This window comes from Phoenix dactylifera, unplaced genomic scaffold (assembly GCF_009389715.1).
Source record: "Phoenix dactylifera cultivar Barhee BC4 unplaced genomic scaffold, palm_55x_up_171113_PBpolish2nd_filt_p 000164F, whole genome shotgun sequence".
NCBI classification, from domain to species: domain Eukaryota; kingdom Viridiplantae; phylum Streptophyta; class Magnoliopsida; order Arecales; family Arecaceae; genus Phoenix; species Phoenix dactylifera.
In genome coordinates, this window is record NW_024067706.1 from 559,666 (window position 1) to 703,844 (window position 144,179).

The 144,179-nt window shown below is 40.0% G+C and overlaps 2 protein-coding genes and 1 long non-coding RNA gene across 11 annotated transcripts; all 3 read right to left on the reverse strand.

Annotated features, from left to right (window-relative positions):
• Positions 1-13,076: 13,076 nt before the first annotated feature.
• On the reverse strand, positions 13,077-26,689 carry LOC103723389 (serine--glyoxylate aminotransferase). 3 transcript variants are annotated; one of them, XM_008814288.4, is made up of 6 exons: positions 26,584-26,689; positions 25,438-25,713; positions 18,116-18,400; positions 15,370-15,736; positions 14,917-15,127; positions 13,077-13,366 (listed from the first exon to the last, which is right to left on the reverse strand). In XM_008814288.4, the coding sequence occupies exons 2-6, from the start codon at positions 25,640-25,642 to the stop codon at positions 13,229-13,231; spliced, it is 1,206 nt and encodes a 401-aa protein (XP_008812510.1). In that variant the 5' UTR covers positions 25,643-25,713; positions 26,584-26,689; the 3' UTR covers positions 13,077-13,228. The 3 variants fall into 3 exon arrangements, with proteins under 3 accessions (XP_008812510.1, XP_026655867.1, XP_008812513.1); XM_026800066.2 differs by having other exon boundaries at positions 14,889-15,127; XM_008814291.4 differs by having other exon boundaries at positions 25,438-25,708; positions 26,584-26,671.
• A 9,311-nt stretch (positions 26,690-36,000) lies between these two features.
• On the reverse strand, positions 36,001-47,616 carry LOC103723391. The gene is made up of 3 exons (XR_606616.4): positions 47,427-47,616; positions 47,215-47,302; positions 36,001-36,333 (listed from the first exon to the last, which is right to left on the reverse strand). It is a non-coding gene; the product is annotated as an uncharacterized LOC103723391 (long non-coding RNA).
• A 2,702-nt stretch (positions 47,617-50,318) lies between these two features.
• Positions 50,319-97,981, reverse strand: LOC103723392 (protein CHROMATIN REMODELING 5). 7 transcript variants are annotated; one of them, XR_005507404.1, is made up of 33 exons: positions 97,707-97,979; positions 96,554-96,924; positions 96,248-96,460; positions 96,039-96,106; positions 90,220-90,654; positions 89,002-89,235; positions 88,762-88,845; positions 86,997-87,056; positions 86,787-86,890; positions 81,682-81,733; positions 77,213-77,276; positions 75,488-75,581; positions 75,288-75,375; positions 75,064-75,198; positions 70,581-70,772; positions 70,390-70,457; positions 68,523-68,616; positions 68,292-68,416; positions 68,139-68,202; positions 66,686-66,898; positions 64,693-64,935; positions 64,386-64,496; positions 64,208-64,297; positions 63,905-64,087; positions 63,709-63,789; positions 62,807-63,049; positions 59,249-59,404; positions 58,953-59,130; positions 58,667-58,848; positions 54,200-54,550; positions 54,018-54,108; positions 51,436-52,239; positions 50,319-50,776 (listed from the first exon to the last, which is right to left on the reverse strand). XR_005507404.1 is itself a non-coding variant. In XM_039117039.1 (31 exons), the coding sequence occupies exons 2-31, from the start codon at positions 96,885-96,887 to the stop codon at positions 50,631-50,633; spliced, it is 4,869 nt and encodes a 1,622-aa protein (XP_038972967.1). In that variant the 5' UTR covers positions 96,888-96,924; positions 97,707-97,981; the 3' UTR covers positions 50,319-50,630. The 7 variants fall into 7 exon arrangements, 2 of the variants coding, with proteins under 2 accessions (XP_038972967.1, XP_038972966.1); XR_005507405.1 differs by having other exon boundaries at positions 89,002-89,226; positions 96,039-96,103; positions 96,248-96,924; positions 97,707-97,980; XR_005507402.1 differs by having other exon boundaries at positions 96,039-96,103; positions 96,248-96,924; positions 97,707-97,980.
• Positions 97,982-144,179: the final 46,198 nt, after the last annotated feature.

The following is a 144,179-nucleotide window of genomic DNA, read 5'->3' on the forward strand; positions in this document are numbered from 1 at the left end:
GTCGCGTCTGTCCCGAAGAAGTCTATAAATAGACCTCTTCGGATTAGACAGGTGATATATAATTTGAAAGCAGAAAACTACTATTCTCCCTGTTTGCTATTTTTCTTTCAATCAACGGGCTTGCTGTATACTGATTCTGGGTTCGAAAGCTTCTTTGATCCGTGCAAATCATTGAGGCAGAAGGAACAGTGCGAGAGGCTGTTGTATCTCAGGAGTAGAACGCCATCCAAGCCTAGTGCACTGTAAGGCGGCGAAATCTACTTCAAGGAAAGTGACCAACATACCACGCCTCAGCATCTCGGGTTCCATTTTTCCACTTTCTCTATTTATTTTCCGTAAGCCTATTTCTGCCTATTATTTGTTGAAGTAGAGTATTATAGATTTAAAATTTTCTGGGACAGTTTATTCCCAACAGATAAGTCCCAAGATCTCCTCCCGCATCCGAGTATCCCGCAATCCATTCTCATTGTGTGGCCATCCGGATCAGCATCCCGATTCTTCCGGCATCTCCACATAGCCATGAGTCCCATTCCCATGAATCAGCCATCAGCCGTGTCCACCAAGCTTCAACCGCATCCTCCCCTGCTTCGGAACAGAGCCACCTCCAATCATCCGCAACCAATCCTCAGCTTCCAACCGCAAAGGATTCATCCCAGCATCTCGGCCATGATCTGCATCCTTATCCCACAACCAGCCAGGATTCAACGTCATCCTTTCGGGCTTCACGGATCAGCAGACTCGGCATGATTGTCTCAACGGGATAAGCACCTCATGCGTTCGTTCCCAGCCGTCCGCATTCCCCTCGGCGTTGAAGAAAGGATCAGCACAAATCTCAGTCGATCTCAGCATCCGTTGATGATCTTCCGAGGCCATATCCCATGATCTTCTTCCACGTTGAAGTGTATGCAACATCTTTCGAATCAAGCTAGCCTCTCCACATCCTTATCCTTCCATTCGGAATATCCAGAGAGGAAGAGAGAGAGAGGATGCCGAGCCTATAAAAGGAGAGTTTTTCTTGGGAAGGATTCCTCCTCTTCCCCACCGGGGTGGATATTTTCGCTGGAGAAGCTTGGGTTCCCAGACCAAGTTCCCACAAAAATAAAAGGCAGAGATAGTAGTTTGGGTATTTTGGGAATGATTTCCCAAAGAAAAAAATAATGAAATTCAAAAGGGAGAGGAAGCCAACGGAAGAAAAGAGGGAGAACCCAGTCGTGATGAAGGCCTTCTACATCGCTACTGCTGTCGCCCACGACTCCATGGAAGGCTGATCTCTTCATTAGGGCTAGATGCAGCCCTAACAAAGGGCTAAGGGTTTTATATTTTAATTTTATATTCTTGGAGTTGTATGAACTTATTGTATTTAATGAATATCTTCTTTTATTTCATGTTTAATTTCTGTAATTTTAAATATGAAGTTTATACAACTGTTCTTCATGATCGTTGAAGTAAAAATAAGATAGTTCATGCTTAAGAAAGATGCAATATGCTGCCATCTTAGATTAGGGTAGACATTTCATGCTAACTAAAGATGGATTATGCCTAAATTACTTTTGTGAAATTTTATTCGAATGCTTATTAGGCTTGTAGCCAATTTGCATAATGATCTAAGAATGACATACATAACAAATAACCCTTGTTCCGATGTTAGTGGTGAATTTCTTGCCCTAGGTTTTCCTCAAACTGATAACATTTTAATTGCATTTTTAATTAAATTTCTTAGTTTAATTTTCTTCACAAACTCTTCCTTTTAAATATTTTTTTATTTTTAAGAAAACAACTGTACCCCAATCCCTATGGATCGATACCCGTAATCACTATCCTACCAGATACGTGCTATTGCATGGTCTTTAATTTATTCTGACTGGTAGTGGGACATATTGAGATCTCCATCTCAATATCACTGAAACTTCTTTCAGTGGAATGAAACAATTTCAGTTCTACTCTTAGGGTTCATTAATCACCAAGAGAATGCCTTCGAGTCTCACAATCCACTAGTAACACCTAGCAGTCAGTATGTGGTGGCAACCCAGCAGAATAGAATATCTGAACCTCTTGGTGCAGTTAGCGTATGATACAATCTCTCTATCATGGATCCCGACGTGACGGAGGTTATGGATATCTCGTTAAACCCCATCATCCATCATATGTTAAATTTATTCGACTTCCAATTCGAGATATGGAAAACTTTTTTTTCAAAATACCTAGCCAGAAATTTATCGAACTCAGTCTAATAAATCGCATAGGATCACTCCTAATCTATCAAGGTCGATAGATCCCATCTAGATGCAACCCTATTTCAAAATGAACTTACTGCAGCCAATCCGCACTACAAGGACCCAAATGGCTAGAGCCCAAGTTCACATGCTCGTCAAACTACAGCAACCTCACTGTGAATAGCTGAGACATCGTAGGTTAAAGGATCAGTTATACAATTGCAATATAAGTAGTCACTGACGAGTGGATAGACATCCATGTGACTACTTTCTTTGGTTACGCTCAATACCTTATTCTGTAACGAGTAATTGCATAATCACTCCAGTGTCTCTTCATTGTGAACTCGAAACTCATCTATCTGACTAAGTGATCTGTGCACTAATCTCATCGGATCGATCACTGTCCCTCGTGATGGATCCATCGATCAAGAGCATTTAGAAATTAATACCTAATGACACATGCCTCAAATTATCAACTCCTTGAGAATATGTGTCATCATCTCTTAATTTTTTGGACGATTCATGGACACATACAAACATGAATAAAAAACAAATTGCCCAATCTTATTTATTAATAAGTGTCAAATTATAAATTTATGCATCAGATTACAAATATACGTCAGCCACATTGGCTTTTAGGGCATACTTCTAACAATCTCCTACTTGCATTAAAGCCAATCAGACATATATCTAAGCCCCATCTTCTCGAGATGGACTTTCAATTTCTTCTGACTTAGCTACTTAGTGAATGGGTCCGCCACGTTGTCAGTGGAGTCTACTCTCTGCACCTCTACATATTTCTTTTCGAGGTAGTTGCAAATTAGATGAAATCGTCGCTCTATGTGCTTGGACTTCTAGTGAGACCTTGGCTCCTTAGTCAGTGCTATAGCGCCGTTGTTGTCGCAGAAAAAGGTTATGGCATCTGATGACATGACTCCTCGTTCTTCAACAAACTTTTTGTACCAGAATGCTTCTTTCGCAGCATCTGATGCGGCAATGTACTCTGCTTTCATGGTAGAATCTGCAATAATCGATTGCTTGGAACTCTTCCAATTTATTGATCCTTCATTGCATAAGAATACATATTTTGATGTAGACTTTTTATCATCAGGATTAGTCATGAAGTCTGAATCAATATATCCTTCTACCTTTAACTCTGTGCCTCCCCCAAAGACCAAAAACATATCCGTAGTCCTTCTCAAGTACTTAAGGATATTTTTCACAGCTATCCAGTGCTCCTCGTCTAGATTCGACTGATATCTTCTTATGACACTTACAGCATTTGCTATATCAGGTTGAGTACAAAGCATGGAATACATGAGGCTCCCTATTGCTGAAGCATAAGGGATCCTGCTCATGCGCTGAATCTCTTTAGATGTGTTGGGGCACATCTTCTTGGATAAGCTGCAATAGCAAGCAATGTTTGAATGGACTGCAACATGGCTACTGGTAAAAAGGTATCCCGATAGTCAATGTCTTCACACTGACTATAATCTTTTGCCACTAACTTTGCTTTATAGGTCTCTACCTTGCCATCCAAACCTATTTTTCTTTTGTAGATCCATTTACACCTAATAGGTACTATACCTTCAGGTGGATCTACTAAGGTCCAAACTTGGTTGGAATGTATGGAGTCTATCTCTGACTTCATAGCATCCATCCATTTCTCGGAGTCGATGTATAACATCGCTTCGTGGTAGGTCTTGGGATCACACTATGTTCCCTTTCTCCCATGAGGAACTCTTCCTCTACTTCCTCTATAAGCATACCTAAGTATCTTTCAGGAGGATGGAAGATTCTACTGGATCTACGAAGTGGACGAGGTTCTTTATGTATTGGCTCAATGTGAATAGATTCACTAGGCTCAATTGCTCGTTGCTCTTTAGAGATTTTCTCTTTAAGCTCAATTTTTCTCCCACTGCCTCCATCAAGGATAAACTATTTTTTCAGGAAGATGGCATGCCGGCTCACGAACACTTTGTGATCCTCTAGGATGTAAAAATTATATCCTAACGACTCTTTAGAATATTCAATGAAACAAGCACTAATTGTCCTAGCCTATAACTTGTCAGCCTGTTGTCGCTTGACTTGGGCCGGACATCCTCAAATCTTGAGATAACCAAAACTCGGTTTCTTACCATACCATATCTCATCTAGTGTGGTAGAAACGGACTTAGAGGGAACTCTATTCAATATGTAGATAACTGTAAGTAGGGCATCTCCCCACAAGAATAAGAGTCAGTCAGTAAAGCTCATCATTGACCTGACCTTATCCAATAGAGTCCGATTCCTCTTTTCTGACACTCCGTTGAGTTGAGGTGTTCCAAGAGGTGTCCATTATGAAACTATACCATTTTGTTTGAGATAATCACGAAACTCTCCACTAAGGTATTCTCCTCCTTGATCTGATCGAAGAACCTTAATAAGTTTTCCTGTCTGTTTTTCTACTTCAAATCTAAATTCTTTGAACCTTTCAAATGCTTCAGATTTATATCTCATAAGATAGACATAACGATACCATGAGAAGTCATCGGTAAAAGTAATAAAGTAAAAAAATTGACTCGTAGCCTGCACATCGAATAGGCCACACACATTAGTGTGTACTAGGGCAAGTATTTCAGTGGACCTCTCCCCGTGTCCTACAAAAGGTAATTTGGCCATTTTTTCTTGAAGGCAGGATTCACAAATCAGATATGACTCAAAAGTCAATGAACTAAAAAGCCCATGTTTCACCAATTTGTTAATTCTGTCTTCTCCTATATAATCAAGTCTGAGGTGCTACAAATACTTTTAATTTATCTTATCTCTAGATCTTTTAGATCCTATAGTACTCACTGTATGCTCAGATACGTTCACAGATACATCCATATGCAAGTGATAGAGACCGTCAATCATAAAACCAAGTCCAAACAGTTTATTTCGCAAATAAATGGAAATGTAGTCCTTATTGAAATTGAATTCATAATATTCTTATGCTAGACAAACACAGAAATCAGATTTCTACTGGCACTAGGATTAAAATAACAATCTCTAAGTATCAAACTAAATCCTGACGGTAAATGCAAAGGAAATGTGCCCACAGCAACAGCAGCAACTCATGCTCCATTGCCAACCCGTAGGGTTACCGCACCTTCCGTAAGTCTTCACTTTCCTTTAGACCCTGCATGAACACTAGAACCAGAGTCTATAACCCAACTTGGAAATAGAAGAAACCGTTAGATTAGTTTCAATAATGAGCATATTAGACATACCTTCAGAAGGTGTGTCTCCTTTTTTATTCTTTATAGTCGCCAAGTAGTGAGGACAGTTCCTCCTCCAATGGCTGTCCTCATTGCAATGAAAACACTTTCCTTTGGGTTCAGCTTTTTTCTTGGGAACTTTCTTTTTCGGCTTTTTTTCGGTCTTCTGCTTCTTCGTAGGCTTCTTCTTATTCCCAGTAGACTTTCTCTTGAAAGTAGAAGCCAGCTCAGCAGCGAGAACAGTGCCCCTTGAATCTTTCAAGGCTCCCTCAGTTGTCACCAACATATTCAATAATTCAAGCTTGGTGCATTCAATTTTATTTATATGGTAGTTTACAATAAACTGCCCATATAAAGATGGCAACGATTGTAGGATCAAATCCATTTACAAATCCTTATGCATTGTCATGCCAAACTTCACAAGCTCCTCAAGATCCTTGATCATGGTCAAACCATGTTCATGGACGGATTGCCCATCGCGCATCTTGGCTTTGAAGAGCACTTGGACACTTCAAACCTCGCTGCGCGACTTTGTTCACCATATAACTCTTGTAGGTGATCAAGTATGTCCTTAGCAGTCTTCATTTTCTCATGCTGGCATTGCAATTCGTTGGACATGGATTTCAAAATGTAGCACCTAATCTTATTGCTGTCATCCAACCATTTTGCATGCGTCTCACGCTGCTCATTGGTTACACGAGCTGGTAACTGAGAGTTCATGATCAAGAATATAAGCTATCTTTTCGCAACTCAAGACGATCTTGAAATTGTGGAGCCAATCTTTGTAGTTTGGTCCGGTCAACCTATTATTATCTAGGATTCAAGCTATTGGGTTGAAAGCCATTGACATCTACAGAGAGTAAAGATTCTAATTAGCAATTTGTATTTTACATTAATTTATTTTAGGGACTTTTAAAACAAAATTAGATCAAATCCTCCCACTATTTCTCGGATCTCTCACACTCCCCGAGTAAAGATACGGAAACCAGCGACTTAGGGTTTCGAGTGGGGTGCTACGGTCCCACCAATCTACATGTCATCTCACCTAACAGTTATTGGAGATATATAGATGATGAGTGTATAACTCTTGTATCAACCCTGCATTTTTCACATTATTGCAATGTAGCCCGCCCTCCTTCTAAATTCTAATTTGGGTTAGAGCACAGCGGTAGTGTGTATTCATCAGCTAACATGGATGTAGTTTGCAAGGAAGTTCTTCCATAAATAAAATCCACCACCAAACCTTAACCCTTACCATAACCTTAACCCCCTGCTATGTAGTACATCTAGTGCCTCTATCCAGCTGGTTCACGGTGAACGGGTGCCAATAGTGCCATTCTATGAATCTGGGTCGCCAATTCAAGTCCCATTCCATGAATCCGAATCCCCAATTCAAGTTCCTCCGATGCAACACAACATTTAAGGATAATAGCAAATTTAGTGCGATCTGGATCAATCCCACTTCGTCTCATCTGCAAGAAGACTTGACGGATTCATAATATTTCCGTTCTACAAATAACCTGAGATCAACGAATTCCATGGGACAACATCTCGCTCAGGCATCACATCAAAGAGGGATTTCTGTGATGCCCGTCGCACCGCTTTGGTTGTACATTGCATACCAAGAGGGTGTCCTTCTTGGACATGCAGTCGAATACTTTATGAGCATATAGTCTGGACTCGAGTACTTGATGTACATGTGCATCAAACAGTTGGTGACGAAGGTGGTTGGGACGAAGCCAGTTGTGCTTATCAGAGCATGGGCTTTTTTTTCTTAAAGCAGAATTGAGATATCCCAAAGCATTTCCAAAGCGCGAGGCGCTGCTCTAAATGTTTCAAATAGCAAAAAGGATTCTTTTGTAACTTGAGAATCAACAGATTTTTTATTCCTAGAAGATACATTGCTAGTATAATTCCAACAAGGAATAAACATGCTGAATTGTAGAGTTCTGCAGTTGCACGGAGTTCTCTCCAAGAACTCCTCCAGTGTAAGCACTAGTCTTTTTGAAGCCATCTCTATACAAACAGTTGAACTAGCAGCAAGAAAATGTCTTGAGGGCAATTGGCTCCTCTGTGCCATGATCAGATTTCCACCCAAGCTTACACTACAGGAAAACCAGCCTATATATGCCGGCACTTTTTGCGACCTTTTGCGACGCTTATAAGTATTGGCTAAAGTTCCACCGACGCAACCCGAAGCGTCACCAAAGCGTCGGCGATACCGGAGTAGCAAAACTTTTTGCCGACGCTGGACGAAAGCGTCGGCAAAAATAATGATGTGCCGACGCTTATAAAGCGTCGGTGATTATCCGACGGACAAATTCCTCACGACATTTCTCTTGGTTTTTCCCGACGCTTAAAAGCATCGACAATTGCCGACGCTTACAAGCATCGGGGAATCCCGCCTTTGCCGATGCTAATGTAAGCGTTTGAAGCGTCGGCATAGGCGTGTCGCAGCTGTGCCACAACGTCCTTTACCGATGCTTAAAAGCGTCGGAAATTGTATTTTTTGTAAAAAAAATAAATACCAATTCATATTATAAAACATATTATAAAACATACATTATAACAATATAAACCTGCATTACATTGACACATTGATATAAATACTCAGATCATTCGAAATATGAATATTGTCATATCTGATTAAAAATTTGCTTAATAAGTTTGGAATTACAATGTACTCTGAAAAATAAGAAACATATACATATCAAACTCTATAAAAAATAGTCTAGAAGGCATCAGGGACGGGATTCAGCTCCATCATCATCATTTCTACGAGCGTTTGAAGTATCAGAAATCTAAAAAAAAAAAGAGAAATCTTAATAGTTAGGACTAATGTGATATATTAACTCATATATCATAATTGATAATATGTAAAGTATTCAAATATATATAGTTATTTACCTGAGAAAGAAAAAATCGTTGTAACATGGATAAAATATTCGCAAGCTGAGACTACAAATTTGCTTGGTTCTGCTTCAGCTCTTCAATAGTTGTTTGAAGATGATGAACTTCTGCAGTGTTACTACCTTCTCTGGCATTTCTTGTATACGCGCCCACTGAAGACAACTGAGTGGGGGTAACTCCAACGCCGTAACCCCTCACTCGACCATAACGCTTTGGGCCCATCAATTCAGCGAGCACTTGAGTTTCAATATGATTGATCGCGTCGGATGATGATGACTCCCCGACGCGCTCTGAAATAAGATTTGTTTCCCTATCCTATATCTCTCAAAATAAAAAGTCAAATTAATGTATGCCAATAATAGAACAAAAAAAAATACAGCACAAGTCAAAGATAAATACTTACAACTATATCTCTTGATTCCTTCCGAACAAAGCTGCCATCTCAGTGGGTGTGAGTCATCTTATAAAACTCCACCCTACCAGGCTTCCTCCCATTATCATCTATCTACAACAAAAGGTATATTTCCAAAGTATACATGCTATATGATAGAACAATTTAAGATAAATTTAAAGAGTTTCAAAAAAACTTACAAATTCAGCTCTACACCTTGCATAACTCATGGAGCCTGAATTGTGAGGAACAGTCTGCGATGCTCGAGCAGCTCTACCAATGTTGGAATATGTCTTCCACAAAAAACAATAAACAATGTAATTCATATAATGTATAAATTTTTAATCTATAATAATAGTAAATACAATTTAAGGTATTGAAAAAATATACTCAACCTGAGCTCTCTCGAAAAACCAGTAGTGAACAAGCTCCCTCCATTGATGAGAGATTACATCTGGAGGACAAACACGGGCCACCTCCTCTTCAGTCATGCCCTCATGCTTCCAATCCGCCTTTAGCTTCGCCTTATATTCATTTCATTTGCGGTTGACGGACTTCAACACCCAATCATGGCTATTTGCAGGAAGGACAAACTTTTTCTACATCAAAGTCAAAAATATTATATCAATGTTAAATCAAAAAAATAATTGAAAATAGTAAGCAACTTCAATTCTTTACTTCAATAACTCTAAGAAGCTCAACCTTATACGAAAGATATTCGAGTTTAGAAAAATCACCTCTCAATAGGATACATCCAACGATAGTGAACTGGTCCACCAAGTTTAGCTTCCCCAACCAAGTGAATACGTAGATGAATCATAATAGTAAAAAATTCAGGAGGAAAAATTTTCTCCATATGGCATAGTGTAAGTGTTACATTAGACTCCACTTGATCAAGCTCCTTGGGATCAGGAACTTTGGAACATAATGCCTCAAAGAAGGATGATAACTGAGACACAATTGCAAGAACTTGTTTCTGCGTTGACGATCTTAAAGCCAATGAAAAGATATCTTGCATCAAAATGTGGCCATCGTGACTTTTAAGATTCGAAAGTTTTCGCTCTTTAAGATTAACGCATCTTTAAATATTCGATGCATATCCATCTGGAACCTTCATATTTTTCAAAACCGTTAGAAAAAGATCTTTCTCTTGAGTAGACATTATGTAACATGCAGAAGGTATAAAATATTTATCATTGGGTTGTTCTTTCGGATAAAGCTCTTGTCTTATGCCCATGTCTTTCAAATCAAGATGCGCTTTCAAGTTTCCTTTGGTCTTTCCTTCAAGATTTAACATTGTTCCAATCAAGTTATCACAAACATTCTTTTTTATATGCATAACATCAAGATTATGTCGAGGAAGATTATACTCCCAATAAGGTAATTCAAAAAAATGCTCCTTTTTTTCCACAGCTGCTTCTGCGTAGATACTGAGTTTGTGCCATCGTCATTTTCTTGTCCATAAGTGCTGTCAATAATTATTGTATTTCCAACAAATCTGAAGCCACCTTATTCTTATGATCAACAATTTTAGCATAAACCAATCCTTGTGATGAAAACAACATGCCTTCACAATCTTCTTTCAGCACTTCATAGCCCTAGAAATTGTTATGGCTGCTCTAATTTCAATGCCTTTGTTCCTCCCGATTACCGAGAGCCCTAGGATCCCACTCAAATCAATACACTTGTCATACAATTCTAATTCTTTGTAAACACGAGAACCAGTGTTGCCAATAACCAACTTTGCATGACATGCACTATAAGGTACAACATCTCACCTGAGGTTGGCTTAGAGAGGAGCAACGAGGTGCTGAGGTAACATTGCAATTATTCAAATGCAGATTGACAACTCTTCCATCCGGCAGAAGTCTTTTGGCTGTTCAAGACTTTGATGATGGGTAGGCTCCTCTCGGCCAACTTCGCCACGAACCTTCTTAGTGCTGCGATGCAACCTGCAAGTCGTTGAACCTCTTTCTTGGTCTTCGGAGGAGCCATTTCCAACACAACTTGATTTTTTTTTGGGATTCGCCTCGATCCCATGCTAAGTCACCATGAATCCAAGAAACTTTTTCTAAGAAAACCCCAAAGGCACACTTACCCTGATGGAGCTTCATGCAGTATTTTCTCAGGGTCTGAAAATTCTTGCCCAAGTTGGCAATATGGTGTTTGGCTTGTTGGCTCTTTACCAGCATGTCGTCAATATACACCTCCATATTATGGCTGATTTGTTCCTTGAACATCTTGCTGACCGAGTGCTGGTAAGTAGCTCATACATTCTTTAGTTCAAGCATTGGTAAGTGGCTCCTACATTCTTTAGTCCAAAGGACATGACCTTATAGAAGTAAAACCCTTTGTTTGTGATGAACGAGGTCTTCTCCTCATCTTCGGGCACCATCTTTTTCTAATTATAGCCTAAGAAAGCATCCATGAAGCTAAGCATCTAGTGTCCTGAAGTGGCAGATATGGTGAACCAATGGTATAGGTCACGCAGCACTTCTAGCATGGCTGCATTAAAGCGGCTGATGTAGTTCTATAAGGACTCATCCTCTCTTTCATTGATGGCAATGAGGGTGCCAAAACCCTTTCTTTGCTACCTGATGCTCATAAAATGGGCAGTGAACATTTTGCTTAGCTGCTTGAATGAGTGAACGAAGCCCGACTATAGCCTAGTGTACCATAACCGACCTATCTTCCATAGTGTAGCAGGGATGGTTCTGCAGAATACTGCATCGGTGCCTCCCTAAAGCATCATGAGAACTTTAAAACTCTCTCTGTGGTCAGTGTATCTATAGTACCATCACAAGTCTCCAGCTACAACATCTTGAATTGAGGAGGAATGGGTTCCTCCATTATTCTTGTCGAGAATGGGGGTTTGGTGGTGAACTCCATGTCCCTCCCTTGCTTGACCTGGTATTGTCTTAGGAACTTGAGAAATCATTCCATCTCCTTGAGCATGTGATCGAGGCTTGCCTCCCTCGTGGAGGCTTTCTCAGATCAGCGACGAGAGGAGTGAGTAGACGCTGACTCATCCTAAGGAGAGGGAATAAGAAGACCAGTGTCAAGTATCCTATGCAGGGCTCTACGGCTGAGAATGGTGGCTATGCAAGGCCTTGTTAGGACTTTGAGGATGGGTATACTGACTCTATGGAGCCCGTCCCCCACTCCGAGAAGGAGAATGATGATCCAGCTGTATCAGGACTTCATGATGGCCTAACTCATGAGCCTATTGCTGCTCTGATTGGCACTTGACTGCTGCAGGTTCTACACAACAACAGGTAAAGCTTGAATCCACTACATGAGCAGTTGGAACTGCTTAGGAGTTATCGCTGGTACTGCCTGCGGTTTTAGTGGGGGTGGAACTCTCCACAAGCTCTGCAAAGAGCCATCTTACTCCTCTAGTGTAATTGGCTGACCATTTAGAAGGTATTGTTGTGCGCTTCGAGACTTCATAGAGACGAGATATTCACTTTCTAAAGAAGAGACCACCTATAATGGGATCATGAACCCTTTCTCTAGCGCCAAACTATGTCGTTGATAACCATCTTGTCCCAAGCGTTGAGTTGGGTAGATGCTGGAGGGCTCGGTGGTGAGCTGCTCGAATCATACAAAGCCATAGTTTGGAATGGATGGTTGTATCCGGGGTCCTAGTCCGTGATCAAACTTCGACCTAAAACAATAAAGATAAAGAAATCCTCTTGTCAGAGTGTTTGGCAGGAAACCCTCTGATACTTAAATCAAGGTGATTCTCAAGGAAGAAATGAGGTTCTTAGTGGGTGATAGTATCATATGTCAAGGCACCAGAGTACTTACTTGGAAGGTCTCCTAAAGAGTAGATTGTATAAGAGAAGGCAAGCGACCATCACCAAGAAATTGGGACATATGGGTCACTATAATTGATAGGCCTATGCACGCTCCGAGAATTAGGCATGGGCATTTTGCACTTATATCATGCCCCACCTGCCTCACTGGAGCAATTTTAAAAACCGTGCAAGGCCGACTATAGGGGTTCTAAAATTTGAAGAGCCACTTGCACGTCTCTAAGCTTGCCACACAGAGGGCTCTGGTTGCCGATTCCAAGGCTTCATGGAAAACTTTGGTTGGTGGCCCTTCGTATGAGCTGCGGTCGGTTCCGAGGCACATCAGACAATTGGCTTCCTCCATTGAACCAAAAGAAATGGTTCACAAAATAGCACATATGATGCTATAATAACGGCATGTTGTTACAATACAAGATTGACAACAATGTCTTTTTTCTACCACTCACCCATTTGCATGGTACCACCTGTCATACTTGCAAATTATGCATAATATGCAGCTTACAAGTAGAAACAAGAAAAGATAACTGACTAGATATAAATATGGAAGTTCTAAATAGAATAATCAAGTATAGAACAGTACATATGGAGAACAAGCCTCACAAGCGTGCAGAATACATGATCATATCTACAGAAAGCCTGAGGAATGTTGATTAAATGTTATATCCTAGAAGGGATCATTGGGATGGTGTTCTGAAGATAAGCAGCTGCAGCTGCCACTCCACTTCCCAGCTTGACTGGGCAGCCGAGATCCTTGAGTATCATCTCCACTCCACTAAGACAGCCCAGCAGTTGCAGCTGCAGAATTTTAACAAAGGTCAGATATATTAGATAAAATCTAGTCATCAAGCCTTATTGATGAAAACCTTTCTGTCCAAGCATTAATGATGCTTGTAATGAATCATTATAATAAGCAAAACTGATGAATGAGTTCTTGTTACTATGAATCAAAGTGAAAAAAGAAACGAACTTCCTTGTTACAATAATGAATCACAAAATGATGCTTATAATTTATCACCAACAAATCATACATTTTAACAAATAAAATACAAAGTTAAAATAATATCTTTCATTTTAAAGTCCTCCAGTATTATTTAAGAAACTGAAGCTTCAGTTCTAGTCAGTTCATGAGCGGTTTCCAATTCAACCAAACTTTGTGATCAATTATATCAAAGGCCTCAGGAGTTGCAAGACAAGTTGAATATCTCCATATAGCTTCGGAAAGGAGGGAAGATGGCTTTCTCTAAAATGGTATACATATCTTTCTAAATGTTGAACAATTGAGAAGATTCAAACTACTAAATTAAGCTCTAGATGACAATGATCACGGGACAAAAATCAAAAGAAAGCTTAGCATCAGACACAGAATTGTTTTAAAAAAGTAAATGCAAGGTCTAGGTTTAGTGGTCTAAATCATATGAAGTATCTAATATTATACTACTCTTAATCAAGGTTTAGTGGCGATGAATTGATATCTTGCCTACTTATTGACCTAAAGATCACTACACTACCTAAGGTTTTCTATCCCAATATGTTGTTTTAGATCTCATGATCAGTCGTAAAAGAGAGAATGCTTAGCGTGGAAATATAGCTGTGCTAATATGAGCAAATGATATGGCAGATTACTATTTGTCAGATCCACAATGGAAAATGGTTACTTAAAAATATGAGAATGGAGAAATTCCAAGTGTTACTTTTAGGCATTCAAGCTATGATCTCTCTTGCAGCAGTAGCAGTGCTAGAAAAAATTATCCATGTGGAATATGATGATGATGAAGAATAGTTTCAAATTTTCCACAAGGGTTAGTCCATTCCTACAACCCACCACTTGGATTTGCAGCCAGCCGACAGCACCATGACAAGTTAGAACATGATATAAAAGAATTCTCAAACCTTTTGGTTACGACAGCTATATACATGAACCATCAATAATGTGAAGTTCGACGTGGAGGGTTTAACTTCAGTGTTTATTTTAAGAAGACAAGTCACAGGCATATATGGAAAAAGAACACTTGTAAACTCAATAGTAACAATTTCTGTGCTTGTAAACTCATATTGGTAAGGGAAAGACATAAGCGTGCTTCTTGTTTAGCAGAAATTACTCTAGGACAGTATGCATTTATTAGCATACGGCAATCCACAAGAAATAAATATATACCTTCTATCTGAATAAAAGAACAAAACTAACAACATCTCAATCCCTAAATTGGACGGAGATGCTAACTTACAAAAGGAAATTGATATCTCAGTCCATTTCAAAGTCTACCTTCATAAAAGCAATTGTATCTATTTAATAGGTCCTCCAAATATGCAAACTTACTTGAAAGACCAAAGGAAGAAGAGAATACCTCATTGAGGTTTCCTAGATGTCCTATTCTGAACACCTTTCCTGCCACTTTGTTCAAGCCCAAACCTAAGCTTAAATTGTACCTCTTCCATGCCCTCCTAACGACCTCAGCACTGTCAATATAAGGTGGAACCACCACTGCAGTTACTGTGTCACTAAACCATTCTTCCTTCTGTGTGCAGTTCTTCAAGCCCCAAGCCTCAACAGCTAGTCTGCATACTCGAATTGTGAACAAAAGTATTATTCAATTTAAGATAAGCTGCAGAAGCCAGAGAGCTTCATCAAATATAAGAAAATAGGATGATGATTCAGGAGTCAAAAAGATTTCATATGCATATATACTTATATTTTCCCTAGCAACAAGGATAGATATAGTAATATTGCTAGAGTAGACCCAAGTCAAGCATAAATTTGATGACAGAGATGTATACATTAAGATCAGATATGTGTTGACCTTGTTGCTTTACCCAAACGGCCGTGCCTTGCAATTACATTATCAAGTCCTTCCTCAAATATAAGATCCAAAGCTGCTCTAAGCCCATACAACAGTTGGATCGAAGGAGTGTAAGGCCAATAAGTTCCCAGTTTATAGAATTTCAGGTAGTCATTCCAGTCAAAGAACACCCTTACTGATTTGGCCATCTTAGAGGCTTCCAATGCCTTGGGGCTAGCACAGATAATGCCCATTCCAGTAGGCAAAGAAAGAGCTTTCTGTGAGCCAGTTAAAGCTACATCAACTCCCCATTCATCCATTCGAAAATCAAGAGCACATATTGATGACACACCGTCAACAAGAAGCAGCGCAGGATGCCTGTACTCATCTGCAGTGCCATATTGACAGCATGAGAAGGTTAATTAGAAAAGGGAATTTCATCAGAGCAAGCCTCACCACTCGAAGAAGACAATTAACACTTAAATGGGTTGTAGAAACAGGGTTGAAACTATGCATATTTTCCTGATACTAATATAACATTATAAGCCCAAGGTAAAATGAGAAAATGACCTCAGCATTATATAAACTGTACTACATCGTTCCTTTGTTTGCTCACATTTAACACATGATAATTGAAGTGCTTAAAGAACTAAAAACAAAAAGTATGAATCTTAAATCATGTTCATACAATATAAAGAGAAAAAAAAGATCCATACCTTCATGACAAAATTCCATGACTAACCCTTGAAATTCAAAAATTTTGATGAATATACAAGATTTGCAAGAAACTATGATAGATTTCTAACATAAGAGGGTCCAAATCATGCAAATCCATCTTATAAGAGGTCCAATCTAATCCACAAATTTCTCCTATTTTCATTGCCCCCGGCCCGCTACCATAAAGGATAAAAAAAACTAAAACTTGATGATAATCACTTTTGCCTGAATTATTTGGAAATAGAAAAGAGAAAAATTTGGGCATCTAAGATAGGCAAAAGTAAGTTACACGGAAGGAAATCAAGAAACACGTGAATGAAAGTTTTCTGCTTCTGAATTAGGAAAACCACCAATTTTGCACAGATTTAAATTCATATATGGGCTGCAGATCAATATTAATTATAGTTCTTGTAAAATTTATGGAAAACAGGTGGGGAGTGGGGACTACTGTTTAAGACAGTTTGACAATATAAAGCATCACAAAGCCAAAGACTTCATACTTAAGACTCTAGCACTAGCTTGAAGCCCTACCCTCTTTTCCTCTCTCATTTTGCTACACAAGCACTATCCTCTAATCAATCAAAGCACCTTTATTGATAATTGTTGCGGGGACGGCGCTTTGGCCGGAGCCTCGCGCAACAGCATAGCCCACATTAAGCTAGCAGAGAAAGAGGACTGTGTTCCCCACGAGGTATTGTCCGCTTTGGGTATGGGCCATTCCTGGTCCCCCACCTCCGTAGGGTACGGGCCATTCCTGGTCCCCCATCCCTCATGGTTTTGCCCTTCAAAAGGCGCCTCGAGAGGAAAGGGTTTTGCCCCCTAATTAAGACATAGAACCTTTCCGCTACTAGCCGATGTGAGACTAAATTCGACAGCCCCCCACAACATAGCCCCCCTAGCGGAAAGGTTCAGTGCGCCTTCCAATCCTAGAGGTAACCTGCGGCAGGGAGCGCCCCCTACCTGGCGCGCCATTTGTTGCGGGGACGACGCTTTGGCCGAAGCCTCGCGCAACAGCATAGCCCACATTAAGCTAGCAGAGAAAGAGGACTGTGTTCCCCACGAGGTATTGTCCGTTTTGGGTACGGGTCATTCCTGTTCCCCCGTTCCTCACGGTTTTGTCCTTCAAAAGGCGCCTCGAGAGGAAAGAGCTTTGCCCCCCAATAAGGCACAGAACCTTTCCGCTACTAGCCGATATGGGACTAAATTCGGCAGCCCCCCCAACAATAATGAATTCTATATTGGCCAAGTTTAGATCAATTGGGTTCATAAATTTCTTTAGTCATTTTCTAGACATCAAATTATATAACTCTTCTTATAAAATTACAATATGTAGGTTTGACATATTTCAGAATATTTCCTTCAGAAGTCTTCTAGGTGTTTCTAGTTTACAGGCGCTTTGGAACAACATCATCTTGTTTAGCCTCACTTATAGCAACCCTACAATATGCTTCCTTTTCAGGTAATTTGGTAAAGGATTTTAAATTTTTAATGATATGCTAGTGATAATCTATATGTTGCTGCATATTTGTTTATAAACATCTATTGAAGCCTCGAAACCAACATTGTATGAAACGATGATCTAGTGTTCATAATCTTTCCACAAGCCATCAAAGACTTGCACATAACCAATCATTTTAGATATTCTTCTAACCACTATCATGTATTTACCAACATATACTAAATCACAAAATGGTTAAGGCTTTGTTGTTTTCCAAGTCAGGAGGAACTAACAAATTAGAGTCGCCCTTAAGCTTCCCCTTTTCTGGTAGAAACCTTCCCTTAAATTTGGTTAAAAAACACATAAAACTTGCTTCCATATACGTCACATTTTAAGATAAACAATATTCTTGTGACCAATCTACGTAATATTTTTGCAACTTTGGAGTTAATAGAAAAAGTAAATTCACTTCAATAATCAAACTAGTTTATTATGCTGCAAGCAGGATTCCTTAAGAATATAGAACATATCACTTAAAGTAGGCAACCATATAAACAACCCATGAAGCATCAATACAATTTCAGATTAAATGTCAATAAATTCTATGCTTACCTAGAAGGTTCCTTACAGCTGACAAATTATTGGTGACTCCAGTTGCTGTCTCGTTGTGGACAATACAGATGGCCTTAATTGTGTGAGCCCTGTCTGCTGCTAGCTTCATTGCCAGTATATCAAGATTGGCGCCTTGTCCCCACTCACTTTCTATGACATCAACATCAAATTTGAGGCGTTGTTGTTGATCAATCCAGAGAAGACTGAATTGCCCAATGAGAAAGGACACAATTCTGTCACCAGGTGATAATGTGTTTGTTAATGCACTTTCCCAAGCTCCAGTACCTGGATGAAGGCACCACATCAATACAGATGGATTATGCAAACAAAAGATATAATATGAATACAACCTTGTAAGAAAGCATAAATATCACAGGATTATCTAAATAAATATATCCTAAATACACAATTTTTTTTTTTTTCTCTCGGGGAGTGGGGTTAGAAACCATTAAAAGGATCTGTGTGGAACATAAAACTATTAGCTTTGACAGGTACTGGAAGATAAATATACTATATTATGGGTGAGCAATATTATAATGTAAACTGCAGTGATATGTCCGAATATATGATTTTATCCCTTAATATTATAGCATTAACAAATAAAATTTGTAAGGATCTGAGCCATTTGGCTTAGTTTGGAACCATCTTAAGGATTCTAAATCAGAAGTTAAGCAAGAAAATTTAAAGCTTATGGTCTGCATTATTGGTACTTCATATGGACATGCACATTTGCTCCCTGACGCAATAACAAAAGATTGAAGAAAACCGACAGCTTAACAAGACTTTTTGCGAAAAAAATGTAAATATAAGCTTTAAAAGCAAATATCAGGTTTTTCAATGATTGATATCAACGAGATCTTCTTAACAAAGCATAATAGAATAGCCACCCGGTAGTTCTCAATGTCATGCTAAATTATTTAAAGCACATTGTGAAGGAAAAGGTAGATATATAAATTAAATATAAGAACTTCTAAAATGGTTAAGCACATTTTTGTTATAAATATGACAAATTCAATGGTGCCAATGTTATTTAGTACCATGGGATTTAAAGTTCTCAAAATAATTACCGTGTTTATGCAAACACCTTTAAAAAGTCCATCACCGCGCTTTACCACCTCGAAAACTTGAAAACAGTCTATGTTATTTAAGCATGTGTAGATTTTCTGTTTGGGCGATGTGGGACTAAACCCACCTCGTGAGGTCCTTCACCCCCTTTAGAATAGAAGAGGGGAGAGGAGGCAGCCATGGCCGCCGCCGCCTCCCCGGCAGCCGCTGCGCCCCGCCCCTCCGGGCGAGCCGACAGCGGCTGCGACCCGGCAGCCATGGCCGCCGCCGCCTACGGCTGCCATGGCCGATGGCGGAAGGGGAAAAGGGGAGAGAAGGCCACGGCCGCCGCCGAGGCGCCGAGGCCTCCTCTCCCGGTGGCCGAAATGCCCACTGGCCGGGCGCGGCCAGGGATCTCCGATGGGACGCGCCACCATAAAAAAAAAAAAAGAAAAAAAAAAAGGGGGATGAAGGGGGTCTTCTTCCCACCGTGTCTTCTTCCCGTCGGAAGGAGCGGCGCGGCGCCGTGCGCTCACGCCGGCGTCCGCTCCGGCCACATGGGAGGAGGAGGGAGGAGGCGGCCGCCGCCGGCGGTTTGGCTCCCTCTTCTTCTCGCTCTTTGGATCAGTTGGGGAAGAAGATGAAGGAGAAGAGGTTTCGGGTTTGGGCGTGAAACCCAAAACCCGAATCTGTTTGGCTAAAATGGACTCGTTACAGTTAACCCCATGCGGGGTGCAAATGGGTCGGATCGGACCGGATCCTAGGTGACCCCGATCCGACCCGATTTTTTTTCGGATCCTAATTTTGGATCCAAATTCGACCCGGTTGAAGATCGGATCGGGTCGGGTCGGATCCGAGTTGGGTCCGGATCGGATCTGGGTCCGAGTCGGGTCAAGTTCGGATTCGAATCGGGTCCAATTTTTTTGTATTTTTGGAAAAGAATTTGAGCAAATCTAATTTGGTCATATTATGACTTGAAAGACTTGCAATTGACCTCCAGTCAGAACAGATGGCCCCGACTTACTAAGTAAGTCGGCCTACAAGCCAAATTTCATATCACGCTATTTTTTGTCCATATGACTGATTGGACGGAACTTGGCGTCTCCCAGCGCCCCTCTCACGAGGGCAAAAAAAAATCCGAGACCTTCTTCCAAAATCCAATTCCATTGCAGAAAACTGGCACATGACCCATATTCAGTTCGGTGTTCCCTCACTTCCTCCTTGTAAAAGTTAAAAAAAAAACAGAAACCAAAAAACCAAAAGGAAAAAAAAAAAAAAAAAAGCCAGCTACCGAGACACCAGAGGTATCAACAATGTAATGGACCGAGAGAGGATCCTGACGGACCAATAGTGCCACAACCCACAAAAAAAAAAAAAAAAACTTTCTTTTGCTTTTTCCCCCTCTCTCTTTCTCTCTTTGGGTCCATTCGGTAACCCAGACCCGACCCAGAAAATGATTCGGGTTCAATTTTAGGATCCGACCCGGATCCGCGGGTCCTAAAATTCGGGGTCGGGTCGGGTCTACGCGGGTCGGGCCGGGTCGGATCTCGGGTCAACCCGACCCATTTGCAGCCTTACTGCCGTATGTAATTCAAATAGCTTCCGAAATTTATAATTAATCCCAGAGGAAATCTGAATTACATAAAGGCCTCTGAATATGTTTGATATATCCCTGGCACACCTTATTTCACAAAAAGGGTCTTCAGAGACTTACATATGGTTCCCAGACGTAAGTTTTATTACATACAAGTCCTCAAATATATTTATTTGGTCCCAATACTCAAGTTTCATTACAGAATAGTACACTGATAATTACATATTGATCCCTATAATAAATTTATTGCATAAATAATCAATTTAGATGCTTTCTTATGATGAATCATGATTCTTTAAATTATTTATATTTTTATAATCCATGATGATACATGCAAAAAAATATAAAGATGATTAAATTTTTGCATATTTGTGATAACGAGCCAAAACATCCCATAAATTTTTGAATGCTTTAATTTAGTCAATAAAAAGTCTTTTATCACCGTCTCATGAAATTGAATATTTGCATCATACATAATGACCCGGCCCCGAAGGAAAGTCATTATATAAGGTTAATGATGTAATTAAATAATATTATTAGTATGATATTTATGATGAAATCTTGTTGGATATCTAGTAAAATTATCTATTGAATAACGGTGTCTAAGAAAAGCTTGTCAAAAAGGCAAACGTGCCTAAAAAAGGCTGGTATCTAAGTGAGCCTAGTGCTCCACCACCGATCTAGAGCTGATCTGTCTGTTATTCTTTGGATTTTTCTACTAAACATCTAAAGTTCATTAACTATCATACTGAATTTAGTTTTATTATAAAGGGGTAAATCATGTAAAGTTATTATTTAGGATAATTAAGATGAATTATAATAATTCATATAAGGTATGTATCCCATTAAATCTTTATTTTGATACCATTTTAAAGAGAATGTCATGATAATTTGGGAGTAGCCACAGCATCTTAAATTATTATGACATATAATTTTGGATCACATTTGGAGTCGTGAGATAAAATTACGGGACTAAATGGTATCTAATATTACAATTAAGTCTTATTGTTTGGGATAATTAAAATGAATTATAATAATTCATATAAAATATTTATCCCATTAAAGCTTTATTTTGATACCGTTTTTAAAGAAAAATGTCATGATAATTTGGAAGTAGCCACAGCATCTTGAATTATTATGATCTGTAATTTTGGATCACATTTAAAGTCGTGAGACAAAATTAAGAAATTAAATGGTATCTAATATTACAATTAAGTCTTATTATTTGGGATAATTAAAATGAATTATAATAATTTATATAAAATATTTATTCCATTAAAGCTTTATTTTGATACTGTTATTAAAGAAAAACGTCATGATAATTTGGGAGTAGCCACATCATCTTAAATTATTATGAAGTGTAATTTTGGATCACATTCAGAGTTGTGAGACAAAATTAAGAGATTAAATGATATCTAATATTGCAATTAAGTTAGTAAAATAATTATTATGCCCACAGAAAAATAATTATTTTATTATCTTAATTGGAATAAGATAGTGAATTCATCACTAAAATGAGAATTTTCTATGTCTACAGAGAATGAAATTTTTTTATTTTTAGTGTGTGATATTTACTAGTCTTATTAATAAAGTTTAAGTGAATTCAATGCATGTTGCAATCTTTGCCCGCAGGGAGGTTTGAATTTACTTTAATTTTGGAAATATTTCATAGCATAATATGTTCTTGGTTTTTACAATTATTTCTACTGCTTTTTTGAGTACTGAATCATCTTGGGTTCCATTATTGAGTGGTGATAATTATTCTAACTGGAAAGATAAAATTTCGTTGACTTTGGGGTGCATGGACCTTGATTTGGGGCTTCATGTGGATGAACCACCTATCCCTACGGAATCAAGTTCGCCAACTGATAAGACTTCTTATGAGCGGTGGGAGCGATCTAATCGCTTATGTTTGATGCTCATTAAGTCTTATATTAGTAATGGCATCAGAGGTTCAATCCCTGATTGTTATAAGTTAAAGGATTATGCAAAGGCCATAGAAGAGCAGTTTATCAGCTCTGATAAGGCATTGGTTAGCACCCTGATGAAAAGACTTTCAGACATGAGGCATAACGGTTCTAAAAGTGTGCATGAATATATTATGGAGATGCGTGATATTGCTGCTCGACTTAGAGGTTTAAAGATAGAGATTTCAGAGTCATTTTTGGTACATTTTATTTTGAACTCTCTTCCTAAGGAATATGGTTCTTTTAAAATTTCCTATAACACACATAAGGAAAAATGGTCAATTAATGAACTTTTGACCATGTGTGTTCAAAAGGAAGAGACATTAAAGCATAAGACTCTTGAAATACACACACGCACGCACGCGCGCGTACAGTACACATCTAACGGTTTGCTCAACTCATGAAGATATTAAGTGGTGAGCATCAATAATTAAGATAGTTGGAAGATATCTGTCAATGACATATTTAAGAGTGAAGATTAGGAAGGAGCTGATGTATTGGGGTTAATGGTCCTTTATAATCTGGTCAAATTGGCTGCTTAGCTTTTTGGTGGAAAGGTAGACCACTTGGACCAAATCACGAATCAACATGTTAGATTTTTGTTTAATTACAGTTTATGTGGGATTAATATCACAATCTAAGGGACAGTAGGAGATTGAAGCATCAAAATTCAGTTATGTAGTCCAAGTCTAAGCTCAGATGTATATGTTTTGGAGTCCTAGTTATAATTCAGAATTTAGTTGAAATTTACTTCTTTTAAATTGTTTTTCTTGGATGATATTTCTTAGAAGTTCTACATTGTAAAACTAAACATGTGATGGCCCGGTCCACTTAATCGACAAGACCCAGCCACAGCCCAACATAGCTTGTAGTAGCCCAGCTCCTTGGGCTTGTGGGCCGGCCCGAAGAGGCTAGGCCCAAGGCCAATCGGGGCCGTGGCAGAGAAGACTCCTAACCAAAGTCTTCTTCCTCCCCTGATCCTAGAATCTGAGAGACCTATGGTGATCCAAACACTGGATAAGCTCTAGGATTTCATCTATTTAAGATCCTCCCTATCCTCCATTGAATTCCATCACCAATCTCTCGAGGATTAGTCGTGATCGCAAGCTTCTTTTCCAGATTTCTTTCTTGGATCTCAGTCATAAAAGTCATCGAACCACCTCGCCAGACCGAGGGAATCGCCCTATGCCTTCTTTTTCTAGTTTTCTAGCCGATGATGTACCATGATTCAAGCCAGCAAATCGCCAGAATCCCCTCGAAGTAGGGGTGCACTATTTCGGTCACCTTCTTCATTGTTCACCATTGTCGGCCGCTGGAATAGGCTGAGCTTCGCCACCTCCCAAGATCTCTAAGATAGTGTGGCCGTCAGCCAGGAGATCGGCCATGATCTAGGCCAAGTTGTTGTGGATATCCCATGTTTCATCTTGATCTTCCTCTCCTCTTTTCTACATCGGTCGGCCACCATCGCCGGTGGTGCCACAACTGAAAGATGCCCTTGGCTGCCACCAACGGAGCTCGACCACCCTAGCCATTGCCCCCTTTGATTTGAAGAAGAAGAGGGAGAGATGAGCTCTTTCCCTATTTTGGGGAAGAAGAAGAGAGCCTCTCTCTTCTTTCTCTCTTCTCTCTTCTCTCTCCTCTCTCTTTCTCTTTCCTCTCTCTTTTTGTTTTCTCTTCCTCTCTTTCTCTCTCTTTGCATGGTTTAATGTACCCAGCAGGAAAGTCCCAGATATTTTCTTTATGGACCCAAGTTGACCCCAGTAAAAGATCCTCGACCAGTATTGCTACGACCACCCGTCATGCTAGCCTTCACTCTGCCATTCGTCGACCCTCTTTGGGCCCCCACCATCAACAACCTAGCATGTTGCCCTTGCTATATTTGATACCTATTCCTTAATCTAATAATTTGGGAAGCACTTGTTTGACTAATTTCGGCAATCGGGAACCACTGGACTCTATCATCATTAGTCTCTATTGTGTTATCCATACTCTGATTCTTGTTTCATAAGTTGACTTATTTGATTGGCTAGAGTAGACCGACCCAAATTATTGAACACTGCTACCTAGTCGACCTTATCCTTCCTTTACTCCGATTTTTATTAGCTACCATTGTACCCATAATTGATAACCCCTAATCTATTATCCTTTTTTGATTGGATATGTGTTTTCTAACAAGATGGATTGAGTTGTGTCGTGCTGACCGATAGCATTGTCATCTAACTAGCCTCGTACTTCATTCTATATGAATCTATTTTCATAGTCGGCCCTAGTTTTGCATGGGGATGTTGCAGTTATCCGAATAGGAAGAAGCCCAATGAGATCTTATACTCTAGTTTCTAAATCGAGGTAAGGCACTAACTCTTTATTTGTTTTAATTTTCAATTAAAGGAGGATAAAAAATATGGGTAACTCAAATATTAGAACTCTAAAATTAGGTAATTACTGAAAAAATCATTCATTAATATTGCAAGTGATTGTATGGTTTTATATTGATATTAAATTGACTGAATATGTTAGGTGTAGTTTGGTAGCGTTGTAGCTGCGTTGGATTGCAATAGAGATAAAGATTCCTTTACTTTATCACCAATACACATATATATTTTTAGTGATTTGTACTAGTGGATTTGCATTGAGAGATTTGCATATCCAATTAGGAAGATGCAGAATATGAGAAAAATCTAAACATTAACTGATATTATCTTTGACATATGTAATACCTGTCGTGGGAATTAGGAAAGGAGTTCCACTTGTTGTCTTGAAGATTTTCTTAACATCCTCGAGAAGAGTCTTTGTCAATGCAGGCACGGCAGGGGACCTGTAATCCTCATTATTCCTGTTCATGGCCCGTATCACAGGCTCTGGGATATTCACAGGCCCTGGAACAAAGAGATGGTTTCTGCCAGGTCCATATACATAATCCATCCTTTGTTGCAAATTCAAGTTGACCAAAGATCGCCTGCTCGTTAACGTTCGCTTAGCTCAACAAAGCTATCCTACAAGAAATTACAAAAACAAGCTCAGCTTAGCAGTGCGTCTTTTTGCTCAGAATGATGATTACCAGGATGCTCAAGGGAAAAGAAAGGTTACAAAAGTGAGTCAGGGTTCAATTCAAGATATAATGATTTAAATCTTTTCAGGGACTATTATGAATAAAAAAAAGACCATAAATACAGTTTATTGATAAGAAAATCAAAGTATATTAGTGTTGTCCATGCCAACAAAGAAGCTAGTGTTATGAATCACAGTATTAAAGAGCATCTAAACTAGTGGACCATCGTCGGACTGGAGGAAGGGGATGAGTGACAAAACGAGGCTTGAGTCCAAAGTCCCCTAGCAGATAATTAAGAGACTACCATTTTGCAACAATAGCACCCATAATTGCACACCGTCAAACACTTCGGTGTTTCACAAAAGCATGAAGCCGAGGACCAAATGGATCGAAATAAAATAATAATAATAATAATAATAATTGTTAAAACCGGCAGCACTAAGACAAAAATATCAACAACACACATATGAACTAGGGAGAAAAAAAGTATTGATTCATAATATTAAGCAAGCATTCTACGTTTGAATTTTTAACTTCCATCCTGCCACAAGTAACATAGGAAGCGCACGCATGATAGGTTTGAAGGATTGCAATAGATATATCTAGACATCCCTGCAGCTAATAATGAAAATAACCAACTTCGGGGAGAAAAAAAGCTTACTATTTCCTAAAGAAAGCATAGACATCTCAAAATTATTTGCAAAAGACATCTTTATTCTCTCAGAGCTGAACAAAATCACGGAGTATCTAATATAAATGTACAGGGAACAGGGGGAGATTTTTTTTTTTCCCTAAAAAATAAATAAAAGAATACCTTGCTCTTTTAGCTTGGCAATCTTCTCCAAGGAAAACGCCGGAAAGCTTCCTGAGAGCTTCCGGTTTTGGTGGGCCAAATGGAGAGAAGAGTGGTGGAGGTATATAGGGAAGGAAATGGGATAGGGGGGCGGGAATCAGGGGAGCAAGGAAGGCGAATGGTCAGCATCCGGATCCCAGGTGGCAGATAAGAGAGCTGGGCGGGCACGGAATCGTGCGGCGGCGAGAGAAGAGCGCCAAATAACTGATAACTCCTTATATGCGTGATTAACTTAAAGGAAATTTTAGCTTATTTGTTTGAATTCTGGGGGGGAGGGCCATGTAGATTAGGATGAGAAAGCTGGGGTGGAAAAACTCTTTGGTGCGGAAAAGCTGTGGCAGCCACAACATTTTTCTTGCCATATGAGAATTTAAATGGAAGTGGACCGGACCAAAAAGTTCCCACCAAAAATTTCAACCATATTATAACTAGCTGATCAAGATCTAGATTCATCTTCATATCAATTATTTTAGTTGGTAAAGTTACTGAGAATTGTTATGTGTAATCTGAGTTCGACCGACACCGTTTAAAATTTATTCTCTCAATGAATTCGATGTGGTTTTGAACTTTTAATTACCAAAAAAGAAAAGCATGGGATCTAAAACCACCTTTCATTTTCTAAAATAACATTTGGATTTATCACTTAATAAGTACCGTGAGTACATGGAGTGTACATGAGAATGAACATAGATAGCTATGATTAGGGCTAGCTGCAAATCATTTGGAGCAATCTTCATGTAATCTAGAACCGACTTGAAGAGAATATGATCTATTTTACACCAAAGTCAATTGAAATAGGCTTGGACTGAAACATCCAACATGTTTCAAATATGAATTATAAAAAATAACATGCTTCATCCAGAACCTGACTGTGAGAATCGAGCCTCTCCGTGGACCTCCTAGCTCTATTTTGGCTGAATGATCAGAGCTAGCAGCAGCCAAAAAAAAAAAGCTTGCATCATGTCACGCCCCAGATTCGGAGCATGATATAGCCGTCTTACCAAGGAGTACAATCCACGATAACATGAAGCCAAACTTTTTATTTAGCTTTTAACTCCATCTCAAATACCATAGAAGAAATAGAAATCCAATTTCATCATCCATTTAAATAAAACTAATATTGGTTCAGAGCGTCTAAATTCAAACATAAATACCAAATCCATAATCTTTACTATTCTAAAAATCACTAACTATAATTTCATAATCAACTGGAGAACTAAAATGCTATGCTATATAGATTGCCGAGCTTGTTAGCGCGAACTCCAAGCTTAGACCATCCTTCGTTCCTATCAATCCTATTCGTCTAGAAAGAAAAAAAATACAAGTGTATGAGCAACACAGTTCAGTAAGTAAATCTTACTCTATCTTACCAACTCAAGTTTTTTATGTCAATGAATCATTTAAAAAAAATATCAGATATTCCAAAATAAATATTTCATAGTACAGTATATTAAAAGAAGTCATAAAGTAAATCGTGCATGAACAAAACATCCATCTTTTGTAAATATAGTATCAAGTTCTTTATTGCAAATAAATTCATAAATTGTTCTTTATATCATTTAATCCTGTCTTGGATCAAAATATTGCTACAGATATTCATGTCATGGTCACTATAACCCTCGTGACAGGGTCATCTTCACAATAGATAAGATATCATAGTCGTATTCGCCGTTTTCGTTCGATGCTAGCTCTAGGATGTCGATTAACGTCCATTTCTAGGGGCGGTCATAGCAATCTAAAGGCCTTTAGAAAACTTATATCTTTTTTGTAAACATACATATAAAAAGATAAAATTAAATACAAAATGACATGATCGAATTCATATTTTATAGCAAAGCTATATTCATCAAAATATTTATAAAACTATTTCTCGTAATAAAACATGATTTTCATAATACATATGCTTATCCATAATTTTACGAAAAGCATGATATTTCCACAAGCAAATTCTATGCACGAAAAATATGATCATTGGAAAATAATAAGGAGTGGAAGATCTTCTTACCTCTTAACTAATTTGCTAAGTGACCTTGATAGATACTTTACTAATTTTTAAATTATTAGTCAATTTTAGGAATGAAAATATAAATTAAATCGATATTATTGGCTCTACATTTTCTTAAAAATTTAGGACCAAGTATATGATCATGAAATAATTCATGTTTTTATAGCATTTTCTCATGGATACTTATGTTTGAATAATTTTTAAATTATGAAAAATGCATTTTCCTACGATTGTGATATTTATAGGGTCTAAATATGAATTATGAACTTTTATGAAATAGTTGATTTACCATAAATAATTTCATGATAGTTTTATTATTAAAAACTATTTATGGATTACAAATTTTATAAAGCCATTTAGTATCTTATTCATGTACAATTTAAGAAAATATATTTTAAAAAAATATGATTTAAGAAAATATGATTTGAGAAATAAGATTACAGGTTCTCAAATAGCTATATGCGGCCCTTGCTAGTCGGTATAATAGTTGGCATACAATTCTCACCAACGAGTATAATGGTTGGTGTATGGCGCCCCCGGCAAGTATAATAATTGGTGTATGGCCCCACCAATAGGTATAATAGGTGGTAGATTGTATATCCACTCGATTACAGCCCTATCATGGGTATAAGATGATCTTAGCATTTAGTCTAAAAGAATTATTTTTATACAATGATATGGTTGTTTATGGAATTTGCATATGCAATAGTATGATTGGTTTTATCACATGTTTTGTGGTTATTATGAAATGCTCTAATTATCTCGCAAAATGGTTTAATGAATTTGGACTATATTTAAGTTATATACTTATGTATTTATGAATTTGCATGATTTATGGATACATGATTGAATTTATATGCCATGGATTGTTATCTTATTATGTTTATGAAATGCTTGATTTGTAATAAAAGTGATTTTCTAATGACGTATTAAATCATATAAAACTTATCCATGATCCAGTAAGCTAGTGCATGGTTGTTACTTACTGAGCTATGAAGCTCACTTTTCTCTTTATTTTTAAAGACAAATAAAGCTGCTAGGTGTGAGAAGGGATAATCCACATATAGGTAGGGGTGGCAATCAGGTCGGGTCAGGCATAAACGGGTCGGGTCAGATGCAAATCAGGTCAGAAAATTGTAGACCTGAACCCGACCTGTTTAATAAACAGGTCAGAAAATTACAACCTGAATCTGACCTGTTTATTAAACGGGTAACCCGATCCGACCCGTTTGACCCGTTTAATTAAAAAAAAATAATTTGGGATAGCATCACAGGCTCACAGCCGGCCATAATGGCGCCCTAATCTCTTCCTCCCAAATATCAAATCCCTCTGTGGTGGAGAACCACCTATTCAAAATTTCACTCACAGTCGCATCTGGCCCTACTGTCTTCCTCCCATAATCCCATCCTTCCGCAAACCCCCACCCCCATGGAAGAAGACGAAGAAATCGTACCTTCTCATCGCCGAAGAAGGAGAATGGAGAGAGGGGAGGGCCCGAAATCCTAACCCTAGCCCCTGCTGCCGCTCGATTTCAAGTCGTCGGCGTCCGGGGGCGTCGCGGGGGTCGTCAGGGCCGAGGATGGTGATGGGACGGCAGGGGGTGGCGGGGTTGATCGCTGACTAAGGAGGAGAAATACTACTCTGCTCTTGGATGGTGATGGGACGGCAGGGGGTGGCGGGGCTGATCGCTGACTAAGGGGCTGATCTCCACTGCTTGCGGCAGAGGTGGGGCTCGGAGGTAGTGGAGATCTTCCGCCATGGAGATGGAGCTTCGGGCCCTCCAGCAAACAGGAACAAAAAAAGGGTTAAACGACAGACAAAAAGGAAAGAAACTCTTACCTCTTCTTCCTTGATGCTCTTGGATTTTTGAGAACGGGAAGGAGGGAGGGAGGGAGAGAGGGGGAGAAGGGTTGTGGACTACCCGTTTGTCTCCGTCTCCCCGCTTGTGACTCTGTGGACTGTGGTCGGGCTGATCGTCCCACCCTGCCAGGCTCCCAGCAAGTAAGCAAGCAAACAAAATTGAAAAAAAAATCTAAAATTATAAACGGGTTAAACGGTTAAACAGGTCAGATATCTAAAATCCGTATCCGACCCAATTAATAAACAGGTTAAACGGGTCAACCTATTTACGACCCGATCCCGTTTAGGCCAAACCCAAACCTGTTTATGGCGGGTCGAACACGGATCGGGTTGGCGGGTCGGGTCATATTTTGCCACCCCTACATATAGGTCGAGATAATTTGCTTCAAAGCATAGTAACAGCTATAAATAAATTTAGTTAATGATTATAAAATTTTGGGTAATGTAACTTTGAATATCTAAATGCTGGAGTTAGACGCTCTATATGTACACCTCTTTGTTTATAAATGGATAAAATTTTGGAACACTTTTATTATTGTATAAATTTTTATCTAGATTTTCTTTTGGAGGTTTTGTATTATTCTGGGCAATATCTCATGGTAGCACAGCCATATCATGTTCCAGATTTGGGGCATGACACTGACCAACCTAAAAATAATGTACTTTATGGTTCATAAGGCACTTTGAATTTAAGAAACAATTCTTCTTTTCTTTTTTTTTGGTCAAAACGGCAAATTATATAGCTCTAAAATGAGTACATCCTGCCAGATCACAAAAAAGTAAAGAGTACAAAGTGGAAGAAATATCTCCTATAAAAGTCAAAAGGAATTTTTCGGAGTGTCGAGCGACGAAGGAGGCGACCTAGTTTGCTGCCCTATTTGCCTTCCAAAATACGTGTGCTGCCTGGAAGCCACCCAACTCCTAAGCCAGTCTCCAAGTCTCTCTAATGAGGGGATGGCTATCCCCATATCTATCCACACCTCGGATCCAGTCAACCACCACAGAGGAGTCCCCCTCAAGAAGAACCCACTCGGCACCGAGGACTCTCCTCGCAAATGACAACCCCTTCCATACAGCTCGAAGCTCTCCCCCAACAACTGTAAGTCCCATCGTGCGCTGATCCCCTGCTGCCACAACCTGCCCCAGGAGTCTATGATCACAAATCCAACCCCTCCATATACATCATCCACCGACATGCTTCCGTCGCAATTCACTTTGAGATGACCAAGGGGAGGAAGCATCTAAGAAACGAGGGCGAACCTAGGCTCTATGGCAGCGGATAAAGTACCCCAGATGTCCTTGGCCATCTCACCAGTGAATAACGCAGAGGCCGCAGTAACCTCCCTGGACTGTAATATAGCTCTGTCAACCACCATCCTCAGTGACATCCTCTTACGCTCAAAAATGCTAGCATTCCTATCCAACCAAATATGGTAAGCCAGGTATGCTCTGAAGATGCTCTCCTCCCAACAAAAGAATTAGGGCCTATGCCGACTCCACCGGCTGGGGCAAGGGGACTGGTGATCTACTCCAAATCTCTCTCGCCCTCAGGCACTGCACAAGAACATGATCAATAGTCTCATCTACCTCCGTACACACCACACAGCACTGCGTGACCTGCACTCCTTGCCGGACTAGCAAACTTCTGGTAGGTAGGCATCCCCATGCCATCTTCTAGATGAAGAGCGCTAGACGCAGGTGAATCCGCATCCTCCAAATACATCCTCCCTCTATCTGCCATCCTGACTTCCTACCGAATATGGAAAGAAGATCCCTAGCTCGTACCTGCGTCCGTCCTGACGGCCTCCACACTAGCTTGTCTGAATCCTCCTGAAATGGAACCGATAGTGCCAGAATCAACTCTACCAACTGCTCTCCGAATGCCTTCCGAATCAGCCCCTCCCTCCACTGACCCCCAACAGGATCAAATAAACCACAGACTCTCTATCCATCCAATCTCATCGAATCCACCAGGGTTGGCAGACGACTGATCGACTGCTCAGTCACCCAATTGTCCGCCAAAACATCGATCGATCGTCCGTCCCCAATAGACCATCTAATCTCCAGAAGTACTAGCATAGCCCTGGCGCACATCTCCCTCCAGACTGGCGAGTGGTGTCGTCCTGCCCATATCTCCGGAGACAAGGCCCCATACTTGGCCCTCATCAATGAGGACCACAAGCTGTCAGACTCTAGCATGAATCTAGCTACATGACGTGCAGCTAGAGCCTTCCGCCTCACCACCAAGGAGTACACTCCCAATCCTCCAACCCTGATCGGCTGGCACACCACCTCCCATGCCACCAAGTGGATACTGCCTCTGCCACTACTCCCCCCCAAGATGAAGTTCCTGAAGAGCTGTTCAATAGTTCACAGAACCTCCACTGACAAATTTTCTTTAATAATAACTATTGTAGTGTTAATCTTCAATTTGTATTGTTGATAATAACTACATTTTGTTCTTGATAAATTTTATATATAATGGATGCCATTGATAGTGACTGTATATCCTTGATTTCTTGCAAAATATGTTCAAGATTTTGCTGAGTAACCATTTTATACATATTTGTGATGCTTTGTATTTGGATTACTCTTGACTCAATTTGACCAATAAATTTCAATAAAAATAAATGTCAAACTAAATCCAAATCAAGTGGAAATGTATTGCTAGATTTTGGTTGATATGTTTATCGAATTTAACTACGGACAGCTTGTGTCATACCTAGTCAAATCTAACCTACTTCCAACCCTATTATGATCTCAAGGTTAAGATGTTTCAAGTTTATATCAAGTATATATATATTTATGTATGTATGTGTACATACTCACTTTTGCCTGCTAAATAAAGAAGTGGGAGCCAAGGCAGGGTAGATCCATGTAGTAAAGATGCATTTTTTCACCAATAGCCATAGATGGTTGATGACCAATCAATTTGATTTCCACTAAATGTTTCATCTATTAATATTGCAAGTAAGATACATAAACAAAATACAAATAATAGAAGGGAATTTTCACAATGAAGAAAAGTAGGGTTAAGAGTTTCCTAGGCCCCTACATTGAATTATATAAAGAGAGATTTTATCACAATCTAGGATCTTACTCAAAAAAGCTAGCCGGAAGATAATATTTGGGTTTCTTAGTCTTATATAAGTACCAAGATCAACACCGTACATAACCGATGTGAGATTAAATACATGCCCATATGAATTCTTACACACTCTTCATGTTTAAGCTCCTCACCAAGCTAATGATCCAAATTCATGCAAGTCTAATAAAAAACACCACGATTGGCTCGTTGTCAGCCCCAATGGGCATGTACTGCATTGTCTCCTGGTTTACATAGGCCATGGGCTGGGTCCACTCTGATACTATTTGTAACAACCTAAGATCTCATTCAAAAAGGCTAGTGAAAAAGTATTATTTAGATTTCTTGATCCTATATATATAGCCAAGATCTATCTGGCAAAAAAATGATATAGGATTAAATACACGCCCATACAAGTCCGCAAATACTTTTTCTGTTTAAGCCCTGACATCCTCATCAGGCTAAGAGTCCAAATTCAGTTATACAAGTACATAGACCCCTATTACAATGTCTCCTAGTCTACATGGATCATGGGCCAAATGCGCTCTAATACAATTTGTCAAAATCCAGGATCTTACCTAAGAAAGGATAGTCAGAAGTTGATATTTAGATTTTTTAGTCTTGTATAAGTATCCCAAATCAACCTAGATCATAGCCAATATGAGACTACACATATGCCCGCATGGTTGTCACAGATATAGTTGCATAGCTTTTTAATCTAGCCAATTTGGTAAAAATTGTGTTTAATTCTCAAAGTAAAGGATATTTTATTAAATTCAAGCTCATAGAAAATTTTATGAAAAATAGTTTTCTCATTAACTAAAATGAGATTATGAAGAATAATGTATCTTGGTGATTGATATTTCTTAATGTGTAAGAAGTTGACAAAATATAAAGGAAATGTATACAAGAGAACGAAAATAAATAGTACATATCAAAATTATAGTAGCGAATGAAAGCTTATCCAACTTCTCCAAAACTTGTCATGCGTTTCCACATGTAATTTCTCGTGGATAGGTGGAATTCCCTTTAAAAGCAACTTATGAAATTCTTATTTTTGTGGGGTGATGAGGCAAGGATATTTACATTTTTTTAAAAAAAATGCGAGAGTTGAGAGAATATATATATATATATATATATATATATATATATATATATATATATATATATATATATATATGTATGTATGTATATATATGTGTATGTATGTATATATGTATGTGCATGTATGTACATATGTATGTGCATGTATGTACATATGTATGTGCATGTATGTACATATGTATGTGCATGTATGTACATATGTATGTATGTATCTATATATGTACCGATGTATGGATGGATGTATACATACATGTACATGCATGTATGGATGGATGTATACATACATGTACATGCATGTACGTATGTATGTATATATACGTATGTATATATGTATATATATATATATATATATATATTACGTATGTATATATATATTACGTATGTATATATATATATATATGTACGTATGTATATATATGTATATGTATGTATGTATGTATGTGTGTGTACCCAAAATGCTAAAGCCATCCACAAACTGAGACGTTACAAGCCAAGTTCCTAAAGTTGGCCTCAAGATTGTTTCATTATTAAGATGGTCTATGCAGACATATATTTAACCTCATATCGGCCATGCACTCTGGATAGATCTTGACTATTTATCCAAGCTAAGGAACTCAAATAATATGTTGCAGATTATATGAGAGTAGATTTGGTTCATGACTCATTTGATTTAAGGGATACTAGAGCAAAGTCACTTTTACAACTGATCATAGGTCGATTGTAATTGAATTTGATTGTATTTGGATTCTTAGTCTAGTGAAGATACCAAGCTTGAACAGAAGAGTAACCCTTTTTGGGTGAAACCTACCCAGAGTACATGAATTCAGCACATGCTTTTATTTTCTTTTATAAAGTGGTGAAGCCAAGCGAGAATACGAAGGGTTTTTTTTTTTTTTCCTACCAAACATCTGGTGAGCCCTAGAGAATTTGCAAGGGTAGGGGACGTAGGGGTGGGGATTTTTTTATTTGTTTTTAAGATGAAGCCCCGGATCATGCCCTGGGACCGGCTGCTTAGGGTCTCCCTCAATGGTTTTCTTATTACACTTGAAAGAAGGTTTGTGCTTGCAAACAACATACCAAAGATAAACTAGTAAGCAAAGGCACTTTTTATTGAAAATGGTTACCTATTATATTCTTTACTTTTTAGTTTGTCTGCAGAGTAGGAAGAGGAATCAACTCTTTACCCATCCTGTCATTTTTCTTTGGTTGCATGGAAATCTGCTTAGTACTCCCAACATTTTCTTCCTTATTTAGGTGCATTAGCATCTTAAATGAATTATCCATTCATAAAAATTATCACAGATTGAGACCCATAGGAGCAAATTACTCAAATTCTGCATGCTGCTTGATTTGTTTTATTAGTGAACTCTTCCTGTCACTGTTGAATAATTTGTTGCACAATTTATTAAGGTGATTCGATATTCTGACAGTAGTTTTTGGTACTCGTGATACAGTAAAATAAGAGTTACATACTAAACTCTCCAACAAAAGGAATAAATGCAAACCCTTCACTTGGTTATTACAATAAGTTCACAATCCACTGAAGAACACGATGTTATACTCACAAAATCCATATACGATTGTCCATGCCTCTTCTGATGAGCCTCCACTCAGAAGCAAGTTTCGCATAGCCAACAACAACAAAGCGCAGCAAGACTGCATGGAGATATTTTAAATGAGTATATCACCTTAAATTATAAAAAACATTATTTCCTATATGTTGCAGTATTAAACAATAAGCATATCAAAACATTAATATATGATCCCCAGGAAAAAAATATATAGCTAAACATTTTTGAGGTAGAATTAGAAGGGGAGAGGTTGCGTAAGGTAAAAGATGAGTAATGTCATGGATATGAAAGCCATTTCCAACATGTAATTGAAGAATGCACTTCTTATGTACAGCACTTGGCAAATCAATAATGCTTTTATCACAAGACCATCTCTAGCTAGCTATCAAATTTGACTATATAAAAAAATTTTAATCGCATTAGAAAACAATGATCTACATGGTTCTATTTAAATGACAACTTAGGTTGAACATTAAGTAAATGAAAGCATTCCCTATTTCCTTAGAAGGTTAGAAGATTCTTTGCAGATATGTCGGGTATGGCCGCCATCAGATTTGCACTTAAATCTAATTAAGTTGAAGCAAGTCTCTTATTATATGGCCAGTGTCATCCAAAATTTTATTAGAAAAGCAAAATCAAACTTCTTAATTGACATACTCGTTGCCTTGCTTTTAACATTTCAGATCCAGCCATTAGATGTGATGTTATACCTTTTACAATCGAGCCACTAAATACAATAGCTCCAAGGTGAGAGGTTTTTTTTACCATGTAGAATCAAATGCGAATTTAGAAGGAACTTGTTGGGGAGAATAAAGTTTCCCCCCAAATGACATAAATGCCCCAGAGAAGCCGTACAACCTCCGACCCCGGACAGCAGAAGTCGGCGTCCGACCTCGGAACGCTCGGCCACGAGACGACCGACCCCGAGACCTCCGACCTAAGAGAAACCCCGATGTCCGAGGACCGTACTCTAACATCCCTCCGGCATTTATTGCGCATGGCCGCTGCAATCTTCCGGCACACTCAACAATAAATGCGGATCTCCGGCTTACTCCACCATTAATGCGGATCTCCGGCTTACTCCACCATTAATGCGGATCTCCGGCTTACTCCATAATAAATGCGCGTGGCTCCTGACATCTACGGATCCCCAGCTCTCCACGGCAAATCGACCCAGCAGGGTCTAGTCGACTATGATAAGTCTCTGATCTCGGCCATACCGCCAACATCAGTGCAATGATTCGCCTGACCGAGCACCGACCTGAACAACATGCCGAGCCATACTACGGCCTCTCCCTGTTACATCACAGGTAAACCGACCCCCGCATATAAAAGGGAGCCTTGGCCTCTCAAGGGGGGAGGGACATTGGTACCCCCAAAAATTCACTGTTTATCTTCCTTCTCCATACTATTTGCCCCCCTCACTGACTTGACCGTCGAAGGGCCGGCGCCGGAAAACCCGGCCACCGGTTCGTGTGCAGGCACCCAGACAGAGGACGCCGCCCGCCGACGGACCACCGCCCCGCCGTGAGGACTCACATCCGCTCCCTCTCTTCGACCGAAGATTGCCCCCGGGTCCAATTTCCAGCAACAGTTGGCGCTAGAGGAAGGGCCCGAGTAGCAGTCATGAAGTTGAGAAGTAAGGGAGCCTCTAACATCTCCCGGCGTCCCCCGCAAAGTCCTGGACACTCCGTCCAGAATTCTCCAACTCCAGCTGATCCAGTTCCTCAGGTCCAGCCGGAACAGTTTAACGCCCTGGTGCAGCAAGTCCAGGCCCTGGCCGCCGTCGTTCAAGGTCTACGGCGCGAGGAGGCTTTACCCTCACTTCCCCCGCAGGCCTAGGCCCCGCCGGAGTGTCTCCCCAACGGCCCGGTTCTCCCTAGCCAAAATTTGCATGGCTCCTCCAGAGCCAACAATGGAGAACGAGCTTCTCCCCAGAGAGAGTCACCGGGAGAAGGTTTCGACCGGAGACCCCAACTCTCTGAGGCGGAGTCAGCCCCGGACCGCCGTGGGCTGGCGCAAACCACAGCGACAATCCCACGGGTGGGGGAGCTTGACCGAAAAGTTGAGCATCTGGAGCGCCAGATCGCGGCACTCCACAGCAAGAAGGCAAGACAGGAAGGGGACATTGAGTTCACTACCAAGTCCCCCTTCTCCCGCCAGATCGAGGACGAGCCGGTTCCCGCGAGGTTCAAAATGCCTCAGGTGGAGCCCTACAGCGGAATCACCGACCCCCTTGACCACCTGGAGAGTTATCGGGCCCTCATGGCCCTACAAGGGTCCTCGGAGGCCATACTCTGCAAGGCCTTCCCAGCAACCCTCCGAGGGACCGCCCGGCTTTGGTTTTCTGGACTGAAGCCGAACACGGTGTCCTCTTTTGAGCAGCTCGGCAGGCAGTTCGCCACCAACTTTGCTGCCAGCCGGCGCCAGCGACGGACATCAGACTCCCTCCTGGACATCAAGCAGAAGGAGGGGGAGTCCCTCAAAGAGTACCTGGACCGCTTTACCGCCGCCACATGGGAGGTTCGCGAGCTAGACCAGTCGATAGCCATGTCGGCTTTGAAGACTGGGGTTCGCTCTTACCGATTCCTCTTCTCCATCGAGAAGAGCTTCCCGGCCGACTTCACCGAAATGCTGGCCTGAGCCCGGAAGTACGCCAAGGCCAAGGAGGCAGTCGCCTCCAGACGGGGAGCAATTGAGCCCGCCTCGAAGAAACAGAAGAAACGCCGCGAGGAACGCGGCCGACAAAGGAGCCGGTCGCCCCGCAGAGAGAAAAATCTCCCCAGACTGAGGAGTCCGCCCCGTCAGCAGGGGCGACCTCAGCAGAGGACACCTCCTCGTCCGAGGTCTCCACCACGGCCCCGGATGTACCAGGCGAGGTACGAGAACTATACACCCGTTAATGCTCCCCGGGCCGAGATCCTGATGGAAATTGAGGGTCGGGACTTCTTCCGACCCCCGCCTCCTATGCGAGACACGGGATTTCCCCGAAATACCAGGAAGTATTGCCGCTTCCACCGAGACCGTGGGCACGACACGGAGGACTGCTTCCAACTCCGGGACGAGATAGAAGCGCTCATCCGACGGGGAGTACTCAACCGGTTCGTGAGGAATCGACCTGAGGAAAGAAGGCCGGCGGAGAATGTCGCACCAACCAAAAATCCAGGCGACAACAGGCCCATCGCCGGCACCATCAACATGATCGGGCGGGCCTCGGCAGGAACGGCCGCCCAGGGAACACCCCCGAAGCGCCCACGTACCGATGAAGTCATCTCGTTCTCGGACGAGGACTTAGAAGGGGTCGAGACCCCTCACGATGACGCTGTGGTCATCTCAATGATTGTAAATAGGTTTGATGTAAAGCGTGTCCTAGTTAACAATGGAAGTTCAGCCAACATTTTGTACTACCACGCCTACCAAAAAATGGGGTTGACAGAAGGACATCTCCGGAGAATCAGTGCCCCGCTAGTCGGGTTTACCGGAGATGCGGTCTCGGTTGAAGGTGAGGCTAGCTTCCTTGTCACAGTTGGCCTCACCCCCCGGGAGAGCACTGTGAGGATGGACTTCCTGGTGGTCCGTCTGCCCTCGGTCTACAACGCCATCCTTGGGCGCCCAGGGTTAAACACCCTTCGAGCCGTGGTTTCAACTCGCCATTTACTCATGCGGTTCCCCACCGACCAAGGAGTAGGCGAGGTCCGCGGAGACCAACTGGTCGCCAAGCAATGCTACATGGCGGCCCACACAGTGAAACAACCAGCTGAGGCGCCAGACCGCCCGACGCGCCCTTCACTCCCCATAGAAACCCTCGATGCGAGGGACACCCCCTAGAAGAAGCAAGTAGAGCCCGGTGAGCTCCTTATTCAAATCCCACTACGAGAAAATTTTCCCGAGCTAACCGTGCAGGTCGGCTCCGGCCTCGGCGCCCATGAGAGGGATCGCCTCGTCAGCTTCCTGCGGGATAATGCCGACGTCTTCGCCTGGTCGCCCGCGGACGTGCCAGGAATTGACCCTGAGGTCATGGTCCACCGACTTCTGGTGAAACCAACCAGCAAGCCTGTAAAGCAGAAGAAAAGAGGCTCCGCCCCCGAGCGACAACGAGCTGCGGCCGAGGAGGTGGACAAACTCCTCGGAGCCGGCTTCATCCGGGAGGTCTCCTACCCGGACTGGCTCGCCAACATAGTCCTCGTAAAGAAGGCCAACGGAAAATGGCGTATGTGTGTGGACTACACCGACCTGAACAAGGCCTGCCCAAAAGACAGTTTCCCCCTCCCGAGCATCGACCAACTCGTCGACTCCACCTCGGGACACCAACTGCTAACTTTTATGGACGCCTTTTCAGGATACAATCAAATCCGAATGGCGCCAGAAGACGAGGAGAAGACGGCCTTCATCACCGACAAGGGCACCTACTGCTATAAGGTGATGCCCTTTGGCCTGAAAAACGCTGGGGCCACCTATCAGAGGCTGGTCAGCCAGATTTTTAAAAACCAGATCGGCCGGAACATGGAAGTCTACGTGGACGACATGTTGGTGAAGAGCCGAGCGGCGGAACACCACATAGCCGATCTCGACGAGACGTTCGCCAAGCTCAGAAAATATCAAATGAAACTCAATCCGGCGAAGTGCGCGTTTGGGGTCACCTCGGGCAAGTTCCTGGGTTTTATAGTGACCCAGCGCGGAATTGAGGCCAACCCGGAGAAAATCCGGGCACTGCAAGAGATGTCGCCTCCAAAGACAGTTAAGGAGGTGCAGCGGCTCGCGGGACGGGTAGCCGCCCTGGGAAGGTTCGTCTCCCGGTCGGCCGAGCGTTGCCTCCCCTTCTTCAAGAGCCTCAAACGGCCGAAAGATTTCCGGTGGACAGAAGAATGCCAGCAGGCCTTTGAAGAGCTTCGGAGCCTTCTGGCTTCTCCCCCGCTGCTCACCAAGCCCCGGAAAGGCGAGGTCCTTTACTTATATCTGGCCGTCTCCCCAGCCGCAGTGAGCTCAGTTCTCATCCGGGAAGAGGACAAGCTCCAAAAGCCGGTCTATTACACCAGCCGGGTTCTCAGGGATGCCGAGACCCGATATTCTAAACTTGAGAAGACCATCTTCGCTCTCATCATCTCGGCTCGGAGACTCAGGCCTTACTTCCAAGCCCACACGATAACTATATTGACCGACCAGCCCATGAAGCAAATATTGCAGAGGTCGGATCGTGCGGGGAGGGTCGCCAAATGGGCGGTCGAGCTCGGGGAATTCGACCTCGAATATCGGCCCAGACCGGCTATCAAAGCTCCGATACTCGCCGACTTCATCGTGGAGTGCACTCTTCCGGACGACCCCGAGCTGCCATCGGAGTCCGTGGAGGAGACCCCGAAGCAGCCATGGGTCCTGCACTCGGATGGGTCTTCGACCCCGGGGGGCAGCGGGGCCGGACTTATCCTCACCAGTCCAGATGGAGTGGTGGCTGAGCAAGCTCTGCGCCTCGAGTTCCCGGCCTCGAACAATGAGGCCGAGTATGAGGCTCTCATCGCCGGGCTCAAGCTGGCGAGAGAACTAAAAGTGGGAGATCTGACGGCCTTCAGCGACTCCCAGCTGGTGGTGAACCAGGTCCAAGGAGATTTTAAAGCTAAAGGGCCATCTATGCAAAAGTATCTCCAAAAGGTGCGGGAACTCACATCTGCCCTGAATTCTTTTAATATTCGGTACATTCCCAGAGCGGAAAACCTCAGGGCAGACCAGCTATCCAAACTGGCCACCTCCCGCATGAGCGAGCTTCCCAAGGGAACAGCGCTCGAGTATCTTCAGACCCCCAGCACGGAGGAACCCGAGCCTACCATGTACGTCGACTCCGAGCCAAGTTGGATCGATGGGCTCATCTGCTACCTTCAGGACGGAACCCTACCTCATGACGAGACGGAGGCTCGTCGAATCAAGCGCCAGGCTCTCCGGTATGTCTTGTACGAGAATAAACTCTATCGACAATCATTTACTTCTCCCCTTCTCAGATGCCTCCGCCCCTCCGAGGCGGACTACGCCCTCCGAGAGGTCCATGAAGGGATCTGCGGAAATCACCTAGGGGGTCGAGCCTTGGCCCATAAGATCCTGCGGCAGGGATACTACTGGCCCACACTCCAGAAGGACGCAACAGATTTCGTCCGCAAGTGCGATCGGTGCCGACGAAACGCCAATATCCAGCGCCGACCTTCAGCTCTACTGACCTCCATCATCGCCCCCTGGCCGTTTGCCCAATGGGGGATCGACATCCTGGGGCCCTTTCCCCTGGCCACCGGACAGAGAAAGTTCCTGGTCGTCTCCATCGACTACTTCACCAAATGGGTCGAGGCCGAACCCGTTGCCCGGATCACCGAGCAAAAGATGCGGGACTTCGTGTGGAAGTCCATAATCTGCAGATTCGGACTACCCCGTATCCTTATATCTGACAATGGTCGACAATTTGACAATGTTCATTTCAGGGAATTTTGCTCTGAACTCGGCATTGATCACCGTTTCACCTCGGTCGCTCACCCCCAGACAAACGGGGAAACTGAGGTAACTAACCGAACTATTTTGCAGGGACTTAAAGCTAGGCTTGATCGATCCAAAGGACAGTGGGTCGAGGACTTGTACAATGTCCTTTGGGCGTACCGGACCACGTTCCGACTACCCACGGGAGAGACCCCCTTCAACCTAGCATACGGCACTGAGGCCGTCATCCCGTTGGAGATCGGCCTGCCTTCTCCCAGAGTGGAGCATTACGACCCCGACACCAACTCTTCCCAGCTAAGGAGCAACTTGGACCTTGTCGAAGAAACAAGAGAGATCGCCCGGGTTCGCATGGCGAGATACCAACAGCGAACGGCCCAATACTACAACTCCAGAGTCAAGCCCAAGCTCTTCAAAGTAGGGGACCTCGTCCTCAGGAGAGCCGAGGCTTCTCAACCGACCGAGCAAGGAAAGCTCGCCCCAAATTGGGAAGGGCCGTATCAAATCGCCCGGGTACAACGACCAGGGGCGTACAAATTGAAGTCCCTGGAGGGGACTCTGATCCCACGAAGCTGGAACTCCGAGAATCTACGGATGTATTACCAATGAAACCCTAAGGGGTTCAAAACAATCAGGACAATGGACTCAGCTCCTTTTTCTGCAAATATTTCTCTCACCTTGATAACTGTAATCCTCTTTTAATATTGGGTCGTCTGTGATCCTCAGATTCCCCGGCCAAAATCGGGATGCCTCGAGGCTCGACCGTAGAGTCCCAAACTCCCTCGACCTCGGGAAGGCGCCGTGAGGGGTGGAAAGGGTGGCTCCACCTGGGGCGCCACGAAGTGGACCCCCAGGAGCGGTCGACGATCCCCGATCCCCGAAGCGAGCGATCCCTCGACTAAGGTCGAGATGCCCCGAGTGTCGACAGTGCGTACCCAGACCCCTCGACACTTCGGGAAGACGGGGTAGTACCTTCGCGGCCCTCCGTGGCGCTCATCACCAACAACGGGGTAGTACCTTCGCGGCCCCCCGTAGCGCCCCCTCGACTAAGGTCGGGATGCCCCGAGGGTCGACCGTAGAGAACCAGACTCCCTCGACCTCGGGAAGGCGCCGTGAGGGGTGGAAAGGGTGGCTCCACCTGGGGCGCCACGAAGTGGACCCCCAGGAGCGGTCGACGATCCCCGATCCCCGAAGCGAGCGATCCCTCGACTAAGGTCGAGATGCCCCGAGTGTCGACAGTGCGTACCCAGACCCCTCGACACTTCGGAAAGACGGGGTAGTACCTTCGCGGCCCCCCGTGGCGCTCATCACCAACAACGGGGTAGTACCTTCGCGGCCCCCCGTAGCGCCCCCTCGACTAAGGTCGGGATGCCCCGAGGGTCGACCGTAGAGAACCAGACTCCCTCGACCTCGGGAGGTACCACAGGTCAGCAAAGCGTCCGCAGACCCGCCGACCTGACATAAGACCCCTCGACCAAGGTTGAGGTGCCCCGAGGTCCGACCACAGGGTCTCAAACTCCCTCGACCTCGCAAAGAGCTACAAATCAATAAAGTCTCCCCAAGCCCTCTCAACCTCGGCGGGTGCTGTCGGGTCCGTGAGAAGCCCGAGCCCCCTTAAAGTCAAAAATGACTCCGCAGGTCGACGAGGAAGGGAAGCAGCCTACTCCACCATGCGAAGCATAACTCTGAGAATGAAAGAGGTACATTCAACTGGACGCCCTCCTTGTCAAATTTTATTTACATATTACTGAGCGGAATCTTAATGTTGGAGCCTTATCTCGCCCCAAAGTCGGGCCTCTCTAACGGGTCGGCTTAGGGTCGACCTCCTAATTACATTATGCATGCACCGTTCGTCAAGCCTCCGAAACTGGTACAGAGGATTTCATAAATTAGTGCCCAACTCGGCTCTTCGACGTAAACTCCTACGTCCGGCTGAAAAAGTGGTCCCGGCCACGAATGTGCCAGCCAAACGCGGGTACCAAGGCAATCTCTGGAAACCCAGCCTTGCTCACCGAAGCCTCGGCAGAGTCCGAGAACAATAACTACGAAAACCGTCGGTAATGACCTGCCTATTGGCCCGCGCTCCCTCTGAGGGGTTTGGAGTTAAGTTCGGAGACCCGACTAAACTCCTCGATTAGCGGCACGCACAGACCTAGTCCGGTCTTAGTTAAAGGGCTAAGGCCCGACCTCGACGCCTTGGGACTCCCCTAAAGGCTAAACGCAATGACCTCCACGACTCCCAAATCCGAGCTATAGGACTTAGAGAAATTTTCTAAAAAACTCAAGACTCGACCCAACCTCTTCGGGACTGGAACCCATTCTCACGGAAGAGTGGAGCAAAAATTAAGAGTAGAAAATGGAAGTTGACGAGGAGGAAAAAAGAGGAAACCCTAGTGAAAACAGGAAGAAAACCTACTGGACATTGCCGGAAATCGCTCCGGGCACCACCAGCAAGATTCAGCTGAGGGAGGAAGCAGGGGGGAAAGACGACGAAAATAAGAGGCAGCCAAGCAAGACCTTTAGGGCAGACTCGTGGGATTTATATGGACCCCCCTGACGGCCCAGATCGACGGGGTCGGTTCTCATCCCCCCGACCGAGTTGCGCCACGTGTCGACCTCGGAAGCCGAGGCACCGTATTCACTCCGGTTTAATAAATCGGATACGAAATCGAAGCGTTGTCCCATCGGATCTCGGGGCCTCATCATGGGTCCACAGAATCAAATCGTCCTGAGGAACGAGCGGACGTAACCCCCGCTCCCCTCGTTTAATAAGATCTGGGACACGTGGAGCCCCGATGAGGCCTCCACTTCTTCGGAATTATGATCCAGTAACATGAAATCGAAAGCGTCCGACCTCGGGCCGCGCCGCGTGTCCGTTTCAAACCCCGTAACGGCACACTCATTAATGAGCCAGAAGCGTCGATTACGGAATCGAGACATCGCCTCGACGAGCTCGAGGTCCCCCCTCATTAATCCGCCGTAAAATGATCCTGGCGATTCAAGAAGCATGATGATACGAGCCCCATCATTAGCTCACCGAATAAAGCAGCCTCGAGACGAGGGCGCATATCTCACCATGAAGACTCCGGAAAGCACAAGGGGGCGGGCGAGACCTTCCCCCCAACCTTAGTGACAGATTTTACTTCCCACGTCCGAGCCCCACAAGCTGCTCGAACTCGGAAGTCGGGGGGTAGTGTTGGGGGGAATAAAGTTTCCCCCCAAATGACATAAATGCCCCAGAGAAGCCGTACAACCTCCGACCCCGGACAGCAGAAGTCGGCGTCCGACCTCGGAACGCTCGGCCACGAGACGACCGACCCCGAGACCTCCGACCTAAGAGAAACCCCGATGTCCGAGGACCGTACTCTAACATCCCTCCGGCATTTATTGCGCATGGCCGCTGCAATCTTCCGGCACACTCAACAATAAATGCGGATCTCCGGCTTACTCCACCATTAATGCGGATCTCCGGCTTACTCCACCATTAATGCGGATCTCCGGCTTACTCCATAATAAATGCGCGTGGCTCCTGACATCTACGGATCCCCAGCTCTCCACGGCAAATCGACCCAGCAGGGTCTAGTCGACTATGATAAGTCTCTGATCTCGGCCATACCGCCAACATCAGTGCAATGATTCGCCTGACCGAGCACCGACCTGAACAACATGCCGAGCCATACTACGGCCTCTCCCTGTTACATCACAGGTAAACCGACCCCCGCATATAAAAGGGAGCCTTGGCCTCTCAAGGGGGGAGGGACATTGGTACCCCCAAAAATTCACTGTTTATCTTCCTTCTCCATACTATTTGCCCCCCTCACTGACTTGACCGTCGGAGGGCCGGCGCCGGAAAACCCGGCCACCGGTTCGTGTGCAGGCACCCAGACAGAGGACGCCGCCCGCCGACGGACCACCGCCCCGCCGTGAGGACTCACATCCGCTCCCTCTCTTCGACCGAAGATTGCCCCCGGGTCCAATTTCCAGCAACAGAACTAATCCGACAATGTTTTATACAGAGAGATGGCCTATCATATAGAGCTAAAATTTAGTTTCCCTATGACTATCTCTTTAGGCCAGGTTTGAGATAGATTCTGTGCGTTATGAATACCAACAGTAGTAACAAATCTTGCTTTCTTGGGTTCTTATCAGAAAAGGAAAATCTAAAATTAAATTATTTATTTTATTAATATAGGAAAAAGGTTTACATAGGCAGACCATAATATTAGTATGCAAATGAGTAAGGATAGTGTATAAAAAACTTATGATGAACAATGTAATTTATACAATAATACCACAAAAGTATCAAATAAGTATCGTTCTTCACAGTCATATAATTGGTATAGTTAAGATATAAAATATTTAGAACAAAAAAATCTCAAGCTTTAAAATATCTTTCCTTCGAAAATTACGACGTTGACAAAATCTACAAAAGCGTCTTGCTGAAACCCTCAGAAAACTGCTGCTAAAATCTACAACAGTAATTAGCAGTGTATAAGCTCACCATCCTTCAATGAACCCTTTGTCGCCTCTCTTCTTGGTACGGGGACAGCATGGCCGCTTCTTGGGCGGCGTTGAATCATTTGGGTACCCTTTCACAGATCATAAAGCAAAGCCCAAGATCAGTAGTAGAAGAAAAAAAAGTTTGAATCTTCCATTCCTTGAACTTGTGTGTGTGTGTGTGTGAGAGAGAGAGAGAGAGAGAGAGAGAGAGACCTGGTGGAGGCTGTGCTCCTTTAGCTCCTGAGGAATCCATTTATGAAGTGGCAGAAAGCAGCAGTCAGTTGAGGGTTTTTTGTCTCAAAGATTGGCTTGAGCAAAGGTGTATATATACACACAAAGGAATATTAAATATCTCAAAGAGTCGTGAGAAGGGAGAGTTTCAAGGATGCTTCCTTCCTCCTGACGTCAAAGTTTATCTACATACGTCAAATGGTTATCCATTCTTCAGGTCTAAAGTTTTCTTGTCAGTGAAGAAAGCTCAACCTGCCAGCACACGGCATTGCTTTAATTGGACAACGTTCCTCTGTCGGTTGGTCAGCACCTATTTTTCATAGAAGTCATCTATCAAGATCAGGGATCCGATTCCCCTTGGATAATAACATGTTATGTACAATTGAAAGAAAGATCTGGTAGTACATTATACATAAGCCTTCCATACCATACCCTTTTTTCATGTCTAGGGTCTCTCAATGGATTTCTTTGATAATATCTAGATTTATGCCACGTGTATAGGCAAAGAATGTCCACTCTCTTGGAGTATATTCTATCTAGATAGCAAAGAACGGTCTAGATTTATGCTTGTGAGTATTTTACATGACTATGCTTCAAAGAATGGACACCCCACTGAAGAAGCTAAGTCAATTAATTTGATTGCATTTGGTTGCAAGTTGAAGGAGGGTTGATGAAACAAAGACTCAATAATCCATCCAACATTTGGAAAAAAAAGAAAAATAATAATTCCAATGGCAAAACAGACACTTCTATAAAGCCGCTTAAACTGAGAAACTAATTCCACCATATTGTGTGGAGTCGTCTACTACATAACAGAGAGGATTGAGTTAAACCATTAACTTATTCCATAAACATACAGTCTTTGGGAATGCAAAATTATATTAGTTAGATTGTCGCTCGTGTAATCATGCCGGCAAGGATGGCAGTCATTCCAAAATAGATTTCACTCTGTCATAACGCAGTCTAGTATGGGCCTACCATCATGGTGCAATAAACTATGTCATGGTCTTCCAAAGTATCCTCATACAAATTAAAATAGACTGTAGCGATAATCCAAATATGACAGGAAATACTATAGAACAGAGTCTAATATAAGGATTCCTATGGATTTGCAAGCCATGTCTTTATCTCTCACATTCCTTGGTCTGAGACTCAAGATTCAGAGAATCAGTTTCTGATCTCTTTCCTGAATTATGGGCAAGGGGTACTGCTATAGGAACAGCTGATCGTGATTCACAGAGAAGCAGGATGCTGCTGCCTTAGATTTCTGAAACCTGCTGGCATGATTCGAGATCATTGAGCCATAAAATAACTGTCAAAGTATCTTCTTCAAAAATGGCAAAAGGTTGGCTTGAAGTTGTTTCAGTGCCACTTGGAAGCCTGCTCATGCACCACCACTTGGTTCCAATTCACTCACAAAGTGAGATGGGAATGGTATAACAAGGAAATGTAGACTACGATTTTCTCCAAAAGAAAAGAAATTCTAGACTATATTGTTAGCTCCACCAGTCCTACTGGTCCTAGGAGAAGCTCCAGAATTTTTTGACCAATGGATCTTAACAATTTTTGTAGCAGGAACATATAGTGAAATGAGACTAGTGAGGTAGAAGGCCGTGATGCTATTCGTAATCTACTCAGAATTTTGGTACAAGTGTGTTGAGACAAGCAGAGGTTTATCAAAGTATCAGGGGTAGAAGAAATGCAAATAAGACACATATTTAAAAGCACAATAATTTTAGCATTTTTATAAAACTGAAACAAATGGATAACTAATGAATTGCCTATAAGAGTCAGCACTCCTTGGCTCTTGTTACAACATTCAATTATCAGTTGGAGTCAACTTTAATGATTCACAAAAGTTGCTTGGTTGTCGCCCAAAGTGGATTCGTCATAAGATTTTAGGTTCTCTTGTGAACTACAAACTTGGCATATCACTTGAGCTGGGATCGTAAGTACAAGATTAGCATCTTGCCTGAAGTTTGTAGTTTGTAGGGTAAACTACTTGATCATGGTATCAAAAAACTACCACTTACCTCAGGAAGCTTAAGGTACAAGGGAAAGAATCAACAGTAGGAGCTTAAGGTACAAGGGCACTTGAGTACCCATAAAATGTGACGCAGTAGGAAAAAGTTACAAACTCAGTTCCATAGCATAAGACTGCAAAGCCGAATGCCTGTGAAAGATGAAATTGGATGATTCTAGTGCTAGAAAGCTTGTTCACATCCACTACAATTTTTTTTCTTTTTTTATAAAAAAAAAAAAGCATTCTCACATGGATTCATTCACTAAGCTGCCAGTGACGTCAGAGTAAACCAATGCAGAAGATATCGACACTAGGCTGTTTGCTCAAACAGATCTGATGTCCAGCTAGCATGAAAAAGTCCTGTGATCGCAGAGCGCTAATAAACAAAGGAAATATTTGGTTTGAGAAAGCTAAGCTCTGGAATAGAGAATGTGAATGACTCCCCCTCCGGCAGCTATTTGGTTGAAAAGAATGAAAATATCTCAATTCTCCAAAACCTAATCCTGACTCCCAGTATTCAAATCCCATCCCATCAAAGATTTACTTAAAAAATATTTTTTTTCAAAATACCAATCTATCCAATTTATTTTTCAAAAATTTAACTCTTGAGCCAGCACCCAATTTCAATGGTTGTTTCAATTCCAACCATGAACCACATACATCAAAAAATATGGCCCGATTTCTATTCCAATCATTCTGATTCCGTTTGCGAACCAAACACTTATGATTTTAATTAAAGTGTTCATGACACTAACTTGCACCAGACTCATTTAAGAACTAATCTGCACATAGTAAAGGTAATAAAAATGGTTTGAAATACTGTTAACGGGATAACATCTAGGCAGGTTCCCTACAATATTGGCCAAAAGCTCTGTAAAATTGCCTTCATCGTCTCGTCTGAACAAAAACAACACTTTCAACGTAACCTGGAAAGTATTTACAGGACCATTCTTCATACAGAAAATTTTATTCACCTTCAAGGCATATGTCATGCCAAAGAGATAACAGCATATTGATACATTAATTATAGACAATTATTAAAATATAATAGTTTAAATCAACCAGGACCTGGTCCTCAACTTAATCTTGATTATAGATGTAAACCTTCTGCCTTTAACAGATCTCCCTTCTCGGCTTGTAATTTACTAGTTCGATATTATTGATTAAAAAAAAATAAAGATTCTCCAAAATCCGTACATCATCTCATTCTTGCTGCATTCACAATGCAAAATTGCACAACGACGACATCTGCCTAAAATGATAGAAAATGCAGTGGCGTCGTTCCTCTCCAGCCAACATAGCACCCCACCTGAAATTGAATAGAAAACATGATTAGACCTATGATCCAGGCAAGATCAAGCGACAGAATGATTCCTCCTAGCATCACGTCATTCCAACAACTGTCATCCACAATATAGAAAGAAAATAAAAATAAGAAATATAACTCTTTCATGCTTGATTATATGCTGTTTAAAACTTGACTTCCTTTGGCATCGCATGCATTGTTGGCTCAACGGAAGATTGGTATCGATTCTGTGAAAGCAAGAACTTCATGTGCTAATTAAGTTCTTTGTGAAAAAAACCCAAGCCAGCTCCGCAGCATTCTAGAATTGAACAATAAAGTACAAGATGCACCTAGAATCTTTCCATGTGAGAATAAATGATGATCAAAATGTGATTTCATGGCATATCAATTTGATGGACAAATCGATCTCAATTCTCCAAAAATATGTACTTGTAAAACAAAAAGTCAAACAACTATACAACTTTATCAAAGTATATCATTGCAGTGCCAACATAGGCAGGAAGAACCAAGAATCAACTAAAATTTTAATTTATAGGATTTGTTCAGCATATTCCCATGTGAAAAGGGTTGGGACATGTATGGATGCAATTTTGTTGATGTGAAGCAACATTCCTAAATTTCAACTAAAACCTTCTTGCTGTTGTATGGATTACCGAACTCACCCTGTCAAAACTTTTGCAGATCCTTCGTTTTCACCTCTTGAACGCAGCTTTTGGCTTTAGTCAGAAGAATCTAGACCTGTTTCCTCTCACATGGTCACCATTTTGTGACATGAGATTCTCTCAACATGGAACAGCAGCTTCAGACCGGTCCTTAAGATCATAAAATGGGATCGGCAAACCTTTATTTCCTTGAGAAAAAAATTTGAGTAAATTTAACTGCAGGGTGGCAGCCACCTGGTGAAAGCAGCTTCACCTTCTCATACAACAAAATATCATCATCATGGTGATGGACTGTTAGAGACTAGAGTTCTGACATATGACCCTGTCCTGGGGGAAAGCGGCCAGGATGTGCTCTACGGGGTCTTCCATTGCCAAATCGCCCCATCTCTACTGGGGCCCAACCAAGAATCCCTGCAGAATTGCTTGGTTCGGGTATGCGGTTCCCATTACTTATGATGGGCTGTTGATAGGAGGGCTGGGATAGGAACTGGTTGTCCATGTCTGTTCTTCTCCGACGTTTCCATGCTTCTGTCTTTCCTGAGGTGTGATTCCTATGAAATGCTTCTGAAGATTGGGGTGGAAATTGATAAGGTCTTGGTCTTTTCCGCAAGTCATTGCTGAACAGAGGGCACTGACTTGTATCACTGTCTCTGTCAGCAGGGCCTGGGGCAGAACTGTTGAGATGGGAGGGTCCTACACCCACTTCAGCTTGCTCCTCTTTAAGTTTCGCATAGATCTCATATAGCCTTTCACCACTCAGATTGGAATAGGCAGACACATAATTCCACAATCTCATTGTCATTCCTGTAATGAATATAATTATAAGATAAACATTTTCTTTCTATATGGCTAAAAATATTAAGCAACATAAGATTGTTTAGAAAGGAACTCCTACATAGCTGAAAGAGAGAACTAGTATCTTATATTGTGTACCATTTGGAGCCGAGTCATTTGAAGTGCAAATGTACATGGGATGCATAAAAGATAACAATCTCAGAATGTTATATAATGAAAATCTACTAAAGCAGGTAGCATATAAACCACTACTTATGGTAACAGCCAAAGATAAACTATAAAGGGCAGTCCAGTGCATAAGGCCCCTGCCGTTGCTGGGTTTGTAGAGGGTTACAGCCTTACCCCGCATGCATAGAAAACAGCCCCGATAACTAACTACACGAAAAATTATGCTGTCATTCTGGTTAAAGCATGAAGCAAGGAAGGTGAAATGATTTTCATATTATCCCAAGGGCTGTTTTGTTGCAAGGAAAATTAACTGGAAAACTTATTTTTATTTGAAAATCTACTTTTCCATTTGTTTGCTTCATCGGAAAATTAACAGATTTGGAAAGCTTATAACAAGTCTGCTGCCGAACTGTTCCTTTATCGTGGAAAAGCCTTATTTTTCTTTTCCTTTTTCTTGGAATTCCTTGCAATCAAACAAATCCTAAGGAAATATTAGCAATCCAATTTGCAGCAAGCAAAAATACTGTTCAACAATAAGCCTACCAAGACAGCCCAGCAGCTAGGGGTGGCAAAAGTTGACCCAACCCACCAAACCGCAAAAACCAACCCTAAATAAATAGGTTCGTGTTGGCGATTTTTAAATTTGGTTAGAAGTGAATCAACCCAAAATAAACCCGTCTATAAATGGGTGGTTTTGGGTTCAGCTCCTGAACATAGTGGGTCACCTAAGTCCAAATATAACAGAAAGATATCAGATTTTTGAAATGCAGCAAACACAGCAATTTATAGGGCAGGCCTTGGTGCAATAACAAGGTTGCTCCATTCTGACCTAGGTGCCATTGGTTCGAAATATAGAAAAAGCCTCTCCACACACATGCTAAGGCTGCCAAAGTCTAACACTCTCTAGATCCTGCAGTGGCAGGAGCCTCATTCACTCGGATGCACATTTTAGTAAAGATAGCACCATCACTTGCATGAAGGTACACTAGCCATGTTAGCAACTATGAAGGGATATTGGCCAACAGAACAAGTTCATTCTTGCGGTCTTCTCATATCTTATTATTGCATTTTTATTAGTTCATAGTTGATTAGCTTTTTATAGTGATATATCTTAAATTTCTAAACTTTTTAAGCTTATGATGATAACTTGCAAGTTAAAAACGATATTTTCTTTTTTGTAAAATTGTCATATTTGCATCCTATGTTTTGCATTACTTTTTATCTATATGTAATTGATGGATGAAAATTTAAATGAGTTGAAGGGGGGAGGGGGAGGGGGTGTGTTCTGGGTTCACCCATTGCCGCCCCTACCAGCATCCCAATGGAACTGTTTAACATGTTGATTCATCAATGTCACATTTAATTGCATCTCGAGAGGGATGTTCATCATAGGTAACTATATTTTTTTAAAGTAGGCATAATGCATGTCACATAAATATATATATATATATATATATATATATATATATATATTTCTGTTTTATATAAAAAACAAAAATGAAAAAGAAACCTATGCTGTGCAATTAATATCTCTAGAGACCATAGAAGGAACCAAAACTTGTATGCATTAAATGACATTGATATAACAACGGTGCAAGATTGAAAAGAAAAAAACTTACGTGATTGTTTATATGATACTTCATGCTGTTGAACAATTTTGTCAATCTTTCTTCCAATAAGTTGGAGGTATTTTCTAATTCTAGCAAGAACCTGAAGAAAGTACATAATGGAAACAATGAAAAATAACAGCAAGATATAATCCCTACTCCAAAACATGACTAAACAAAAAAATCGGGCCAACCTTTTCCTTTGGAAGATCTAAACTGGTAGTCTGCAACCTTTGTAGACGTTTCAATGTTTGCTCTTCCTCCTCCATGACATCTGCACACCATTCCATCCACTTTTCCTCCTTGAACTGCTGATACCTTTCTTGCTCAGACTCTGATATTTCACCTTCTTCTTTGACCCGAGGTTCTGCTTTCTGGTGTCTCTGAATATGATCTTTGTTTGATCTAGGGTTCACTTTAGGCAACTTTGAGTTTGCATCTCTTGATCGACTATTTGATGTTCTTGATATGTTATCTACTTCAGTCTTAGCAATTTTACGAGACCCCTTAACTTTAGATCCCTTTCCACTAACACTAGCAAACTCCTAGAAAGAGAGGACATATTAAGTGAAGCCATAACCCACACAAGAAATAAGCACACTCGAAACACATGCATACATTCTATGAAACATGCAAAAATACATATCGGTGCAATAGACACAAAGTTACTGTACAGCAGATTGGAATTTATTATAGTATGTACATGTAATACTAATTGAACACATTTTTTGACAGTCAGTTTAATATGTAGGCACGTGGACTTCCATCATGTTTTAACTTTTTATCGATCAAGAAGCGTGAATGGGTCTTCTAGACCACTCAGATTTAGGAAGAACAGTATCAAAGCAGATCAACAACCAAGAATGATAAGGTTGATGCCCAAGAAATGGGATTCAATATTTTTATTAGTGCAGCGATATGTACACCTTAAGTCATAATCTGTGCTGTCTGAAATTATGGGGCCATCACAAGCAGATATAGAATGACAATGCGAGAATCTAAAACTATGTGAACATAAAAAACTATTGGATCTAGATTAAGGACAACAAGTAATCAAGATCAAGTTCCTAGGTTGCAGGACTCAAGAAAGCTCAGAGTCAAACCAACTCAGAATAGTATCAGAATGTTACTTATTACTTTTGTCACTTGAGTATGAGTTTCACTCTACGAATGCTTATTTGCTCAGCATTCCTTTCTCAAAATTTCTAACTATGTTACCATTGGTTCACCTCCTACATCCTTGGACTACCCCTTTCTTACCATACCCCCTCAGATCTTCATCTATATATCTCCATACCATCTCAATCAATTCTCCACGACCTACAACTCCTCTAATGGAGTGACTTTTTACTTCACACTTCATCCGAGCATTCTCATTTCTACCATGTTCACTTGCAAGGTTAGACAAACCGACCGAACCGACGTACCGGTGAGGAACCGGTACCGAACCGGTTCTGAAGAGAAAAAAAAAAATACCAGTACCAGTTCGGAACCGAACCGGTTCTGAAGAAAAACAAAAAAAAACACACGGACGCATGCAGACGCACGCGTCCGCGTTATGCTGCAGAGTGACAGCGCGACATTAAAAGCGGCCACGCCGGGCAGCACGTAGGCTCGCTGCCCCGCACGGCGAGCCCGTGCGGGGAATCGCACCCGCGCGGTTCCCCGCGCATCGACCGCGATTCCCACCGCGTGGAACGCGCGCGGGCACAAGTCGGGGATGTGTTTCCCCACTCACGCCCACGTCCCCGTGCGCGCTCCCCGTGGCCTCTCTCTATTTTTTTTCTTTTCTTTTTCTTCCTCCTCTTCTTCCCGAGCTCCTCCTCTCTTCTTCCCTCTCTCCTCTCTTCTCCTCTCTTTCCCCCCTCTCCTACAAGCAAAGGAGCTCTTCTTCCCCGCGAGATGCTCAGGAGGAAGAAAGAGGCCCGGTAGCGCGACAGGTCTTCTTTCCCTCTCTCCTCTCTTTTCCTCTCTTCCCCCCTTTTTCCCTGCGAGTACCGCACCGATACAAGCCCGAACCAATGCGGTTCGATTGGTACTGGGCTTATACCGGTGCAAACTGCACCGGTACGGGCAAGGAACCGTTCGGTTCCGACCCCAAAAGAGTCGGAACCGCATTCCACCGCTGTATCGTACCGGTACTGTACAAGCTGAACCGGCAGACCTTGTTCACTTGTTTCCTAGACCTTCATTATTGTCCAACATTCTAAGCCATGCAATATTATAGGCCTTATTGGCATTACATAAAGTTTTCCATTATGTTGCCATTTTATGCATCAAATAACCAGCTCTAATTATATTGCATATGTCTCCAATGTTTTAGATCCCAAAAATATCAAAAATGATTACAGCATGTCTTGACCGTCAATCTAGACTCAACTCATTCTTTTACTATATTTGCTAAAACTGCAATCTGTATATTCTCTTTTAACACAATGCTTTACGAAACTCAGAATGAACCAATGGTATAAATTGCAGCACTAGCCAAAATATTTTGGCTTTCGCCAAGCCCGACCAAAACGAAATATTGACCTGACAATAACAGTCATTCTGGATTAATTAATTATGGGCTGGTTCCGGTAAATTCCAAGGTTCTAGAATATCTGCAACTAACTGAAACTGACCAATGGGGTCAAATTTGATGCATAACTTATTTTCACTAGATTTTCTGGATGAATTTTTCTTCCTTCTAAATAACTTTAATGATAAATATGGTTGGTAAAATTCATGTTCCCAGAACTGAACTCACACTTCTGTATTGTTCTTAAGAAGATTCATAAGCTTTCTGGTTTGGGGAATTCTATTTTTCAATGCTTTTCGACCATTTTATATCTTGTTCATACCTATAAAATTTATAAATCAGAGAATAACTTCAAAAGGCAAACTGGGACTGTCATTCTTTTCATGAAAATAGAATTAAAAAACATGGGTTTCTTGCACATTTTAACATGTATAAAAGCAAATATATTGTTGCATTTCATACCAAATTTGAGAAACAAATCAATGCACAAAATTGAAAAGCCATCTTTGCATGTTTACAGATGAAAAATATTGCAAATATTATGACCCCTTAAATTTGAGAAAGAGTACATAGAAATATACATGTATACACACAAGATTCTCACCTTTTAATATATCGTACTCAAACAATATCAAAATCACGTCCCACAAGAACTCTTGAAATTTTTTTAAAAAAACTCTCTCTCTCTTAATAAAAGTACTTTTATAACTCTTAAAAGAAAGAAAAGTGTTTCCTGAAAGCATTAGCTCTTTGGCGATATCATTTAAAAATTGCTTCACAAGAAGTCAAAAAAGTGCTTTTAGGAGAAGCTGGAAAAACTAACTTTTAGCTTCCTGTAAGATTGCTCCTTACAAAAATGGTAAGCCCATGCATAAAGGTAGTTCTACAATATGTGACTACCAAATGCCAAATATATCAAACACTTCTTTTTATTTGAAAAGTCAAATGAATTGATTTTTTGATAATAGCTTTTTGAAAAACCCTTACATGTGTCTAATTCAGACATTAAATAAAAGTCCACAAACATAGTAAATGAATGGACAAGTTCCCACCAAATTTTGACTAAGCCATTTCACATACTCCTCTCCAACTTTCAACCTACTTGGATATGTTCTAGGCCATGTACAAGCAATTATCAGCCATCCACAATAAGTGCTTTAAATCAAGAACGGCAAAACCAGTACCAGGCGCTATACCAGTTGCCCGGCAGGACGAGTCGGTACGGGCCCGCGTCGTGCCATGCCAAGCCCATATCGACACATCTTCTACAGCAGGGGAGAGGGAGAACGAAAGGAAAAGAGAGAGACAGAGAGAGGGAGGGAGAGGGAGAGGAGCGAAGAGAGAGGCCAGTCAAGGCCGACCGGCTGAAGCCAAGGAGCCTCCGAGAGGAGGCGAAGGCCGGAGAGACTCAGAGGCGGGGCTCCACCTCCGAGCCCTTGTTTCGAACGTTTCATTCGAAACAGAGGCACGAAGGAGGGCCCTTTTATTTTTGGATTTTTTAAGTTAGAAGTCTTCAAACCCATTGCCGACTTCACTTAATTTTTTTTTATTTAAAAAAATTAAGTCATCAATGTGTTTGACGTCTTCAACTTAAAAACCGCTATCGACAGATGAACCAGAGGTCTAATGGTTATTTCCAACTTACATTGAAGCCCAGATGAGGAAATCTGAGACTAAGCAAACAAATTACTTGTGATGGGTCTGTATATTCTCTGCAATTTATCAATTGTAACATTACTAGACAATAATTACAGGAACTTGAAACAAGATGGAAGACATTCAACAGTTCATCAACAAAAATGTAGTAAATTATGTCATAACAATTTATGTTGGTGAAGTTCCAGAATTATAGAAAGCCATCAAATCAATCCATTAGATAGGCCATACGATCATATAAGCAATTAAGTGTACAACACCTACAAGTAACATGCATGATATAACTGGAACATCATGATATGGAGAAAAAAGTTATGCAGAGACATTTCTACCGATGAAACTCATAATAGAACGAATCAAGCAAACAACTAGCACAATTATCCAAAGGTGAAGAAAAAATAAATGGAGAATATACTACACCGTTGCTTAAAATGAGGGTCATGTCCATATAAAAGATTATAGTCAAGTTAGAAGAATAGCATACCTTTGCTAGAAGAGCACTAGCACGATTATCTAAGTTAGGAGCACGGGGTAAAAAAGTTTCCCGTTCCCCAAGAGTTACGGGAGCAATTTTCCTTGTAAGACCCAACCTAGGGTCCAACCTTATCTTTTCCCAATTCCCATATCCATGATAGTGTATTCCAAGAAGCAACCTTGCATCATCAACTGATGAAATTTGGAACAGAAACATAACAGTTAATCAGTACAAGATGAATAACCATCAGGATTTTACTGGAATAACAAGCATATAATAGGGAGTCGAGATTTACCTGAATTCCAACCACAGCTTTTTGACCACTGTGGGCTTTTATGTTGTGTTATCAAACGAAATTGAGAAACTGGATCTTTGTATCGTCCAATGCGTTTTGCTAGAAGCTGAAGCTCTTCGACACGATCTAATACTTCATATGCCTTTACAGGTACACCAAAAAAATCCAAAAGAGTTCCCTACAGATATCGCCAGAAAAGCAAACTAAATAAACAGGCAATGCAACCAATTATTAATCTCATTTTCACATAGGAGAGAAAAATCATCATCACATCATTGACATATTATGAGACAAACCTTCACATCCATATTTCCTCTTCTAACTGCTTCTTGACAACCATCAATCAACAGCTCAAATAGCTCAATCTGGACCTCAGGAGGAGCTGTTTCAATTATACCACCAACCTCAGCCACGATTAAGTCAATTTGGCTTGAGTTTCCAAACCGCTTGACCTATAAGGAAGTTAAAAATGAAAAAAAAAACTTATATATATTAAAAAGAAAAAATCACAGTTAGATGCTGGGAGATGCCGAAGCAGATGAGGGAGCAGATGAATAGCTCAATTTACATCAACAACGGCCTTACATTCTAGCTTATTAGCCTCACAACTAAATCATGGAAAATAAACTAATAAAAAAGTTAATATTTTCTAAATATACAACAAAAGCTGAAGGGGAAAAATCACAGTTGAAAATATGCATTCAAAAGAGTAGAAAAGTGATTGGAGAGGATTGTGAACCAAATAAAATCTGAGATATGCAAGACGATAACCATACTGTACTTTGCAGAAACTTACCTAGGTGATGGACATAACCAGATCAAAGAGTAATAACAATTGGGGGAAATAACCAGGGATAAAAGAATGACATAGAATCAAGAGATAATATTTAGTATGATAAGGTACATGAAGCATCCACGAGACTCATGGTTGTCCAAACATTGACACTGACAGAAAGCATCCCCTAATGTTAAGAAATTAGGGACGTATAGCAACACAGTCAAACTCTTCGTGAGACAACAGACAAAAGCCTTTTGGCATTAAGCCAGAGCTTCACGACTTCCACTAGTAATGAAAGAAATAGTTATATTTGGGACAACCGTAGAAAAGAATATATAATATGGAGACATTATCGCCACATCTAGACTCAATATCTGCATCAGAATTCCATAAGGATTTAAATTTACATGATTAAACATTGTCATGAAGCTAATAATGACTAACAATAGCTTCTTGCAAGATAGTACCTAATATCTAACACCGATAACTGTAGCAATCTTAACAAATTAACATTGTCAGCAATACTTGCAAGTTGCAACCAAGGTTCGCTCTAGTTGCATCCAACCTAACCATAACCCAAGTCCAGCCACCCACCACACCTATGCAGATAAAGACGGATAATGCTAAGTGGGCAGTCTATTCGACCCATATACAATCTGGCCCAATATATAGTCGTGCATAGAGCATGTGGCGTGGCCAGAGGACCACATCCATACATGTCTGCCACTGGAAACACCACTTCCCACCAAGGTTTGCTGTACCGATACCGAACCCTGTACCGGTGTCGCACTAGTATAGGCATACCGAGTGTCGATACGGTACGGTATGCGGTACGCCAGACATACCGACATTGGCGTACCAATACCGGAATCCATCGATACGGGTACAATACGCTCAGTACCGACCGGTACAGCGAACCTTGTTCCCACTCTATCATACCTTCCTTTTAATCCTTTCTTCTATTTCAATCCACTGCCATTCAGAACACTGAACTAGTTAGTAATCATTAGTATGGTTTCAAACCCCCGTGGGACATCCCATGGGATGCCGAGACAGGGTACTATCCAAAGTATTGTGACAGGACCGTCACGCCATCGTTCCACTATCACAATTGGTGTGTTATGGGATATCCCCAATCCCAAATGTTAAGAGGGGGCAAGACGATGGCATATCCTGTTCCACGGGGAAACCGGGATGGCCCTATCCTATGGAAATTTAAAACATTGATCATTGCTGATGTGAATTCAGAAAAAATAGTGATTTCCTTGTCAAACATTATATAGAAATAAACCATGTAAACAAATTCACACTGTCAACCAAAACTGAATGGAAACAAACTATATTGCCTAGATATTGGTTATCGGTGATTTATGATGCTGGTGTTGAACACTGGAACAAGGTGTTCAGTTATCCAAAACCACATCAATAAAATTCCATAATACAGACATCTACAAGCTTTTTGTCCCCCCTGCACAAATATCATCCAAAGTTTGACTTGCCACACATTTGCCTCATTAAAAGTACAAATTGCAAGCATGCATCTAAAATATCTGGCATGAATTGCTTATAGTGATGCCTTGCAAAGTTCACCAGCCATATCTGTATGTTAGAATTCAATTACTAAGAGCTAAAGCATTGAACTTACCATTTCACTTATACCTCATCAAAAAATCTCCAATGTCATGTTGTGCCACAGAGGTATGCAAATTCCTAGGTCAATGGAGGGACAGTTTTGCACTTTCTCAACTTAGGTTAGACTTTATCCTTGCTGAAGTTTTGTTTAGCGAGCAGCAATAAACAGAACATGATGGTAGGGATATCTAGTATATGCACAACAGATAAAAAAGGCATATATTTAAATTTAGAAACTTTGGGGGGACAAGTATGCAATAAGCCTGAGGATTCAAGACTTAGTCCTGGCTTCCATCTTGGTCTAGTCCCAAGTCAGTACAGTACCAGGACACTTTCATCCCGACATTCAAGATGGGTTGGCATCCCAACAAACAGCTTTGTTTTTATTGTCTATTATTTAATTTTTGTTGTCAAAGAAATTAAGATCATTTTAGACTCTTAAATAGGATTTTTGAGCCTCCTAAATGGGCAAGTTGATCCCCACCGTGCAACATACCAGAATTTCATGCCAAACAAGAAAATATTGGCATGATTTTCCCCTTTTTTTCTAAAACTTTAGCCAAATAAATGGCAAAAAGGGAGAAGGTGACGACCTCAACAGATGCACAATAATCCTATCACATCCTCTCATTTCTCTCCTCTCCATTCCTCTCTCCCTTTTCCTCTCTAAGCTCTCTTCCGTGACTGAACACACGAGAAAAGAAAACCAACAACAGCTCTCTTTTCTGCAAGGGACTTGGCAGTCCCAGCTGGTACCGGGTGACCCGGCTAGCGAACCAGCCAGTCCAAACTATACCAATCAAGACAGCCAGGATGACCCACTTCTTGAGCAAACAGGCATCCTGTGGGCATCCCAAATACAGTTTTCTCTGTGGAATGATATGGCACTAACAGAACAAACAGGTATTGTCAGGCCAAGAATCCTTGAGCAAACCTCATATTGGTGTGTGGGCATTTTTCTGAGTGAAAGAGGGGAGTCGCAAGAGAGAGAGAGGAGAGGGATGGAGTGGAAGACAATGGCAACGAAGAAAAGATGGGAGTTTAAATGAGTCGAAGAAAAGTGCAGATGACCAAGGACCAATGTCAGGAGTCAGGACACTAAAGGGCCACCGAGCAGATGGGATGATCGAGTAGAGCTCAAGAGATGAGGGACACTGGGAAGCAGGGAAGTAGGGGTGCAATGGAAGATGATGGAACTGGGAAGAAAGAATGATGAATAGATGCGAAAAACTCAATAATGTATATGTCAAGAGACATGAACTAACAATATGGACACTGTCAGATGAAATTGCAATGTACGTTGTCACATATAGAACATACATATCAAAAACTCACTGCATATATTCATAATGGCATTATTTGAAATGATCTAACAAGTTCTAATCTGAGTACAATAGATTTTCAGAAAAAAAATTAAAGATTCTAAAAGAAAGTGATACTTTACCGCTCGGACAAAATGTGAAGCATCTTTCTTCGATAAATTTCCATAGGACCACTCCCTTGCTAGAGCTGTTGCTCCCTCAATCATTGGCAATGAATAGACTGAAGCATCCGCAGCTCTGGTTGAACGCTTCTGAGCTTTTTCTCGAGGCTCAAGGGCTCTCTTTTTCCGTTTTGTACTTTTCTCAGCTTGGTTATTTTCAGCATAGCTCCTCGTATTTCTTGCAGCACGTGGTGCTAATGCTTCCTACAACATGCACGACATAAAAATGATACAAATAAATTCAATTCCTCCTGGAGCACGGAAAACAGCAGAAATAGTTCAACAACAATCACCCATGATCAGTTTACAAACTAATTTATTCAAGGTAAACCAAGGTTTCACATCCTACCAGGACAGGGGGCGTCCCAGCTATCCCATCCCATTCCAGTGAGAAAATGGGACCTGGATAGGGTCGGAACTCCGAAACCCATATGCAGGGAGAGAAGAAAGAGGAAAGGAAAGAAAGATGAAGAAAAGGAAAAAGTAGAAGGAATGACAAAGAAAGATGAAAGAACGGAAAGGAGAAGAAAAAGAAAGGAAGGAAAGAAGGAAGAAAGGAGAAAGAAAGAAGAAGAAAAAGGAAAAAAAGAAAGGAAGGGATAAGAAAAGAAAGAAAAAAAAAAGAAAAAAAGAAGAGAAAAAAAAAGAAAAGAAAGGAAAGAAGGACAGAAGTAGGGGAGAGAGATGGACGATATCTATTGAGATGCATGACCGAGACTGCTGTTGGGATGGGATGGGACGGGACAGCTGGATATCCTGTTCCATGGAAAAACCAGGACGCCTCCGTCCTATAGGATTTAAAATTTTGCAGTAAACAACTACTACTAGATACACGATATATCAGTTAAGGCACAAGTTCATACATCAGCTTGTTCCACAGCTTCTGGTTGTATCAACCGACTCCAAAATGTTGCATCATCTTCAGCACTGCAGAAATTGGCAACCTGTAATGCAACAGAAAAGGCGAAAATAGAATATAAGCAAATAACAGTGTCATGTCTAACAATAGGCTTGAAAAAAAAGCTTTAAAAGCTCTAAATTTTCATATTAACTTCTTGCCTTGAAAGCACTTAGCAATTCATTTCCTGGCTCCCCATCAGTGCCCTTAGATTCAACTTTCTCAGCTCTCTCAAGAATTTCATCAATATCCAAACTTTCAAGTCGTCTTTTGCTCTCTTCCTCATTTTTGTCTTCCTTAAACAATTCCTCTGCTCCAAACCTCAATATTGCAGAAAGTTCATTCTACAACAAGCAGAGTGCATGGACAAAAATTTTGTTTAGTTCCCAATTAACATGTGTGTATGTGTGCGTATCTAAAGATCTGTCAAACTGTTTAAGTGCACAGACATTATTGTGATTCACCTTGTCAAACATAGAACTGCCTTTCTTCGTCTCTTTCTTCTCAAGTCTTCCCTCTGCATTTAGCTTCTGAATAACCAGGTGATCTAAAACCTGAAATGAAAAGAATAAATTAAGAAGCTCATATACAAACTTCATTTTGTGCAAACTTACTACTGAAAAAAAAAGAAAACAATATTACCATCTTTTTCTTAGCACGCTCCAAGATATCCTCCTCCACACTTTTGCTAGTAACAAATCGGTAGATGTTGACAACTTCTTGTTGTCCTATCCTATGCGCTCTACTCATTGCCTATAAACAATAAACTAAAGATCAACTGAAAAGGCTACATTGTGTCAATATGCTGCATGCATATCTCAAGAACATCATCAAACTAGTAGTTAATTGGCTGGCTAAAAATCTGCCTATGTGAAATTCCTAAAAAAGTTAATAACAGGGGAAAAAAAGTATCAAACTAGACAAATAGTCACGCTGCCAAACTTCAAACCTGCAAATCATTTTGAGGATTCCAGTCTGAGTCGAATATTATAACAGTATCTGCAGTAGCAAGGTTAATGCCCAGCCCACCAGCACGTGTTGAAAGAAGGAAACAGAAATCATCACTTCCAGGTGCATTAAAATGCTCCATGGCCTGCTGGCGCAGATCAGCCCTTGTACTACCATCAAGCCTCTGAAATTGGAATCCTCTAAGCGATAAATACTCTGCAAGTATGTCCAACATCCTAACCATCTGCATGCCAAGCAAGACAAATAACATAATTACATACATTTTTTTTAACTCTTCAAAAATAGAAATAAACCTACTATACATCAAATACATTAAAGTTGTCTACAAGAAAATTCTATCAGGCTAAATTCTGGTCATATGCCTATGCTAGGCAAGCCGTCTCCAAAATTAACAAAGAGCATACTCACAGGAATATTATCCAATTTGTTTTTTCTATAATGTTCATGACAACAAAAGGTCAGTGCTATGACATAACATTCTGATAACTTTGTAAGTTTGTTCTTCATATTGCTGTAATGTAGCAAAAAGTACTATAGTCAATAGAAATCAGAGCAGAAAATGAACTTGATGGTATTTAGTTTGATCTTTCCATTTTCATATCAAAATCACAAACATTCTGACAAGTATTACATCAAAGAGGTGCATCCCATAACTATCCTAGTTTCTTTTAGCTTTATCTCCAACACACTGCAATATAAGCTTACTGGTTGTTACCTTCTAAATAAACTTGATGATATGTATAGATCAAGGAAAGCTAAACCGACCCGAACCGGCCGGTCCGGTCGGACAGGATCGGTTCGGCAGTAGAAAACGGTTTTGGCCCCTAGGGGGTCGAAATCTGATTGGCTCTAGCTTGGAACCAGCCGGAACCGGCCAGGATCGGACGGAACTAAACAGAATCGGAGGAACCGAACGGTTCCGTCGATTCGACTCGGTTCAAACCGGTACCGACCAGTATCGGATGCTAACCGGTACAAGTCTCAGTATCAGTTCGGCCAACCTTGGTATAGATCAAAGCAATGACAAGGTTATGAAATGTGCAATGCAAAATCATCCATATTTTCCCATTTCCAAAAGAACAACTCATCTAGAAGGAAACAAGAGGAAAGTATTGCATAGAACCTACAAAGTGCTCTAACTACCTTAGAAGGTTGTGTCAATATTCTTTCTCCAAACTCCAAACATGCCACCATTTAGGTGCATCTCTCTCTCTCTCTCTCTCTCTCTCTCGCTCTCGCTCTCGCTCTCGCCCCGTATAAGTCCAAACTTGCTATCACTAAAAGGATGAAGAGCAAACTACACAACTTCGACTCTCTTTCCTCAAGGCTCTCAAAATCAACAATAAGTAGCACATTTTACTCAAAAAGAAGAAAAAAAAAGCAGCACATGCAAATTTCAGGTACATTTTTGAAGCATCCATAGAATGCCAGAACTCGCATCATAGTTACTGATGAAATTATATATGGCCGTTTATTTTATTGCCAAAGATTTTATAACGGGCAATCTTTACAATTATGCAAAAATTTGTGCAATATCCAATTCCCTTGGACAATACACAACTACCAGGGCATCACCGATAGAGTGTCCAAACAATAATGAACTTGGACTTTCTAAGTACGTATCATCAGATGTATAGAAAGATAAAATAGTAATGAAAGAAAATACAGGTGCAAATATTGCAAAATTATTTGTAACTAGTGAGTGCCATCAGGATCCAAGAAGCCCTGTAGTGGCTAGAACATGCTTTGGATTCCTTCAGTAGATAATAATTGTAAAATCAGCATTCAGCAACAAATGTTGCAGAAAAGACTCAACACAAGTTAATATGTAAGGCAAATTTGTTTCCAGACAAATTAGAACAAAAAAGAAGCATAAAAATTCACTGTCCTTAGCAGATTTACAAAACAAGTTGCATAAAATACAACATTTTGGTATGGAGCTCTTGAATGCATAGTACAGGCAACAAACCAACCTGAGAGAAAATTAAAACACGGTGATTTGTCTCCCGCAGCCTAATAAGTAGTTTGTCAAGGATTACTAGCTTCCCACTGCTCAAAACAATGCGCTCAACTTTATTACTATCTCTAGTGCTGTTATCTCCACCATATCCATGATCCGCACTTTCAAACAAGAAAGGATGATTGCAGCATTTCTTCAACTCAACAACAATATTCAAGAGTGAAACCTGCATGATTTTAAAAAACAGAAGTACCAAATCAACATTTTAGCTATTACAACATTAAATACAAGCTCCAACTTACAGTTACACATGACAGATATATACAGAATAATATCTTGCCATACTACAGACAGATTTGGTATGTTAAAAAAAGTAGAAATATTCTATTCATTTATATGCACCCCTTATTTTTTTTGCTCTATTAACTACAAAGTTTTCCATGGCTATAAGAGCCAAACACATGCCTGCACCCAATAAAGAAACTTCTAGATTTTTTTTTTTGGAGGTTCTTATAATTTTTAAATCTTGATTTTAAGGCAAAGGATACTTGAATTCTGATAAATAATAATAAAAGTATCTGATTCCCTCCTATATGTTTAGTGATTAACCCACCAGTTCAGTTATAACAAGTTCAAGAAACATAAAACATGCTCACGAAATGTTAGGACCCAGTCATACAACAGACAAGGCCTTAACAGGCGATCCAACCATCCTGTTGATAAAATATACTGTAAACTGTAAGCTTTTCCTCAACTAGTGAGGGATCTCTTAGATTATATATGATTTATCTCAGGACAATTATCTGTAAAAGGATCTTAGCACTCAATATAGACCAAAGAAAACATGAAGTACACCTATTACATTACCATAATAATTGATTTGGGATTTGAAATTATTTAAGAATTTAAGCATATGACAGATGGAAAAGTGAACAAACAGAACTTACGAGAAGGTTAAAAAAAAATACTCCATGGCATTCACAAAAAAATCATGACTTGTTAGAGCACCAGAAATTCATAGAAATGTGGCATTTTCATTGGTAAAAACTTAGAAAAAGAATTTGATAGAAAGATTTTAGAATATTTGAAGAACTTTCTAATAGGAAGATGATTTTGTTTCAATGCATATGACATATTAAAATTAATAATAGCATTGCATCCCAAAGTTCGCTATCTCAATATCGGACCCCATACCGGTGCCGCACTAGCACAGTGTCTATATGGTACAATACGAAAATTTTTTAGCATATCGAATGTTGGTACGCCATCCGTACCAGATACCGGAACCGAACCACAGTCATACTAGCATCTTATCAGTACACAAGCAAAATATGTTTATCAATTGTCAAAAAATATCAATCTTGCATCTAAGTTCAAGAAAATACTCGATCATATAAGACAACAAAAGTCTGGCTTCAGCACTCCAAAATAAAGTAAACATCATCTTGGGATATGAAAGTACATACTTGATTCCCACGAACACCTTTATTCAAATTGTGGAAATTACGCTCCAAAATCCACTTGTAATACCTAGAAAAATGTGAACACAAACATAAGTTTACACACCTAGAGATGAAAATGAAATTTACAACTAATCATAATTTGATGAAAGGGCTTACTGTTTCTGAAGAGGAGACATTTCTACCCTAAGAATGCGCTCAATTTTGGGGGGCAAGGACTTCTCAACATCTTTTATGACTCTTCGGAGAATGTGTGGCCTCAATTCCATGTGAAGATTAGCAAGCTAAAAGCAACAAAAATGAGACTTCAGCATGTGAAGTCTTGTTCCATTCACATAAATATAAATCACAAGGAAATGAGAATGCAAGGTGACAAATCAAATGATGTACCTCAATTTCATTGAAAGAACTTAAGTTCTTGTATTTCTCAACAAAATCATCCTTATTATTAAACTTTACAGGATCAAGGAAATGTAGGAGGGCCCTGTCACCAATAAGAACAAAGAGAAACTCAATTAACAATTTTAAGATGCAAATGGGAAAATGAACGATAATGCTCCAAAAGATAAGATAGGACAAATAGCAAGCCAACAAAACGAGACATTATAAAGCACAAAAACAATAAACTAATATAATACGACTGTCAATTATGAGAAAATAATCAATCTACCAATCCTCTGACCATCTTAATATATACACAAAATAATCTCTACTTAGTGAAATCCATAAAGGTTTTCATATCATGTGAGTATCAAAGCATTTATAAATATTATTCGCGCAAACCTTAGCATACATACAATGGATCTATTTTTGGGAATACATGGCATGGATCTTTTTCCACAGTTATGCACAAAATGTCCTTATTTGGCTCTAGCGGTTCACACACTCAGTAAACAGTGTGATGGAACATCTTAGTCTTTCATCTCATTTACAAGATATTTCTTTTGCAACTACCAAGTTTAATTGTGGGTGCAAAGAGCTAAATGATCTGCTTCCAACCAAACTCAAAAATCTTCAAATTGCAGGCCATATCCAAGATTCAAGAACATTCTACAACATGCTCCTGACATAACAATAGCCCTCCATGAAGTCATGTCACTTGCCTAGTCTGGGCAACTGTTGAATAGATTAAAAAAAATGCCCAGGATCACTACAGGAAAATAAATTCATCTTAAGGTCAAATCATAAGACACCCAGAAGCCACAATCAAAGTAGCAAAAGCAGTTCATTTGAAAGCATTGCATGGTGTTGATAAGTCATCATACATGATGTCATTACAGATCATCCGAAGATCGCCAATGTTTTTAAAGGAAATAACTTGCACAACATAATCAAGATGTTGAATCTTCATATAAGTACAGCTGCCTAGTATAAATACAGTTCAAGGTATTTGAAATTATGGACAAGATATAGTTACATATATTATGGACAAGACCATCGAGTACCACAGGATGATGCAGAATATGTTAGGTGCTTTTTATCACTGTGGACATATATAGTGTAAATATGGCTACATATATTGGAACCTCAAGTGCACCTTGAATCTTCTGTCAACAGTTTGCAAGTAATAAAAGATGACTGCAATGAGAATTTTCAAGGAATTTTACCAAACTAGCTTTCTCAGGGATTCAAGTTCAACTTTTACTTTATGATCCTTTAACAATAGTTTGGGTCTAGATATCCATTCAGGGTCATTAGGTTGTTGAATGAAATCTATAAATATTTGGAGCAAGATGGACATTGAGCTCTTCAAGCCAAATCCCCAACATGTTATAACAGGAAATCAAAGAAATTGTATGAAAAAAGGCATATAATACAGAATTAACATGCAGCCTGAGTGGATCGACACTCAATGCAAAAAAGGAAAAAAGAAAGCAATAGGGCAATAAAGTGTATCTGGAAAACAACTATGAAAATATCAACATGGTGATATAAAAATAGGGGGTTAGCAGGACAACATATAACATGAAAGATAACTACATAATGACATCTCTATTTTCTACATCTACCATCAGTCCTTGCAAGTTATGTCAGGTCTAGTAAAGGTCTAGCAAAATCTATTTCCGTGCTTCTCTTCATCCAAACACAGACTTGAAGCCTAGAAGAAGGCCCGCATACAAAGTTCTAGAAAAGCACATAAAAAGTGGCTACCATGTTTTGTAAGCAAAACAAAAAAAAACACTTTGTGAAAAGCTTACATCTGCATTTGTAACTTAACTATATTATACATAAGAACTTCAAGAGAGAGAAAAATCACCATAGCTCCTCAACACTGTTCTGAAGTGGGGTACCAGTGATAAGAAGCTTGTTTTTGGTGCTGAATTCCTGTGCCCAAATAAAACTTCTTCAATTTATATAAAGTAACTCTGGACTAGATTTCTAACATTAATGTAGCATGTAAAGTGCAACCAAGGTAATTCATCAAGACATAAACGACTGGTGACGCACCGAAAGAGTTGTATACAATGATGCTTCACTATTCTTCAATCTATGAGCCTCATCAACCATCAGGTAGTTCCACTTAATCTTAGATAACACAGCTTTATCCTTTAATATCACTTCGTATGTGGTTAACAAAGTATTGAATTTTATATGTCTGCCACTCTTCTTGTTTGTAAAGAATTCAAATTGCTGACAGATCTGCTTTCAAAAAAGAAGATAAATCATACACAAGTCACAGGATTTAACAAATGTGACGCCACATTTATAAACATGAAGCTTTAAGATTGATAGGGAACATTGATGGTACAAACAACACATGCCGAAATGTTCTTACCAAACATAGGCTGCACTCTATGATTAATAACTTGACATATAAAGTACATAAGACCCCTTCTAACATGTATAAACCAGACGTATATCTTATATGTGACAGATGACAGAGCTACCGACATGCCGGTCCACCAAAATCACAGATGGGCTTCACTGCTTACTACAATCCCTTGGCCAATAGCCCACATGTCAGGGTTCAGTGAAATGCCAAGAAAGCCTAAAGTTAGCCATCTTACAAATAGCTTAGGCCAACATGGCATGAATAGGATAAAAATGAGTTTTGACTAACAAATGTCAGGGCCTTAGCTGACTTAGGTGGCACATTAGCCATTACCACTATTGAAAAAGAATGCAGAAACCCACTTATAGAAGATACTTACCCCTATCAAAATTCCATAGATATATCTTTCATCAAATATCTGCTGCACACAAGTGCAAACAGAGATGTGCAACAGACAAACATGCATTTGTCAGCCAACATGCACTTCTAGATGGTTCTCTTGTCTCTCATTAAAAATTCTATAGGTATATCTTTCATTGAATATCTGCAGCACACAAGTGCAAAAAGACACATGCATACTAATGCGCCTGTGCATGCGTGCCCACACACACACACACACACACACACACAGAGAGAGAGAGAGAGAAATGGAAAGTATCCAAAAAAAAGCCTGAGCATGGATTAAAGTATTGTTTCCTGTCAAAGAATTGCAACTCCCCTTTCTCTGGTGCAGCAGTCTAAGTATATGGTATCTTACAGTCAGAGGTACTTTAACCACAATAAAAGGTTTGAATGTTGAAACACAACAAATAGGCAAAAGACCATTTGTTGAGTTACAGTAGCCAAACACAAGTGGAAAACTACAGGTACACTTTGCAACTGGAGTTGTTGCAATAGATGCTTGTTGGTGTGCCAACTCCATGCAACTATATTTACTCAATACTTCAGTACAAGCAACCAAACAAGCCTTTTATAAGACTCCTCCGGTGCATGTCAACTACATTTACCTAAAATTTAGTTTGTAAAATCATCATCAAACTTAACATCCATTTGTGATCTAATTTAACCATATTATAAGCTACTTTTTTCATGTAAAAGCAATAGTTGGCCAAACAGGAGGAACTATTAGATTTGAGGTCTTTCTGGGCCTGCAGTTGAAGAACAAAAATCAAGGCAGATTGTACAAATATTAGGGTTATGGAGAAAAGAGAAGGTTAATTCTCCAAGGGTTTCCAGGTTTAGGATCCAATCTTAGGACCTTTTAACTGGCACTCACAGACAACAGAGATGGTTTTGAAAAGCTTTCTGGTGTTTTCATTATTATAAATGGAATCAAAGGTTTTAGGCCTTCCTGTCAACCTTTAGGGATTTACCAAAGAGAGGATATTGAGAGAGGGAGAGGGGAAAAAGAATTTTATGTTTTCCATGTATTATGAGAAAAAGGGGTCTCTAATAGATTTTATTTATTCTTTTGGGACGAATACATGTCATGCTTTAAATAAGAAATCTAATCAAACTTGTCAACAGCTGATTTGCAGAGAAACCATAGGCAAATGAAAATAGAAGAAAGAGGATCGAAGACTTAAAAAGGAAACAAAAGAAGACGACTGGTTAATATGCCTACCATCATATCCAAAACTTTAGACAAAGAAAAAAGAAAAGAAAGAATTTATGATATATAGGTGATTGTATCTATAAGATCCTACAACCTGTGACTCTCTTTAACCTTGAGACAGAACAACACACTATCATTAGCCTTTGGAAGAGTATATCGGCCCAATCTGAGTCTTTGAGATTCCTTTTATCATTTTCAGAAACATAAAACCATATTAGGTTTTCTTTTGTTTAAGTTTCCACCTTGAATAGGAAATAATACATATAATGAACATCACAGTTTCTGCGAACCACATCTGGAATTTATGGATCTGAGGTTGTATATCATACTATGCAGAACTTGCCATGTAAGGTGCATGATACATGGTTACGTACCAACTATTTTCGAGTACCATCCTGTGTCACCCCATGAAGGTCCATGTTGGTGGACGGAGGGATGAAAATGGGTCGAGCCAATCCATTGGTCCAGCCCCAAAAAAGGGCTAGGTCCAGACACACTTTCAGCATTGTTGGGGTTTCGGCTGATTCCGCATTTTAAGCGTGCACCAGTTTCAGGCCAGGTACGGATCAACATTGACCAGTCCTGACTTTTGCCCAGCCTGTGTATTTATGTATAGTACATATGAAACATATATAGTATACACATACATATAAAGTATGCATACTAACTACATAACTATTTGTTATATATAGTATTTGTTTGAATTTGAATTAGATCAAAAGTCAAATAATTCTTGTAAGAGACAGAATCATCTGCACTTAGCTAAACCAAATTGGCCAAGAAAGTAAAGATTTTTTGGTATAACAAGAAACGAAACCTTAATCTCATAGAGCCAGCTTGGGTCAGAACAGGCTGGGCTACAATGCAATTTAACCTTTCCTGACAAAACCGGGCTTGGAGCTGCATGTCTCTGGTTAAAATTGGATCAGGCAAAATTCAAGCCCAGTCTAGTTCATCAATAGGTCAGGTTGAGTTGACCTTGACCCAGCCCATTTGCATGCCTAGGTGGATAACATAAAAATACACATGCCAATACAGCCCAACATGGACCAATAAAGTAAGCATGGACCCATTTTGTTCGCCGTCTGCTCCGCAGCGTGGTTAACCAAGTGATCAGCACAACACAAAATTGTACATATTGTGCTAAGTGCTACCCAATGGGCATTACAGGCACAACAAGTGGTAGTGTGGCTCTTTAATCCTGGGCTAGAAAATAGAAATCCACCGAAGGCAAATGAGTAACCAACCATAAGTGAAAATCCTCATTCTATTGGATAGGCTTCAAACTATACAGACATTTGGGCCGAAAGGAGTAAATCCTTAGCTATTATTGGCTTTGTTTTGTCCTTCGCATACTCTTACCCAACTTTCCTTAGGCCTCACCTGACCCTTTGTAAACCTGCGCTGCCAAGTCATTACCAGCACAGGAGCTTGGGTGCAATATGACTTACATTTTGGCACATGGCATGATACGTCACATGCCTCACCAGCCGCTAACAAACAAGCCTGGTGCAAGAAGCACCTTAGTTCCTCAGTTCTTCATACCCTATAAGCATAATCATCAAGCTTTGGCACAACTATGTGGCGTCCAAGGACCCTCATCCTAGCTTTTTTCTATTAAGGTTATCCAAAATTTGCCATACCGAAACAAAGTGCCTAGTACTGGGCATATTGTACCATAGCAATACTGAAATAATACTAGGTATGGGGAGTATACCAAGTGTTGGTACGTGAACTGACACATACAAACACTATACCAACAAGGTACTGATACGAGTACCAAAACCAGCATTGCAAAGCTTTTGGCTACCTATAGGGTTATTGCAAGCTTTTCCAAGTCCTTTCTCATGGCTTCTACCTATGTTGTTTCAGGTATTTCCTCCTCCAAATTCCTTCAGCATAAAGCATCCTCAATTATGCATGCCAATGAATCCTGGAATAGCTATTCATGATACCTCATCTCCTGTTATATACCTTTTGCTATTAATCCACCTCAAATCATATACAAAATGACTCATGTTGCAATCTAACATTCCAAACCATAAAGTTACTTGCACCTAATAACCATACTATATCATTATCTTATCAAGTTGCATTAGGTAACAAGGCACCACATACATAAGCATAAATCACATTAATTATATTCTAAATTAACTCGATATCCTAGAGCTAGATCGTTCAAAATTTCTCCATGATTCAAATTAGAACTCACCCTTTTCTTGCCTTGCAAATTGTACACAAATAATAGATCAAGGACAACTATTAATTGAACCAATCACAATTAGGAACATAGTGGCCAATACACAATTGTCTCATGCGTTTGTCATCATTCCGTAGACGTTGATGGTTGACTTTCAAGGAAATATTAGGAATTAGTTCTCAAATATCATTGTTTGTCTACTCTCAAATATCATTGTTTTACTTGAATTTGTTACTATTTTAATAAAATTTAACTATTAACTACAAGATATCTACTCTTCCATGATTTTCCCTATCTACTGTACATAGACCTTAAAAAAATGCACTATGCAAACAGGACTTACCTCTCTGCTAGCACGATTTCCAACATATACCACTATATTCATTTCAGGAAGCCACTTTCTGAATTCTCTTGCCCAGTTTGACAACGTCGAGAGTGGTACAACAACAAGAAAAGGACCATGAATTTGTTGAGTATTCTGCAACAAGAACAGGCAGACTACATCAAAGAAAACAAAAAAATGGGATCACAGAAGACAACATATTTGTGGGATAACAAAGAACATACCTGAAGAAAGCCTAACATAGAAACCGACTGAACGGTTTTACCAAGACCCATTTCATCAGCTAAGATGACATTTGTATCATTTCTCCAGCTGTGCTACAATATGGCCATGTCTAAGCATTCTAGAAGGAGGCTAACTAGTAGAACATTGGAAGTGACTGGTCTGCAAGAGAACATTCTAACAAAAAGAAGTGATAATATACCTGTTAACAAGAAAATTCAAGCCCTCCAGTTGATAATCACGAAGTTTACCTCCTTTCAGCCATTCAGGTTGCTCATCAAGCTTTCGCAAACTAGCTGAAAACAACAAAACAAATCAAAAATACATCTTTGTACATTTATTTATAAAATGAGGTAGAAGTTGAGAAATTGCAAAAAATGCTTGCCAGAAGAAGCTACAGGAAACCCATGAAAGTACCTCAAATAACTTCATTATGGCAAAGGAAAAAGAGGACAGAGGGGAAGAATAATTACAATAAAGTTTAAATGATTTCATAAGGACTTTTCTAAACAGGAATTTAATGCAATGCAGATTCATGACTGAAGGACAATGCATTGAGCCTTCTTTTTTGCTCGACAAGATACTTGTAATGACAAGGAAAACCTGAAATGAATTCTACCGATACAAGAAAACAGTTGTATAGAATACCAAAAGTTTATTTAGTGTGTAATGACAATTTGATGCATTACTGGCATTAGAAACACAAATTTCAGAATAGAAGCACACGAAATACTAAAAGTGAGGCTCACAATTTTCTATTGGCAATTAGTCAACAGAGAGAATCATATCTAAACCTATCATTGTCATAAATTCATTTACTAACAACAAGCACGAACATATTCCTTAAATGATGCTGTCTATAAATGCAATAATGTCAGTTTGAGACAAAAGAAAGACCGAAAAGGACTTCAGTAAAGAAAGCACAGAATTGTGGAAAAGTAAACTCCTCAAACAAATAATTCTACAAAAAAAATGGAAGCAACAAAAACATCTCAAGTATGATCGAGCAACAAGAGAAAAATTATGTGGAAATATCCTCTTAGCAAGATATGCAAAACATATCTTAATAAGAAAGCACATATGTTGTGGGAACCAGAATATTTGAACAGTGAAGAATTTACAAAACACGCTACAAGCTTTGCCAATAAAGTATAGCACCAGATTGTAAAGGGATTTAAAAGTGCAAATTTTAGAATTTGTCAACGGACAATGACAAACCTACAAAACAGAATCAAGATCTTAAATACTGATACCAAATCCTGTACCATTTCCTATCAGAACCAGTATGGATGGTACAATATCATTGCTATGCACGGTATAGAATGGTATGGCCGGTACATACCAGTACCACTCTTTCGTCATCATGGCACCTGTACCAATGCCAATTTCATGCCAAAATGGAACAATGCCAGTCGTACCTTCCCATTTCAGCAGTTTTTCAAGCCATGAGTAGAACAAATAATATGCACAGCGTGTTTGTTGGAAGAAAATATGAGAAGGCGCAAAGAGATACAAAAGAAGATAATCCTGTCGATAAAATAACTAAGGATCCTCTTTTATAAAGTTCCAAGACATCTACTGGATTCTAGCACAAAAGCCATTTTGAAGACAATAGGCCTTCTCAACAAATGAAAGCCCATTCTGATGATGATCATGATTCATGACCCATTATTTTCTAATTTATATAAACAGGGTGATATAAATGATAACTACTAAGGAAAGATGCAAAATTTCATAATTGTTAAACAAAAAAGATTAAAAATTATACATGAATGAGCAAACATACATTATTAAGTTCCACTTTTAAGATCTTGACAGTGGTTTCAGTAGAAATGTAATCAAAGAAAAAACACAAACAGTTATATTCCAAGTTCAGCTTATAGTGTAGGACTAAGAACAAAACATAATGAATATAAGAACACGAGACCTTTGCTTTTCTTCCGCTGGAAGTCAACCATCTTTCCTTGCACAGTCATGGCAGCCTCACGAGCCTGTTAAATATATTAGAGTCACATAAGCACAACAATTACAGTCCATAATGCACCAAGACTGAATGCTAAAGTGGCATTCTCTATCATAAAACTTTTAATCATCATGCTGACATGTTAGATCAGAAGAAGAAATCATATTGTCTAACTATAAGACCGCAAACCTGGGCCAAGCAGCCTTCAGGACTGGCTTCAGGCCAAATTTTTGTAGATTCAGGTCAGGTCGGAGCCTAAAACACAAGGTCTGGATGGATTTTCAGCTAGTTTTCAGCAACCTCTAGCCCAGCCCAAGTCTGGCTAGAAGCCCCAAATAATAAGAATATTTTTATTCCCATATATTGAAAAAATATTAGACATCATAGATATACAGGTTTATTTATTAATCTTGCAATCCACTAAATGGATGGCTAGGATTCAACCTTAACCAATTCTTCTCTCCCTAAGCCATTCCCACCACCTTTGATCTCTATTCTTCTCCCCCTGCCACTACCTCCTATGCCTGGCCTCCAGCACCATAATCCTTCCATGCTTGCTACCTTCCCTTCCATGCCCTAGACAACCCTAATGATTGTTCTATCCTACCTACCATCTTCAGTAGTGATCTGGGCAGCTATATTGTGTCCATGGTTGTGGAATAGTGTAGAAGTAGAGGCAATGCCTATCCTGAGTGGTAGTTATGCAAGGCTACCACTCCACAAGAATGAGGCAGCATGTCAACGGCCCAACTATGCCTTTATCATCCATATCCTACCATCTTCACTAATACCTCCATGGCTCCAACACTTCATCTCCTATATTCCCAAGGCCATATTTGGTTGCCAAGAATAGAAAAATCAGGAATTGCTTCTCATCCATTCTTGGGAATCATTAGGGAATGACTAACTTTGATTCATGTGTTATACTAAGTCTAGGTAATCTTGAGAGAATGATGTAGACCTTATAGCACATAATATAATATATTTTCATATATTAATATTAAGATTATATTAATATTGTACTAATATGTTAATATTACATTACTAAAGTTATGGTTTTATGATATACATATTACTAATATTAGTAATACTACAATTAACTTACATGATTATATAAAATAATAATAATGATTATGATAATTGTATAAGGTCCGCCAAATCGATACCGAGACCAATATCAGTTGGCTACCGGTTCGGTATGGGGTGAACCATACATTCATCCCGATTCAATAAACCATGATTCAATTCTTTTAAAAAGGTAGGAAGGCTTGAATTGGTTCAAACTGGTGCAAACCGCGCGGTTCACACTAGTTCCACTACAAATCGCCCGATTCGGAGCAGTTCGAAGCAGTTTAGGGTAATTCGAGGAGGATTTCAAAATTTATGGCTAAACCAACCCGGTTCTCCACCGATTCGGTTCGGTATGAGGAGAATCGGACGATTCGGCCTGGTCTGGCATAGCTTGTTGTATCCTATATAAATATATAATGTAGCACGTGATATTATTATAGAAATTATAATACTACAAAATTATAATATTATAAACTATTAATTTCTATTATAATATTATATAAGTTAATATTATTAATATAAATACTAGTATTAATAATACCATAATGCTCATAAAAACAATGCAAATATACCATAAACCATAACCATCCAGCCTTTTCCCAATTGTTTGGGGTCCGAACAAATATGACACGACTATAAATAATGTAATATAATTTATAACAATAAATTCATAACATTACACTAATTATGATCATTTACTATAAAAATAACAAAGCATTATTATAAGAAAAAATCTAATATAAAATATAACATATTATAAAATGATCAACATTACAAATAACGTATTATCAAACAATAATATATTATTAATGTGATATATATTAAAAATATTAATATTAGTAATATCATAAGAAATGCCCTAAAAATACTGTAATATTAGTATATGATGTAAACATTATTTAACGCATAAAATCAATAATAATATCATATAAAAATATAAGTATAATATTATCAACAAGAATAGAATGAAAATATTATCATAATCAAAACATAAATTATAATAGTTTAATAAGTATAATATAATTATTATAATTATTATAATAAATAATAAAAATATAGCATACAACATAATATATTATGACATGATAATATCATTAATAATATATTATCAAATATTATATTTTATTAACGTAATGTAATAAAATATTTTAATATTAATAATACTTTAATAATATATTAATACAATACATACTTACATAGCAAAGAATAGAATATATATCACCTAATTAATACATTAATACATTTTAAATATTTTAATACAAGTCGACAATAAATATGATATGTAAGAAAATCTTTTTAATATTAAATATGATATGGCTTCTCCCTTATTACATGAATTCAATTCCCAAGGAAGTCAGCATTCCTATGTCCAAAGTCCATACAAGTTACCAAACATGGGAATGGGCTGGATGAGAAAAAGAAAACGATTCCCAGCTCCCAATTCATGTGAAGCAAATGTGCCTCCAAGAAATTTTGAGCTTGAAAGGTCAGGGTAACATTGATCAAAAGAAAAGGCCACAACAATGGTTAAAGCTAGGATTTAAGAGGATAAAGGGGTGACGAAGGAAGAGAAGTGATGGTAATCTTGGGGCTTGAACTTGGGCTTAAGCTAAGCTCAGGCTTGACCTTCTGAAAAATGGTCAGGCTTACGTCTGGTTGAGGGCCCAAATAAATTACGTCTGGACTATTTCCTGCCCAATCCATATATGGCTCCATAACAGAAATGGTCACCATGCAACTTTACTTGAGTTGATAGAATAAGCTGATAGCTGACAATTACATTCAATTCCATGCTATGTCTCCACAAATTGTCTGGACAGAGACAATTACAATAAGCAGGTACATAATAGAAAAAGAAAGTGTACAAACCCTCTAAGGATATCATTAACCTTATGGTCCATGTAAGTACTTTTAACCATTCATAACCAAAGCATCACTTCATTTTCATATGCAAATTATTTTTCAGACATTCATGTTCCATCAGGAACTGATCAAGCAACTGTCTAATATAAAAAAACAATCCGCTTATCCTTCAAGAATTTCAATTTCGTTTATCTAATCTTAACCAACTATTTAACCCCAAAAAAAATGAAATAAAAGTCTACTGCATAAACAACATTCCCTAACACATAAATATCCTCATGAACTTTAGGAACATAGAGACAGCTAGGTAAAGCACAATAGCATGGATGGGCAATAAAATACCTAAAGTTAATATAGAATATATAGAAATTAAGAACTTCCAATAGTTTTAACCAAGTTCAAATAACATTCAGGAAGCATTAGGAAAAAAAAAATGGCCTACAAAGGGATTGTTGCATATACACACATGCAATTCAAAATGTCCATCCCCATCTTATCCTTTAAGTAGTTAATGAGAAAATGATTCCCATGATTGACAAGTTAGAATGAACTGCAAGAAGAGGTTCCACTAAAGGCATATCAAAATTAATTGTTTATCAAGAAATTCTATATATACAAAGTATATAAAATGATGACTTCTCCAAATTTGATCCTTGAATTAAACAGAAAAGATCAAACCTCAAAATGATTTATGCAAGAAAATAGCAGGGCATCATTACATAAGAAAAATTTTAAAGTATATAACTTGGAAAGACTAAAAAAAATATCAAGAAATAAAAACATAAGAAAAATTCCATGCACAAATCTAAATTAAATTTATAACGTAGCTTGGAAAAGTCCTGCAAGCATTCAAGATTATAATCATCCTCTAAATACCAACAATATGAACTCTGAAAATTTGAAAACTCAAACATACGATACAGAAGAAGAGCAAAAGGAAATTTTATGGAATCTCAATTGTTAGATTGAGAACATGGCCGAGAAAGGATTGGATTCTATAAACATAAATAAGAAGTAAACATAAAATAGGTAAGGAAATGACTTTTACAGCCATCAAGATCGTACTTCTTAAAAAATGTGACAAAAAGTTGTTTTTAAACACAAACTCTGAGAAAAGGCACCTTAGCTACCATTATAAGGTATGTAGCTTAAGTGTCATAACTTGTAATGAATAGACAGCCAGAAAATATATCCATGCCCCGCATATACATAAAATATCCATGCAATGGCTTGGAAGCATGTCTAGACCTCCTAAAATATCTAAAAGAAACCATACAATAGACACAAACATTTTTAAGGAACAAATTCTAGTTCTACAATGTCCCCTTTAAGTTCAATATGTTTATCCAATAAAATGCTAACACAATAATGCATCTCAATTTCAAGGCATGCAATGCGCTCTACTCAGGAGATGCATCAAAGTTTTTAATCAACAGGAAAAAAGAAATAAAGAGAAAAAACTATGTGTGCAACACAAAGTCCACAATAAAGAATTGTACCTTGTATTCATCTATTGCATCTTGAGCAAACGCAATATCAGTGTCCTTTTCCCTGCAACAAAAGACAGCAATATCAATTGATTATCAACAAAATGCAATGGCAAAGGATGATATGAACTGGAATAAAGTATTACTGATAAAACTAAAGACTAGGCTAGCATGTAAAACAAGGTATGCCGAACCAGGCCAAACCGGGCGGTTCGGCCCATACCGAGCCAACACGGCGCGGGACCAGGTCGGTTCAACTGTGGGGTTCGGAATTGAACTTAAATCGGTCAGAACAAGTCGAAACCGGTCCGAACTAGTCAAAACCGGTCCGAACTAGTCGGAATTGGTCCGAACCGGCCGGTTCCATGCAGAACCGGTGTGAACCGGACGATCCAAACCGGTTCTCTCTCTTCCTCTCTTTTAATGTGTTGGGAGTCTTTGTTAGGAAGGCCTAAGAACCTTTTCAGGCCTTTGTTGAATTCTTTTTCAAACCTTCCTGCCAAAAATGCGATTCAAGACGACTCAAGAAGGATCCAACCCAAAATAAGGTATGCTTCTCCTCCCATACCTCATTTCCTCCTCTCTCTCTTTTTGCAAAAGAGAAAAACGCCTCGAAATTTGCAAAATAAAGAGAGATCATGTCAAACTTTGATGTTAGCATGATTTCATGTTATGTTGTAATCTATGAACGATCTACACAATTCCATAAAAAAAGTCGAATTATATATAATTTTTAAAATAAATAATATATTGTTCGATTAAAAATTAAAAAATAAAATAAAATTTAAAAAATGACTATAAAAATAGAGGCTTATTTAGACATATCAGGTTTCGAGTTATATACTGGATCCTATTACCGGCAACCACAGGCAGCCTATGACTCAGACAGATACGGATATAGATATGGTGTGTCTGAGGCATCGTCTTCCAGTTGCTATTACCCTATGCAACCCGAAGCATCTTACTGATCAGATTTTACTGTCAGCATATTTGGATGGGCCTCTCAATAGCCATATTATCAAAGGGCATCTCTCAGCGCGAGAATTTCAACGAGAGCTTTGAGAGTAACCCAGAGCACGTTCCTTATGGAATAAGCGTACAAGACTACAACGCCGCTTGGTTAAAGGGGTAGCTGATGTACCTCATGATTATGCTAATGATCTGGATATCTAAAAGAGGCATCGCCACAGGACGAAGTTTTAGAAATTGGTATGTATTTACTTTAAATATATGTAATTGACTGTATCATTTTATATTTTGTATCTTACTAATTTATTTTAAGATATTTCATGTTACTTCTTGTAACATGCAACATCTTACTAATCATTTTATATTTTGCATCACTTTAAAACAACAACATACATTATTTAGATTGTATCAGGATCATAGAAACATCAAAAAAATCAAAAAACATCAAATATACTTAAAATCATTGAAAAAATTAATTACCAATAAATCAAACCTAAAAAGCATTGAAAAAAATGGTGTGCCAGTTCAAAACCGGCATGCCTCTGCGTACCGTATGTCGGTACGGTATTGAACCAGTAGCCGACACGTCTCTGCATATTGTATGTCGATACGATACTAAACCAGTACTATATCGAACCGATCGCAAACTAGTATGGGTATCGGTACCAGTCAGTGGACCTTGATGTAAGATAACAATATTCCTAGACAAAAATTTATTTCTACCATCTATAGCTTATAACTTGCATTCTTGTACTAGTACTGATTACTATACTGGCACCTTGTCATATCGTACGATACACTTGGTATGGTACAACTCCCATACTGACACAAGGATAGAGGACCCTTTTCTCGCATATCACTTGAAACCGAGCTATATGGGTTGGTACAACATGAAACAAGCTAGAATCGATGAGTTCCACCCAACATAGTTTAATTCGGCCCCTGTGCGGTACTGAACCTCGACACCTACACCTTCCTGATATGGTATAGATACAGAGCAATATGGGTCCGTACGATGAACAATAAACTCAACAAACCCAATGTATGCATTAAAAAGACACCCACAAGCATACTGATAGTAGTATACAATATAAATTACCTAACTAATTACATCGACTAAATTATCAGTAGGATAACCTTTCACAATAAAAACAACCACCCAATGTTTTACTAACATACTCAAATAGTTTATGTTACTAACAATTAAATATCCCACCAAATACTAGCATCGAGCCCCATACCAATATTTTCCTTAAATGGTACAGTGTCAGGACTGTACCATCCCAACTCTTCAGGCAGTCTTGCATCTCGGTAGTGTAGCAGAATTTTTTACTTTTCCATTTTCTCTTTTTTTTCTTCTCTTTCTTGCTCTCCCCCCCCCCTCTCCCTCTTCTGTTGTTTATGCCCAAACACCCCACATCTGCGACTAAAAAAATGAGAAAAGAGAGCATAGCCCCTATTCCCACAGCGCTCCTATTTTTTTTGAAAAACTAGGCAACCTAGTCGGTCGCACCTTGGTACCGGTTGAACTGGCTTTAGTACCAACCAGACCTGACTTGTTTCAACCAAGCGAGCAGGATGTCCCATCCAATTAAGGGATGTTTTTGAAAGGAATCGTATGGTATCAATGGTACTGACCTGACCAGCCGATACTTAAATCCTTGCCAACAAGGATTTTGGAGTGCATTACAATCTCTTGTAATCTCTTAAGACCCCAAACATCAAAATAGTTAAGTACCAAAATGCATCTCTGAAATGTTTTCCATGAAGGATGCATTGGTGGAACAAGGTGGTGGGTAAACAATTTTTTAAAATCTTTCCTCTAGACAGTATTCAACAAAAATATATAGTTAAATATGCTATACAGACTTGAATATCACAAACTATCTTTCACATCTGTTAATATAGCAATTGCTTCTGACAACTTCAATGTTAACACACTTAGAATATAGCTTATGTTATGCCTTATTCCCAATTACAAGGCGAACCAACTATATTCAGATCCCAAATTCGTGATCTCATCATTGATGGTAGCTCATTCGAACATTACATTCTAAGCATGTGTGGTGAAACATTATTTACGATCTCAATAAATTTCTTTCTTAGCAAGTAGAGGATGGCTGATAAATGTATAGAATGTTCAACCTCCATGGTTGTGTCACTAACGACCTTCAAATCTTTTCACACCTCACTTGCAATGCATTAAACTCTGTACACCTACAAGTTTTCATGTTTTCAACTTAAAAATTAAAGCACTTCTCTCTAGGCATATTTACATCATTGAATCAATACCATCCACTAAGGGTATGCTAGGTCGCAAGAGAATCTTTCAAAAAGGAAATGAAAAATAAGAAACTTCCAGGGAAAAGGAAAAGCTTTCCAGAGATGTAGAAAGAAGCTTTCTATGGTTGTCAATTTTCTGTCGAAACAAGCAAATGAAAAGCTTGGCTTTCCAAGAAAACCATTTTTTTCAGTTTTCCTTGCAACAAACAAGCACTTAAAACATCCTCTTAGAATAATGTGAAGAAGTTCTGAGCATGAACGATTTAAATAACCAGACCCAAAGCCTTATTCCTCAGCTGTTGAACAGCTTCGTCATGTGTTTCAATCTTACAACATTCTTTTATTAATATGAACTTACATCCAGGCACTGGAGAAAAGTCTCCAACAATCTAAACTCCTTAAAAACATAAGGTATCACTCCTTGCAACACGAGGATACTTATTCCACAACTATGAGTGCTCACATTCTTTTCCCTTCTACATGCAGCCAACTGAACAGTTGCTAATAATGTCTTCAAATTACAAGAAGGGATACACCATTGCTGTGAACTTTATTAGTTTTACACCTCCAGTTTGTTTGCCCCTAGAAACAAAATGCATATATTCCTTTGACATATTAGTAACTTCATTACTATCTTGCACCTCTTAAACTCTTCATTACTCACTACTCTCCTGCACATATAACAATTTGCTCTATAATATTCATTTTTAAATTTGTCATATTAACATAGTTTTACCTTGCAAACAGATGTTTCAAAAATTAGAAGCATAAAAAAATAATAGATGGATCAAGTGGTGCATTCACATATTCAATGCAAAGCATGTGCCCAACAAGCATAAGGTCCCCAAGTGACAGCCAAAGAAGTCGACTAAAATTTCATCGTAAATCCTAAACATGCAATTTTCCTATTAAAATGCCAGCACGTTCTTACAGATGTTAGCATCTCTAGTTCATGCGTACCACCAAAGAACTTTTTACCACTCCAAAGTACCATAATAATTCAGTCTACTTTAGTCCCTATAATTCCAAAAAAAATAATGTATCCATAATCAATTAATAATGCCATAATATTCATAATGCTCCAGCAAGCTAACCAATTGATATCTTATCAGATTATATGTATCTTATTCCATGCCAGTTCACTTCATGCAATAATCTATCCCACAAGGCTATTATTCTCCCCCTACTTTGTCATGCAACTCACTAACCTTCTAAATCACAACTCCTCAACAAATATCATATTCAATGTTTAAAAAAGGCAGAGGTGCCCAGAGTCTTAATAAGATAAGGCTTAAACAACCTTAAGTATTTGGCAATTGGCATAAGCCACATTGACTTTTCCAAGAGGCACAGAAACATAAGCATATAAATTGACAATAAGAAAAGTAAAAGATGCGGGTATTGTGCTTGAATTTCACTGAAATTTGATATTTATCATGTATCCCACACATCAAATGAGCACCAAAAATATCAATGGCTAATGTCTACTTGAATCCAGAAAACTTTTCATGAAAAAATGAATATAAATAGATGAGAATACTTATTCCCTTCTCCTTGCTTGTGGAAATTATCAAGATCTAAATTGTATGCCTCCAATTGGCATAATTTATCAGCATAATATGTGCACCCCACATGAACCACCTGATGTGGTACCTATCTTACATGTTGTGATGCCACGCCAGTGAGCAGGTTAATACACGCAACACAGCTGAAAAGATTGATGAATACTACCAGATAGAGGTAGCAAAATAGTATTAACATGGCGAATGATGACTTTGGTTTAAAATATTGTGAATCAATCTTAAGTTTTCATGAGAATACTTGGCAGTCTCTCTAACTACAATGAAATTAGGCACGAAATATACCAGGTTGCTTCAGCATAAGAAAGCCCTTGCCACTTGACTAAATACTCAGGCACCACCTCATCACCATCAACTTTACTGATTCTATCTGCAAATATCCTTTCTACCTGATTATTGTACAGATGAAAACCAGTTAAAGCACTGACAAAAGGAGAGAATGGACAAGTACTAAATAAATTATAAATCAATGATGCAAATCAGATAAAATAAAACCTGGCTGTACTGTTTAAGTAGGTCTAACTCCATTTCCTTGCTTACATCATGAACCTCAGCCTGTTACAGGAAATCCCAATTTATTTTAAATTGGCAATTTGTTTAAAAAAGGGTCATAAAAGAAAGAAACATTTTCAATATCAAAGGAAAACAAATTATTTGAGGGGCAGAATCTTGAGACCTGCAGGTCAAATATGATACATGTTTTCCTTACAAGATGCATGCTGAAAGTAAAACAATAAAAAAAATAAAAAGGAAAATAAGGAATACCATCCAACAATGCACATGCTATGAAAATAACACTAAAAGAAAGAGGAACATAATTTATAGTCTCATTTAGGCAATATCATAACTTTTAGCACACAAAATACATGAATATCTGAATTTTCAAGAACAGAAATGGACAGGCTGAACTAAAATTTGACATAAAATAGACTCTTATTGTAAGCATAAATTCTCATTCTCTTAACAAATAAGTTCAAAATATTTCCACACATTCCACAAGAATGCTTTCATGAACCGGTGCCGATACGCGATGGTACGCGATGGTTTCAAAAACCACAGTGCGCGGCGCTGTGGTTCTTATAAAAAAAAAATCGTACCGGTGCGAACCGGCCGGTTCGCACCGGTACGGGCTCCGAACCGGCCGGTACGGGCCCGTACCGGCCGGTTCGGATAAAAAACCGAAAATACCGGTTTTTTTGTCGTTCCGGTACCGGTCTAGGACCGGACCGGTACGTACCGGCCCGTACCGGCCGGTACGGACCGGTACGGCATTCCATGGCTTGAACTTTATGAAGAATACCAAGCACCATAAAGAATTTGAAGCTACAATTTCTCAATTCATTGTATCATGTTCTTTAATAGATAGAGACATCATTAGGTTGGAAAAACTATATTTTAGTCAACCAATTTGTCCCCTTTGTTCTCTTTTCTGATGTTCATGTTTTGAATTCCAATGTCCCATCATATTTCCAAGCAGTTTATACAAGGTTTTTACACTTGCACTCTATTCCTGGCAGAGAATTTGTAGATATTTTCCTATATAAAACATAACTATGTCTCTAGTGCAGATGGATAAATTAAATTCCCAAGAAAGCTATGACTCAGATGAAGGATGTTCATCCAGTATAAATTTTAACAGACTAAAGCTTAAGCCTTTCCATCAAAAATCCTTACAATCATCTTGACCCAAATGGAACACAAGCATATCCTTCCTTATCAACCAATTTGTTGAAATATAATCCGCTATAAATATGTTTGTTTCATAATTTAAAAAAATTAATTTTCTTAAAAATCATTATCTTTCGTTAACATGTCAAACACAATATCCAATTTCAGTATCTCACTAGACAAGGGGCCATTCGCATGAAACAAGTCTCAGAAAACTAAGGTGATCCCAGGCCAGATGCCCATTATAGCATTAGCTCTTAACAAGGATGTTGCCATTTTATTTTGTTTTGGCCAATTAGAGATGATTAAAGCAAACAGACCTATTAGTACTCAAGTGCCATCAGATAAGGTTGGTATGGTTCCTCCGGAAATATTGTGCAACTTCACTAGTTCCAATATCATAGGCAATTTGGCATGCAGCATTTTTTTTCCAAATAAATTGATCAGCCTACAGTTGAAAGATATCTCACTTTTCAAGAAACCAAGTTATGAAGAAGGCAAAGTTTAAGCATCAAAACAAAAGGCAGCATATAAACTCCAACTCCATGTCAGTCATTAAATAAAAAAGCAGGATACAGCCAGGTAGTATTACCTCCTCACGTGACAAGGCCTTTTTGTATTTTCTTTCTTCAGACACTTTTTTCATGTAGTTCAAAACCTTTTTAAATCCAGTAAGCTGCCATTCACCATGTAGAGTTAGAAAGATAAAAACCTCGGAAAGCAAGATGCTGATACAGATAACAGTGAAAGTGTAGGGAAAAAAAAGGAACCATTTGCACATTTACTCAAAACAATCACTAGTTATGACCCAGACTGTGATATGAAGGCTCACATTTTGAAGATCGGAGATCAGTTTCCACTGGCAGTGTAAATATGAGTGTCCTTTCCATTTTATATAAAATTCCACTTCATCCCAATCAGGTTCGGAGTCTGACATTGTGCTCAGCACAACAGGGAGAGTTAACTGGTTGTTCCTCATAGCTTCTTCAGCCCTTCCTTTTGGCTGGTGCCAGAGTACCTTTTCAATTGAATCTCCATCATCTTCTTCAGCATCCTCCTGCAAAACCTAGACAGAAAAGGCGAAAGAAAATTTCAAAGGTGTAACATGGTTAACAACATCCGTCGCCTACCACATAATTCAGATCAGGAAGCTACTTGTAAATCAATGATTGCCATCTCATCCCGGACCCCTAGTTCAAGGCACACCAACACCGACTAATACCGGGTTGGAGACGAAATGGAGATTTGGCTCAGTATAGGCCATGAAGCAGTCCGAACAAACCCATACCAATTTGTATCGGTCCAAACCGAATGGTATTGCCCTGTACCAGGGTGCATACTATATCGTACCAGCCTGTACCGCCCAACTTTGGGCAGGTACCAATGACAAAAAGTGAGAAAAAAGGATCAAAAGATGTCTCAATATGGAGTGCATATCGTACCAACCTTACCGTACTGGACTAGAAAAATACTAGCACGGTAACCGGTACCGATATTGTGGACCTTGGGTTCAATACAACAATGAGTCTATAAGATACTAGCTATATTGATCAAATTAAATTGTACTAAAACTAAAATGTATCCAACAAAGAAACAACCTCATAAGCCTTCTATCTACCAAAACAGATTATTGAGTGAAACAAATAACCTGATTATTTCCAAGCATGTGCTTGTTGAAAGAAAAAAATGTTCAACAAGTAAATCAAACCCAATTTCTTGTATCTTGATGGCTTAAGGGGCGATATCAATTTCAAACCCTCAGCATGGACTTTACAAGTTAAAAAATGCCACTGAGACAGGTTGAAACCAATAACCCAGCTTGTGATATCATTATCTAGAAGCACCTTAGTGATATCTTTGCAAGTTGCTCGCAAAATGTAGGCATGCCTGTACATATGTATGTAGGTATGTATATATTCAGACCATTTCATCAAACTTCCCAGGAAATCAAGGTAGGAAATTGAATGGACCAAGTAAAATAACTGCAAAGGAAATACAGGGATTTTGATCCAGCTATGAAGGAAGAAAGTTTTCAGATAAGGATCCACACCTTTTGGGTCTTATTTGATCTTTCTTCATCATCATCTTCACTTTCCTCACTTTCAGCATACGAAATTTTTTTCACTGACCTACCAGATGTGCGAAGCTCGCTACCATGAGAATTCACATTTGCCGACATGGTTGACCGACCTCCAACTTTTTTACGTAATTGTGATGATCTCCTTATTTTATGGTCAAAGTCTTCATCAGTATCATCTTCTGAATCTTTTCCTGATGAATATTCATCATCTGAGAAAGTTTTCCCTCTTCGTCGACTATGTACAGAAGATTTCATTTCTTTGGACTTCAGATTGCATCCAGCTTTACGGCGCACCTTTCGTCGCGGATTTTCGATAAAATCATCTTCATCAGAAAGATCAAGGTCCTCATCATCGTCGTCATCATCATCATCATCATCAAAATCGTCGCTCTCTGGCAATTTCGCCTGTTATCAAGTAGGGGGATAAGTAAAAATCTAAAACAACAAATATGTTCAATTTAGCTTCCAACTTGGCTACCTGATCAGTATATGACCAAAAGAATGAAGATTATTTACAGCAATGAAGATGTAAAAAATGTACAGGAAGACTTCTTTAAATTCACATGGAAACGAAAATATCCTCAGCAAGATGCAGCATGCAATATTTTAATAAATCATTTGATATATTTTGCAGTTTCTCATGGTCCAGCAAACAATAAATGTAATAACCATGCAAATAATTGACATGAGCATTGCTCCTATTTAATCAATAATCTGTTCTAACTATAATATGACAGCCTAAGTATTTGAAGTACAAAAAACAACCTAAGCAAGATCTCCATTTCAATCAGAGGCCCATCCTAAATACAATATCATAGGCAAGAAGAAATAATCACCCTTCAACTCTTCTAACATGAGTGAGAACATAATCGCCTGAGATCGAAACAATTCATTAAACCCATTACTAGAAAAGACAAACGTTTTATTTAAGCCAGCAAATTAACCAAGAAATGACAAATACAGTTACAAGACAATCAAACTGTAAACAATAGAAACAAAATGAAAAATAAAGTTAAAAGAAAAGAGAGAATTAAATTATACACACCCCTCCTCAGAGCACATTTCTCTATACACCATATTACTAAGCAAAAACTGATTTGCTTATTCAAACTTAGGAAATATATATATACTAAAGTACATCCCCATAACCGGTGCCACTCTGTTATTGTGTCAATACGCCCGGTATGGGTCCAGTTCAATGTACTGAGAGTCAGTATGCCTCCTGCACTGCGTAACAATACCAAACTAGTACTGTATGGTATGTTCCGTATTATCTAGTTCGGTACCGTATGGAGTACTTTGATCTATACAAAATTTACGAGAGGAAGGAGGTGCAGCAATGTTAAACATTGGACCATTTCATCAACCATAAAATTGTGATAAAAGGATTGAATAACACATACAAGAAGAAAAAACAACATTACTAAAAAAAAATACCTAGAACAATTCAAAAACTTGGTTTCAGCCAGACCAATAAATCCAACTTTTGGCGGTTGAAACAATTTTGGCAGTTTTGTTCTAGTTTTGGAAGTTTCAATTGAAAAAAACAGAAATTTTAAAATGTTGATCCCAATTGACAAATTAAACAGCTGATCAAAAAAATGTTAAGAACCATAAATGTCATAATTTAAGAATATATGTATTGTTTTGGACCTTTTGATGTATTCTTTTTATGGTTTTCCATTAAAAAGTTATTTTTTTGGAAAATAAAATATGTAAAAAGGTAATGTTTAGTGAGGACCATATTACCTGCTTGTAACTTACGATATTAGAAATGTTTCCACAGTTTCAGCTTTAGGATGGCCAAACATATATCAGAAAATGGAGATGGAGAGAGAGAGAGAGAGAGAGAGAGAGCGCTAGAGCTCCCCGAAGTAATTTTGGAACAATATAGTGCTGAGTTTGGAACAAAATAGTGCTGAGTGCCTTTAAATTTTAAGAATACTTGCAAAATTCAAATTTAGTTAGACAAAGTGCTTCCTAAAATTTAAAGAATGAAGAAATGCAAGTCATTGGGAAAATATATATACATATATATACATATATACATATATATATATATATATATATATATATATATATATATATGTATATATATATATACATATATATACATATATGTGTATATATCTATACATATATATACATATATGTGTATATATCTATACATATATATACATATATATACATATATATATATATATATATTAAATTTGGCCCCATAAGTTAGTTTTGGCTAAAGCTCAGAAATTTACCATAATACTAGATTAGATTTAAACCAAAATCAAAACTTTTGGTTTCAATATCTTCCAAACAAAACATCAGACCACAGCAACATACATGTCACTATCATAACGAAGATTTCACCTCTTTAGGGTTTTAACATTAGACAGAAAGTTGATTTTTTCCATATTCCTTCAAGGTACATGATTTTCATATAGGAGATACTCCAATTCCTTTGACCCCACAATTTCCGCCATATTGCACATGGCACAATTAATCCTGTTCTTGATAATATATGTGTTTGACTCTTTGGCAGAATCCAATCAAACAGCCAAGATTCCACACCTCAGGCCAATGCCTTTTGGCTCCAAGCTAAACCTTAAAGAATTGACACCAAAGAGATGATCTAGAGAAATCATAATGGAGTGGATGTGCAAGCGTCTCAGGCTCCTAGCACAAAGTGCATGGACATGTCCGGTATTGCTTTAAAAAATTGTTTCTGTGACTTTTAAAGCAAAAAAGCACTCCCAAAAAAAAAAAAAATGTCTGGTAGCATCCTCTAAAAAGTGCTAAAAAGAGTTAGAAAAGCACTTTTAGGAGAAGCTAGAAAATCTAGCTTCTAGCTTCTCCTTCTCTTTTTCTCAAGCAGAACTAACACCAAACAGATCCCATGTGTTGTGAACCTTCACTTCCTTCATAACACAATTCTAAATTACAGAAGAGAAAAAAAAAAGCATCTTCTACAAAAATAGTGATCCACACAATGGTCTATTTCTGATCTAAAACTAACAAAATTTCACCCCTTCTTCAAACTAGAAGAGATTTTCACTTAGAAATCGGTAAGAATAACAAAAACCAACAATAACAAAAACAATAATGATAATGATTGCACCATTGCACCCCATAGAATTTACAGAATCCTTTTTATTAAGGGCAGAAAGTGGCTGGCTTCAGAATTTCCACATCCTTGATATGTCATTCCAGAATAATGGGCCATACTTCCCAACCATCTCTTACTTTGATATTCCTAAATGAAGGTATATCGACTAGGGAGATCTTGTCAAGCTAAGAAGCATTAAGACCTAGAAGCTCTTCCCATGCCAAAGGTCTTGATAGTTATTCCACCATTCCCATTCTAAAATTTTCCCTTAATCAGCAATCAAGCTGCCTTTCATATTCCCTAGTCCCTTCTCCCTTTAATAGATATTCCAGTAATCAATTTCTTACCAACCTTTTTCCTCATTTCCGGAACTACAATTCTTTTGCCCAAGCATGTTATATTCCTGCCTTAAAATCCATCTGTCCAAGTTACCCTAGCTTTTCTTTCCATTCAAGCCTTTTCCCACCATAGAAGATGAATTCTCTAGTCAGCATCCCAACCTCTGTAGCACAATAAATCATTTAGCATTTTTTTAAGTGTATGTGCCACAAAAGCAGATGCTTTGAAGACAAGCATCTAACTAATAGCAAGTTAACTTTTCCTCCCACAGCCAACTGCAAGCATTCAATCAAACTTGCTTCAAAGGGAACTTCAAAGTTGTGGAAATGACATCCCAAAAAACCTACCTCAGACTCTTAATTAAGCATGTTTCTACTCAAAAATTACTCAAATTGAGAAAAAAAAAATGGAACTCAAAATTAACAAGTTTTTATTTAAAAAAAGCTCATAAAAATAATGTCATCATATTGGAGATGACTAATTCAACTGCTTACATGCCTTGACATACTTACTCATTCTTGCCATCCCTATTATAACATAAGCTACTAAAATATCTAACAGAAATCCGACGTTTGTATTACTTAGAACCCTCACAAAAACAAAATTGGAAAAGAAAAATGAATGCCATGTGGACCTCCAAATAAGTAGGCCACGACGCAAACCAGTTACACCCACTCTGATCAGATTTTTCAGATGTTAGATGAGTTCAGCTCTAAAATTCAGTTAAGTCAGGGTCATGCTATTTTATTCACAACCAAAACAAAATTCAAGTCTAACATGGGTCAACTGTTAATTGGCCCAATGCAGCCCACCTTGACCTGACTTGATCCAACCCATTTTAAGTAAAAAGCATAAACCTTACTTTCCCTATACTTATTTATCTCCTACCAATCATTCACCCCCTCACATTGCCCCCAAACATGCATGTCCATGCATGAAGACACACAAACAAACATGCACCCCTCCCCCCTGGTGTCCGCCACATGATTTCTGATTGCATGGACACTCAAAAGGCAGATATGTGAAACTTTAAAAAACAATGCAGGACAAGAGTGCCGCCTAATCTTAAATGACAAAAAAAAACATAAGTTTTGGCAGATTGGCTGCTAAAATTACTGGAATTAAGTATTTTAATCCCCAAGGACTCATACAGATGAGCAACATGAATGTAGAAAACCCTTGCGCTTTCAGTTTGAAAAGTCATATAGGGATCAAAAATATAACCACTGAATATTTCACTATTAATTTTTTGTCTTTGATAAAAAAAAATGAATAACACAAAGATGAATTCGTCAACATCTAGAGAACCTACAAGCATGTAACTGCAAAGGTAACTCAAGCAAGAACCTTGTGATCATCAATGCGCCGATCAAGGTTCGCTGTACCGGTCGGTACCGAGCGTACCGTATCCGTACCGATGGGTACCGGTATCGGTACACCAATGTCGGTACGGTCGGTACCGTACCGACACTCGGTACGCCTATACTAATGCGGCACCGGTACGGAGTTCGGTACCGGTACGGCGAACCTTGGCGCTGATGAATAATAATAGGGTGACATGAACCTTGAAACTGCAAATTAATGCTATTTTTACAACTGTTCACATAAAACAACTTAAAATGGTGTTCAAGGTGACAATGGAAAATCATGGCTTCCAGCTAGAATGAGACAAGAGTTGAGAGAATACACAAATATGCTGGTGCAGGCTCAAAAACATATAATTTAGTAATATCCTCTAGCTTGCACAAGTGTCATGAGTCATGACCTTTTAAAATAGTGTAAAAATAGAGCATTTTTATTTTGCATTGAAAGATGCTGCTAATCGATAAAAAAAGCTATGTAAATCACTATGGGCATAGAGAGGCAGCATAAACATATGGGTCTCAAGGAACAAAAGCAAAGATATATAAAATATAACAAAGGTTGTCAGATAAGCTGCCAAGATAAAACATAATAGAGTAGAGTCCAATGTAGCAAAGGCTTGGGAGACAATTAAATCCTAAATTTACACCAGCAGTAGTCCTTTGAAGTAGGGTCGTCGCTTGGTGCAATGGCAAAAGGCTTGAGCTGATAAGCACAATGGCATGGATCATAGGGCAGCAACTTCATGCAAAAAATAAATAAATAAATAAAGGCCAGATTTGCCCCCAGTCCACACTTCCAGGTTCTGGGATCATAACTAGGTAACGGCCTAGTAGTCCTTTGAGGCCATATAACAAACTAACCACATCTGAACATTTCCCTAAAAAAGGTTATGTCTAAATGCTACAACTGGAGACAGAGAGAGAGAGAGAGAGAATTAAGAAAATTCTAATAATGGTAAAGTATGAGAAGATCAAAGAGCAACCTTGTCCTTTGGACCCCTTCCTATTTCGCTCAAATCTGGCTCAAAATCAGCATCGTCCGGATCATCTTCTGAAAGCAAACAAACAAGAGGCTACATTATTAATACTGTAATTAGTTAAAGAATAAAGTGTTTAGATTGCAATTTTCTCAAAGGACTCCAAAACTGCTTGTTAAAAAATGCTTTTCAAGAAAAAAGACAAAAAAAATCACCTTCTTCCTCATCTTCTTCCTCATAGTCCTCATCATTGCCGTATTCATCATACTTTGCAGACTTTGTACTCTTTGACTTGCTCTTGTTACCGGAAGCTGGCTTCGGTGGCAATCTTAAATCGGAGTTGCTAGGATGGCTCGGTCCTCTGCAATGCAATGAGTCACTCTGCTCCTCACCATCCTGCTCATAATAATCATCAGACAGCATCTCATCTGCAGGTACATCAACCTGCCCTCTATGAGGCCTTCCATCATCTCCCTGTCCATCTGATTCTTCTAAAGAATTAACATCAGATTCTTCCTCACCTTTATTACCATCATACTCTGCATCTTTAGACTCCCACATTGGTTGGCAGTCCCTCCAGAAATTTGAGCCCCATTGACCAGGAGTTGTTCTTCTTCCTTTAGAAGTGGCATTCCAACCAGACGTATCACTCTGCTGTCTACCAGAATCAAATGGCTCCTCTTCGCTCTGGTAAGTGTCTTCTGCCTTTATATCAACATCCTTATCGCTAATACTCACATCACCATCTCTATTGCCGACAGAAGCATATGCATCCTCAGTTCCACTGTCCCCTGCCTTCTCATTCAAGTCATGCCCAGATTCCATCTTGTTCCCATAGCTCCTAAAGAAAGCCATTGCACTGGAAGTGTCCAACGTCCACCTCACACTCTTACTGCAATAAAAAGGGCTCTTTTAATTCAATTCCATCTTAATTCCTGCACTGTAATCAGTAAACCAACAACCTTGTTCGATCTAAAAGCTATTAAATGGCAAAGACGGGAAGTAAAAACTTACACTCCAACTCAATTCCATAAAAGTTATACTCTACAACCCATAAAAATTAATTTCCAAAACCATATTGCATCCATAAACCCTAAAGTCCAATTCCAGAAACAAAAGCTCGCAAATTTTAAAACCCGCGTGCCATTAAAACGAAGTCACATCCATATCCATATCCACAATCAACAATCTTTGCATTCAAAACAATTCATTTATAAAAAATAGAAAAAAGAACCCAAATCTAACACATTAGAACCCCAACCTAAACAACGCGATCAAAGAACAAGAAATCTCACCAAAATAAATATGAAAAATAAATTAACCATTATCAAACAAACAAGCAGCAGCGAACGCTCTACCAAATTGGAAACAGAGAAATCTGAAGACAAACCGAATCCAATCAGGAAAAGCCCCTGAAAGATCAGCCCATGGGATTTCACCCCGATCGACACCGGAAACGATCGAAGCCAACTAAAAACCGGGCGGATCGGACAACAAACACCCTGGAAAAGATCAAACCGATCGCCAAAACCCTCATCAAAAACCTAGAAACAGAGGACAGATTGAAAGAAAACCAGGAATCGGAGCGAGAGGGCTCGAGCCCGCAAGAAAACCGTGTGAGCGGGAAGCGCTGAGGACGGAAACAAGACCAGATTCGTCGGCGAAGAGACGTACCTTGGAGAATCGATGAGAAGAGAGGGAGAGGGGCGGTCTAAATAGGGGGCGGCGGCGTGCACGTTAGCCAGCGTACGCCGGGGGAGAGGCGGTGGTGGAGAGTGGGAAGGGAGGAGAGGAGAAAAAATATTCTCGACTTTTTTTTGAAATTTTTAATTCTTTTTCCCAATTTTTTCGCCCTTGGGGGCGAATCGGCGGAGGAGGGGCCAAGGAAGGGGGTAATCGGTAGCGGGTTTCGGCGATTTATCGGCCGATTTCGGGCGGCGGGCGAGGGGGGGGGGGGGGGGCGGGGGGGTTCGGATTCGCGGGTCGACGACTCCCCGAGGGAGAGGGGAAGAGAGAGATGGGGTGGGGGGGGGGGGGGGGGTGTGGATATCAAATAAGGGGAAAAGAAAGGGTGAGATTACAGGCTGAGGGTTTCTTTTCCCCACGGAGATACGTGTTTATAGTGAGGGCTCTCCATCTCTTATTTCTCTCACTAGAACTCGTATCCGGATACTAATTGCCTAGTTCGAGTGGGATTGGGGGGCCAACAAAACCGTGCCACGTAGGAGTATATTCTAATGAAGATGTGCTCCCCCTAAGTCGATACGCTCTTGAGAGGTGATTTCTCTGGACTTCATTGGAACGCCCTGCCCTGGGCTCGGAGTTTCTAACTCCCGTTGGTCCGCAGGATCCTTTTAGGAATAATGAGGTCTGACTACGTGGCGAGGGACTAGACTGAGTAGCTAGCGATTGGGCAGCAGGATGATCAAAGAAATTGGGTTGTGGTTTGCCTCCCACTAGCATATGACTGGTGTGATGCGCGAGTTGCAACATACCATTTTTCTTCCAACTATTTTGAAAATATAAAATATAATATAAAATAAAATAATAAAATAGATAATAGAAATAGAATCAAATATAATATATACAAAAATTTTAATTATGTTTTAAAATAAATTTTTATATTAATATTCGAAGATAAAATTCTAATAGTATCATTAGTATATAAATTCAATCCACCAATTATGAGGTGAGATACGGTACCGACGGAGATCTAGGTTTTAGTTGGACTTGTACTCTTGCGATGATCTAGTAAGAAAAGCCGACGAGTTAGCCTTTCATGTGACTCTTGACACGAGACTCCAGCTTTTATAGGATAAAAACTCTTTGGGCTTGTTTGGTTCACGGGAAGCATGTTTCCTCGTAGAAATATGATTTCTGAAAAACAGATTCCTAGGAAGAGCATGACTGAAAAAGTACTTTTAGCATGTTTGATTGACTATAGGAAAGTGACAGATTTCCAGAGTGCTTATGTTTGGTTAACCATCCACTTTTTTGAAAAAGTTATATGTAATTTCTATTATACCCTTTAATAAAAATTAGGTCTTTAATGCTTTGGATCAAATAAGGATCCTTGATTTGACGCTGAAAGGCTTTTTTGGGAAAAAAATAAAAATATTTCGATTCTTGGATCACGGAAAAGTAACTATTCCATGTTTCTCATAAAAAAGACTTTTCTATGAAACGTAGAAATCATATTCCCACTGGAATACAATTTTTCAGACTCTTCTTTAAACCCTCCAACCAAACAAGAGTTATTTCTTTACTTTTCTGTTGACTACACTTTCCTCCCTTCTTTTTCTGCGAACCAAATAAGCCCTTTATCTATTAAAAAAGGCTTAAGATACCAGGTATGTACCAGATACATGCACAATACAATACTCTTGACTTTCTTTCTAAGTTTTCTTCTACTATGTTGCTCCCCAAAGCCTAATCTTTGACTTAAGCATTAGAGGGGCCTTGATCAGATTAGCTCCGGCAACCTTCCATCTTATTTGTAAATGTAGATCAACGCCTCTTCATCACTATGCAAACCATAAGCGCCATTTAGATCACCGGACTAGATTTTGAAGGCAGTAAGTTAGCGCCATTTGTTTAAACATAGCAAGACTTGGAAAATATAAAATCAAAAAGATACAACAACACCGAGAGCAGCAAGCAAGCTCACAAGATAACTGGCTTGAGTCACATGATTCTCATGGCATGGATCCTCATCCTATGGCAGTAGCTCCTCAGCCACAACTGTCGTATTTGCTGGGTAGTTTAATCTGCCGTCTGGTAGGCAAGGCCTTGACAATGATGGTGCAAAATATGCTTCAACCAAACACCAATCCTCAACTCAATGTGCAAAACCAGCCTGACCAATCGACACAAAACAACAACCAACCTTGTTTGAGAAGCTTCGAAGGAAATCATGTGGATGACCAAGCTCTGACTCACTCAAAGATGGGCTCAAGTTCGGGGAGTCTTCATCAAGCCGACTTGAGAAAACTTCCATGAGCCCCCCTTCACCAAAGAGATCATGATAGACCCACTCCCTCTGAGGTTCAAGATGTCACAGTTCAAGTAGTATGATGGCACCTCAAATCCCATGAATTATCTAAAGAGCTTTAAAGCTTTTATGTTACTATAGGGCATATAAAATGCAATCATATGCCAAGCCTTTCACACCACTCTTAGGAAAGCAACTCAGTCATGGTACTTAAGCTTTTAACCTAGGTCCATCAACTTTTTTGATTACCTCAGTTGGCAGTTCATCAACCACATCGTTAGTAGTAGGAAAAGCAAAAAGATCTCAACAATTTTGGTGGCCCTCAAGCAGAAGCAAGATGAGTCACTCAGACAATACATTAATCGCTTTAATGTTGAGGCCCTAGAGATACAAGACTTACATCAAGTTGCAGCTGTGGTTACAATATGAACAGACTGAAGAACTTGCACTTTAGCTTCTCCCTCTCAACAACACCCCCAAAAGATCTGAGCTGCTGGTACGAGCTCAAAAATACACTAACACCGAAAAGGTGATGTCAACTTGGAAGAAAATGAATAAAGACCAAGTTGAGAAGAAACACCATGATCGCGATGAAGGAAGGCCCAAGGAAAACCCGAAGAGGAGGCAGAATAATGAAGAACAGACCTTTAAACGAGCTAGAAGCCCACCTCAGGGATTTGAGAGGTACACTCTTCTCAATACCTCGAGAACCTAGATCCTAATGAGTATGTGCGGTTGAGTATTCAATATAATCCCTAGGATTATAGCCGGTTGTTTTACAAGCTCACAACCCAACTTGTTGTTTTCACAAGATCACAACGAACTCGGTCGGTTTTCACAGGCTCACCGACTAGAACCACCCAATTGTTTTCTCGGGTTCACAATCAAACCCAGTTGGTTTTTTCGGGTTCACCAACCACAACCTTACACCGTTGGTTTTATCTTTGGCTCACCAACAAACCTTACAACCCTTGATTCAATCCCCTGATTGAATCAAGTAAGAAAACAAAGTTTGGGAGTTCACAAAGAAAGCTTTTAAAAAAGCAAGTGTGAGAACAATATAAGCAAAGTAGAGTTAGAAGCCCTCAAACAGATTTTAGATGAGGAAGTGGGGGCTTCTCGATTTCTGAGTCTCCTCTTTAATGTGCCGAATGATGGAGGACAGTAGTAGAGCCTTGAATGCTAAGGAAGCACTTTCAGATTTGAGTTGAATGCACTTCTTCCTTCTTTTTCTTGGATTTACTCAACAGAAACTCTTGGTGGTTGAAAATGCTTTAATACTTAGATGGAATAGCTTTCTTGTCATCTACTACTGTTCACTCTGGCTATTTAAGTGGTTTCATCCGAAAACTAGCCGTTAAAGAGTGATTTGGAGCCGTTCTGTCCAGTCTGCACATCCTGACAATATATCCGTTGGGATCGGAGTCGACTCGTGCGATCTGAAGTCGACTCATGCTTTATTGGAGACGACTCACCTGTTGTTCAGGATTTGAATTAAAGTGCTTATCCCATCCTGGAGTCGACTCGGACCAAACTTCGAGTCGACTTGCCAACACCTGGAGATGACTCGGATACTAGGAGTCAGCTCGTTCTCAGGATTTCAGAAATCCATCTTTCTGTTTTTCTTCCTCGAGTCGACTCGGGTATTCTTGAAGTCGACTCGGCTCGCTTGAGAGGCGACCCGAGATCTTCAGAAGATGACTCGTTCTTAGAGTCCGAAAAGCCGATTATCTGTCTATTGAACTGATCTGCCTCGGAGTCGACTCGCACTTTGTTGGAGTCGACTCGGTTGACTTGGGGGTCGACTCTGGAACTCTTGAAGTCGACTCGTTCACAGGATTTCCGAGATTGCTTCTCTGCCTTCCAGACTGCTTTTCTTTGGGAGTCGACTCGGATATAACTAGGAGTCGACTCGCCAAACGTCGGAGTCGACTCGAAACCTTCTACAGTCGACTTGGTAGCAGGGTCTAAAATTCATCATTCTGTCTTTCTGTCTGTTACCCTTTGGAGTCGACTCAGAACCATCGGGAGTCGACTCGGCAAGCATCGGAGTCGACTCGAAACCTTTTGGAGTCGACACGCTGACAGGGTCTGAAACTCTTCTTTCTGTCTTTCTGTCTATTCTCAGTCGGAGTCGACTCGAGCTTGTGCCAGAACCTTTAAACCACTCGGAGTCGACTCGTAATCTTCCGGAGTCGACTCGGGATGCAGACTTTGGTTCAAATTGAGTCCAATACTTATCCAAATTACTTTGAACCAAAGCTTAAGGCACTTAACTAGAAATTCACACATATTTGCCTGAAACACTAGATTGAATTTATTAGTACAACATAAAATATACTCAAATGAGCTCATCAAAATCAAATCGGGGTCTACTCAATCACTCCACAATCTCTTCCTTTTTGATGATGACAAAATATTGAGTATTTGTAAAGTGAATTGCTCAATCAAGAAGTGAATTGTAATAAAGTTTCGAAATGAATTCAAATGTCTAGTCATTTAGTGTATCCAAAATTGAAAGGTATGAGTCAGTATACTTTGAAATTAAAGCTTCCCCTTTCATTTGGAATTATATAAGCCTTCAAATCATGCAATCAATTGTTTGGCTTATATGTTTTTAATGAATTTGCTTTCTTAGAATTTCAGATTCTTTCCCTCAGCATGTGCATTCAATTTTGTTTGAATTTTGCTCGAGTTTTCTGAATTTTCATTTAATATTTTAAACTTGAAATTCTTAATTATAGAAGGAAAAATCTGACGATTTGTTCTTGAATATGATTCAACTAATCTCCGAATATCTCTTGAATAGATTCTGGAGATTATTCCTTGAGGAGCCCCAACAGAGAGATAATGAGCCTCGAGGTATCGAATCAACAAAGACAAATCTTATTTTGCTTAAAAAATTTTCTTGTTTAGAGATTCCTTTTACATTCAATGTATCATATTTTCTCCCCCTTTTTGTCATCATAACAAAAAGATGAAGTATCAAAGAATCAATGTAGAAGCACATAACATACAAAAGTCATAACACAAAAGACATAATGCTCAATTTTTCAGAAAAATGACTGCAATTCATTAATTACAAAATTTGAGTACATGATGGAAAGTCCAAAAGGACTGTACATGATAATAAAACAAAAGTACAACTAAGGACGTCTGGTGGAAGAGGATGAGGCTCCCATGCTTCACCGCTGAGCCTGCAAAACTAAACTCATTCCTTCAGACACATTCCCTAGCTATGCTATAATCTCTGAAGTCGCCGTAGCTTGTGTCTGGGTCAGTTGGTTTATATTCTCATTGGTTGTATCCAGCTTGTCTATCAATACATTAGCAAGCCTTTCTGCACCTTGACTTTGCCTTAGCAGCTCGAATCTTATATTGTCTCGCATTTGCCTCGTATCTTCCTTAATAGCTGTAAGGCTCAAGTACTGACCCTGAACTAGACTCCTCATACTTGACAGCTCCTTCTTTACTTCAGCTACCATCATGGAAACTGCTACTGTGGAGGGAGTGAGGTCAGTGGAGGGTGCATTGGATGTACCTCTCAGCTCCCTCACTATATCATCTCTCAACTTCCGGAGCTGCTTAGGGCTAATCCTGATCTCTAGGGGCTGCTGAGGTGGTGGCACTATAGATGGTCCAGCTGAAGTAGATGGCTCAGCAGGGAATGAAGGACCGGATGTGGATGGGAAGGTGGAAGGATCTGTGGACTAGTCCTGGTCATGGTCAGAGATAGGTGAGTGATGAGTAGTAGGATCAGATGGTGTAGATGTGGATGTCCTCCTTACCCAAACACCCTCCACCTTGTGGAAACCCATTCGGTGGAGAATCCCCTCACCCATATGGTCTGTGTGTCTGAGGGAGCGAGAGGGTTCTCCCTCAGGGATAGGAACTTCTAACTCCCTAAAAATGAGTGTGAAAAGCATACCATAGGGAAGACTTAACCTAGGTTTGTCTAGGGGTTCACAGATATAGCTATAGATAAGTTTAGAAAGGTTTAGGGAAATGTCATGTAAGATGTTGAACATCAGGGCTAGGTCTTTTTCTGAAATAAAATCAAACCTACCAGTCTTAGGAAAAAGAGTCCTAGATATGATGCTCAAGAGGAGTCGCATTAGTGGCACCGAAAATTATGTCATCTACATATATTTGTACTACTAGCAAATTTTTATCTTTTCTCTTGAGAAAAAGTGTTTTATCTATATTTTCTCTACTGAAATCATTATTTAACAGAAATTTGCTTAGTCGATCATACCATGCCCTAGGTGCTTGTTTCAATCCATATAGTGCCTTATGTAATCTAAATACATGATCAGAAAATTCATGATTCTCAAAACCAAGCGGTTGCTCTACATATACTTCTTCTTCTATATAACCATTTAAGAAGGCACTTTTTACATCCATTTGATATAATTTGAAGTCCATGAAGCATGCAAATGCTAGAAGTAATCTAATAGCTTCTAATCTAGCCACAGGAGCAAATGTTTCTTCAAAATCTATCCCTTTTTCTTGTTTGTATCCTTTAGCTACAAGTCTAGCTTTATTTCTTAAAACTACCCCATTTTCATCTAGTTTATTTCTAAAAATCTTTTTTGTTCCAATTATAAATTATGCTTTGATCTATCAGTTAATGTCCAAATATTGCTTCGTTTAAATTGATTTAATTCTTCTTGCATAGCATTAATCCAATTTATGTCATTTTCAGCTTCTTCATAAGTCTTAGGTTCTATTTGTGAAACAAAAGCAAGATAGACATTTAAATTTCTAAGAGAGGATCGAGTTCTTACCCCTTGAGATGGATCACCAATGATTAAGTCTTTAGGGTGTCCATGTGCGTACCTCCATTCCTTTGGCAAGTCTTGAGATTGTGGTGGCACACGATCATCTTCATTTTCTTGATTTGGCACGTCATTAAGATTCAATTTTTCAAACTCAATAATTCTTACATCATCATCAGAAGTATTTTCTCTCCTAGGAGACTCACTATCAGACTCATAAAAAATGATATTAATTGACTCTTCAACTACAAGAGTTCTTTTGTTGAACACTCTGTATGCCCTGCTAGATGTAGAGTATCCTAAGAAGATACCTTCATCTGACTTGGCATCAAATTTACTTAGATCCTCTTTGCCATTGTTTAAAATAAAACATCTACATCCAAATACTCTAAGATATTTATCAGTTGGTTTCTTATTCTTCCAAAGTTCATAAGAAGTTTTTTTGGTTATAGGTCGTATTAAAACACGATTTAAAATATGGCAAGCAGTACTTATAGCTCAGCCCAAAAGTACTTTAGAAGATTTGACTCATACAACATTGTGTGTGCCATTTCTACCAAGGTCCTATTTTTTCTTTCAACAATCCCATTTTGTTGAGGAGTTCTAAGTGCTGAAAATTGATGTGAGATACCATTTTCATTACAAAATTCTTCAACGTGTTGATTTTCAAATTCAGTTCCATGATCACTTCGAATTGTAATTAAGGTGAGCTTCTTTTCAGTTATGATATTTTTATAATATTTCAAGAATGCTGAAAATGCTTCATTCTTATGTGCAAGAAATGAAACTCATGTATATCTTGAGAAATCATCTACTATAACTAGTCCATACTTTTTTCCTCCTAGACTTGCAGTTCTAGTAGGCCCAAATAGATCCATGTGTATGAGTTCAAAGGGCTTAGTGGTTGATACTATATTCTTTGATTTGAAGGATGATTTTGTTTGCTTTCCTAATGAGCATGGTCCACAGATTTTGTCTTTTTCAAAGATCAATTTTGGCACATCTTTTATCAAATCCTTCTTGATTAGTTTTGATATTAAATTCATACTAGCATGTCCTAGTCTACGGTGCCAAAGCCAACTTGTTTCACTTTTTTTTTCTTCATTAGTATTTAAGCACAATCCATTTTTCTTGTCTAAATCATGAAGATCTACCATATAAATATTTCCATGCCTATGTCCCATAAGTACAATGCTATTGTCTTTAGGATTTGTAATTATGCATATTGAGGCTTCAAATGTGACTTTAAGACCTTTATCACAAAATTGACTTATGCTAAGCAAGTTATGTTTCAGACCATTAACTAATAAAATATTTTCTATAAAAGTGGATGGAGTAATATAGATTTTATCCTTTCCAATGATAAGTCCTTTTCCATTGTCTCTATAGGTTACTACTCCACCCTCCTTAGATTTCAAGGTGACAAATTGTTCTATGTCACCTGTCATATGTCTTGAACAGCCGCTATCTAGATACCATCGTTTATCCCTCTTATTAGTAGTAAGACACTCTTGCAATCAAAGTCAAGAATGTGCTTTAGGTACCCAAACCATGTTGGATCCTTTAAGGTTAGTACTTGATGTTTCTTTTGGAACCCAAATTTTTTTGGATTTTAGCTTACTCTTATCACTTAATTTGTTATAGCTAGACTTTCTAAAATTGCATTCATATGCTTTGTGTCCTACTTTATTGCAGCAATGACAAGTTATATTTTTAGTTTTGGTGTTCACAAATATGTTTTTTAAGTATTTTTGCTTCCTATTTGTTTTATATCCCAAACCAGCTTTATCATATACAGCTTTTTGACTATCAAGAATCATATTTAATTTAGTTGAACTAAGTGTAAACTTATCCACTTAGGATTTGTATTTTTCTGCATCTTCTTTTAGCTTGACATTTTCAGCAACTAGACTTTTGGTTTCATTAGTGAACCTCCTACTTAATGTTTCATAGTCATTAGATAGTTTCAGCTTTTCTTTGATAAGATATTGATTTTCATCTTTTAGAACTTTATTTTTATTGATTAGCTTCCTGTGTTCTTCCATGAGTTCTAAAAATGCATCATGTAGCTCTTCTACTATAAAATCACATTCAAGTTCAGAATCTACCTCATCGTCATTAGCCATGTAGCAGATTTGGGCCGTCTCTTGTTGATCTTCCTCTTCCGAGCTTGACTCCTCACTTTCACTCCAATCAGCCATGAGATTCCTCTTTTTAAGCTTTCTTGCATTCCATTTCAAATCCGGACAATCTATCTTGATATGCCCGGGCTTGTTATACTTATAGCAAATTGGCGTTTTCCTTTCTTTTTCTTTGTCCTTTTCCTTTTTCTTGCTCGAGCTATCTTTGAGGAAGGACTTCCTTTTATGAAATTTCTTCTTTCCTCTCATAAATTTTCTGAATTTTCTTGCGAGCATAGCCATTCCTTCTTCATCATATTTCTCCTCATCATCAGATTCTTCTGATTCAATTTCCTGTTTTGGAGTTGTAGACTTCAAGGCAATGGTCTTCCTTTTCTTGACCTCATCTTCTAAATTTTGCTTCATGGTCAACTCATGGGTCATGAGTGATCCATAGAAGTTCTTCCAATTGTAGTGTATTGAGGTCCTTTGCTTCTTGAATTGCAGTTACCTTGGCCTTCCAAACTCTTGGTAGAGACCTGAGAATTTTTCGCACTAGTTCAGAGTTAGTATAAGACTTTCCTAAACTCTTTAGTCCATTTATGATTTTCGTGAATCGAGTGAATATTTTAGTTATGGACTCAGTAGATCCCATTTTAAACAATTCATACTTATGTACTAATATATTTATTTTTGACTCTTTGACTTGATTAGTTCCTTCATGTGTGACCTCTAGTTTATCCCAAATTTTTTTATGGAGATGCATGTAGATATTCTATTAAATTCACTTACATCTAGTGAGTAGTAAAGTACATTAATTGCTTTAGCATTTAGTTGTGCTAGTCTTCTATCACTTTCATTCCAATCCATTTCTGGTTTAGGAATGATTGTGCCCTCTATACTAATTGTGGGTGTGTGTGGTCCTCTAGTTATAATATTCCACAAGTCATAATCTAGAGCTTGAATGAATATACTCATCCTAGCTTTCCAATATGTGTAATTAGTGCCATTAAACCGAGGAGGTCTATTTGTGGATTGCCCCTCGTTCATAGAACTTCCTACTTAGGTTGTCATGATCTTTGACTCTTGATTGTGAGATCAACAAATACTATGAGAGCACCTCACTCTGATACCACTTGTTGCCCAAGGTGACAAACCAAGAGGGGGGGTGAATTGGTTTTTCTAAATTTTTAATTCCTTAATTGAGTTAATTGATGAGTGAGTGATTTAGTTAATATTTATTGAGTGCATGTAGTGAAGTTAGAACAATACACAATGCAAACACTCAAGAAGAATAGTGGTTCGGTGCTCTCCTAAGCACCTACGTCCACTCCCCAAGCGACCCCTTGGAAATTCACTCTAATCCTGCGGATTACAGTTAGATTGTTTTTCGAGCTCACAATCCAAAAATCTTTACACTTTGGTTTTTAAGGATTACTAAAAACCTATGTTGGTTTTACGGGCTCACCAACAAACCTTCACCGTTGGTTTTACGGATTCACCAACAAACCTACACCGTTGGTTTTACAGGTTCACCAACAAACCTACACCGTTGGTTTTACGGGCTCACGAACAAACCTTACAAATTGATTAAGAAGAAGAGAGTTAAAACTTCTAGATGAGCAAATATAACAATTATGAGCTACAAAGAATAGTTTAGAATATAGTTATCGCTTTGATAAGGCTCTTCTCTTCTTTGTCAAGATTACTTCACTCTTCAAAGGTTGGTGGAGCTCTTAATGTCTTTTAGAATTTGCTCAACCAGTTCCTTTTAGCTCTTTGAATGAAGCACTTGATTGAAGATGGCTAGGGCTTGCTTTTTCTTCAATGAACTTTGATTTGTTTGCAAAAGATACTTTCTCTGATGAATAGTATCACTTTAAATACTTTTCCACATCTATTGGTCATTCTCCATTGGTTAGATTTGAAAAACTAGCCGTTACTAGCCATTGGAAGTTCAAAAAGTACTTCTACAGAACTAGCCGTTATGCCCTTGCCCGTGCTGGGGTCAACCCAAACTTTGTTAGGATCGACTTAACTTACTGTTCATTAGACTTGGGGTCAACTCAACTTCCTCTAGGGTCGACCCAATCTTCACTGGGGTCGACCCCTGCTACAGTGGGGTCGGCCTTCTCAGGAACCACAGAAACTTACATTTTCAGCTGTTTTCACTGGGGTCGACTCAACCTTTCTTGGGATCGACCCAAGCTACAGCGGGGTCGACTCAAGTTCCATTGGGGTCGATGATAGTCAACTTTAAAGACCACGCAATAGCACGTATCTGGTAGGATAGTGATTACGGGTATCGATCCACAGGGATTGGGGTATAGTTGTTTTTCTTAAAAATATTTGAAAGGAAGAGAATTTGTGAAGATTATTAAACTAAGCAATTGAATAAAAAAATGCAATTAAAATGATATCAATTTGGAAGAACCTAGGGCAAGGAATTCACCACTAACATCGGAACAAGGATTATTTATATTTTAATTTATTCTTGGATTAACATGCAAATTGGCTACAAGCCTAATAAGCATTCGAATAAAATTTCACAGAAGTAATTTAGGCATAATCCATCTTTAGTTTAGCATGAAATGTCTACCCTAATCTAAGGTGGTAGCACATCGCATCTTCCTTAAGCATGAACTATCTTATTTTTACTTCAATGATCATAAAGAGCAGTTGTATAAACTTCATATTTAAAATCACAGAAATTAAATATGAGATGAAATAAAATATTCATTAGAAGCAGAATAAGGTTTATACAACTCCAAGAATAGAAATTAAAAATATAAAAACCCTTGGCCCTTTGTTAGGGCTACATCCGGCCCTGGAGAAGAGATCAGCCCTGCATGAAGTTGGAGACGGCAGCAGCAGCACAGCAGCAGGCTCCCATCTCTTTCTTCATGATTTCTTTCTTTGAAATATTCCCAAAATAACAAAACTCTTCTCTCTCCTCTTATTTTTTTATTCTCTCATGTTCCCATGGCTCACTCCCTCCCCTGTTTCCTCTTCTTCTTCCCATGGGACTTGCCTCCGAGAGATTGATAGATGCCCCATTGAAGAGGAGTCTTCTCCTTTTATAGCCTCACGAAGCTCTCTTGCGGATGGAGTCGAATCGCGGATTACTCGGACGCGTCATGGGTGCTGACTTAGCTGAGATTTGGAGCTGATCCGAGAGTTGGTATGCTGTTGGGATTTGATTCCGAAGCAGAGGAAGGTGAGCTGGTAGTTGATCCGAAAGTCTGTTGTTTGATCTTCGGCTGCAGGGGGTGACGAGGACGTGGAAGAAACAGGATGGGGTGGAGTTCGGATTCGGAGGTTGGGAGGAAGTTGGGATCTCGGGACGAAAGGGAACTGATCGAGTTGTTGGGAAGAACGAGATCCTGAGGTTTGCTTGGATAAGGATTTAAACTGATTCGGATGAGAAGTTGGTGATAACGTTGGGATGCAGAGTGTTTCGGAAGGGATAAAGCTGGTTCTTTTCCATGGATGAAGGAGTCAATCTGCGAACGGGATGAAGGTTGGAGTTGGTTGGGAGATAGGACAAGGATGTTCATCCGATTGACGTTGGTGGGGAGATTCCATCATGGGTGGCAACCGATTACAAACAGAAGGGAGATTAACTTGATTCGGAAGAGAAAATCTGGGAAGACGTTGGAAGAAAGTGATGAACCGCAAGCTGGGATGTAGATTTGCTGGTGGTTATTCCGGAACAGAGGAAGAATACGTGTGGTTGCCGTGAAGCTCGCAAGGATGAAGCTCATCCGGTTGAGATGCGGCTGGGGAAATCTAGGAGGTGGGTCAAACAGTGACGTGGATGGGAGCTTAGTCGTGGGGAGCATGGAGTTTGGATCAATCCGGAAGAAGTTTGGATTTGGAGTTTATCCTACAGGCGAAGAGGATGCTCTGTTCCGTGAAGCTTGGATGGAGTGTTTGATTCGAATGGGATGAAGCTTGGGAACGGTTGGATAAGGGATAAGGATGATGAACGGTATGAGGATACAGTATGATGGGATGAGATCTGGGAGATGTGTTTGCGGATGAAGTTGTTTCGGGAAGAAGATTGGAGTTGTGAACGGCTTGAAGGGGAGATAAGCCGTTGGGAAGAATACGCGAAGAGAAGGAATTGGGGTTTGATACGTGAGGAGTGAAGGAGAGCTTTAGGATTCGTGCAAATATGATGGCATGCTTTGAGATCTGAGGAACAAATAATTGAAGGGATTTTATTGCTTTTGAGATTAAAATTGGATCACGTGGAAAAAGAGTTAAGTGACTGAATCAGAGGGTTTTGATTTGCGGGGTGCATGTGGTTTCGGTCCAGAAATAATCCCTAATGAACTTGACTCAACCTGCATACATTAGACTCAATCAGTAAATAAGTAAAACTTGAATTACCTTTAATAATTTATTAAAATGCAATCATGAAGGTAATACAATTTTCAGTTAAATTTACAAAATATGTGAATTAAAATAATGGTAAGTGCTATAAATAAGATATTAATTTATGAATTATTTAGCACTTATCACACCCCCCAACCTACGTTTTGCTAGTGTTGGGAACCCGCCCATGCCGCTGATATTTCAAAAAATTTTCAGATGGCAGCGGAATCGGCATGCACGGGTTCGACGTTCATCGCATGAACGTTGTTTCGAGACCTTTCGTAATTAGGTAAGAATTAAAACTTTTAAAACTATTAGGAAGATCAAATCTTCACCTTGCGCGGGTAGATGATCACCGCAAATCTGAATTCGTGGTTTTGGAAGAGGGTTCGCTTGAAGCCGTTCAAAGGTCCGGCCTCTACGGGTATCCACACGAAGCAGGATCCGATCCAAGCTCTCTATCTCACCGGGGTGCTAGCTCCCTTGCAGAGATAGCTTTTGATGGCTGATCTCCTCTCTTTCAATCAACCCTTGATTGTGCTTGAGAGGAGGAAGAAGAAGGATGAAGATGGGAAGAAGATCAAAAGCCCCTGCAGCCTTCTTCTTTTTCCATGCGTTGGAGCCAAGGAAGAAGACCAAGAGGAGGGAGACGCCTCCTCTTCTTTTCCCTTTGCTGATGGCGGCTGAACCAAGGGAGGAGAGGGAGAGGGTGGCCACGGCTTGGAAGAAAAGAGATGCCCTAGGGCGCCGGCCCTAGTCCTCCTTTAATAAGGATGAAGGGCTCCTACAAGTTAGGAGCCCTTGACAACTTTCCAAGAGGGGGCGCCGGCCCCCTCTCTCTTCATGTCGCACCTAATCAAGTGGAGAGGGGCTGATGCCCCTCTTACTTGGTTAGCCTAATCCTCTTCCAAAGAGGATTAGGTCCCTCTTTCATGGTTTAATCCTAATCTAATTAGGATTGGCCAAATTGGGTTCAATCTATGCTAGTCCTAATCCAATTAGGACTTGAATGAACCATGACTCAATTGAACTCTTCAATCCTAATCCAATTAGGAGTCATGTTGATTCATTAGATTATTAATTAATTTAGACTTAAGGAATCCTAATCTAATTAGGATGTATTTAATTTTAGTCCTAATCCAATTAGGACTCTAATTTGAATCCAAAGTCCTAATCCGATTAGGACTCTAGGAATCCTACTCCAAGTAGGAATCCAATTTTGATTCAAAACTCCTAATCTCATTAGGATTGAGGAATCCTATTCCAAGTAGGAATCCCAGTCCTACTCCAACTAGGATTTCCAGTCCTAATCCAATTAGAACTCTGGGTATCCTACCCGAAGTAGGATTTCTTGTTTCAAGTCCAATTAATTAATTCCCTTTGTTCCTTCTTCAACTTCTTATCAATCAAATTGATTTCTTGTGATTCCTAATCACGATTTCAACCATCGGATCGGTCAATACTTCTATTGTGTGTGACCCCATAGGTTCTATTCTGACTGGTAGTGAGATATATTGTGATCTCTATCACTATATCATTGAAAACTCCTTTCAATGGGTTGGAACGATTCCAACTCAACTCATTAGGGTTTATCGATCATCAAGATAATCCCTATGAGTCCCACCATCCACCAGTGACACCTAGCAGCATGTAGTGGCTACCCAGCAGAATGGAATGATGAACCTCTAGGTGCAGTTAACGTGTGATACAGTCCTACTATCGTGGATCCCTACAGGACGGAGGTCATGGACAACTCGTCAAACCCCATCGTCTGTCATATGTCAAGATTTATTCGACTTGAGTTCGATAGTGGAAAACTCTTTTTCCACTTTATATCACTGCCCTGGCCAAGGTCTTAGAACTCAGTCTAACAAATCACATAGGATCACTCCTCTTCTATCAAGGTCGATAGATTCCTTATAGGTGCATACCCTACTCCTACAGTGAACTTACTGCAGCCAATCTACACTGCATGGACCCATATGGCTAGAGACCATGTATGTGTGCAGTCAAACTACAATAACCTCACTGTGAGTAGCCGAAGCACCGCAGGTCAAAGGACCAGTCACACTACTGCAACATCAAGCAAGTCACTGACGAGTGGATAGACATCCAAGTGACTTCTTGTCTTGGTCACGCTCAGTACCCTTGTTCTCTAACAAGCACCTGCACTATCACTTCAGTGTCCCCACACTGTGGACTCAAGTCTCGTCCATCCAGAAGGAAAGTGATCTGTGCACTGATCGGATCGATCACCGTCCTCGTGATGATCCATTGATCAGGAGCATTTAGAAATTAATCACCAATGATACATGGCTCAAATTCTCAACTCTTGAGAATATGTATCATCATCTTATTAATTTCTTGGACGATTCATAGACACATAAACAATATGAATGAAAAAGATGCCTTTTATTTATTCAATAATAAATAGTCAAGTACAAAATTATGTCCCTAGAATCAACAATGTGTCAGCCAAATTGGCTTCTAGGGCATACATCTAACAATCTCCCACTTGCACTAAAGCCAATTGGTCATATATCTTAGGCCCATCTTCTCAAGGTGGGCTTCAGTCTTTTGCTGACTCAGCTGCTTAGTGAAAGGGTCTGCCACGTTATCCGCGGAGTCTACTCTCTGCACCTCTACATATTTCTTCTCCACATAGTCGCGTATGAGGTGAAAGCGCCGCTCTATATGCTTAGACTTCTGATGAGACCTTGGCTCCTTAGCAAGGGCTATGGCGCCATTGTTATCGTAGTAGAGTGTTATGGCATCTGATGTCATCACATCCAGCTCTGCAATGAATTTCTTGAACCAGAAGCCTTCCTTAGCAGCTTCAGAGGCGGCGATGTATTCGGCTTCCATAGTAGAATCAGCAATGATCGGTTGTTTAGAACTCTTCCAATTCACCGTACCACCATTGCACAAGAACACGTATCCAGATGTTGACTTCCTGTCATCGACATCAGTCATGAAGTCTGAATCTGTGTACCCTTCTACCTTTAACTCTGATGATCCTCCAAAAACCAAGAATAAATCTTTAGTTCTTCTCAAGTACTTAAGAATATTCTTCACAGTTGTCCAGTGTTCTTCACCTGGATTCGACTGATATCTGCTTGTGACACTCACAGCAAGAGCTATATCAGGTCGTGTACATAGCATGGCATACATGAGGCTTCCTATTGCCGATGCATAAGGAATCTTGCTCATGCGTTGAATCTCCTCAGATGTGTTGGGGCACATCTTCTTGGAGAGATGAATTCCATGCCTTAGGGGTAAGAGACCCCTCTTGGAGTTTTCCATGCTGAACCTCTTCAGCACCTCCTCTATGTACATCTTCTGTGAAAGGCCAAGCATCCTTTTAGATCTATCTCTATAGACCTTTATTCCCAAAATATAGGATGCTTCCCCAAGGTCTTTCATGGAGAATTCTTTTGACAACCAGACCTTGACCGAGGTTAGCATGGGAATATCATTCCCAATCAGGAGAATGTCATCTACGTACAGTACGAGAAAAACGACAGCACTCCCACTAACCTTTTTATAAACACATGGTTCCTCTTCGTTTTTGATGAAATCAAACGTTTTGATTGCATCATCGAAACGAGTGTTCCAACTCCGAGAGGCTTGCTTTAGTCCATAGATGGACCTTTGCAGCTTGCAGACCTTGTGATCTCCATCACTGGAAGTGAAACCCAAAGGCTGTTCCATATAGATATCTTCATCAAGATATCCATTCAGGAAAGCAGTTTTCACATCCATCTGCCAGATTTCATAGTCATGAAATGCTGCAATGGCAAGCAATGTCCGGATGGATTTTAGCATGGCTACAGGTGAAAAGGTCTCCTGATAGTCAATACCTTCGCGCTGACTATACCCTTTCGCCACAAGCCTTGCCTTATAGGTCTCTACCTCTCCATCCGAACCTATCTTCCTTTTGTAGATCCATTTGCATCCAATAGGTACAATACCTTCTGGTGGATCTACTAAGGTCCAGACTTGGTTGGAATGCATGGAGTCTATCTCTGACTTCATAGCTTTCAGCCATTTCTCGGAATCGATATCAGATATCGCCTCGTTGTAGGTTTTGGGATCCTGTATGTGATCCCTATCTCCCACTAGGAACATTTCCTCGGTATCCTCTTCTAGTATACCTAAGTATCTATCGGGAGGATGGGAGACCCTACTAGATCTACGAGGTGGTTGAGGGACATCGTGTACTGGCTCCTTATGAATAGGTTCTATAGGATCCATGACTCGTTGCTTTTCAGAGACTTTCTCTTCAAGCTCAATTTTCCTCCCACTGCCTCTATCAAGGATAAACTGATTTTCCAAGAAGATGGCATGACGGCTCACAAACACATTGTGATCCTCTGAGAGGTAAAAATTGTATCCTAATGACTCTTTAGGATATCCTATAAAACGAGCACTTATGGTCCTAGCCTCTAACTTGTCCGCCTGTAGTCGCTTGACGTGGGCCGGACACCCCCAAATCTTGAGATGACCCAGACTTGGTTTCTTACCATGCCATATCTCATACGTAGAGATGGGCACTGGGCCGGGCCGCCCACGGCCCGGCACGGCACGGCACGAAGCAGGCACGGCCCGCCAGCTACAGTGACGGGCCGTGCCTGGCACGGCCCCTTTGATAGGGCCGTGCTGGGCTAGCGAATCCTGGCCAGCGGGCCGTGCCAGGCACGGCCCGCTTCGGGCCTGGGCCGGCACGGCCCGGTCTAGGCACGCGGGCCAAGCACGGCACGGCCCGCGTGCCAGCACGGCACGGCCCATAAGGGCCTGGGCCGGGCTGGCACGCGGGCCTGGCACGGTCCGAGCCTGGGCCCGGCTCGGCCCGATAAAATTTTTTTAATACATTAATAAATTATGAACACTAAGAAATCTTGATTTATGAATATAAAGCCACCTTAATGGTGGGGGGTTTGGCATAGACCCCTACCAGTTTATTAATTTCAATCAAAATGGTACATGAAGGGAGGTTTGGACCTTGGTCTGACCTCTAGATTCTAGAATACAATAAGAAACTAAGAAAGGGCCGAGGTTTGGACCTTGGTCTGACCTCCAGAATACAATAAAAATGTACAATTATAAAAAATTAAGAAATCTTACTAATCATCAGTGATTCAGTGAATCAGTATTCACTCTTCAGTCTTCAGTCTTCAGTCTTCAGTAGTGTTTGTATCATCATCATCAGAGGATGTTGTATTATGTCCACCTTTATCTTGAAGTCTTGCCTCAGCATCCAGCCAATCCTTGAAGCAGAGAAGCATCTCCACCGTTTCGCCCGTCATCCTACTTCTCTTTTCGTCAAGAACACGCCGACCTGCACTAAAAGCGGATTCCGATGCTACCGTGGACATCGGCACAGCTAAAATATCGCGTGCAATTGCAGACATAACAGGATATTGATTTCTAACACTCTTCCACCAAGATAATACATCTAGATTCTCTATTTGATTTTCATCATATGCAGACTGAAGATCATTTCGTAAATAAAATTCTAGTTCACTACTTAAAGATGAAGAAGATGAAGAGGAACTTGAAGCATGTGTGTGTCTTCTCTGTGCAATGAATGAAAAAATAGATGACGAACGAGAACTACTAGAAGGAGGAATAGAGGTTTGTATTTGTGTTCTAGATCCACGAATTTTTTCATCATATATAGCATAAATATCATAAAGAAGTTGTCTTACCTCATCTTTAGCAGATTCAGCATCTTGATTCATATTTTCAGCGTATGCATCAAGTAAAATTAGCACGCCATTTAATTTAACTCTAGGATCAAATACAGCAGCTAAGTTATGCATAGGACATATCCTGTCCCAATACTCATTCCATTTAGATTCCATTAGGTGAATAATAGGCATTAAAACATCATCATATCTATGTTCTGCAAATTTTTGACTAATTATATATGCTTGTTGTAAAAATGAACATGAAGTAGGGTAATAAATACCAGAAAGAATATTGGTAGCATTATAAAAACTAAGCAAAAAATCTTCCAAAATTTTTCCTTTATTCCAATCAGTTTCAGTCAATGTAAATCCTAATCCACGATCATTAATATATGCACTTAATAAATTTTTATATGGGTATGCATCATGTATCATGCTATATGTGGAGTTCCAACGAGTAATTACATCAAGTTTAAATTTTTTAAAACGTTTACCATGATTTATGCATAATTCCTTAAATTCTTGAAGTCTTGATCTAGAAGCATGAATAAAAGAAACTGCATTTCTAATTTTTGAAATCACATCTTGAATCATGCCCATGCCAGCTTGAACAGAAAGATTTAAGATATGACATGCACATCTAATATGCAGTAAATTTCCATCTAATATGGGATGCAATGAGTCTCTTAATAATACAACAGCAGAATTATTATTAGATGCATTATCAAAAGTAATAGACATAATTTTATCATTAATATTATATGAACATGCAGTTTGATAAATTATATTTGAAATTTGTTGCCCAGAATGTGGAAAATCAAAAGCACGAAAAGCAAGAATACGTTTATTTAATTGCCAATCATTATCAATATAATGAGCAGTAATGGCAATAAAAGAATTACTGCCTACAGATGCTGACCAAATATCAGAAGTTAATGAAATTTTTACATTTAAAGTAGAAAGTGTTTCAATTAAATTTTGTTTCATTGCTAAAAAATTGGTCATAGCTACTCTTCTAAATGTACGCCTACTAGTTCTTTTGTAAGCAGGTTGTAGGTTTAATTGAACATATTCTTCAAAATTAAAAGATTCACATAAACTAAAAGGTAATTCATCCTTAACTATCCATTTTACAAGTGCTTTTCTTTGATTTTCATGATTATATGCAAAATTACCTACAAGTAATCCTCCTTGTATATTAAGGCTACTTTGAGTTTGAGCATGAGAATCATGCATCCTATGACTCTCTTGATGTCTTTTTAAATGCCCTGTTCCCCCACTACTACTACAACTATAAAGTTTGGCACATTTTTTACATTTAGCTTTCCAGACTCCCTCAACCATAACTCTATCAAATTCATTCCATACAGTACTAGTCCTCTTACGAGAAGAGGTTTGACCTTCACTCGGTTCACCAGTTCTAGAGGAACTAGGAACAGGGGGTTGGGGATTAGTTTCTTCCCCCTCAGAAACAGGAATGCCAAACTGACTTTCCTCAAAAGATGACATATCTATGATTAATTCAAAAAATAAAAACTAACCGCAAGGAGGAATTGAGTAGAGGGTCGGAGGGCAGAGGCAGCGCCGAGATTCCGAGCTTCCTCTTGTGCTCTCAACAGAAGCGACCTTCTCTTCTCAACAGGAACCTCCTCTTGTGTAGCACTTGAACAAACTAAAAATTAAATTGCTAGAAGAGCACTTTAGAAGAGAGAAATAATAGCAGTAGAGAAGGAGAGAATGAGAGGTTTGGTGTGGTGAGAATGAGGGAGGAATGGGCTATTTATAGAAGCCCAAAAATTTTTTTTTCCCAAAATACCCCTCAATTCAGCCGTTATAGGACTGTTGGGAGGGGCAAAACCGTCTTTTTCCCAAAAATAGCCGTTGGAAACGGCTATTTTCTTCCCCCCTCTCCAGACGGGCCGTGCCAGGCACGGCCCGTCTGGAGCCGTTACGGGCCGTGCCAGGCACGGCCCGTTTAGAGACGTTGCGGGCCGTGCCTGGCACGGCCCGTTACCGCCCGTTACGGGCCGTGCCTGGCACGGCCCGTGCCGTGCCGTGCCCGGCCCGGCCCACCAATAGAGGGGCCGGGGGCCGGGCCGGGCTTGCCTTCCGTGCCTCACGGGCCGTGCCAGGCACGGCCCGCTTCATAAGCGGGCCGTGCCAGGCACGGCCCGTTTAGAGTTTTGGCCCGGGGGGCCTGGGCCGGGCCGGCCCGGCACGGCCCGTTGCCCAACTCTACTCATACGGTGTGGTAGGAACGGATTTAGAGGGAACTCTATTCAATAAATAAATCGCTGTGAGTAAGGCATCTCCCCAAAGAAACATAGGTAAATCAGTGAAGCTCTTCATGGACCTGACCATGTCCAACAGGGTCCGATTTCTCCTCTCTGACACCCCGTTGAGTTGAGGTGTACCCGGAGGTGTCCATTGTGAGACTATACCGTTTTCTCTGAGATAGTCCCGGAATTCCCCACTAAGGTATTCTCCTTCTCGATCTGATCGAAGAGCCTTAAGAGGTTTTCCAGTTTGTTTTTCTACTTCATTCTTGAACTCTTTGAACTTTTCAAAGGATTCAGACTTGTGTCTCATAAGATACACATACCCATACCGTGAATAATCATCGGTAAAGGTAATGAAGTATGAATAACGTCCCCTGGCTAGCACATCGAATGGGCCACATACATCTGTATGTACTAGGGTAAGTATTTCGGTGGTCCTCTCCCCATGTCCTACAAAGGGCAGTCTAGCCATCTTTCCTTGAAGACAGGACTCGCAAACTGGATATGACTCGGAAGTCAATGAGCCTAAGAGCCCATCTTTATCCATTTTGTTCATCCTATCTTCTCCAATATGGCCAAGTCTGAGGTGCCACAAATATCTTTGGTTTATCTCATCTCTGGATCTTTTGGATCCTTTGGCACTCACATCTTGCTCGGTAACATTCACAGATATATCCATATGTAAATGATAGAGACTGTCAATCATGAAACCACGTGCGACTATTTTATTTCTTAAATAAATAGAACAGTAGTCTTTGTCAAATGTAAAAACATGACCTTCCTGTGCTAGACATGAAACAGAAATCAAATTTCTGCTAGCAACAGGTACATAATAACAGTCTCTAAGTATTAAACTAAATCCAGACGGTAGTCGCAGATGGTAGGTGCCCACAGCCACAGCAGCAACTTTTGCCCCGTTGCCAACCCGAAGGGTTACCGCACCTTCCGCCAGCCTTCTACTTTCCTTTAGACCCTGCATGGTAGTGCACAAATGAGCACTAGAACCAGAATCTATAACCCAACTAGAAGTAGAAGAAACCGTTAGATTAGTTTCAATAATGAGCAAGTCTATACCTTCTGAAGGTGTGTCACCTTTCTTGTTCTTCAGGCTCTCGAGGTATGAAGGACAGTTTCTCTTCCAGTGGCCTTCGACATTGCAGTGGAAATATTTTCCTTTGTCGTTAGCCTTTTTCTTTTGAACTTCCTTCTTTGGCTTCTTGTCTTTCTTCTGCTTCTTTGCAGGCTTCTTTTTCTTCCAAGTAGACTTTCTCTTGGAACCAGAAGTCAACTCAGCAGCGAGGACATTGCCCCTTGAACCTTTCAAGGATCCCTCAGCAGTTACCAACATGTTGATTAGTTCAGTCTTAGTGCATTCAATCTTATTCATGTGGTAGTTTACTATAAACTGACCAAATGAATCAGGAAGTGACTGTAGGATCAAATCCACTTGCAATTCCTTGTGCATGTCCATACCGAGCTTCTCAAGCTCCTCTAGGTCCTTGATCATGGTCAGACCGTGATCATGGACAGACTGCCCCTCGCGCATCTTCGCTTTGAAAAGCCTCTTGGACACTTCAAAACGAGCTGTGCGACTTTGCTCACCATACAACTCTTGCAGGTGTGCCAGTATGTCCCTAGCAGTCTTTATATTTTCATGCTGGCATTGGAGTTCATTAGACATAGATGCCATCATATAGCATTTTACTCTAATGTCATCGTCCAACCACTTTTTATGCATCTCACGCTGAACATCAGTGGGACGTGCTGGTAATGTGGGGATATCTGAATCGAGTATGTAGCCTATCTTCTCACAGTCCAAAACTATTTTGAGATTTCTAAGCCAGTCCTTGTAATTGGTTCCGGTCAGTCGGTTGGTCTCAAGAATACGGGTCAAAGGGTTTGAAGCCGACATTGTATCTGCAGAGAGTAAAGATTCTAGTTAGACTTTTGTACTTGATCCTAATCTGTTCTAAGGTCTTTTAGAACAAATATGACTCCCACTATTTTCTCGAATTCCTCACACTCCCCTGGTAGGAAAACGGAAATCCCACACGACTAGAGTTTCTAGTGGGTACTGCGGTCCCACCGATTTACATGCCACCTCACCTAACAGTTATTGGTGACACATAGATGGATGAGTGTACAACTCTTGTACAATGCTTCTCAAGCATGGTGCAGTGTAACTTGGTCTCTAAGCCATGAAGACCTCACCTAACAGTTATTGGTCCCATTTCTTAGTTAAGTCAGATCCACTGTATAACCGTAGGAATAAAGTCGTCATTGGGTCCTCACCTAACAGTTATTGGTGCCCAACCCCACCTTTACCCTACAACATCTCATGTCTATAGAGAGGTCCAGCCCCCCAATGCAACTTGACCACTGTGTCCAGCCGAGACAAGTCAACATCAGAAAGGCCTTAGCAGCTCTACTACAGTGGAAGACCTATTGACTTAATATTGGTTAATCAGGTCTTAGTGTTTGCAACTTGAGCCCTTCATAAGAGGTAATCGAACAATTGGCCAGGTAAGCAGGTGGGAGGCTCCCCTTACTCAGAGAGTAAGGTCCTAATTAAGTAACCACCTTTCATGCTTTCCTAGACACCAATTAGATCAATTAATCTAATATGACTTGCTCATGTCGGTTCACTCTCGACTTGATTGAGGAGGTTTTGATTTAGGTCTCAATTGGGTTTGCTACATCACATGTAAACCTATCTACCCGACTCGCATTTACATCACATGCAAACGGCACATCACAGGCAGTTATAATCGCAGCATCAAATTAAAGCTAAACTTTAACTAGGTGATGATCATGGATTCTAATTAGGTCGTATTACAAGCACATGCACATCAATCGATCAAGTGGTCTTCAACTCTTGAATTGGTTCCAAGCCTCCTTGATTCGATCCTTGATCAACTCTTGATCCCATCGCCATCAACCGCTTAGATCACCTTTCATCTCATGCCTTTGATTCAGCTTGATCGTTGATGTACATCACATCACAGAAATACAACCAGATGTAAAATAAAAATAAAAATAAATTACATCTCCTTTTAGGAGGCACGCAGGCCTCTCAAAATATCAAATAAGATGCATGCAAGCATCTGAAAAATTACATGACATCACAGATCACATCGTAGGTCATTACATTTGATACCAAAAGGGTTTGAATCCTATGATCATCACCGTATGCAACAATTATAATTTTCAGATCTGAAAACTAACTGATTATATCATGACATAGGTCGCTGATCATGCTAATCATGATTCTAAACTTTGTAATCCCATTAACAATGCAATTAGAATCATCTTTTTATCACATAAAAATCAGCATGTAAAAAATCAGCACCCCTGAAAAATCTGCATGCAGAATTTTTCAGCATGCATGATCAATCAATTTTCAGATCTAACAAGCCTTTAGATATTTAATTCTTACCTTAATCTACGAAGCCTAGGCTCTGATACCACTGTTGGGAACCCGCCCATGCCGCTGATATTTCAAAAAATTTTCAGATGGCAGCGGAATCGGCATGCACGGGTTCGACGTTCATCGCATGAACGTTGTTTCGAGACCTTTCGTAATTAGGTAAGAATTAAAACTTTTAAAACTATTAGGAAGATCAAATCTTCACCTTGCGCGGGTAGATGATCACCGCAAATCTGAATTCGTGGTTTTGGAAGAGGGTTCGCTTGAAGCCGTTCAAAGGTCCGGCCTCTACGGGTATCCACACGAAGCAGGATCCGATCCAAGCTCTCTATCTCACCGGGGTGCTAGCTCCCTTGCAGAGATAGCTTTTGATGGCTGATCTCCTCTCTTTCAATCAACCCTTGATTGTGCTTGAGAGGAGGAAGAAGAAGGATGAAGATGGGAAGAAGATCAAAAGCCCCTGCAGCCTTCTTCTTTTTCCATGCGTTGGAGCCAAGGAAGAAGACCAAGAGGAGGGAGACGCCTCCTCTTCTTTTCCCTTTGCTGATGGCGGCTGAACCAAGGGAGGAGAGGGAGAGGGTGGCCACGGCTTGGAAGAAAAGAGATGCCCTAGGGCGCCGGCCCTAGTCCTCCTTTAATAAGGATGAAGGGCTCCTACAAGTTAGGAGCCCTTGACAACTTTCCAAGAGGGGGCGCCGGCCCCCTCTCTCTTCATGTCGCACCTAATCAAGTGGAGAGGGGCTGATGCCCCTCTTACTTGGTTAGCCTAATCCTCTTCCAAAGAGGATTAGGTCCCTCTTTCATGGTTTAATCCTAATCTAATTAGGATTGGCCAAATTGGGTTCAATCTATGCTAGTCCTAATCCAATTAGGACTTGAATGAACCATGACTCAATTGAACTCTTCAATCCTAATCTAATTAGGAGTCATGTTGATTCATTAGATTATTAATTAATTTAGACTTAAGGAATCCTAATCTAATTAGGATGTATTTAATTTTAGTCCTAATCCAATTAGGACTCTAATTTGAATCCAAAGTCCTAATCCGATTAGGACTCTAGGAATCCTACTCCAAGTAGGAATCCAATTTTGATTCAAAACTCCTAATCTCATTAGGATTGAGGAATCCTATTCCAAGTAGGAATCCCAGTCCTACTCCAACTAGGATTCCCAGTCCTAATCCAATTAGAACTCTGGGTATCCTACCCGAAGTAGGATTTCTTGTTTCAAGTCCAATTAATTAATTCCCTTTGTTCCTTCTTCAACTTCTTATCAATCAAATTGATTTCTTGTGATTCCTAATCACGATTTCAACCATCGGATCGGTCAATACTTCTATTGTGTGTGACCCCATAGGTTCTATTCTGACTGGTAGTGAGATATATTGTGATCTCTATCACTATATCATTGAAAACTCCTTTCAATGGGTTGGAACGATTCCAACTCAACTCATTAGGGTTTATCGATCATCAAGATAATCCCTATGAGTCCCACCATCCACCAGTGACACCTAGCAGCATGTAGTGGCTACCCAGCAGAATGGAATGATGAACCTCTAGGTGCAGTTAACGTGTGATACAGTCCTACTATCGTGGATCCCTACAGGACGGAGGTCATGGACAACTCGTCAAACCCCATCGTCTGTCATATGTCAAGATTTATTCGACTTGAGTTCGATAGTGGAAAACTCTTTTTCCACTTTATATCACTGCCCTGGCCAAGGTCTTAGAACTCAGTCTAACAAATTACATAGGATCACTCCTCTTCTATCAAGGTCGATAGATTCCTTATAGGTGCATACCCTACTCCTACAGTGAACTTACTGCAGCCAATCTACACTGCATGGACCCATATGGCTAGAGACCATGTATGTGTGCAGTCAAACTACAATAACCTCACTGTGAGTAGCCGAAGCACCGCAGGTCAAAGGACCAGTCACACTACTGCAACATCAAGCAAGTCACTGACGAGTGGATAGACATCCAAGTGACTTCTTGTCTTGGTCACGCTCAGTACCCTTGTTCTCTAACAAGCACCTGCACTATCACTTCAGTGTCCCCACACTGTGGACTCAAGTCTCGTCCATCCAGAAGGAAAGTGATCTGTGCACTGATCGGATCGATCACCGTCCTCGTGATGATCCATTGATCAGGAGCATTTAGAAATTAATCACCAATGATACATGGCTCAAATTCTCAACTCTTGAGAATATGTATCATCATCTTATTAATTTCTTGGACGATTCATAGACACATAAACAATATGAATGAAAAAGATGCCTTTTATTTATTCAATAATAAATAGTCAAGTACAAAATTATGTCCCTAGAATCAACAATGTGTCAGCCAAATTGGCTTCTAGGGCATACATCTAACAGCTAGTCCTCGAGCAAAATAAAAACTAACTCACTTTCGCAGGAATCGCGATTGCATTTACCGTATGCAATAAGGCTTTAAACCCCTAGGTGGCCCTAGTGGACGAGTTTTGTCTCGTGAGGGTTTCCGACTCAGATACCCACAAACTGCGGTCTCTACCCAGTTTATTTTATTGTTTTATAAAATCTAATTTCAAATGCATAAGTGCCAAGAATTTCAAAAGCACACAAAGTTTTATTACTAAGTCAGCCCAAATCCTCGGTCAAGATGCAACTTAAGTTGAAGTCATTAAGTTTCCGTTAGAGAGTTGTAAGGCTAATTTATACTTGGGTGCTTGGTGATATCTGGACCATACACAAGCTAAGACTTTAGATCCCCCAAAATACTGCTAAAGCTAGTAGTTCCAAGAATTGGTCAGATCAGACCTAATCACTGATTCAAAATCATCCTACCTTACAGGATTTCGAGAGTTTGTGGATGTTTACTTTAATACCTCATGGGCTTTATCTGTAATATTCCAGTTTACTCGAATTTTTACAACGACGGCTTTCACACTATCGTCTTTTTCAAGATCAATATTATAATTTTTTTTTCTTCTCTTTTTTTTTTTAGATTTATAAATTACGCACTTTTACTCTTGTAATGATTCCTCCGTGTAGCGAGCATTCAGTCAACACTCCCACACCAGATGGCGTAAGGTGTTGGGCATCAAGACTCCCCTACGGACCTATGCTCGGGTTCCTCATTACAAGCCCGCTGACCTTTGACGATAGGTAGCCCTTTTCGATGTACCTGACTAAATTCACTTTTTTTTTTTAACAGTAAATACGGGATAATAGTGAATTAGATAGGAATGATTCATCAGGACTCAAGGTTGCTACTAGACTTAGCAACGTAATGTTGAACCTAATCCTTAGAAGTGCAGGCCATGTGTGTTGTGAAATTCCAAAGTAAAAATTATCTTACAACTCGCTAAAAGAATTTTTAATAAAAAGAACTCAAATTGACTTACTCCTGACTAGTTATTGGGCTTTTTAGATTTTATATACTTTGTGTGTTTATCATTTCAGCACTAAAGCATAGAAATTAGGTTTTTTTTTTTGAATCAAAATACTTATTTAAAAATACAAAAATGTGAAAAATAGCTTCAAAAATTTGAATCCTATACCCCCCAACCTAGATCAGACATTATCCTCAATGTTTTTTTTAAATATTATATTATTATATTTTTTTTTTCGTTATTTTATTTTGGACGAAAATATGATGCATATGGAAGATAGAAGCATGGTACCTTAGTTGCATCAGTAATATGAGGACATCTGAAAAAAATGCGACAAGAAAATGTGGAAAAATAACTTATAAAAATTGGGTTGCCTCCCAACAAGCGCTAAGTTTAACGTCTTCAGCCAGACGCAGTACATCTTTATCAAATCATACCGGGTTCATGCGGAGTTCTCCAAGGAAGAAAATTCGTGGGAAACTGATTGTCGGGCACAGAGTTGACTGCTTCTATGGCCTTTTCTATAGTAACGTCAAAATGGGTCAAGCATGTTTTCAGAGGTTCATCTGCCAAAATATAGGGAAGGGCTTCTTCTAAAAGATCGTCCATTTTATCTATTAGGAAGCACTCAACTTCCTTTGCGGGTTGATCAGAGGCATGAAATATATTTAACTTGACCTTCATATTCCCAAAAGATAAATTCATCACCCTAGTTCTACAATTTATACTTGCATTGGCTGTAGCTAAAAAGGGACGCCCAAGGATCACGGGGATTTGTTTCTTAGGATTAGGCTCATGTTCCATATCAAGAACGATAAAATCTACTGGAAAATAGAATTTGTCTACCTTGACAAGAACGTCTTCAATTATCCCACGTGGTGTTTTCACAGATCGATCAGCCAATTGAAGGGATACCGAGGTTGGTTTTAACTCACCTAACCCAAGTTTCTCGTAAACTGAGTAAGGTAAAAGGTTGACACTTGCCCCTAGATCTAAGAGTGCTCGATCAATGAAATTATTTCCTAAGACACAGGAGATGGTGGGAGCACCAGGATCTTTAAATTTCGGAGGGGTGTTGTGTTGGAGAATAGAACTCACTTGCTCAGTTAGGAAGACCTTTTTAGGCACATGTGTCCTAGATTTTCGCTTTTGAGTACAAAGGTCTTTGAGAAATTTGGCATAGGAGGGAACTTGTCTAATAGCATCAAGAAGCGGGAGGTTGATTTTGACTTGTTTGGAAACCTCCATCATCTCCTCTAGTGAAGTTCCTTTTTTGCCAAAGGGAGAGGGTGAATTGAGAGCATCAGGAAATGGGATCTTTGGAATGTGAGTTGTGGCAGATGGTGGACTAACTGAAGAAGAAGAAGGTTTTGGATTTTCATGTGATACATTCCTCTCTTCTTCCTTACCTTCCTTATTGTTATCCTTCCCAATCTTATTGTCTACTACACGTCCGCTCCTTAGGGTAGTCAGAGCATTGGCTTGTTCATGATGAATTGTATTTGGTTGATTTTCTTGAGCCATGTATTGTCCCCTAGGATTACTCACTGGTTGGCTTGGAAGCTTTTCTTCCTCTCGCTTGTTCAGTGCATTAGCTAGTTGCCCCATTTGGGATTCTAGCTTGGCGATAGATTGCGTGTGAGAGTGCACCAATTGTGTAATGGTTTCCAAACCTTGAAGGGAGGTCCACACTTTCTCCTCAAAGGCTGTGTTTCTATGGGGTGGAGAAGGAGTGTGTTGAAATTGAGTCGAAGGACGGTAGGGATTAATATTCTGGAATGGTTAAAAGTTTTGGGAATAAGGTTGGGAAGTATTGGGACTCTGCTGCTTCCAAGAAAAATTCGGATGGTTGCGCCATCCCGGGTTATAAGTGTTAGAATACGGATCATTACCCGGTCTAGGCTGTGTTTGAGCAGCATTGACTTGTTCTTGCACAAATTCAGGGAATTGAGCTGCTGAAGGGCATTCATGTATAGGGTGAGACGGGCTAGAACAAAGAGCACAGACTTGTACTTGGGAAAAATTTGGAAGCTGTTTTCTAGACATTAGCTGGTCCAACTTGCGGGATAGTGCATCTACTTTGTCAGATAGACCTATGGACTGGCTAACTTCATATATGGTTCCTTTTCTTTGAGAACTCGAGGGTGCTTGACGAGCGGAGGAGGCATGGTGGAGGGAATTTTCATTAAGGTTCTCAAACAATTGCCATGCCTCATGTTCACTTTTAAGCATGAAAGTACCCCCACAAGAAGCATCAACCATCTGACGGTTTCGTTCAGACAACCCGTCATAGAAACATTGCACTAATTGCCATTTGGGTATTTGATGATGCGGGCATTTTCGGAGTAAATCTCTAAATTTTTCCCAAGTTTCATGAAATTCTTCCCCATCAGATTGGGAGAAGCTCGTGATAGCACGCCTAAATTGGTTTGTTCTTCCTATGGGAAAATATTTTTTCATAAATTCATGTTGCATTTGAGCCCATGAAAGAATGGAATTGGCTTCTAATGAATGTAGCCACTGCTTAGCTCTATCCTTAAGGGAAAAAGGAAACAGCCTAAGTTTCAGAGCATCATCAGTGAAGTTCTGAATTTTAACAGTAGTGCAGATCTCAAGGAACTCATCCAAATGTTTATATGGGTCTTCATTGTTGAGTTCATAAAAAGAGGGAAGCATTTGGATGACACTAGACTTAATTTCAAAATGTGCAGCAGCGGTGGTATCAGGTAGTCGAATACAAGATGGAGAGGTATAAATGGAAGGAGTGAAGTACTCCTTTAGGAGTTTGGGTTGTTCTTCAGCCATCTCTATAAGTGGAGCAGATCCTATGGTTCTATAGGTACGGATTTCGGCTCGAAGGGTCCTAATAGAACGCTCTATTTCGGGGTCAAAAGGTACTAATTCGGGAGATTTGGAACGACACCCTAGCATACACTAAGACTCCTCTGATCAGTACAGTCAAGCATGTACTAAAAAGAAAAACACAATTCCTTATGTTCACCCTAAAATCACTAGACAGCTCCTAACTGGTTTGAAGAGGGCACCTAAGCCTCCAATCCGGTCTAATGACTGAGCTGACCAGGTAAGCTCCCAGGTAAGTGGGGGGGTCACGATGCGTTGCAAAGGTCCCATTTAAAAACCACTTGCCTCGAACAGATGAACTGTCTCCCTTAAAGGGACAAAGCTTGCCTAGACATCAACTGAGCCATATAGCGAAATTGGTGCAACTTTCGGTGATCTTCATCCTATTGAGCTCGAATGTCCCTAGGGGCCCACGTCTAATTGATTTTAATTAAGGAGAAAACTATGTGATAATTGATTCACCTAATTTGGGCAAGAATCTGGTGATGAAATCCAGTTCTTATCTTGTTGGGGTGATTGCCCTTACTATGTGCAGATTAATTGGTGTATGTGTATCAAGCATGCATTCACACTTTTGCTGAAATTAAAATCAAGCAATCACCACAACTTGCAGGCTAGATGAGAATCAATTTAAATAAGAAAGGTTCAGATGTTACTAGAATTTCCAGCAATTTTTTTTTTTTTTTAAAAGCAAACCTCTACAGTATTCCTTTTCCAGCCGTTCCCTTTCTGATTGTCCCAAACTTCCTCTTTGGTTCCTGATCAAATGATATGAAGAAAAATCAAAAATTAGTAAGAGAGGAGAAGGAGATAAGGAAAGTAAAAATAGAAACTATTTTTATTTTATTTTTTTATTTTTCGAAAAAAATTTTTTGAAAATTTTTTAATAAAAAGAAAAACAACTATGCTACCAATCTCCGGCAACGGCGCCAAAAATTGATAGTCAACTTTAAAGACCACGCAATAGCACGTATCTGGTAGGATAGTGATTACGGGTATCGATCCATAGGGATTGGGGTATAGTTGTTTTTCTTAAAAATATTTGAAAGGAAGAAAATTTGTGAAGACTATTAAACTAAGCAATTGAATAAAAAAATGCAATTAAAATGATATCAATTTGGGAGAACCTAGGGCAAGGAATTCACCACTAACATCGGAACAATGATTATTTATATTTTAATTTATTCTTGGATTAACATGCAAATTGGCTACAAGCCTAATAAGCATTCGAATAAAATTTCACAGAAGTAATTTAGGCATAATCCATCTTTAGTTTAGCATGAAATGTCTACCCTAATCTAAGGTGGTAGCACATCGCATCTTCCTTAAGCATGAACTATCTTATTTTTACTTCAATGATCATGAAGAGCAGTTGTATAAACTTCATATTTAAAATCACAGAAATTAAATATGAGATGAAATAAAATATTCATTAGAAGCAGAATAAGGTTTATACAACTCCAAGAATAGAAATTAAAAATATAAAAACCCTTGGCCCTTTGTTAGGGCTACATCCGGCCCTGGAGAAGAGATCAGCCCTGCATGGAGTTGGAGACGGCAGCAGCAGCACAGCAGCAGGCTCCCATCTCTTCCTTCATGATTTCTTTCTTTGAAATATTCCCAAAATAACAAAACTCTTCTCTCTCCTCTTATTTTTTTATTCTCTCATGTTCCCGTGGCTCACTCCCTCCCCTGTTTCCTCTTCTTCTTCCCGTAGGACTTGCCTCCGAGAGATTGATAGATGCCCCATTGAAGAGGAGTCTTCTCCTTTTATAGCCTCACGAAGCTCTCTTGCGGATGGAGTCGAATCGCGGATTACTCGGACGCGTCATGGGTGCTGACTTAGCTGAGATTTGGAGCTGATCCGAGAGTTGGTATGCTGTTGGGATTTGATTCCGAAGCAAAGGAAGGTGAGCTGGTAGTTGATCCGGAAGTCTGTTGTTTGATCTTCGGCTGCAGGGGGTGACGAGGACGTGGAAGAAACAGGATGGGGTGGAGTTCGGATTCGGAGGTTGGGAGGAAGTTGGGATCTCGGGACGAAAGGGAACTGATCGAGTTGTTGGGAAGAACGAGATCCTGAGGTTTGCTTGGATAAGGATTTAAACTGATTCGGATGAGAAGTTGGTGATAACGTTGGGATGCAGAGTGTTTCGGAAGGGATAAAGCTGGTTCTTTTCCATGGATGAAGGAGTCAATCTGCGAACGGGATGAAGGTTGGAGTTGGTTGGGAGATAGGACAAGGATGTTCATCCGATTGACGTTGGTGGGGAGATTCCATCGTGGGTGGCAACCGATTACAAACAGAAGGGAGATTAACTTGATTCGGAAGAGAAAATCTGGGAAGACGTTGGAAGAAAGTGATGAACCGCAAGCTGGGATGTAGATTTGCTGGTGGTTATTCCGGAACAGAGGAAGAATACGTGTGGTTGCCGTGAAGCTCGCAAGGATGAAGCTCATCCGGTTGAGATGCGGCTGGGGAAATCTAGGAGGTGGGTCAAACAGTGACGTGGATGGGAGCTTAGTCGTGGGGAGCATGGAGTTTGGATCAATCCGGAAGAAGTTTGGATTTGGAGTTTATCCTATAGGCGAAGAGGATGCTCTGTTCCGTGAAGCTTGGATGGAGTGTTTGATTCGAATGGGATGAAGCTTGGGAACGGTTGGATAAGGGATAAGGATGATGAACGGTATGAGGATACAGTATGATGGGATGAGATCTGGGAGATGTGTTTGCGGATGAAGTTGTTTCGGGAAGAAGATTGGAGTTGTGAATGGCTTGAAGGGGAGATAAGCCGTTGGGAAGAATACGCGAAGAGAAGGAATTGGGGTTTGATACGTGAGGAGTGAAGGAGAGCTTTAGGATTCGTGCAAATATGATGGCATGCTTTGAGATCTGAGGAACAAATAATTGAAGGGATTTTATTGTTTTTGAGATTAAAATTGGATCACGTGGAAAAAGAGTTAAGTGACTGAATCAGAGGGTTTTGATTTGCGGGGTGCATGTGGTTTAGGTCCAGGAATAATCCCTAATGAACTTGACTCAACCTGCATACATTAGACTCAATCAGTAAATAAGTAAAACTTGAATTACCTTTAATAATTTATTAAAATGCAATCATGAAGGTAATACAATTTTCAGTTAAATTTACAAAATATGTGAATTAAAATAATGGTAAGTGCTATAAATAAGATATTAATTTATGAATTATTTAGCACTTATCAGTCGACCCTCTCAGGAATTCCAGAAACATAGTTTTGAACAACATAACCTTGGGGTTGACTCATGTTCAGTTGGGTCGGCTCTATTGGGGTCGACTCAAGCGTTCCTGGGGTCGGCTCCAGCTGGGGTCGGCTCAAGGAATCTTTTATTCCTCTTTTATTCCACCGCACATGGTCCCTATTTGATGGGGATTTCAATTGCCATTTGATAGCAATTAATTGGTGCAAAGAAGGAAGGAAGGTGTGGGTTTTTTTGGCAAAAAAAGAGGCCCTCCATGCGATCTCCTCCGTGTGTGTGTGAATTTCTGGATAGCCTAAGTTTTGGAAAAAGGAGAGAACACGTGAAGGTCACAAGCTCTCTTTGATCTCCTTCATCTCCTCCTTCGTCGCCTTCAAAGGAATGATCAAGGGTTGATTGTTTCAAGATTACAGCACATCCTCGCGAGCTAGAAATTCCGAGGACGTCGATCATCCAAGAGCTTTGCATGGATCACCCGTGGAGGCCAGACGGTTGTGTGGCTATAAAGCTCGAGCATCATATTCATTTGTCTCTGTGATTCATAAAGGTATAAATTTAGAGATATAATTTTGTGCTAAGTTTTAATCAGGTTCAATCCCTCGAGGGTTCATACCTCTTTTGGGGCTCCTAACGGAGTGATCTCCAGATCTCATTCAATGAGCATTCGGAAATAGATTGGATCCAAAATTAGTCGAGTTTAAAACTTTACTTATGCTCTTATTTTTAGATCTAATGATAATTATGCATAGTTGGTTTTATGCATAATCATTTAAACAGTCTTGGTATTTATTTATGATCTATTCTGCATGCTAGAATTAAATTGTTTAATTCTATCTCTCCGCTGCGATTTAAATATTAAGAACTACGTGTGGCTTGATCCCCCTTTCGATGGGGAACGTAGGCAATCCGATCAGGTGCAGCCACGGTTTTTTAAGAAAAAAATTTAATTTTCAACATGCAGCCCGTTGTAAATAAACCATCAGTTATAAACTTAGGCAGCCCATATACTTGATTCTCATGTCTTATCAACGTAGAGTCTCTAAATCTGCACAATCATTTGCATTACACCTGCATTCATTGCATCAGAACATCAGCAAACATATTCATTCTAATAACTTAAAATATAAATTTCTTTCTGATTTGCACAGACGTTATAAAGAGTTGAATGTAGGAGATTATGTCATGGTGAGAATTAAACCTGAATGACTTTCTTCAGAAATGTTCAAAAAGTTTCAATCTTGTAGTGCAGGACCGTTCCAAATCATAAAGAAAATCAGTTCGAATGCTTATGTAGTAGATCTTTCTGAAGACTATACGATTAGTACGATATTTAATATTGAAGATTTAGTTGCATACAAAAAGTCAACATTCATTTCTTCTAATCCTTTTGTTGATACACCCGTCTTTGTTGATCACCTTGACCCATCACCTGTTATTGAGCCTCCACCTCCAAAGTTTCATGCACATAGAGAACACATAGAATATATATTAGATGAGTAAGTTATATCTATCAGAAGAGAAAGTTACCGGCGTTACCTTATTCGGTGGAAAGGTCGACCCGAAGTGGATGTGACGTGAATTTTGCGAGCTGAGTTGCAGCGCCTTGACCCTGATCTCGGCCCGACATGTTACTCGACGGGGTCGAGTTTTTTTTCATTCAGAAGGAGTTGATGGGACATCGAAGCTGATTATCCATCCGTCTAGTCCACCATCTTATTTGCACTGTTATTTTATTTTTTTATTTCTGGGCTTGTTTGCATTTTATTAGTGTAGGGCTTATTTGTGTAATATTCTATGGCTTATTTGGAGTTATTTTTGTGTAAGGGGGTTTTATGTTAATTATGTTTATTTGGGCCCTATATATAGGAAACTATCTTCATGATTAGGATTTTAATGAAGTGAATTGAAATTTCTCCTTCATGTTCTCCTCTCTTCTCTCTTTTCCCTCTCCTCCTCTCCTCCTCTCCTCCTCTATTCTTCCTGAGTCTCTATAACCTCTTCTTCCTTCTTCCTCCTTTGTTCTTCCTTCTTCTCTTCTTCCATTGCACTTGTGCTACATCATTCTACAAATCAAGTAGAGAGAGATAGGTTGAGCCAAGGATGAGACCTCTCTTTCTATTTATTTATATACTTATTTGTTTAATTTTTCTCTCTCTCGTTTTCTTTTTCATTTTTTCTTTTTTTCTTTATTCTTTTCTTTCCCCATTTTTTCCCTTCTCTATCGCTCTCCTCCCTTCTTCATTGTGAAATAGGGGGGAAGGCGAGAGTGCCCCCCTCCCCCCTCCCAAAGAAACAGGAAAGGGGAGGAAGGGAGCTCCGGCTCGAAGGTGGCTGTGGCTGAGGAGCAGTGACACGGTGGAACGAGCACCAAGTATGTTTTCTTCTTCTCTCTCTTTTTTGTGACAAATTCTAGCAACCCTTTGTCGAATTCCGGCCATTACCAGATTGATCAGGAAGGGAAGAACTATGGAGGAGATGGGGACCTCACCTTGGCTCTAAGGACGTGCTGTAGCCATGATTCCGACAGCACAAAGATAGGGCATAGTAAGCCCAAGTAGAGATGAGAAGAGGAAGGAAGAAAGGAAGGGAGGGAGAGGAGAAGAGAGGAAGATGAAGGAGGAAGAAGGGCACGGTGGTCTTGGCAATTTGGGAGGGAAAGAAATAGAGGGAGAAGACCACGGATTCTATGATCTCCTCGCATTGTCCTTTCAAAATTGGAGGCTTGCCAACGAAAGGAATCAACCGGAAAGGAAATAAGGGGGCGGGGTCCTAACGATATCACACAGCCCTGCTCTTCCTCGTAGCGGGGATCACAGCCAGCTAGGTTGATTTTCGCCCAGCTAGTCTGCCAAATGCAGGGTATCATACTTTTTCCTCCTTTAAAAAATTTTGCCCTCGAAATTTGCATACCTGTGTCAACAAAAAGTTGTAGGTGCCTCACTCGCATTTCATCCTCGAGTTTCTAAGTTGCCTCTCTTTTTGAATGGTTGCTCCATTGAATCTTCATGTAGAGAATAGTGCATCGTCTCAAAAAAACTTGCTCCTTACGATCAATGATTCGTAAAGAAAACTCTGTATAAGTCAAATCTTACTCAACTTACAATGGCTCATACTCTACCACATAAATCGGATCCAAAATGTACTTTCTCAATAAAGAAACATGGAAGACATCTTGTGTATGAGATAGCTCGGGCAGCAAGGCTAATATGTAAGCAACCTCTCCTACTCTGTCCAAAATCTCAAAGGACATAGCTTACCATGTCTTCCAAATCTCATAACACCTTTTGAGGGTGAAACCTTTAAGAAAACAAAGTCTCCCACTTGAAATTCTATTTTTTCTTTTTTTCATATATCCAACTCTTTTATCTATCTTAAGCTGCCTTGAGTCTTTTTTTTATCAATATAATTTTTTCTTTGGTATTTTGGATTAACTCAAGACTCAATAACTTCTTTTCTCCAACATCATCCCAGTGCAGAGGAGACATGCAGTCTCTTCCATAAAAGGGACTCATAAGGTGCCATCTTGATGCTAGAATAATAGCAATTATTATAGGCAAATTCTAGTAAAGCTAAAAGATCTGCACTTTCTTCCATAAAAGAGCCTCACAAGGTGCTATCTTGATGCTTGGATTGTAGCAATTATTATAGGCAAATTCCACCAAAGCTATATGATCATCATAGCAACGCCCAAGATCAACTATGCAAGTTCTCAACATGTCCTCCAAGGTTAGGATTGTCCTCTCTGACTGGCCATCAGTCTGAGGGTGAAAAGTGAAAGAATAGTGCCCTAAAAGCCAACCGCAATCTATATTGCACTAGGGTTTCTTTTATTTTTCCAAATTATTTACATGACATTTTGATTATAAATAAAAAGCATTATGTTTCATCATTTGCTGCATCTTATATTTGTGATGAACCCTATAGATTAGGATAATGGTTTTAGGGCTATGATGAGATTATGTCAGTAAGACCTAAAATCCTAAAATCTTAATCTAAGATATTTTCAGTTGTTGGTACATTGAGTTGTGGATCAATGCTACCGGAAAGACTGTCACATCTTATGTATGCTCGATGCAGAGGGTGATTGATCTCACAATCACTTGTGTGGAGACACTAATGCAAAGATGTGGGAGCTTATTAGAGGAATGAGTTCACTGAATTAACTTGCCAAGAGAATATCTTATGAAGTCTTACTTACATGTCAAAAGATGATTCTCTTAGTAGAAGTTATGCAACTGATCCTTTGACCTGAGATCACCATGGTATCTTGTGCACATGAATCCATGTTTTGGTTTACTCTCATTCATGACAATAAGTTGTGCACAGGGTCTTCCGGATATGGTGGATTGTGTACGAAGATTATGAGTAGGTCAACAAGGAATCAATCACTTCTAGTAAGAGAAGACCGCATCCTACTTACTCTAATCATATGATAATTCTGAAAATCTTTGATCAAAGTAGAATAAAAATTAGAAAGAGTTTCTAATATTTTATTATGTGAATTATTATTAGAAGATTGAGAGAGACATGAATATGTAATTGAGTTTGACATAGATTCATACTTGTATACATATTCGGGATGCAGCTTGATTGAAGGATTGAATTGCATGGTAACTGCCACTGAAGGGTATGTTTGGTATTTTCACCAAATTCCATATCTTCTGGGTAGACATGATACATTGGCTAACACTTGCACCTACTGCTGGCTAGGTATGGAACCCAATGGGTCATACACAAGGAAACTGATCAAGGATCTAATTAGATTAGATCATATTTGCAAGATGAACATGCTAGCACGTGTTGCAAACCTTAGCTTCTGATTTGAATTTGATTCGAATATGTTTCTTGATTTGGATTGATTTAATTTGATTAGATCATATCCTAATATGGGTTGGCCAAGAGTTGGCATCTAATTGGCTTGGTTTAAACGTAATTGGATTAGATTTGATAACATATTCACTTTTGACTATTAGATCTTCATCAACCATTGGATGAAGACATAATGGTGGGTTGGTTTGAACCCAATTGGATTGGGTTAGATAGGGCCTTTAATCATGACTATTTGATCTTCATCAGCCATTAGATAAACATATAATGGGATCATGATGTGGCGGCTTGGATTGGAGCCCTCGAATCATCATCAAGCCGTTGGATGAAGATATAATGGGATCATGATGAGGCACCTTGGATTTGGACCATTGGATCTTCATCAGCCGTTGGATGAAGACATAATGGGATTAAGTGAGGCGCCTTGGATTTGAGCCATTGGATCATTATCAACCGTTGGATGATGAGATAACCCATGGATGTTGGCGTGAGAAGCATTTGGGCGCATAAAATGAATTAGCTTATCATGAAGAGGCGCCACTTGGATGGATAAGGATGAAACACAACTATCATCTTATCTGATAGGTGTTTCATGCTTATCTAATACGTCTTCTTTTTATTTGATAGCGCCCCATCATTTGATACGCCTCTTCTCATGAGGCGCTCCCTTTGGATCACACACTCCATCTGATGGGTGGATGGATAGGTTGCATCCCCCCGCCATCTATAAATAGGAGTCAATCTCGGTGATTTCATTCCATTCCGAATTCCAAAACCAACTCTCTCTCTTATCCCTTCTTTCTTACAAGTAATCTTTCTTCTAACATCTCTTTCCTAGTTTGTCCTAAGCCAAGACAAGGAAGTTTTCTTTAGGACAAAAAGCTTAGAAGGAGATTTAGAAAGAGGAAGAAAATTAGAAAGTAAGGAAAGTAAGCCATTAGAGTTCTTTGGAAGAATTCAGCATCAAGGATCAAGTTCTTTGGAGCTAGAGTCTTGATCCCAATTCCTGTGTGGATCAACATTGGAGGGTGAACACTTGGGCATCTCATGAAAATTCTGCATATTGGATATAGCATTGCAAGTATTTCTTTATTCCTATATTTATATTTATTTGTTTGATTATTACCATTAAGGTGATCTTGGCTCATAAGGGTTTGATGTAACGAAATTTTATTAAGAAATTTTTGAAATCCCGCGCTTCCGTTGCGCCCCTAGATCGCTAAGAAACCCTACAAAAAGTAGGGCTGAGCTTCTGAGCATCTTAGTGTTATTTTGATGTTTACAAAGCCATTAAGGCTATATGGAAGTGTTACTGTCATTAACTCAATTGATCAAGTATATATATACTTAAGGAAGAAAGAAGTGATACATTCTCGATACATTCTACACACTCGATACATTCGTGATACACTCTTTCTATACATTTAAAACAACTCTCAAGAACTCATCTAAGGACAAATTTATTAGAAGAAGTTGAGGAAAAATCCAAATTTCAGTTTGACACAGTTAAGGATGAAGTTTCCTTGTTAAGGGGCAATTTTGTCTTTTTACTAGCTGAAAAGATAAAATTTTTATGTGCCAAGCTTCCTAAATTAATTGCAATATATTTTATTGGTTTCATGTGCTAAACTAACCTTAAGATGCAGAAAATCAGGATTAGAGTCGACTCTGATACATTTGGCGCGCTATGGCACATTTGGCATACCTCGTCACACTTGGGACAGAGTTGGAGCCGACCCCAGAAGAATTGGAGTCGACCCTGGCACATTTGGCATGCCTGGCACAAGGTTCGGGTCAACCCCAAAAATCTGCACTGAAGCTCGAGTCGACCCCAACAAGTGAACATCAGAAAATTAATCTGGATTCTCTATCAGAGCCGACCCCAAAAAGTGGAGTCAACCCCAGCCATACTTGGGTCGACCCCAACAAAGCTCGAGTCGACCCCATCTTGTAACATCACGAATTTGCTTTCTGAATTTTTTGTCAGAGTCTACCCCAGCCAAGCTCAAGTCGACCTCAAGAAAGTTGAGCCGACCCCAGCTTGAAACGTCAGAAAACTGCTCTCTGGAATTTTCTGTCAGAGTCGACCCCAGCCAACCTTGAGTCGATGCCATTGAAGCTCGAGTCGACCCCGAGAATATTTGAGTCGACCTCAGCCTGTGGCACTGTAGCTCGAGCCGACCCCAGCAAAATTCGATTCGACCTGAGCATGACTGACAGCATAACGGCTAGTTCTATAGAAGTACATTTTGAGGCTCTAACGGCTAGAAATGGCTAGTTTCTCCATTCCAACAGCTAGAAAGTGACTAAGAGAGGTTGGAGAGGTATTTAAGAGCTACTATTCATCAGAAGAACGGATCTTTTGCAAAATTAAAAAGTGCATTCAAGAGAAAAGAAAATCTAAGAGTTCTTCATTCATTGCTTCATTCCAAAATCTGAAAGAAGGTGGTTGAGCATAATTCAAGTGACTTCAAGAGCTCCACCAAACCTCTACACTTCTTTTGTGTTTGCATTGTGTTCATTTTTTCTTTTACTGCACTTATATATAAGTCGACTCCAGACTGTTGCGAGCTATCTCCCGTAGAAAGACAGAAACTCATTGTTGCCCAGTAGATACAACCCAAGAGGGGGGATGAATTGGGTCTTTTAAAACTTTTCAACTACTTCTAAACTTTTCAAATTAATTAAGCTAAATTGTATGGATGCACAATGGAATTTAAACTTAGCAACAGTTTGATTCTAATCTGATCAAGATTAAAACTATTAAGCAGCGGACTCAATAAACAATTAGTCTAGATTTCCCCAAGCAAGCATTTCAATACAATGAATCTTAATGCAATTTTATTAAATGAAACTTGATTAAACAATTTGAATTTACTTGCAACTAAAGGATGCGCGGATAAGAGTTAAGCAAGCAATTCAATTAGATATTTATCTAGGTAAGTAAGTGAGAAAATTAAACAATGAAAGAAAGCATCACAAACACAACAAACGTATAGTGGTTCGGTGCACCCCAGCACCTACATCCACTTCCCAAGATCTCTTGGAAATTTTACTATAATCCCTCAGATTACAGCCGGTTGTTTTACAAGCTCACAACCTAACTTGTTGTTTTCATGAGATCACAATAAATTCGGTCGGTTTTCACAGGCTTACCAACTAGAACCAATCCGACTGTTTTCATGGGCTCACAATTCAACCCAGTTGGTTTTTTCCGGATTACTAACTACAACCTACAACATTGGTTTTCACTAGCTCACCAACAATCCTTAACCCCTTGATTCAATCCCTTGATTGAATCAAGTTACAAGATATCAGAATAGGAGTTTAAAACAAATACAAGCTTCTCAAACAAGCAGATATAACAATATAAACAAATAGAGTAAAGAAAAGAAACCCTCAAACAAGTTTTGTAGATGAAAGAACTCGGCTTCTTCTTTACTTGACGCTCTTCCGATTTCGCACGAGGTAGAGGATCACTGAGGCAGCACACAGTTGGAGAGGAAGCTTTGAGATTCACTCAGATGCTCTTCTTCTCTCTCTTTTACTTTGAATGGCCCTTTTGTGCTTTTGGGAGGTTTCTCTTAAAATCTCTTTGAAATCTGTTCCCTATATGTTCTCTCAACCTTGCTACCTTCTTCCCTTGCTCTCCCCTTGATTTTATAGCTTTGGATGGTGTGGGAGCAACGATCTAACCGTTAGAGACAAGAATAGAGCCTTTGGAGTTGAGAAAAAACTAGCCGTTATGCCTTCCAGCGTGCTCGAGTCGACTCGGCTCGACTCGTGAATAGGAGTCTGCCCGAGAATGTAGCTGGAGTCGACTCCACTGTAGCTGGAGTCGACTCGAGAACTGTAGCGTTGAAAACTACTTTCTATCCTGACTGAGAGAGTGTTAGATGTATGCCCTAGAAGCCAATCTGGCGGATATATTATTAATTTTGGAACATAAATTTGTACTTAACTTTATTATTATTGAATAATAAATGGGCATCTTTTCATTCATATTGTTTATGTGTCTATGAATCGTCCAAGAAATTAATAAGATGATGATACATATTCTTAAGAGTTGAGAATTTGAGCCATATATCTGTCATGCCCCGAACCCATCACCCGGGTCCGGTACGTGACCGGCCGCATGAGCCCTAGAGCAGTGCCCTAAAGATCATGCAAGGCCTATAATAAACAAATAATTTCAATAATTCTATAAATGCCAAAATTAATGATTAATGAAATTAAATCAAATCCAACCAAAATGTACGGAATTATTACATAATTTTTCAATGTCCATAAACAAAAGATAAATTTGCTTCTATCTATCTAGTAGTCAGATTCCATGCTGATCTCATTTCTCGTCCCACCCAATGGACTCTACAAATCTAGTGCCTCTGAAAAAGAAAGTAAGAGTAGTATGAGCTTTTCCAGCCCAGTAAGAATCCCAACAGCCACACATAATAATAATCATAAAATAATCAATGCATCAAAATAATATCATTTCATCATTTCAAAGGCTCAACAAACAAGTGTATATAATCAGTACATATACACAAATCCTTTGTCACATTATGTGATCCATTTCCGTATTACTCTGATTTCCAAGTTTTCAGACTTTTCACTACTGGCTTTGGACTAACCAAGTTCATGACCCAGTCCAAGACTGCACAAATCCTATGCATAAGCTCGTGGCAGCTATCCCACGCGTAAGCCCGTGGAGGCTATCCTACGCATAAGCTCGTAGAGGCTATCCCACATGTAAGCCCGTGGAGGCTATCCTACGCATAAGCTCGTAGAGGCTATCCCACGCATAAGCTCGTGGCAGCTATCTTACGCATAAGCTCGTAGAGGCTATCTCATGACAAGATTAGTCCAACCCATTCTACATGTCCAGTTTTACATGTTTAATCACATTTCCAATCACATCACATATTTTCATAATTTCTCAAAAATATGTTAATTCTTTCCAATTTAATTACTTCAATATTTTCATAGCAATCAAAATGCACATCTCATATGTGTCATACAAGCTCATAAAATTAATATCAACATACTGATAAAAATATATCCAAAGATAAATTCCATACATGCATAAATAGAGGTGCTCAGTTGTAGAGATTCTTACAGAAATTGTAGACTGACTCAAATACGGATCCGGATCACAACCTACGAGCTGGGGTGCTGAGTCCCCTGATCAAAACCTTCTGGCACCGCTGGCTTTTCCCTACAACATCAATTATATTGCACAGACTAAATTATTCAATATTTAAATATTCTAAAATATAATTCATATCTACTATGGGGTCCATCACCAGATCCCCAAACATCTCAATTCCTCAAATCTAGGGCAGTTGGGATGGCCCGACTCCCACCCTGTACCACCGGTCTATGTCGTCGCCAGCCGTGGCCGCTGCCACGCCGGGGATGATGGCCGGTCCCGGTGAAGAGACCAAAAGGAAGGGATGATCCCTCTCTCTTCATGGTTGGGAATACATCTCCCTCCCTCAAATCCTTTTTGATCCAAGGGCAACAACCGTGATGGCTGTGCCCTCTCCTTCCCCAACCCGACAACACCACTGGCCGAACCATCGCTGGCCGTCTCTGCGGCAGTCGCCGGCGATGGTGGCCGGCCAAAAGAAAGAGAGAAAAGGAGGTCCCTCTTCTTCTTCTTTCCCCAACACCCGAAAGGTTCCCCCCCTCTTCTTCTTCTTTCCATCATCAACCGAAGGCCCTCCTTATGGTGGCTCGGCCTCTTCACCCCCCACCCGACGGCAACCCAAGCAGCCTCCCCTCCGACCACGGTCGTCGCCGCCGGTGGCCAACCCACGCGAGAGGAAGAGGAGGAAGAGGAGGAGAGATGGGATCCCGAGGAAGAAGACCTCGGGTCCACCCTCCCTCATCACATACAAACCCTCTCCGGCCCCCTCACAGACCCAACCAACCTCACCCGCCATGAATCCCGGCCAACCCGGCGGCCGACGGCGGCGAGATCGGGAAGAGAGAGGCCGAAATAGGGGTACCCTATTTCAGACTCTTCTCCGACGATTCACCGGCCAAAAACCCCTCCAACGCCACCCAAAATCTAGAAAATAAAACACAAAGGAAGGACCCATGCTTACCTCGGTCCAGTGGGGGTGCTCCGGCGGCCTTTTCGGCAAGGACTCGGTGGAAAAAATCCGTGAGCAACCCGGATTAAAAATCACCGAAGAAAAGAGGAGGGCTTCCCCGCGGCCGGCCGGATCTCGGGTCTCCGGCGCTCGGTCTCCTCCGGCGAGTCACCTCTCCAATGCCGCCGCCGCCGTCGTCCCCCCTTGCCCCCCTCCCTTCGTCCACCCCGATCGTGCCTAGGGCACGATCGTGATAAGGGGATGGGCCCGGGCTTTTCGGGCAGGCCCGTCCCCCTTTTCTTTTTTTTTTTGGGTTTTTACATTCTCCCCTCCTAAAAAAAAAATTTCGTCCACGAAATTAACGTACCTGGAATACCAAAGAGTTGAGGATGTTTGTCCTTTATTTCTTCCTCGAGCTTCCAAGTAGCCTCTCTTTCGGAGTGGTTGCTTCATTGCACCTTTACATAAGGAATGGTCCGACGTCGCAATACTTGATCCTTTCTATCCACAATCCGTACCGGGTACTCTTCATAAGTCAGATCCTCATGCAGATTTATTGGCTCAGAATCTACCACATGGTTCGGGTCCGGAATATATTTCCTCAGCATTGAAACATGAAACACATTATGCACACTTGATAAAGCTGGTGGTAAAGCCAAACAATATGCCACTTCTCCAACTCTGTCCAAGATCTCGAACGGACCAACATACCTAGGGCTCAATTTTCCACGAACCCCGAACCTCATCACACCTTTAGTAGGAGATACTTTTAAGAAAACATGATCCCCAACCTGGAACTCTAGTTCTCTTCTCCTATTGTTAGCATAACTCTTTTGTCTACTCTGAGCTATAAGGAGCCGTTCTCTGATCATCTGTATCTTATCCACAGTTTGCTGTACTATCTCTGGACCCAATACTTTTCTTTCTCCCACATCATCCCAACAAATTGGAGATCGGCATTTCCTGCCATACAATGCCTCAAAAGGAGCCATTTGAATACTGACCTGATAACTATTGTTGTAGGCAAACTCAACCAGTGACAAATGACTATCCCATGCACCACCCAAATCCATGACACAAGCCCT

Bases quoted from the DNA above. Each gene is read 5' to 3' on its own strand.
- LOC103723389 (XM_008814288.4), bottom strand. From the start codon at position 25,642: ATGGATTATGTATATGGACCTGGCAGAAACCATCTCTTTGTTCCAGGG. The intron at 15,737-18,115 runs GTAAGCATAGAA...ATGGCACTGCAG, and splicing joins AGCTGTAAGGAACCTTCTAG to ATGAGTACAGGCATCCTGCG. The intron at 15,128-15,369 runs GTCAACACATAT...TCGAGTATGCAG, and splicing joins CGTTTGGGTAAAGCAACAAG to ACTAGCTGTTGAGGCTTGGG.
- LOC103723392 (XM_039117038.1), bottom strand. From the start codon at position 96,887: ATGGCTTTCTTTAGGAGCTATGGGAACAAGATGGAATCTGGGCATGAC. The intron at 89,236-90,219 runs GTGTGGATCCTT...TTTTCTGTCTAG, and splicing joins GATCAAATAAGACCCAAAAG to GTTTTGCAGGAGGATGCTGA. The intron at 54,551-58,666 runs GTATGCTATTCT...CTCTCTTTCTAG, and splicing joins CTAGTGCTCTTCTAGCAAAG to GAGTTTGCTAGTGTTAGTGG.